This window comes from Astatotilapia calliptera, chromosome 2 (assembly GCF_964374335.1).
Source record: "Astatotilapia calliptera chromosome 2, fAstCal68.1, whole genome shotgun sequence".
Lineage (NCBI taxonomy): Eukaryota > Metazoa > Chordata > Actinopteri > Cichliformes > Cichlidae > Astatotilapia > Astatotilapia calliptera.
Genome location: NC_137423.1, coordinates 23,672,506 through 23,816,684, shown reverse-complemented (window position 1 = coordinate 23,816,684; position 144,179 = coordinate 23,672,506). Strand labels below are relative to the sequence as shown.

General features: G+C 41.7%; 2 protein-coding genes across 7 annotated transcripts in view; both read left to right on the top strand.

Annotated features, from left to right (window-relative positions):
• The first annotated feature begins 30,279 nt into the window (after positions 1–30,279).
• LOC145432173 (teneurin-2-like) lies at positions 30,280–111,139 on the top strand. The gene is made up of 6 exons (XM_080308787.1): positions 30,280–30,995; positions 88,063–88,431; positions 108,458–108,502; positions 108,618–108,656; positions 109,881–110,174; positions 111,120–111,139. Exons 2-6 carry the CDS (start codon positions 88,206–88,208, stop codon positions 111,137–111,139), a joined length of 624 nt encoding a protein of 207 aa, XP_080164913.1. The 5' UTR covers positions 30,280–30,995; positions 88,063–88,205.
• Positions 111,140–141,543: 30,404 nt separating this feature from the next.
• tenm2a (teneurin transmembrane protein 2a) overlaps positions 141,544–144,179 on the top strand; it is a 106,241-nt gene continuing 103,605 nt past the window's right edge. For all 6 annotated transcript variants that reach the window (XM_080287728.1, XM_026188705.2, XM_080287724.1 and 3 more), the window contains exon 1: positions 141,544–142,388. In XM_080287728.1, coding sequence (XP_080143854.1) covers positions 142,310–142,388 — 79 coding nt within the window. In that variant the 5' untranslated portion in view covers positions 141,544–142,309. The remainder of the gene's footprint in view (positions 142,389–144,179) is intronic.

The window sequence follows — 144,179 nt, the reverse complement described above, 5'->3', positions numbered from 1 at the left end:
TGGGTATGAGGTCAGGGTTGAGTGACATCTTGTCTTCCTGTCTTTTTGCTCCAGTAGGTGGTGCAGACTGATTGTGGCACAGCGGGTGTGTGCGTGTGTGTGTGTGTGTGGGGGGGGGGGGGGCAAGAAGAGAGAAAGAGTTGTGCTGTGTCTCTAGGGTCAAGAGGTTATAATATTCAAATGATCATTGGGCACTTAAAAAAATAGAAAAGGACAGGAAAGGTGAAGAAGACGAGGTCTTCGCAAGCTGAATTGGTTTTCTCAACATAACATAATGTACTGACTGGGAAGGCTGCCTGTTTCAAATGGCGTTAATGTGTGGTTGAATATTAACATATTTTGTATTATATGACATTGAATGTACCTTAAACACTTGCAAGAGGTCAGTGAACAACGTTGGTGGATTAGAGCAATGCCGTATAATTTTAAGGAGAAATAATGACACCTGCAGAAGTCCTATGATGCTAAAATGTTAGCATGTGTGCGTCTTTTTCCTTCCCTTGCTCATAAAACATCGGAAAAAAAAAGAAAAAGTAAATAAGTATTAAGAATTTACAGTCTACTGTTGTTCAATTTATTCTCAGTGTCCTGAGATTTTTTTGCCTGTGATAATGAGCCTAGCTGTGTTTTATAGCTGTCTGTGGGCGTCTGTGTATGCTGAAAATACAGCTTTGTCCATTTGGATTGATCAGTGGGTGGTGGTTGATTAATTTAATTGGGCTCTGTGGTGCATCAGGTTAGTGGTTGTCAAATTATAGCTCTTAATTGATTGATTCATTTTTATTTCTCATGTAATGAAATTACCCATTGACAAGCCAGGCAGACTGGTTCTAATCAATACACGCTGGTAGAGGATAAGGTTTCAACAACCATCTGTGTTTTCGACAGTTATTTATGCTTTTACGTTTAGCAGTGTCTAATATATGCACATAGAGATCATAGTGAATTGGTAATGATGTTAAAGAAGCAGCGTTTAGTGTGAAAATAGTTTTGATAACATACAGAAAGGATAGTAAAGCAATAATTTACTGATGGTAGGAAAAATGTGCAATAACAGTCCCATCAGATTAACATGAGAAACCTTTTACCAAATCCTATTTTTTAAATGAAGGATGTGTCTTGATATAGGCAAAGCGCACCGCAAATGAGATGTTAATACCATTCTGTTAAAGTATGATTAAAGAGCAATGAAATTTTGTTGAATTTCTTTCTCTTTTTTGATTTTTAAATTTCAAAGAATGCAGTACGTGTTTGAAATAAAAGGTTTTTCTCTAACTCTATAATTTCACGTGAATTGTAAGCACCCATATTTCATACTTTTGACAGAGACTCCATTGTCATTTTCTCTGGTTTTTTTGATTCAGTCAGAGATGATTACAATACATTTCATTTTACTCAGCATTAAATAATAACTTTCAACACCCTCATCATTTCATCACAATGAGACCAATTACATAACCTCACAATTCAGGTAGGTTTGTCTTTTCAGTACAAAGTGCAAAGTGAAACTCATATTGACACAATATATTATAACTCCCTATTATCCTTCAATCAGCCACCAGTGCTAGCTAGTGCTGATACTGTGTGTTTTGCAGAACTGGGTTGGTCGCCCTTTTTACCTTCAGAACTGACGTCTTTCTTCATAGAACAGATTCAGTGAGGCGCTGGAAACATTTCTCAGAGATTTTAGTCAATGTTGACATGAGAGCATCACACAGTTGCTGCAGATTTGTTGGCTTCTCATCCATGATGTGATGTTCCACATCTCCAAGTTGCTCTATTTGATTGAAATCTGGTAACTGTGGAGCCTATTTGAGTACACTCCACTCAGTCTTCTCAAATAGCCTCAAGAAACCAGTTTGAGATGATATGAGCTTTGTGACATCTCGCTAAAAGCAGCCATCAGAAGATGTACACTGTGGTCATAAAGGATGAACATGATCAGCTTTAGTATTCAGGCAGGCTCTGGTGTTTAAAACAATACTCACCACACCAGCAGCAGATAAAAGGCAGGATGAGTCCATGCTTTCATGTCGTTTACACCAAATTCTGGCCTACCATCCAAATGTTGCTGCAATGGTCCAGCCAGGCAATGTTTCTCCAGTTGTCTTTTTTCCAATTTTGGTGAGCCTGCACAAACTGTACCCTGTTTTCTTGTAGTTGGTTGACAGGAGTGGCACCCAGTGTGGTCTTCTGCTGCTGTAACTCATCTGCTTCAAGATCAAAACATCCACAGATGCTATTCTAAACCGAACATTACAGGGTGGGGCAGTTATTTAAGTTACTGTTGCCTTCCTGTCAATCATTTTTCTCTGACCTCTGGAATCAACAAGGCATTTTTAGCCAGAGAACTGCCAGTCACTGGATATTTTCTCTTTTTCAGACTTTTCTCTGCAAACCCCAGAGATGATGGTGCATCAAACCCCCAGAAGATCAGCAGTTTCTGAAACAGAACCAACGACAACAACCATGCCACATTCAGTGTCACTTAAATCACCTTTCTGGTAGTTTGTGGCTGTAAAAAACATTAATTTAATTCTAAAGTCAGGCTGCTGTTTCAGTAGATTGGCCAATGTACTGTGACACCTCGTAAGGAAGCGGTTGAATTTGTTTTACCATCTTCCATTCATGCTACTCTCTTCACAGAGAACAACGTGTGGATGTTCGTGCAACAACACGAGTATATGTTGTAGTCTAAGCAGAAACTATCTTAATACTAAAACATACTCCCCTGTCATTCACCGCTTCATTTCTACACTTGGCTCTCTTTTTTTGCTGCAGGCATTTGTTAATAGGAACCTTGCCCGAGGCGCCGTACCTCACACTAAGAGTATCGCTGTATGAACACTGGGTCACTATATGAACAACACATGAACTTTCTCATTAGTTCTGCTTCATTTTCTCAGGACTTTCTCAGCTTTTGGTCATATGGAATCTTGTCATATGGAAAAGAAAAAGGTTATTAATGATGAGAGACGAGATGAATGAATGCGTTCTCCTCTGTAGGCCATACAGAGGACATTATCAGCAGCAGCATGCTGGGTCCATGTCTTTTCCAATCATCTGACCTAGTTACAAAATCACTCTAAGACACACAGACCCACACAGCTCTCTAGCGGGTATTGCTGGGGATAACTAGTGTCATTTCCTCAGCAGTGTCTCGTGATTCAGTGTGTAAGCATAGTGACAGTTCAAGGAGACTGAAGCAAAGGAAACATTGGCTATGAGGACCTCATTCAGTGTGTTTTTCTATTGTGTCTGTATGTGTAGTGTGTGTATGATGCACATGCTGGCTGACTCTTCTCTCTGTGGCAAAGCTGCGCTATAGCACACAGACCTCACAGTTTCTCCCAGTTCAGCCTCCACTCAATCAGCTGGCGATCTTTCCCCGTTATTCTCAGATTTGACATAAACGCTTTCTCTCACTCCTCCCTTGTACTATATTTGTCTCTTTTTTTTTTCATTTTACCTTTTCCGATGTTTTTCTTCCCTCAGTTTGCACGTGCTAAAGTTAAATGCAAATCAGAAAATAAATCAAGCCAGTAAAACCAAGACATTGCTTACTTTATATGTGATTACTATTGCACTTCGCCAGCGTGTGCCAGTGGTCAGCTTTCACAGAAATAAGAAATTGTGTCACGAAGGAGCCAAAGGCAATATTTTTTTTCCCCCTCTAAAATGTTGGCACACAGAAGATAAGTGCACCATATCCAACGCAGACAGGGGGGAAAGCAGTGAATATATTTGTGTTTCGCACTGTACATAGCTAAAATAGCAGGATGCGTTTTTTTCTTTTTTTTCTAACCGTGCGTGGGATGTGGAAGTATACACATTTCTTGAAGATGGTCTAAAGGATATATTGTTAGAACAATCTGCCCACATCCTGTCAGACGTGAGTGTGTAGTATGTCATGGGAATAAATGGCCTGTTTATAGGTTCGTCAGTATGCATGCAGAGGGTCTGTACCCTCGAGGCTGGGGTCTGCCTGATACATTGACGGTGAGTGTCTGAAACAAGGGGATGGAGGCCCAATGACAGACTTGAAGCCCAAGGTGGGAAAACCTGCATCCAGCTGCATTTAATTTTCAGTGTTTCTCATTCATCTCACTCGCTCCTTAAAACCCAGTACAACATTGCAGTAGGTGTTTTCGTCATCCAGGATATGTTGTCTTATTCTCGGGGTAGAAGGTGTTTTTGTGTAAGCGTTAAGTACAGGGCCTCGTTCCATAATTGAAGCGGGCTCTGAAAGTGTTCGGCTGGAGTGAATAACTTAGGCAGAGGTCTGGAGCAAGGGCACACAGCCATCATCTTTGGCCGTGGCTTATGTCAGGGTTGTGGCAGTGATTGCGATGCCACACAGCCCAGGGATATAGTAGCTGTGGCTCTTGCCCCTGTTTGCTTCCTCGTCCTCCATGTTGTGAGGCACACTACTGCCCTGGAGCCGGGAGCTGTGGCACAGAGCCTAGCTGGCCTACCTGGTTCTGCCCTTATCCCATCAGCCAGCTGTGGCAGCTCTGGGTGTGAAAAGACAAAGTGTGTGTTTGTGTGTCTCTTTGCATTTTAAGAAAGCTGCAAAAAACAGTGGCTGATGGCAAAGCGTGTAGGTGCATCGAAGCTTGCACTTTATCTTTTTGGGGGGAAATCCAGGGGGAGTTCATTTATTTTGAGATTTGTTGAGGGTTCCACCTCTTATTGGACCAAGTGTACTCTGCAGCCACGCCGCAATGTTACAAATGACAGAGTCTAAAGGACATCAGTGATGGTTCAAAAACTGCCATTTTGCTATTCAAAGGCAATTTCTTCAAGTGTGAGACAAGCGGGCTAGTCCATTTCACATAAGGCATGTCATCCATCAACAAATTGATTTGAAAGCGACTTGAAGAGACAACACTGCCCTTTTCACTACCACTTCATGATATGGACTGTATCTCCTTTGATCTGCCAATATTATCAGCTTTGTTGTCTTTTCAGTATCTCAGTTTCCAGAGGTCATCGAAATCCCTCGGGGGTTAAACGAATTAACTCCAACAATAAAACATTGTAACAAACTGTAATGTTAGACTTTTTATGTTAGACTTTTTATCAAGTTTTTAGTTTTTTATCAATTAAATTCTTTTCAAGTACTTACAGTAATCCATAGTCTTCTTTTGTTTACAAATTTATATCTAGGCATAGCCTTATGGAACCACAATGGGTCATAGTAAGGAAGTTATTCTTAATGTTATGTGATTACACGATGAGATTGGCACCTATATTTTTCCAGCTGTTATTTTATCTCATTGGAGTTCAAATCCAACATTACTTTGTGTTAGTGCTTTCTGACTTCCCCATGGAGTGTTTATGGCCCTCACCCCTAATGCCATTTGTCGTTGAGTACATTTATTTAAATTCACACATGTATGGATCCTTTAAAAAAACAGGAGGTAATTATTGTTTTTAGTATATGTTTGCCAGACAGGAGCACTGACTGAAGTCTATTTTCTGCTATTGATTTTTAGAGAAGTACAAAGGGTAATATCGGACTAACAGAGATTAAGCTACAGTGCCTATTTTCAACATGATGAAAGAGCATGTAACCCAGTGCAAAGGTCTTGTTCACTTACATGCTTTTAAGAGCTTCTGAACAACAATGCTTGCACTCTACACTGTAAAAAAAAATCAACATTAAACAAATCTGTTATATCTCCTGGTAATTTTCTGACATCAATGATCTGTTTTGGGGGGTATTTTTAGTGTGTGTTTGCATTGTTTACAGATATTTGTGGACATGTCTGTATGTCATACACAACAAAATCTAAAGTAGACAAATATCCATGAAAAATATCCGTAAAAAAGATCTTATATTTTAAAATAGTCCATTACACTGTATATTTACGGAATATTTTTTCAGCTTATATCATGGATGATTGAAATTACATTTAACAGGAGCTACATGGGTGATAATTATTTATTTATAATTATTTTATTGTTTGTTTGTTTTTTTTGTTCCCATGAACAAAAAAAATATATATGACCAGACCTGTATGCAAGTCAACATTTTATGAGCCAGTATGTTGTGCACTTAAGCTTAACCAGTACTTTAACAAAAGAGAGTGCATCATAACTATATCCATGACATGTTATAAATGCTTGTTACTGAAGACAGTAAAATAAGTAAGTAACAAAATAAATGGTAAAGATGGAGTAGATTTAATTAGCTTAATGATTTCATTCAATTGAAAGTAAAAATTGAAACATGTCACTTGACGTGTTTCAGTTATTACACGTGTTAGTGACAGCAGAAGTATAAATTTAGTCACGTTGCAATATTTTTTACAAGATTCTCCCTGGAAACCCACAAGCACACAGGGATGTCTTTTTCTTCTTCTTAATAATAATAATAATAATAATAATAATAATATTCTTAGCCATTTTTTGGAAAGACTAACTATATACAGATACCTAATAACACAAATTGATAAAACAGAGTGTGAACAGCTTTGCAGTTATTTCATGGCTAATCTTCTGTATTTTATACACACACTTTAACATTTGCTCATTTTAAAAGCTCACTACTGTTCAAGACTGACTGCTTTTCAATAACTGTTTCTAATACTCAAAGTGAGTAACAGCATTGCCAGCTACAGGTCCTGTGTGGATATAGTTATTGGATAAACATGAAGCTTATGCATAGGATCAGTGAGGTAGATCTGTAATCACTTGTCTTCCTGCTTTCCTGCCTGTTTAGCTGCTAGTCCATTCTTTACATTACTACGACTTTCCCACACTGTCATACTCAATGCTGTTAGTCCAATCATCTTCTTGCTCGTCGTCTTTGAGCCAATCAGCCTCAACTGTGCATGGTTTAAATCTGCGGTCTCTGTCATTCTCCCTTTCAGGCATTCGATCATGTAACCCCCAACTCCACCTCACCTGAGTCGCTCCATCCAAGCCTCCATCTTCACCACCACCAGTGACTAGACTCTAGGTGGTCCTGTCCTAAATCCTGTCACTAGTGATGTTTCCCAGACAGGAGCACTGACTGAAGTACATTTTAAGTAGTAATCACCAAATACATTTGACCATACACCAAGTACATACAATACTTCTCTATCTCAATAAATCATGTTCAGCTCATCCAAATTATCCGTCCTTATTAACGTGATATTAGAGCTATATATCTTTCTTCTCCATGATTTATGCATATTGTGATATATTTGCTGCTTTTACTTGTTTGTTTGTTTTTGTTTATTAAGTGAGTATGTGGCCTAAACTTTGCACCTCTCTTTACTGAGAATTTGTCCTCACCAGACCAAACAGTGCCTTATATACCAGATACAATCCTTTATTTCCAATGTCCTGAATACATCCATGACCCCAGCCTCTCACCCCAGAGTATGCACTTATCCTCCATGTTTCCCAGAGTCACCCCTCACTTCCTCTGCCCAAGGCTATCTATCATTTGTCCCAGATCCTTCTCAGTGGGATGCAGCAACATTCTCCCCAACAACTACAGGGTCCATTTGGACTTGCTCCAGTTACCACAAAAAAACAAAACAAAAAAACAACAACAAGTAGAGCTGTGGCACGAACAAACAGTAACAAACAGTCTTTTGACACAAAATAACTGCAGATATACTTTAATATGCATGAAAAAAACAACAACAAAAAACCACTTAGACAAATGAGGACTTCATCCTGGTTCACTTTTGTTCTACACGAAAACTGGTCTCTTCAAACTAAAAGGACTGCTATGGCTTTCTGCTCTGTCTATCATTTATTTAACACTCCAAGACCAGAATGTGTGTGTGTGTGTGGGGGGGGGGGGGGGGGGGGGATGTTAGGATTTGGGGACAGTGCATAAAGAAAAGCCCCCTGGTAAAATGCAGTGTACACATGTAAACTGGCACAAAATCATGACCCAAGACATTCATTTCTTTCTTTCTGTGCCATTCTTTGTTTTCTCTTCCACACTCACACCAGCTGACTTAACCACTGAAGAAAAATACACAACATCATTCAAGCAACCTAACACATTCACACACAATGACTCTTAGTGAGACCAATTAATTTTGCATGGCCCCACACACACACACACATACGCCTTCTACACCAACACAAATAAACTCGTGGAAGTTTGCCCCTGGGGCAAAACAGTGCACCCAAACACATTCCTAGTAGGGAAAAAGCTCAAACACTTCTTACAGTCACTTTTTATCTCAGTTGTTCTGTTTGACATCGGCTGCATCCCATCTCATTTCTATCGATCTGCGATCTGAGGTTAAAGTGTCCAAGGTCAAAGTTACACGGGAAGGAGGGGGGAGTTAAAAAAGCATTCAGCCTTCAAATTCAAAGCTATAAAAACTTGTCTGTGCTAGGGATGTCACAAAAGGATGCGTCTTGCTAGCAGACTTGCATGCAAACACACACAAACAGACACACAACAGGCTCCTGCAGCTTTCCAATGCTGTAATTTCTGCTTTTTGAGGGCAGACTTCCTTCGCGGTGCTGTCCAAGGTCCTGACCAGCTGACGTGATACAGGAGCTGTCCAAGGTCCTGAAACCTGTTTTGGCTCTTGCATACTAGGTGGTGGCAAGAAGCTGGTTTACATGTTATGAATTCGATGGACTCTGTTAAGGTGTTTGGGGGTTTTTGCTCAACAAAAGTGTGAAAAACAATCAAATTCACTTTTTTTTCCATTTTATTTTATTATCAATACCCCAAGCACTTTAAGATCAGCTGTTATCTGAGTCGTCTTAATGACATTTTTCACCATTTAAGTAAGCAAAGTTAAAGTAAGTATAGCCTGTGAGTGGCAGAGGGATGCTATAGATTCTATACAGCTAGGTCTGGGGCAGAATTTCCAAGGTACAGTGAGTCATGATGCTGTGGCAGACCTACCGTTTAATGTGATTTCTCAGACTTCTCCGTACTTAGCAATGTGGGACACAGTTCAAACGAACAGCTCAGACAGAATATATCGGGGATGCTGTGTCTATGTGTTACCATGTGTATGAGAAAGCTGATGAAGTTTGCGTGTGCGTGGAGGCGATGCATTTGTACGTGCCCGGATGCATGTGGCGGTGTGTGCGTGCACGCACGCGCACACACTAAGTTGGGCGTAACGATGGATTCAAAAAGAAGCCTTTGAAGTATTTTGATGTTCCCTGGCTGCTCTCTTGCCAGTTTCCTAAATAGGTCAGAGACTCTGCTCTCTGCCTCCTGCACTGTGCTAGCTCTCCTGCAGCCTGCTTGAGTCAGAAATGGCAAGAAAAGAAAAACAATCTACTTAGCTTGACATCGCCTCGCATGAACTAAAAATCGTGCCGTTCTAGTGGATAGAATCATTTTTGTTTTCATGCCAGTGTTTGTATTTCTACCTTAAAGACTCTAAAAGTCAGTTCCGTTTAATTAGAGATGGAAAAAGAAAAGCAGACAACTGCAGCAGATCAGAAGAAAAAGGATGTAAAATGGATCCGGACATTTAAAAACAAGAAGACTGACATAGAATGAGGTGCTGATGAGAGGGATGTGAGGGCTGGTGTGGTCCTGCAGGCCATCTGTCTATGGTGCTGTGTGGGTTCTGGCTTCGTGCTGCTGGTTCCATGTAGGCCAGTCATTTGCATCTTCCAGCCTGCTGATTAATTTGGTATCTGGAGGAAGCCTTTTCTCAGACATATCAACTCAGTCATGCCCATTTCAGGGCTGGCGTGCACGTGTCTCTCTGTGTGTACACATGCACGTGTGCTCATGCCGGCATGTGTGGCTCTTAATTCTGAGCTTGGAGGTGGTCTTGTTCCAGTCTCCGCAGGTGCTAGGGTGAGTTCAGCACAGAGCCAGACTCAAAACTTGAATGCCAAACTTAGATAGCAGTTGTCTTTTGGGGCAATAAAAACGATATCAGGGTGGTCAGCAATGCTGTCCATTTATCCTCCTTTTCTCGTTCTTGCTTCTCATTTATACGCAGTTTAAGGAGGCATGCTCGAGCATCTGAACAAGCACACATGAAAGCAAGCAAGCTCCTTCTGCTCACCATTCCCTGGGACCCTGTTAGCACCTCCTCTTCTCCTCCTTGCGATGGGAGGAATAAATCAGAATGAGTGAAGTGCTTGTTTTAGTTGCCAGTGGTGGCATGTCCAACCCTTCTGGGTGGGGGGGGTGGGGGGAGTGGCGTGATTTATTGTCGAGTGGCACAAAGTGTAAAAAATCTGCAGTGGGAACAGGAGACACCCCTACAGAATGTGATTTGCCTTCTGTTGGGCTGGATCATATTAGCAAATAAGGCAGAACCCATCCCCTGCCCAGCTCCAACACACACACAAACACCCCTTTTTTCTTGCCTGAAATACTGTGGATAAGCCAGTGGAAATCAGAGAGAGAGAAGCTGGTGTATGAGGGAGGGAAGCATTTATATGTTCGGAAAAACCATATCCCTGCTTCCTTCTGCTCCACCCTGCTCATTTGTGGCCCACAGCCCTACAAAAAGAGTCCCAAACTCCTCTCTGATCCTCCCCATCCCTTCCCCCCCCTACCAGCGGGAGGTCTGGACTCAACCAGAACCCCCCCCCCCCGGGCTTTTATGATCTCCTCCATGTCCCCGCCATGGATATAAGTTGTCTTACATCCTCACAGATGTTAGGCCAATTTTCCAACACTCAAGGCCCCCACACAGATGCACAGGTTTGTGTCACAGTCAAAGGCACGATCACCCACACAGCCACCGCATTCGCACAAGTGCACACATAGCACATGCAAATGTGTGCACACATAACTAATGTGTGTCACTGCTGCATATCAAAGTCTTTATGCCTCCCTACAGACTCCAAAAAACATCGGCTACACTCGCCCTCTCCCTCTGACAGACGTGCTTGATGCACATTTTATAGCATGCAGTGCTCCCTTGCAATACGCTTTTGTGTTCATTTGTTGTTGTTTTTGTTTTCCCGTTTTCGTTATGCAGCATGTTTCCGCGGAATAACCACGAGATTAAATGCAACTAAGTCAAAACTAGACAGATGCCCTATCACATTTGAAGTATCGCCACCTGCTGTGCTTTGAAAAATGAGTGGCTATATTTGAAGCATGAGCGTCGGGTCTGCTACCCTCCACTGTTTATCTTAGTTGACTTCCCATGGGGGATTGTAATGCTTGTGTCAGTGGGCACACTAATAGAGATGTGTGAGGTTAACACTATTGTATACATCAATGCTGGGGATCTGTGCTCCACCATTATAGGCCTGTCACCTTCCTCCGGGGATTATACAGGTTTAGAATAGAAGATGGGATTCTTACAATACAATACTGAGGGGTTTTAATCTAGACAAACAACACCTTCATATGAGGTATTATAACAGACTGTCATCCGTAGATCTCACTTCTTGTAGAACAGGATGTGGAGGTGCTAGCAGAAGACCTGCCACAGACCATATTATGAGGATTAGTCAAAGTGAATCTACCTGTAAAATGTTAATGTGCTAAACCAAATGAAACTGTCTCAGCCTGCAATAAGAAGCATGAATTGGTAAAGTTTGAGAAGGTTACATTCAAAATGTCATCTGAATCAGAATAGAGATTTTCCGCTGCAGATTGCATGGGTAGCATGACATTTTGTGTCTTCCGAAGTGCACTTCCGATCCTTACAATATCCCAGCTATGAATTTTCAGCCACGCTAGTGACACGACTCGAGAGAGGGCAACGTTGGGCTATTGGCTGTGATTTTTAGCGGGAATTTGTTGGCAAGTAGCGTGTGGAATCAAATGGATTTAATGTGCTATTTACAGCTGATTAGGCAATGTTAGGCATGAGCATTATAATTGCTAAACATCAATATGTTAGCGCTGACAGTAGGAGCATGTTGGCATGGTGATGTTAGCAGCTGGCTCAAAGTTCAGCTGTTCAGCTGTTAAACTCTTGTAGTTATTCCACCTGCTTTTTAATCTCACTTTTTTAAGCAAAGACTAGAAACATTTTTTCTCCATTTTCATAATATATTTTTAATAAAATTATATTTTAATCGCAAAAGTGACGGAAATTAACTTGACTGCTTCAAGATTTCAAGAGTCTGTTTTAACTGGGCCATTGTGGAGGACCTGCAGACATGGATAACTCTTAAATGTAATTTTCCCCCGATAGCAACATCCTCAAACGTGTGATAGAACATTTTTTATTTTGTCACAGCAACATCATGGATACACATCGAATGAGCATGAACATTTAGCATTTTCTCTAAAAATAAAATGGTACACAGCCGTATGGCTCAGACATTTAACCACTCCAAACAGGTTCCTTGGATTTAAAGTTTTTCATTACTAGCTCAAAGCCATTTCTGACAACTGGAGTGGCTGTACAGAGGTGAAGAACAGTTTCCCTTAACCCTGAGGCAAGGTGATTGTGTTTGTTTTCTTTTGTGTCTATGTAGATGTTTGTGTGCCGGTGGAAGTTTGCGTGGCAGATACATGTTTTTTTCTTCTTTTTTTTCCCATTTCTGAAATAGCTTTCTGACCTTTCTGTGAAGTTTTTCCTCCTCTTTTGTGCTGTCAGCCATATCCTCCTCTCTTAAATCGATGGCTGCTACTTGTGCTCTCTTCCTAGCAGCAGCACAGGACTGGCATTGCTTAATGTTTAATAATGATAACAATCTTGATCTGACCCCCTACCTTCAGTTTGACCTCTCCTCTTTCTACCTTTATGTGAATTTATTCATAAAGGCACACAGTGATTTAACCAAAAACCAAATAGCTATGGCAAAGGCCTGAAAGAAGGGTAACAAGTTGAGGGAGAAAACACATCAAACACAGCAGTCTTCATTTACATTTTCATTTAATTTTCCTTTGGCCTGTAGCGCTGTGTACAGAATCAATCTTTCTAACTCCATTTCCAATATGTTACTGAGAGACAGCAGGAAGAGAGGGGAAGTATTGATTGACTGAGTGTTCATTGTGTCTTCTCACAAAGTGCGCACTTCATAAGCACGGCAATGAAATTGCTGTTTGTTTCCTTTTTCTGTGTCTTTATTTTATATGAAATAGTAATAATGGTTGTTTGATATGGCTGAGGTGTGACAGTCAATACACATCTCTTTGTCTTTCTGCATCTGACCGTTCACTCACTGAGCAACCTTTCAGTCCTATCTTAGCAACTGTAACTAGGCACAATATCTCTGTCAAGGTCTGGAATTCTCCACATGTGGAGATGATGTGCATGAGAGCATCTTAAACATACATAATTTCTACCACAAGGGCTATCGCAATCAAACCAATTGAAGCTGTGGATTGAGGATGTCTTTAATTAACTGCAGCTACTGTAGCTGACGGAGATGAGTGGTGCTGTTTTTGTTTTTATTTTTAGTCACGCTTTTTACTGATACTTTCAACACCATAGAAAGGATTTGTGTACAAAATGATAAGCTATGTAAAATGATCCACCACGGTCTCTTACAGTGATGTGACAAGCGTGGGCTGGGTCATGTGACAGAGGGCTATTTTGATCCAAATAAGGCACAAGTCTACAGTTTAAAGTTTAAAAGAGATGCATCCCCACACATATAGCATATTGCATTTCTAAAACAAAATTGCTGATATTGTTTTGATGACTTAATACCAAATGAGTTGCGTGGGAGTATTGATCCAGCTGTGTGGATCCAACAGGTCTTTGTATCTGTGTGGGGTAACAAGCATATTAATTAAGCTTTATGAGCATGTTTTACTTTGTGTGTTTTGTTGTGTGTACAAATAACACAGTAACAGCGCACATCATTATGCAGTATTTATTCAGTTTCCCCAGAGGTACACCTTTACATCGAATACAATTTCAGATTTAGTTTGTTTTGAAAACTAATGAATAATGTGGGATGTTGTAAGTAGAAAATTAGCAAAATATTTAAGATTAGACACTTTAATGGGGAAATTTTACATTGAATACATTTTTGGGGTTTTTTTATATAAATGATGTAATACTGAAAGCACACAAACACCAGAGGGTGGTTAAGTGTGTATTTAAAGCGAGGTAGAATTCTTAACAAGTCCAGCTTGCCCAGTAACGCCAAATGCACCTTATTTCATACAAGAGTTTGAGACCCTTAGGTTAACCCTAACCCATCATCATCAGCGTGACCCTAATGCTAACTAATTTTCTAACAGTAGCTACAAATAATAAAATGTAGAGTTGTATTTATAGGTGCCAAAATCCATAGTTGCTGAGCGGAAATGAAAAGCATGCTTCTTTTAAGCCTAAAATAAAAACTACTAATAATAGCCTTATTTTAAAAAATAAATGATTAAGAAGAAAAAAACTACTAATGACGGAGGGGGAGGGATTTAGGGTGTCTAAAACTAATACTAAGCCATTGTACTACATTGTGGAGGTAAACAGAAAGGTGCCGTGCTACAGTTTAGTTTAGCCTTTCATGTGCATAGTGTACATGATTAAAAACATCAGTATTAAGTTACGCAAAGCAAGAGTAAATAGTGGATAAGTCAGTAAAACTGCAGTGAGTATTCTGTGGCTTGTTGCAAACATAGATTTTTGTCTCTAGAGTTTTTGACATTAAAATAAAAATTCAGGCTGTCGGGTTCATTTGTCTTCAACTATCATTGGCAGCTGTGTATGTGATTCGCTGCTGCCACTGATGTTAGTTGCCAGTGTTTGTGTTAACTGAAAGCCTGACACTCATTCACACCTTCAGCTGGAAAGGTAGGCCAATGCGCCTCAGGACAAGTGCTCCATATACTTGCAGTATCTACTGAGATTCCAGTGATTTTCGGTGAGGAGGAGATACTCCTAATGGAGGTGTATATTAGGCAGCCAGCTGTCTGTTAGTGCAGCTCTGTGATTGATGGGAGGAGACACGCGCCATTTACTGGCCAAGCTGGAACTAGAAGGAATCTCCATCTTCTCCTTCACAGAAGTCACAAGATACTTCACAAAGAAAATTGGCCTATTTCCATGAAGGTAAGACCTGCTAAATTCAGCACCAGTCATGCAGCAATATAAGCAAGCACAAAGTGTGTGTGTGTGTGTGTGTGTGTGTGTGTGTGTGTGTGTGTGTGTGTGTGTGTGTGTGTGTGTGTGTGTGTGTGTGTGTGTGTGTGAGCAGTAATGAGAACCCAAACAAGGGCCATTGTTCAGGTACATAAATTGGTATTATTGCCAAGGTTCATAAATTGGCTTGCAAAAGAGTTTGCAGTGACTAGTTATACGATGCATCCATAACTGCGAGCACATTCACACATACAAAAATATGAACACAAACACTTTTTTGTAATTCCATCTGTCTCAGTTTACAGTTGAACTTCAGATAAATGTGCTGGAGATGCCTGTCAGTCACCGTGGCTGAAAAGCCACCTACTTAAGCGTTCAGATTTTTGTACTTGAATTTCCATAGCTTGTCAGCTTGGGTATGCTCCAGACATCCTACCCCCAAGTAGGTTGATGGATGTATGGATGGAAGCGAGTTTAATATGAAAACCATCGTTCTATATGAGAATAAAATGATCGTGCCAGATTTCTAAATTGGAATAAACAGAACAAGTCTATAAAGATAAAGTTTGTTCTCAAATAACAATAGCGCTCTTTGCCTGTGGGATCTTTTGTGTCTTATTTGCCAAATTGCTCTCTTTCAGAGAAAAAAAAACAGGATCAGACTCTTGCATTACCACAAGTACTTTCATAGCTGACAGTGTGGCAGTTAATTAAATCACCATCTCGTTCTCTCATATGTATGCTGTCCTGTGTTTAAACAGAGTAAGTTTGTCTCTGTGACTGACATACAGCATTCTGTCACCCACCCATTCATCAAGCTCTTGTGAAAACAATGGGCTGTTTGGAGCCGGTCCTGCCATCCTTTCCAGTCCAGAGGGACATGGGAGCCAAAGACAGATGCTGTCTCATCTCTGCTAATTTGATTTCTGGTGTGTGCCTGTTGCAGTTACATGGACTGCACATTAATTGAGATCATGCAAATAAGAGAGGTTTAATTTACTTAATTATAGCTTTTGTCCCTCACAATATTTTTTCTTGTCCCTCTCTCCTTTCTTGGGTCCGTCAAATGAATGTGTCATCTTGGTTTTCCATTAATCAACATCCTACTTGAGAATGCTTTTAATCACTTGAGACAGTGTTTAGTATTGTTTGTTTTTATAATAATATAACAATGACAATAATAATAACTATTATTATTATTATTATTATTGTTATTATTAGATAAGTGGAAGAAAATGCATGGATTGGTAGTTCTGCTTTGGCACAACTGTCAAAAATATACAAAAGAGTAGAGATAATGTTATATTATAGACAGCCTTCTATATAAGGAATACGTGATTCTGCTGAATAAACTATTGAACTGTGATGTGATTAAAACTAGTTTGTGATCCTGAGCAGCAACCTTCGTGGCTCATCAAGTTGTTACTAATGTGTTCAGTACTGGTTAATGCGACTTTACGTGTTATTAGTCCTTCACTTGTCAGTAATGATGAGTGTGGTTGCTTGGGAAACCTTTATATCTTTTTTGAGAGGGTCCTTCTTCCAAATGGTTTTACTTTCCTGTGGAAGGTGCAAACCATCATGATAAGAAAAAAAAAAAAAAGAAACACACATACCAAGTTATTCATTTATCCACTTTAACCATTCTGTTTGCGTTCATTTGACTGGCTGAAGTGGCATAAGTTCAGTTTGCTCAAGGTTTTGGAGGTGAAGGGAAACTGTCTTCAGGTAACTTCAAAGTTGATTTAGTTATATGTTGCAGACTCACCGGGAATTCAGGAATGGGTCGGTTTAGTTAAGAGCTTGAGGGTGTTTGAACTGCAAGAATCCCGGAGTGCATCATCCAGTCTCTGAGGTTAATGCTGAGCTAGCTGGTGATGGTCAGTAAATATTTCCAAGACACTGGCTGATGCCTTTTGAACCCCGGTGTCATGTTTTATGTTTGTTTGCATGCCTCGGGAGTCTGAGGGTATTTTCAGACAGTCTGAGCATGCTGACGTGCTCTGATGTTTTCAGTTTGAACAAATGGAAGCAGCAGTTTGAAAGTAATATGACTTATTTCACATTTAGCACAAATAGAACATATTTCATTTGGTACTGGTAAATTTTAAAAAATGTTTTAGAACTGTCTGGAATTCATGGAAAAATTATAATGTTAATCATTGTGATGAGCTCCTTTAATTGCTTAAGGTGATTTTGTTTAGCCAGTGTTGTGTTTTCAGAACTATGTAAGGATGTGCTTGGTCCTGAGCAGAGGCAAGTACCAATACTTTGTTACTGTACTTAAGTACAATTTTCAGTTATTTATACTTTACTTAAGTGTTTTTTCTTCTGACCACTTTTTTCCTTTTACTCCATACACGTTTAAACAAATATCTCTACTTTCTACTCCTTACATTTTCAAAACAGACTCGTTACTTTTGTGTTTGGGTCGAGTTATTATTTCGTCACTAGGAGCCTCCAAACATCAAAGCGATATGAAACACATGGAAGGAAGTCCTGTTCGCATAAAAAGAGATGACGATTGTCAAAGTCGGGGGTTAAACGTGGGACGGCTTTTTTTGTTTTTGTTGTTTGTTTGTTTTGGTTTGGGGTTTTTTGCCACAACGACTACATACATAGTTGTGGTTGCGGTACTTCCGCATCTAGCTACCCCTACGGAAGAGGAGCATAAAGGGAGTGACTTTTTTAGTAGCAGGTAATTTCAAATGCAACGTTTCTATCAGTTCAACAAACATCAGCAAACACAGAGACTGTTTGTGAGCAGTTTGTCGCACAGTGTTGCTAGCTAAAGGTCCAGCTGCTGTATTTCACAGGGGGAGAAAAGAAGGAGAGCTAACTTCACTCAGAGATGGAGAAAGATAAGAAAGAAGAAGAGAGGGTAAATTTAAAGGTAAGGACTGCTGTTTGATCAACTGTAATTGTAAAGCTTATGTAAGTCCTCAATATCTCATTTTAAATCCGATATTGTGCATCTGACATTATGTTTTATTATATTGTGAAACATGCTGAAAAACAAACAGAGGTAGACTAACTGTTATTTAAAGGTTGCATTTTAGTGAAGGATGAACTGGTTAGTTTCCTGTACTGTGATGGATTTAAAGCAAAGAACAGTGTGTGAATGGTGCCCAGTGGCTGTGGTTGCATGGTCAGACTTAGGTCACATCAATTGTAGCAGAGACTCATGAATTCTATCTGAAAATGCTGAGATCCATTCACTAACTTTATACCGTTTAGAAAAAACACAGGATAAAGAGTGTACTGTCAGTGTAGAGGATGGACAACCAATGAAACATCTGCTGACATCTGGTTTAATTAAGTAGTCTACAGCCACAAAGAGCAGCAGGTCAACTGATCACAGCCTGCACATTAAGAAAATCTACTGGAGCTCTCGAAATAAATTATTGTGAGTTATGATTCTTTTCCCCACACTGAGCCATTGCAACCAATTTTAGGGTTCCTCCACCTGCTGAATCCACTTTAACCCCTGACTATACAAATTTTACTGTTTAGAGGCAGGGTGGGAGGGGTCTCCTGGGACTCCTCCCACATTACACAGTGTAAATTGAGTTTGAAATATGCTGGGAGATTTGACTGAATGTACACAAATTGTAACTCAGCTTAATTTGCAAACACCCAGTGCAGTGGTTTAGTGCAGTTATGTGGTGATTAGTACTGTTGATTCATAACCAAAAAGCTCCAGGTTTGAATCCACTGGCTGGAAGGGCATTCTCTCCCTATGCCACTCTTGGTTCCCTCCGGGTCCCACAGATTCCTCCCACAATCCAAAGAAATGCATGGATTAGGTTAATTGGTGATTCTAAATTGGCAGTGGGTGTGAAGGTGAGTGTGAATGGTTGTCTCTATGTGTTAGCCCTGCGATAGATTGGCAACCCTTCCAGGGTATATCCCACCTCTCACCATATGACAGCTGGGATAGGCTCCAACAGCCCTGTGACACAGATCTGGATGGATAGATGGATGGATGATGTAACCAAGCATTTTCATTAAGGTCTGATCTTAAAAGAAATTCTAATATGATGTTTATAGCTGACGTGCATTTACGTTAAATCCAACTGGAGTTGAACTAAAAACTGTAGCGTTGATGCTTTGGAACAGTTGCAAGAAAACTGACACAGAGCAGCCTATATATCAGATGACTGGAGATTTGCTTAAAAAAGAGCATTTTGTTTCATTGTAATTAGTTTAATTCTGTCAGGCCTATCTTTAACCCTGCACTAATCAACATTGCAACATTGTGAGCTGTCTTTGAAGCCAGTTCTGTACAATAAGAGAATGAAGGCAGCATATGCTCCTGGAGTTTTTGCTGTTGTTTTGAAATCTCACCTTGGCAGAGTGAGAATAGTGTTTTACCCCGTTTGTTGCAGAATGTGCCAGGAAATGGTAATATGGCAGACAAAAGTGTCAAAATAAATTATACATCTCTCCAAGACACACATATCATATCTGAATACATTATCACAACACAACCTGACTATGATTCAGTGTGTATTTTTATACCGATGTACTGATTTTAGGAGCTGCGCGGTATCTGTGTCGAGGAGGCACCTGCAGATAACTGCTATCCATTCCAGACATAATAACATGAAATAGCAGAGGCTGAACTCTGATCCAGGTGAAAGTTGAGGAGTATCAAAAGCAATATCTCAAAGATGGCCACAGCTTCACTTTAGAAACATCTGTTTATTGCCGTCCAGCCCCCCTCCCTCCTGTGCAGTCGCTTCAGTGTACCTCGAAACAAGTCTTGAGCAAACATCAGCTGTCTCATGGGGCTAAAGGGGTCCTCTGCATGCCACGTCTCTGCAACTTTGTCGAAGCATTACCACGGGTGAAACTATCACCAACTGTTGCTAGCAAGCAATATCAGTCACATCAGCAGCATCGTCAGGCATTAACGATTTTTATTCAAAAACAGGTTAACTATTGTTATTTGGCAGCAATTATACAGCCTGTCATCAGGCCAAGTGTGTAGAATAAACACATCATTTCCCACCTATAGAGCAAGTGTGCTGTGGCTGAAACCCTCCCCCCCCAAACAAACACACACACACACACATGCATGCACACCACCACCCACCCCCGCCTCCTCCACTTCTTTCCCCTTGAGTGAATCTGATAAAATTAATTGAAAAGAAAAGCAAGTAGCATCCTAAGGCAGTGTTATTGTTATTATTATAATTAGCAAACGTGGCGTGGCCCTCTGTCTCTGTGGCCTGTTAGCTCAGGGCCTAAAGCCTCTAATGAGGTGGCAGTCATGTGGCGTCAGCTCCACTTTGAAAGAGCAGTGCAGACAAAGCAGAAGGAGCTCATCACCATATCTTTGTGGGCCTGTGCGTGTGTGCATTTGCGTGTATATGCAGACAGAGTGCAAAACGGGGGCCCTGATAGCATTCGGTTGTGGTCAAGAATAAAGCGGACACCATCGACAAAAAGCATTCCAGTCCGTTAATGCACCGTTTGGATTTTTTTTTTTTAGTTCTGCTGCCTTGTTTACCCATATACTGCTAAAAGCATGGTCATTCATTATTTCAAAATGAACCTATAAAAAGCATAAAATTGGATTTATTTTAATAGGAAGTCAACAATTACTGTCTAGACACGAGTGAAAAATGAACAGTGTAGTCACTGGAAGCAGAGATAATTGTCTAGATCATCACATCATTACATCATCCAGGCATAAACATCTAAACATGAGTGAGCTTTAACTATACAGTAAGTTGGGAAAGATTTGTATCATTAATCTTGCTTTATGCTTGTTTCTGGGATTGGAACAGAAAATATGTTATCACTCTGTTGATACAATCTAGAGGAAAGCTCTGTTCTAGTTAGTGCTCCAATCCCTTTCCCTTGTACATCCCACATATTTTCTCACAACTCATCAAAACAAAGAGACGTTCTCGCTGTTTGTTTGTTCTTGTGTTGCATCATGGAAATACAAATTTGAGCTGTTTGCACAGAGAGCAGAAAAAGACTTTTATTTTTGCGGAGTAACATTTACTGCCATTTATGGCTGTTTCACAGTGTTTGTAGTAGCTCCACTGTGGATTTGAACCATGGACCTTGATATCACTATGTGATTCTTCACACAGTGTGTGAGCTAAGATCAAACTTTGTCTTTTATATGAAATAATAGTGGCTGAAAATGTTGCATTGTGGTGTTTCTTGGGTGTCAGATGTGCAGTCTATTCGTGCAGACACAACAAAGCGCAATGTGCCAACGCTTTGGTATACAATCGCAACCCCCAAAAGAGTTAGCAATGTAGATAAAAACTGAATGTAATGATTTGCAAATCTAAGAAAGACAAAACAGTAAAAAGCAGCATTTTATTTACAATAGAACATAAAAAGATATCATATCATTACATGAGACCATAAAATGTATTTTATACCATCCCCTCTTCTTCTAACAGCAATTATCCTGCTGAAATGTCCAATGTCTTCCCTGAAAAAAGATGCTGTCTGGATGGGAGCGTGTAAACCTGTATATACCTTTCAGCATTGATGGTGCCTTTCCAGATGTGCAAGCTGCCAAATCCATAGGTACAGATGCACCCCTATACAATCAGAGATGCAGGCTTTTGAACCGAGCAGTGATAACAAGCCAAACGATCCCCTCTTCTTAATCTTTAACCTGGAGCATGAGGCATTGATGATTTTCAAATAAGAATTTAAAATTTCAGAACAGAAGAGTTTTTGACTTTGTCTCGGTCCATTATAAATGAGCTGTGTCCCAGAGAAGACGGTAGATCATGTTCACATATGGCTTCTTTTTTACGTGATCGAGCTTTAATCTGCATTTGTGGGTGCCACAGTGATCTGTGTTCTTCTCAGACATTGATTTCTGGAAATGTTCTGACATTTCATGACAGAACCATGCCTGTTTTTAATGAAGTGTCGTAATACGTCCAGTATTGATTTCCAGCCTTTTCCTTTGTGCACAGAGATTTATCCAGATTTTCACAATCTTTTGACGATATCATGTCATGATGAAATTTCCAAACTCTTAAGAAACATTAGATTCATATTGTAGACAGATTTTTTTTTCTTTTGCAGATTGGTGTCTTTACTTCTGAGAAACTCTAGCTCTCTAAGATGCTCTTTTTTTTATATACCCAATCATGTCACCGACCTGTTGCCAATTAACCTAATTAGATGCACATACTTTTCCAACCTTTTGTTTGCCCCTGTCCCAACTTTTTTTCAGATGTGGTGCTGCCATCAAATTCAAAATGAGCTGCTAATGAAACAGTAAACATGTCTAAACATTTGACCAATGTTCTACGCTTTATTGTAAATAAAATCGGGTCTGTGTTTTTTTAAATTGGGTTTTAGATTGCCAGGTATTATTCATGTCTGACAGCAGACAACAGCAAAAAGTAATGTTTTTTGATGTTTTTATGAAATAAGTTTCTTTCTGTTTCTTATCAGTAGTGATTGAAAAAAAAAGGCGCAGCTGTATTTATGAGAAGTTGAAAACATATATTTTGAATATACAAAGAAAATCAAACAGACACAGTGAAGAAAACAATGTATAAGGTTTCCAGGGTGACTAAGCAACAGAGTGCGAACTGTAGAGATAATAATGTTTTATTTTATCCTGTATCTCAGCTCATGTTGAGATATTGACTTAGCAGTTTAGCTAGTTTTCTTAGGACTAGATTAAGCTCTCACAGCTAGAGATTGACGAGGTACAACACAAATGCTACGGCAAGGAGGAGTCAGGACGCCAGGTCAGGGGGGAGATATCATCACCCCCACCCGAGATTGGGTACATAGCCCCAAGTGCGATAGGAGAAGGATCGTTGAGTGCGAGAGGAAATGACCTGAAAAATAGGATCATGGCCAAGCTTGAAACCTGGATCCCGCGTAGCCGGTTACCAAGATTATGTGAAGTTCCCTCAGAAGGTCTGCTAGATGATGTTAATGCAGCACTACGGGCAATACCTACAACCACGATTACCGACACTAACAAGCTGATCTACAATACGGCAACAGTGATCAGTGAGATGCTTGGCTACAAGTTGAACAGCGACAAGGGGCAGTGCCCTCCATGGAGAAGGAGGCTAGAGGGCAAGATCAAAGTAGCACGGAGGGAGGTTAGCCAACTAACGGAGTTGCAGAAAGGTGCGACAAATAAGGTGCCTAAGAAATACAGCAAGCTGTCCATACCTGAGGCCTTGGAAACTGCCAAGCAAAGACTCACAGCCTTGGCCAGCCGCTTGAGGAGGTACACCAGAGAGATAGAAGGCAGGAGAATAAACCAGCTGTTCTCCACAGAACCAGCAAAGGTGTACTCTCAGGCTGTACTCCAAGGCTGGAGACGGAGCAATACTGGAAGAGCATATGGGAGAAGGATGCAACCCATAACGGCAATGCTCAGTGGCTAGAGGATCTGAGGGCTGACCACAGCGACCTCCCTGAACAGGGTCCAGTAACCATCACAGCGGCAGATATCCAAGAAAGGGTCTCCAGTATGAAGAGTTGGACAGCACCAGGGCCCGACATGGTTCACGCCTACTGGCTGAAGAAGCTGACTGCACTCCACGAGCGTCTGGCAGCACAAATGAACCAGCTGCTAGTTAACGAGAGACACCCGGAATGGCTAACTGAAGGCCGGACGGTCCTGATCCCCAAGGACCCCAAGAAGGGACCGGTCCCCTCCAACTACCGACCAATAACCTGCCTCAGTACTACATGGAAGCTCCTGTCAGGCATCATATCGGCTAAGATGAACAGGCACATGGGTCAATACATGAGCGGGACACAGAAAGGAATTGGCAAGAATACCAGAGGCGCAAAACACCAGCTACTGGTAGACAGAACAATCAGCCGAGACTGCAAGACCAGACTGACCAACCTGTGCACTGCCTGGATTGATTACAAGAAGGCCTATGACTCAATGCCCCACAGCTGGATACTGGAATGCCTAGAATTGTACAAGATCAATGGGACCCTAAGAGCCTTCATCAGGAACTCAATGGGGATGTGGCGTACAACACTAGAGGCCAACTCCAAGCCCATAGCACAAGTCACCATCAAGTGCGGGATCTACCAAGGAGATGCTCTGTCCCCACTGCTGTTCTGCATAGGCCTGAACCCCCTCAGTGAGATCATTAACAAGACTGGCTACGGATACCGACTACAGAACGGAGCAGTTGTCAGCCACCTCCTGTACATGGATGACATCAAGCTGTATGCCAAGAGTGAACGAGACATCGATTCACTGATCCACACTACCAGGCTATACAGCAATGACATTGGAATGTCGTTCGGACTGGAGAAGTGTAGTCGGATGGTAACAAAGAGAGGGAAGGTAGTCAGAACTGAGGGGATTGAACTACCAGAAGGCAACATTGCAGACATAGAGGACAGTTACAAGTACTTGGGGATCCCACAGGCGAATGGGAACCATGAAGAGGCCGCTAGAAAAGCTGCAACCACCAAGTACCTGCAGAGGGTCAGGCAAGTCCTGAGGAGTCAGCTGAATGGTAAGAACAAGATCCGGGCCATCAACACGTACGCCCTGCCCGTGATCAGGTACCCTGCTGGGGTAATAGGCTGGCCAAAGGAGGAGATAGAAGCCACTGACATAAAGACAAGAAAGCTCCTTACCATGCATGGAGGGTTTCACCCCAAATCCAGCACCCTGAGGCTGTACGCTAAGCGGAAGGAAGGGGGCCGGGGACTGGTGAGTGTCAGCACCACAGTCCAGGATGAGACAACGAACATCCAAGAATACATTAGGAAGATGGCCCCAACTGACCGAGTGCTCAGTGAATACCTCAGGCAGCAGAAACCCAAGAAAGAGGAGGGAGACGAGGAACCATCATGGAAGGACAGGCCCCTGCACGGTATGTACCACCGGCAGATAGAGGAGGTGGCTGATATCCAGAAATCCTACCAGTGGCTGGACAAAGCTGGACTGAAAGACAGCACAGAGGCACTAATCATGGCAGCACAAGAACAAGCTCTGAGCACAAGATCCATAGAGGCTGGGGTCTATCACACCAGGCAAGACCCCAGGTGCAGGCTGTGTAAAGATGCCCCAGAGACAATCCAGCACATAACAGCAGGGTGCAAGATGCTAGCAGGCAAGGCATACATGGAACGCCATAACCAAGTGGCCGGCATAGTGTACAGGAACATCTGTGCCGAGTATAACCTGGAAGTCCCGAGGTCAAAATGGGAGATGCCCCCAAGGGTGGTGGAGAATGACCGAGCTAAGATCCTGTGGGACTTCCAGATACAGACGGACAAAATGGTGGTGGCTAACCAACCGGACATAGTGGTGGTAGACAAACAGAAGAAGATGGCCGTAGTGATCGATGTAGCAGTTCCGAATGACAGCAATATCAGGAAGAAGGAACACGAGAAGCTGGAGAAATACCAAGGGCTCAGAGAAGAGCTCGAGAGGATGTGGAGGGTGAAGGTAACGGTGGTCCCCGTGGTAATCGGAGCACTAGGTGCGGTGACTCCCAAGCTAGGCGAGTGGCTCCAGCAGATCCCAGGAACAACATCGGAGATCTCTGTCCAGAAGAGCGCAGTCCTGGGAACAGCTAAGATACTGCGCAGGACCCTCAAGCTCCCAGGCCTCTGGTAGAGGACCCAAGCTTGAAGGATAAACCGCCCGCAGGGGCGTGCTGGGTGTTTAGTTATATATATATATATATATATATATTTTTTTTTTTTAATGGCATTGTTTTAAAACAGATTTCAGTCTTAACTACATTTAAATTTAAGGCAATAGACCTCACTGTTTCATATTGTCAAAATATTTCGTTAAGCAGCATATTTTTCTTATGTATGTAATAGAAAAGGAAATGAATGTATTTATTATATGCGAATGTGCGATAGTGCTAAATTGTTTATCGAGCAAGCTTAGAAATGAAATCAAATTGGCAAATAACTGGCCGAGAGTGAATCTTCGTTAAACTGGTCCAGCTCATAATTAGTCATTAACACTGGAAAAAGAAAAAGGTTGAACTTGGGTGTAACCCCAGGTCCTCCCAGCTGAGATCACAGGCTGATGTTCGGCAGGAGGCAGGCTGTTTCGCCTTGAGCTGAGACTTAGCACTAAAATTCAGGGGCGCACGCAGCTGTCAGAGGCCTTGATTGGTGGAAAAATGTACCAGTCATATAACCAAAAGTGAGCCCTTGCGGAGGTCTTTGAATGCAGTTTGCTGCCACACAGAAGTGTTTAGTTTCTCTGAGCCATCATGGGAAATTGCTGAGTAAAAATAAGTGGGTGTGTGTTCATGCGCACATATATACATGGTGAAGTAGAGGGGGAGACTCAATTAAAAACCAGCTGTGCCCTATTCCTCTGTAAGCCCTCCAGCATTCCTCACCCTCCTCCTCTCATGTCTTACCCACCATCTCCTCCTTCTCCAGTACCCCCTGCCACAAACCCCCCGCTGCACTGTAAGCTGCCTGTAAGCTTCTTGACTCATGCTGATGGATCTAATGCTTCCCCCGAAAACACGCCGGCACGCATTTGAATGTGCAGACATGTGTGCACACATGGACATAATGAAACATGCAAACATAAAACAGCATAGCCTGCCCCTCAAATACACAGTATATGCTCATTTGCACCCCCCCGCTACTCGACGTAATTACAGCAGACTTGTGTGCCAATCCGAACGGGCTCCTTTCCATTCTCTCCAAGTCCCCGATGTACCTGTTACTGCCTCACATCAGCCAGCTCCCAGTGGCACTTGCGGTATTGAGGGTGAGATGAGAGAAAAAGAGAAATGGTTGGGAGCAGAAATACAAAGTCACAGCCTTTTGTTACTGAAGAGACAAACAAATAGACAGGCGCTGGAGAAACAGACTGAAAGGAATGCCCAAAAGCCTGTTAATATGGACTTTAATAACCAGCTTTATTTTGTGCAGCAAAGGTTATTCTGAGCGCAAATTGGATAAAGAAACTGTGTGTCTAACACCCATTACTGCTGCTTTTTTCTCATATTTGTTAACTCAGAGCCCATCAGGTTTTCTTCATCCTTTTCATGCTGTTTTGAATAGTTATAACTTATGAGCTATATTACTGCTGTATCGAGAAAGGCACAGTTAATATAGCTTAATAAGGGTCTATCCAGAGGGCAGGAATAGTGCTTAGCCAGCTAATCAGTGGTAATTCTATAAGTTCAGGTCCTTTAATTAGCTCATTTGCATTTTGAAAATTAATCAGATTGATTATATAATTAACAGTGCAATGCATCTTCTTCATTGTGTTTGTAAGGCACACGTTTTCACGTGCAGTTCGTATTGAGAGTTAACCCTTATGGATGTAGATGTGACTGATGGTGATATATCTATTGGACAGAACTCATTGCACAAGGTTAAATAGAACCCCTGACACTATGCAGTCTGTAATAGCAGAGATAGCATTAGGAACACAATTCACAGTCAGAGCGCTGTAAGGCTCATGGACCCTGGGCATTGGCTATAAGCATTAAGTTTTGATAGGTTGTAATAGCCTGTGCTAATATTGGCTCATGATAGGGAAAGGTCAACTAACTCATCTACACGTATAGCATGTGACAACTGGCCTCGGGATTATTTTTTTCCTCATTTGAGCAAGTCTCAAGCAACACATTCATCCACGGGTCAGATTGTGTGCCTCACTGTTTCTAATTACGGGGTAAAGCAGAAGGATGGGACAGAAGGCTAGGTACCGAAAAGGCTAGGAAATGCAGTGCAACCCCCTTTTGAGATTAAGGATGGCAGTTTGCAGCAAGTGTGCAAGGCATTAACTAGTCTTAGATTAAAGAAGGAGTTTCTGGGTGGCTGAGGCCTTTCTCAGTGTCTGCATGCACTACACACTGTTGCTTTGTGCGCGTTCTAGGATTGATCACCAACCTTCCTGAGAAGGACCCACACATCTCGTCCCATTTAATCTCAGATAGTCTACATTAGAATAACATTAGAATAAACATTTTTAAACATTTTTTTAATTAATAAATGGATGGACAGTCTGGCCTCTTGTCTGCTGCTAATGTGAGACTCTTAATAATTTTCATAATCATGGCCAATTAAACACAGATGTTAGGTACAATTAGCATTTATTTTTAGGTCGTTCGTGACAATTTGCTAAAATTAGCATTTCTGCGGGCTTAATTCATGCTTCGTCAACAGGTGTTTGATTAATTGCCCGTTGTTTTGTTGCCAAGTGTAGCCTGTGTTTGTTTGTGTCTGTGTCAATCTATGCGAGGCTCACGCTTGTGTTTTAGAGTGCAGGAGTGAGGTCCTTTTGGCAGAAGTTGTGACATTATCAGCAAAGCATTAAGATTGAATGTGGGTCACAGTTAGGAGTGAGATGAAGGCTTGGGGTTAGTCACGTTGAGGTTAAGGTTGAGTATATATGCAAAGGAGCTGCACAAACTTGTCTGTGTTTATGTCTCTGTATGCATACGTACACGTGTGAGAGCGGCCAAATGAGGGAGGATGTTTACGTGGCGAGAGTTAGGCAAGACAACCACCGAGAATCGGGTTTTCACACTAACTTATTTTGCGCAACTTTAAATACTAACTAAAAAAACAACAATACTTAAAAACTAGCTTACTCAGAAACTAGAAACAATATCTCTTCATTGTTTGGATTTGTAGGGGAAGACCAATTTACTTAATACTGACAGAAAATTGGAAGCGAGTAAAGACAAGAGGATGGAGGATTTCCACAACTGATCCTGCTTTGTGGCAGGGCCGTAAGCAGAAGCTCGAATTAAAAAGAAAAACCATGAGCAAAATGCTCGTGAGCAAGTGTGTGGTTTTAGCTTCTGGTTGATCTAATCTGGGGTTTATTCACTGGCCAGTCTCTGCATCTCGCTGGCTAAGTGTTGGCCTATTATAGGACATATTAGGGCTAATCTCTAGGTGTGTCCATATGCAAGGACTTAAGTGCAGATGGATAGAAAGGACTGATTTAATACTGCTGACATCACTGCTTTTAAGTCCACACTAACACCCTGCAAAATCAGAAGGAAAGGTGGGGGTGTGCCTCTGTGTTTTTTGGGGGTTTTTTTTACCATTATGATAATATGTGGTCTTCTGGTTTGTGTCTTTTACTTTAAAGAAACAAAGATGTGGATGCAACCATAGAAAGCAATCATACACTGTTGTCAACAAACTAGTGCTGCCTTGCTATATCTTAATGTAGCTAAGCTCATTAGCCTCAAGAAAACAAAACTCCACATTGGACAGTATGAGACAAATAAAAATCCCTGGACAAAGCTGCACCTGCATGATTAAGAATGGGTACCATGAGCCCAAGTCAAAGCTTTCTATTTTTTTTTTTTTTTTTTAGGTTATCACTTGGGGACTTTAAAATGGTTCAGTACGCCGTCCTACCCTCATCTGCATTTTTCATCTTGTACTGCACCTGTGTTACCCACTAGAGATCCAGTGATTCCTTCCTCGTTCCTTTTACCCTTCGCTCTGAATTCAACCAAGCCATCTGTGAATTCAAACCCATTTGCAGTTTTGTTAAATTTTACTTACGCTATAAGTGGACACCTTTGTCCCAATCAATATACCAGTTGTGTGCAGGTTGATGGATTGCCAAAGCCAAAAAACAAGAAGAAAATGAAAGAGTAAAATAAATAAATAAATAAAGCAGAAAGTGGGAGGTTTATGTCCCCTGCCAATCCCCAGTTATGCATAAAAATGCCTCTGAAATGAAATCTTTATCAAAAGAGCCACAAGGTTCTCCTTACAAGGTGTTTTCAAATAAGCAGGCGTTATTATCATACCTCCATTGGGAAATATGCATTTACAGCTCGGAGAGTGAGAGGCAATAGGGTAACTGTTAACAATGTTTTCCCTAGTTATGGTGCATAATTGCATGCTTCTATTATTGCACCTTTCTATTGCTGCTAATACGGAGAAAGCCCATTAGGCAGTGTGCTAATGTGAACAGTAGCCTGCAGTGCACTGTTTAAAAAGAGATGCTTGAGGACCACTGTAATGAGCACCAGGCCCTGGAAAGAAGGCACTAACACCAAAAGCGGGCATGTGTAAGTTTCCTGAAAAATGCACTGAGATTCAATTTTTGCTTGTTAGGCTGTAAATACATGTGGCAATGTAGCTGCTGCCGCTGCCTCTCGTGAAATTGTCCCATTATGTCCTCAAGTAATCATATATTAATACTGAGTGGAATATGCATTTTTCGAATAAATCCTACACCATGTTAAATATGTTTTAAAGTGACAATAATATGTAAATAGATTTAGATTAATAGAGGAAGTGCCCTCAATTGTGATCTGCTATTCAACATAGCATAGTTCAACATTTGGGATTCAGATGGTTTAATCGCTGTCACTGCTGATCCCCTGCATCTCATCTCGTAGTGCTGCAGCTGTGGCTGTAACAGCCTACTGTGGATTACTCTTCGGCATGCGCTGATAATGACCACTGACTTTGGCTGGGCCGTGAACGCGCGCTCCGCGAGCCACGGTCATTTCTCTATACCGTGTGTGTGAATGGTCGCTCCCTGGGTGCCGCTGCGCGCAGCCTTTACCGATCGGCCGTGGTTCAGTGTTCAGAGCATGCCCGCTCGCCCCGCCGTTTCTCGGGTCCGAAGAGAAGCAACGGAAGACTTGCCGTTTGCGCACAGCCGTATTCATCCGGTTTTGGTCCATTTTGGGGGTTTGCTTTTTTTCTTTTCCCCCCCTTTTTTTGCCAGTCAGCACTGTTTGCCTGTAACGACCACCAGCGCTGAACGGATGGTTCCGTTTGATTCCACGATTTTGGTGAGATGCTGAACTGGAGGCTCCTTGCCTGCCCTCTCTATCAGCTCATCCCCTCGTGCTGTCATCTCACTTCGCGTTCAATAGCGGCTTGACAGGATAGTCAGGGCAAAAACAAACAAACAAAACAAGAAAAAAGAGCGAGAGAGAAGCATGCAATAAACAAGTGTCAAGTAGCTTCGGGCTGGTTCGGTTGGAGGGAAGGAAAAAGTTCAAGTTGAAGAAGGAGGATTATGCAGTGAGTGCCGCACGTAACTATAAACAGGTACGTGATATTTTGCAATGTATTCCTGTGGAAACGATGCTGCTGATTAACCCGCCAGCTTCTGTGACCGAGCAGCACGTGTGTGTGTGTGTGTGTGTGTGTGTGACATGCACAGTCATATCTTGTGGCAAGTAGGAAGGGGAGGAGGGCAGCGCAGAGCGATGACATTGAGGTGCCTTTTATCCGAATATCATTCTGTAGTCCTCATGCGAGCCCTTGACGCTTGGCTGACATTGGTGATCGGGGTCATCTCCCGCGACTGCAGTGTCGTTCACGTGCCATGCGTAGAGACGTCCAAAAAATATAGTCCCGTCAATAATGACCTTATTAATTGCGGTGGACTTTTTGTGGCGTGAGAGGTTTCCACATGGCGATTCTGCGCTGCATATTTTTTTAAAGAAATGTATTAACCCTAAAAGAGTCAGGGTGGACTGCGAGACCCCGCCGTGACTCGTGATGAAGAGCTCCTGTCCGACGCGTTTATGGCTGCCGCAGCGCAGCATCCTCTTTTCAGCGATCCCCGTAACGTGCATGAGAAAGTAACCTAAGTGAGTGCCCTTCGAAAAGAAACCAAAATCACGCTTTCAGTTCATAATAACAAACATGGAGCTGCTGGAGGGCTTTAATTGGCTGCTTGACTTGTCATTGCCTCTTGCCTCCCCTCCTCGGGACGGCAGCAACGATGCATTCCTCTCTTCTGTCTTGTGCACTGCACTTTATTCAGCTTTTTTCATTCATATTTATTCTGCTTGCTTGGTATTATATCAGAGGTGAGGGCAGAGGAAGTGTGAGCTTTCTTCTTCTGCTGCTGTTTTTGGTGATGTGCTCATGCACAGGATAGCTGCCCCCCTTCAAGCTGCAGCAGAACATAACAGTGTAGGACACACAGGAATGAGCATGAGTGAGACTTTTAGTTAAGGATTTCAGGCACAAAGTTTAAGGATGAATAAGGAAAACTTTTAAAGTCAGTTGTGTATCAAGCAGGGTGGCGAGGGATATGAGGCCCACACACCAGCTGTATATCCCAGAGCCTGGCAGTCATCGGCACCTTATGACATGAAACACACACGCAGACACACACACACACACATGCCGAGAAGATCTTGGTGATGAGACGCACTGTTGAGATTCACACTTCAATCTAACTGGTACAGTTTCTCTCTGCGGCCCTGCTATCTCCTCCTCCACCTTTTTAGCTCTCTTCAAGCCCGCCTGCGTCTGTGTGATTTCTGACGCTCTTTGATCTCTCTCCCGCTTTCCATTCCTCCATCTTGAGCTTTTGACAGGGGCGTAGAAATCAAAAAGGAAGCAAAGCCCTCAGATTTGCGTGGGATCACTTCTGACACACTTTTAAATGCATGCATATGGAAACAAGTGCATATGTTGCTCTCTCTCGCCATTTGTCTGGTTCGCTCGCAAGGACGAGTGCACAGGCTCAGCTGTTTGCCACAGTGTTTGACCTGCCAGGTGTAATCACGGCCAGTTTGCCGTGTTTGTGTGTGCATATAGTGAGACTCGGTCTTAAGTGCTAATAGGCGCTCACGCCGGAGAGCAGCAGGATGTGTCAACCGCAATCTCCAGACTAGCCTTGACGGTGTCCTATTTGGCATGATGACACACACACATGCACAAATAGGCCTGAGATGCATAGAGTTGACTTAAGGGTCTGAGCACTACAGGTTCCCTGAGTCCATGTCCTTGCCGTCCCTTCACAACTAATCATCAAGATTAAGTCAGTGCTGTTGCCATGCAGATATTCTGCAGGTTGACTTCTACATAAATATGGCTTTTTATTTGTTAAATCACACATAGATGTTGTTGGGCACGATCTTTCTGTTAATCTCTCTTCTTTTTCACAGTGCTCTATATGGGTTATATATTTATACATACATTTCACTGAAACACCTGTGAGTCCTGGAAAGAGGAGCATCAATCTTCATTAGCCTGCAATGAGGCTGGCCTTGTTGAATAAATGACTAGCATAGATAAAGTGTGTGTGTGTCTGTGTGTGTGCGTGTGTGTTTGGCTGTGTGTACGTGTGCACTCGTGTGCGAATCTGTTGAGTCCTGTGGCCCACTCTGACCTGGCTGACAGATGACTGCAAGTGATTTCCAGGGTTCAGCAGATTAGGGGATTAAAAGACTGAAGGCTTCACACAATAACCCTAATGCATGTGCATGTCAGCAGGCACACGCGCATTTTGGGGGCTGCGGGGCTGTTCGGAGGTCAGCGATATCCAGTCTGACCTCTGTGCTGTGTGTTATCCCACACTGTGCAGGACTGTCCACAGTCACAGATGGAAAGCGCATAAGAAAATCTCAAAGGTTCGATTTCACTTTACAGGTGTGAACCCGTAGAGGTACTGAAAGCCTGGTTGATACATTTTGTCCTCCCCAACCAGTTCAGAGCTTACTTAGTGTTGGAAAATGAACCAGCATAGTAGCTGAATAGTTGTGACTAGGCCAGTGCAATTTTGTTGCCGATTTAGAGCCAAAAATCCCTTTTAAACACAAACCAGTTACCATTGTTTCCTTTGTTTTAATTCCTATCAACTAGAACTACATTGCACCATGTTAATTGATGTCACAGGAAAAAAGCTGCTTATATGTCTCTCAGGTATAATTACCTGAGAGCAGTAAAGTGCCTCTTATTTGAAGGCTTTCGCATGATTTCATGTGTTGACTGGCTTGGTTTTGGAAACAGCCATTTGCTGCTTGGTGTTAACATTTTTTCCCTTTACCTGGCCATTTCGACAGGGTGTGAACTGCTAAGCACTGTTGTTTCTGACAGCGCAACCATAGCAACATCAGCAAGTTTTTAAATAACTTAAATCCACAGGGTTCAATTTGGGATTCCAAGTTTAGGTCTTCATTTATTTTTAAGATGCTTGGAAGAATGAATTGAGCAATCACACCCAGATAATCTACACACAGTTGTATCTTGAAGCATCCACTTCTTTTCCTGTTATAACAATCTGGTCGTATAAGGTTCGGAACAATTTGTGATGTTAATATATATATATATATATATATATATATATATATATTAGCAATTATTGCTGCTCTACAGTACATTAGACTATAGCACTTTATAATTTGGGAAAGAACAGGATAAGTAGTAACAGAGGACAAATAGCCTCTTGTCACTGCTGATTAACTAAGAACACTGACCTTTAGAGAGAGTAGAGGTAGGTGAAAAGGATGTTCCTTCTGTCAGAATATGCAGAGAGGGTGATTATGTTTACACTGTTGCTGTAATTGTCAGGACGTGCTAGTAAATAGAAAATACTAAGCTTGGTGGCACAGCTCTATTAGAGGCAGGTCCGCCCGGCCTTCCACCCTCCCAGTTATTTCACAAGCTCAGGGCTTTTTTTGCTTTTTTTTTTTTAGAGCCAAATATACAATCATCTCAGTGTCATAAATCCACATCCAGATAGAGAAACTGCTGCAGGAATGGGCTCATTCCTATGATACTGCCCTGTTTGGCCTCCTACACAGTAGAGTTTGGGCAGCATGACATACAACCGTGTCGGAAAGGCTTTTATAAGGACAGACTCAGTTAACCAGTTATGCTTCCATACTATCCCCCCTTCCTTTTTCCTGCCTCGTCTGGCGAGGCCTCACTTTGATCCATTCATGCTCGATTGTCCTCTTTGTGTTATATTTCAACATTTCAACTTTCAACATTAATTGTCCTCCTTTCAAGAGCTTGCCAAGGCATAGGTAGGAATAGCATGCTGTGGGTTTTTGAGAGGCTAAAATTACAAAGGCTTGCTGATGAAGGAGAAAATTATATTAATTGCAGTAATTGATTAATTGGTGGGTAGATGAGTAAGAAACCACAGAGTGTGAAAAAAACAATAGAAGATGACATATCCAGTGGCTTTCTGTTGAGATATTTTAAGGCTGGAGTTCATAAAAGGAAAGCTAAAATCATTATTAGTATTAGTATTATTATTATTATTAGTAACCTCCTGATGTGATTACAAGACTGAATTCAATTACGTTTGGTACCACTTTACGTGTGACGAATCTGCCAGTGCAGTTAAATTTTTTATGTTGAAGCACTTTTTACAAGAGCGCCTCAATTAACAGTCCTCCTTAATGTCTGTGCTTCCAGTAGTCCCATCAAATTGAACCAAAACACTGACTCAACATATCATCTTAGCATCTCTCTAAAAGGCCATGACGCACATGGCTGTTGCTCCCTATTATCTAGCATTTTTCAGTGGAAAAAGAGAGATCACATTAACGTAGAGCATTGGATAGCTCTTTATCGCAACAAGGATTCTTAAAATAGCCACGAAAAAAAACATATAATAGGAGAAGATGACGGAGCAGCCAATACTTAGATCCCAACGTAACATGAATAAAATTTTAAAATGCATAATAGTCTGAGATTTGTGTTGTGTTGATCTTCTGTGATTTTTCCTAAACGTGCAAGAAATATGAAAACCATAAACTCATCGTTCATCTGGGATTTGGACACTCCTCAGAAGCCTTTGTGGCCTGTGATTTTATTTGACGGGTTTTTTTATGTGTGTGTGTGTGTGTGTGTGTGTGTGTTGCTCAGACTACACCGCTAAGCATTACATGATGAGAGCGTATGCGTGTGTGTTTGCATGTGTGCGGTGTGTGACACCCAGCATTAGCTGTGCTTTGGAGAAAGTGACGCTCGTAGAGAGCAGCCTTCATCTTGGATTACCATGCTCATGGATCCTGTGGGTTTTTGTGTTGGAAGTGATGGCAGAGTGGGATAATATTTACTACATCTGTCTGACAGCTGACCGACTGGTTTTAACTCATCCCTCTCATGGACTCATGGCGCTTTGTGATGAGCTTCCTCCCTGCATTGAAGTGCAGCCAAGCACATGCGCCTGCTTGCATGTGGACAACGGCTGGTACCGAGCCTTTCATAAATAACAAGGCTGTGTAAGACCATCAGTTTCAGCGGATGATGTGGGTGAAATTTGGAACACACAGAAACAAAGGCCGCTGACCAGTGAGTGATGTGTTCACTCATTTAGGTGCTCAGCGTTCATGTTGATGTTTCAGCGAAGGCGAGCACTGTCAGTCATCCGTCAGTGAAAATGACACCTACAGCACTGTGTATGAAACGGGCTGAAGGCTGATCTTTTTGCAAAGAAGTCATGGTACAGCTGAACATGCACCTTATTGGAAACGAATGAAACTGAATTTCATGGCTAACTTTCGCAGAGGAAACTTAATTGAAGTCACCAAGAAATAACATCCTTCGTCTGTTGGTCTTTGTTTAACAGTTCAGGGTTTTCTTTCTCAGTGTAGACAGTCTTTTTTCTTTTTAACAAGTTACTAAAATTATTTCCTTCTGTTCCCGAGGAGTGGAGTTAATAGTGGGAAAGTCCTTATCTGCCTTTAAGAAGACATTGTGACCGGTTGAGTCATGCTCAAATATACTGCCTTTATTACTTAGACTTACAGAGTCATTAAGGCCTGACCCCATTGCTCCTTAGATCAGGAAGTGTATTAACAGCATTCATTGATGATACTTAAGGATCTTTTGTAAGAGTGAACTTTCGTAAAGCCCTCTGACCCAGGAACTATTGAATATTGTGGGGATTAGACAGGTATCCGCTTTAACCTTGTCTGGTCGAACATGTAGAGACTGAGGACAACTTCAAGAGGAAAATCAGCATTAAGGCAGTAAAGGGTAAGGTGCTCAGCCACCATGTGCCATTAGAACAGCTTCAGTATGCTTTGGGATTTATCCTCCAAGTCTCTGGAATTCTACTGGGGGGATGGCAAATTATCCTGCCCAAAAATATTCCCTTATTTTGTGTGTTAATTCCACTGGTGGAGATTATCATTTAATGTGTCAGTCCAAAACAGTTCCACAAGTGTTTAAGTGGACTGGGATATAAAGACTTTACTCACCAACTCATTCTGGGACCCCCTGGCACCTGTGCATGGGATCATTGCCATTCTGAATAAGATCACTTCCATCAGCATTCCCATATAGGATAAAAGTGGTCAATCAGAAGAACTTTGTATTGGTTTGCAGTGACCATTTCCTTCAGGGCACACGTGGAATGAGTGAATAGCCTTACTATAGGAATCAAGCATTCAGGTTTTATCTTTAACATGTCATCTATGTTCTCTAATAACTGCATGATAGCACTGATATAGCTAAGCAACGGACATGCACACAGTTTCAGACCAGTCAGTTGACAATAATCCCTTCCCTTAATATGTGGGATCATTCAATTCCATGCCTTTCCTTGGCCAGTGAAATAACTACAAACTCTTTGTGGCAGTCAGTGGAATCTGTATATTTAGTATACCATCTATCCATGTTCTCTCTGCCTCTCTCTGTCTCTCTTTCTAAGCAGACATGTCTAGTTACAGTCTAAAATGGCCTTGTGAAGGAGGATGGGAGTTAAGATGGCATCCCCAGAGACTTTTCAGAGAAGTAATTTAATAAACTGTTATATTTTCCCACTCCACAAGGGAAAGGGGATAGACTCAGAAAAGTAATGAAACTCAGCTGTTGAATTTTTAATATTAAAGAATCAATTTCCTATTGCTGAACACAACTAAGTAAAAGGTCCTTTCTTCCACATGCATTGCAGCTCGCACAGAATAGCATTGACTTATGGCTGGCCTCCTGTTCTCACTGTGGGAAGATGTAAAGGTTTGATGAGAACATTTGTTGAGCAGCATCTTCTACCTCCCGTCCACCCTTGAATGTTTAAGCACCAGCTGGAAGCACACGTTGTCCTCACCTAAGTCCCTACTCCAAAAAAAAAAAGAAAAAATGGACTGGCTATCGCAAGCATAAGTGCACTTTAAAAAAAATGTTAAACGCACCAAAAGCATTTTCTGAATTAAGCTGCAATCCATCTGAAGGTCAAGATTTCACAGTGTGTAGGTACATTTGCAGAATTATGAAGTTATACATGGTTTACACTGCTTTCATGTAGTGCTGTAAAAAAAAAGAGAGAAGTCATCTGGATACAATTACTGGAAATCATTTCTTCAGATGTCTTGGCTGTCTTAACAAATAACCAGTCAGCCATTCAGTCTTTGATTCCTTAAAAAAGGGGTCTTCCAGGAAAACGTTTCACTTATGCATAGGCCAAGGCAGGGTATGCTGAAAATATATGCAAAAATAATGCCTTTCAAAGAAGTGGTCATTCAGGCCTTGTGCTATATATATCTATATTTTTGGGATGCAGGATTAACAATAAAAACACACACACACACAATGTGTTACAGTTTCTGTGGTTTAGGAATTTGTGGAAGTATTTAAAGGCATTTATTAATGCTTCCCAGCATAGACAGTATATATTGCATGACTATACAGCCAAGTCAAACCCAAATTAGTCCACAGTAGTGATGCTCTTGTGGTTACTGCAATGAGATGAGGCTGGCATCTTTAGCATTTTTGTTGGAGTTAGCTAAAGTGGCTCTGATTCTGTTTAAAATAAAGACTTTTAGAGCATCCATCTGCTTCTGCGTGTCTCCAGCAGAGGCAGCTGAAGGCCAGCATTTTCCTCTTTTTTTTTTCTTTTTTTTTTTGCTAGTTTCTTCTCCCATTTGTAGCTCGCATTGTCTTCTTTTTACCTCTCTTTTTTTTAAACGGTTCTGACCTTAACAGGTTTCTGTAACATCTGATTGATGCTGAACACTGGTATTTGATAATTAGCGCAGTTTCCTACCTTTCCCACTTCTGTCAAAGCATTCGGCTGTTTGTTTACTGCAGATATGCAATGACACTCCTTTTACCCTGACTCCACTGCTACGTGAGGGAGACAGAGAGAGAGACAGAGAGAGAGAGAGGTCAGGTGATGATATATGACCGCGATGCTGCATTCCAGCACAGGATGATTAATCTCTTCTGGGAACACTTCACGAATACAAGTTTAACCTAGCTCGGCCTTGCACATGCCTGGACGCACACACGTGCGGGCGTGCGCACGGCACAGCAAACACACACAGGTGTAAACACGCGCACACTCTGCATGCTTAACAAGCTGGACATAAACGCTGGGCCAGAGTGCATGTAGTTGTGTTTGTATGCAATTCATGTGCAACTACCCTACCTTCCCCTTCCCCGACCCTCTCCACCTAGCATCCAGACGGATGTATTCACACAAAATCACACTCCCATATACACCCATATCCTCTTTTTTTTCGTCTCTGCCTGCCTTGTTCATTCTGTCTTTTCCCCCTCTATTCTCACTGGCCTCAGTGGTGCAATGTCTCACATTCACCCCTCTCCTCTTTTGCCTTGTCCATTCATCACAAACAGTCACAGATGCTCACACTCACACAGGGAGAAAGAGAGTCAGAAAAGGGAGGGAGAGAAAGAGTGCGAGCTGCTCTGTATAAGGCCATTTGGCTCCACTAACAGTGAGCATAAGGCTATAGGATTAGTGCTGCTAGGTGCTAACAGCTTCAGTGTCTTAATAAGCACAGAGAAAGGCAGGATCTGGCCCTCTTTGTGCGATACAGTTGTGTCTATGTACATAAGTGTGCATATTCAGGTGCTCTGCACAGGTACAAATACTTTTTGGCAGTCCTGGGCCAGCACATTGAGAGGATAAGTGTAAATACAACGGGCTGCATCCGAAGCTCCATTACTTGAGCGCACTTCAACAAATTGTTCCGCAGTTGTACTCATTGAAACACAGAGGGTGGTTGAACACATCTTTATTTTAATGAAGTCATTTATTGTAATGGAGAGCATTTACAGACAACTGTAGCTTAGATTCCTATGCTTTTGTCATTTCTGCTTCTCTGCCTCTTTACATAGTAACAAAGACACAGAGCTGGCTATGTCTCTGTATCACTGATTGAGTATAGCTGCGAATGCAGTCCATCTTCTTTCCTGGGACTGGATGGGAGGGTGGGCATTGGTGGGGGTGGGGATATGAGTTTTGTAGAAACACACTGTCATGTAATCATGTAATTAAATGTTTCTAGCAAGACAGGAAGACTTGAACAAATTCAGGATAAAATTAGCATCTAACACCAAAGCTTTTGACCATTAGCTTTGTAAATTGTGGTTAGCTTTTTATCCAAGACTACACCGATGGAGCAGACAGGGACCGGAGTCTGCCCATTTTTAGCATTATCATCCCTTACCAGTGAGCAGCCATTCATAATGTTCAATTATGAGTGGATCTATTTCATGCATGCGCAAGCAAATAGTCACAGCTTCACGCTAAAGTGTCATTAGCTAAGTCCACCAGAGTAAGCTATGAAAACGTTCATAGCAAAAAACTACCGTAGTCAGACTATTAAATCAAAAGAAGACAAAGTGGCTAAAGCTAAAAGCCATCTGGAAAGGATCAAAGCAGTTACGAGGGAAATTATGGAGACGAACAAAAAAGGGGGAAACGGTCAATGTCCTGTTATCTGGTGAATTTACATACATCATTTTTATCAGTATGTATATATAAGTCCCTGACATTTGTTTTGTTACATAAGTCTATTTCTCCTGCTTTTGTTAAGGTGGTAAGGTAAAAACAGATCAAGGTCGGTGTACAGCAGCTCATTTTCAGTTCAGTTTTGGTTAAAGCACTTTATTTGAAATTGTTTAAGTGAGAGAAGATTGTAGAACAGGCTGCAGTTTGGGGGGGGGGGAAAGTTAGAAAAAGCTGATATATGTTTGCATGTGCTGTCAGGTACAGTTTTTAAAAGTAAATCAGAATCAGGAGAAATTTTTCTCTCTAAGTGTGGGAATGTAATTGATGTCTACCCACATAGGTGTACCTTATGTATAGCGAGTCTCGATTTATAAGCTATTGTTGTTGCACTATAATCAGTAAAAATGTTCTATATTTTTATCATTAATGTTAGTCTTATCCACCATGGTCCGACTTGTGGTTAGCGGTGGTGAGAAGCATGCTTTTTAGTAAAGCTTCTTGCTTTGCTAAAATACAAAACATGAAGCCATTATTAGTATCCGATTGTTCAGTCTGACGTCACTAGCCGTGTCTGGGTCTAAACTCCGCTGCAGGTCCATATATCAAACGATCACTATGGCATTACTGAGAGTTGAAAAACTGTCTAAAGTCTTTCATCTTTAATAAAATGATCAGTGTTCTGCTCTACCAGGTGTAACAATTGAGTTTAACATCCAGGCATCCATGAAAACGGAATTTATGACATCGGAGTTAGAAGTTAGCAGGGAGTTAGCTCGCTAGCTTCTATCTAAATACAATATAGCATGTCCTGACTGCGGGGTTTTGGAAACAAATTAAAACGTACAGCTCTGCTATCACTTCCAGCATAAATGAAGACAGAAAACTAAACAGCAGTGACGTTTGTAGGGTTACTGAAGTTGGGCTAGCTGGTATATAATGATGTGCTACGTGACCGCTAGCGACACAGCTATGTTAGCATAATATAAACAAGATAACTTTTTTTCCACTCGATAAAAGTTAACGTGAGTGTTCTCGGTGGTCAGGAACAAATGTAATCGCATGGCAGGATGCTGTACAAGGACCAAACTTCAGCCAGGAGAACAACTGAGATAATCCATCCACAATACGAGGTTAGTCATTCATATACTGCTGCATGGGCTGGGCTGTAGTTACATCCTAAGGTTTTAAAAACTGAGCTTAAATAAATGATTAGCGGTAATAATAGCCGAGGGAGGTCAACAGGGATCACTGACTGTTTTAGGAGCTTTTTGAGATCAAATAGAAGAAAATACATAACATTAAACATGTTAACAACACAAAAGCCATATTAAACGCAGACTACTTTAGACCCGGAAGTAGGATTCGTCGCGTCATCACTGAACAACCGGATAGCAGTTTACAGAGCTATTAAACCAACTTTCATTATTTAAATTAAGAAGTCAGTAAAGACTAATTGGTTCAATCTGAACTGCATTCTGTCCTCTTGGTGTCGACTTTAAGGAGTTTGGAGTCAGTTGCATAGCTCGAGAAGTTGAAGATTGGAAGCATTTAACTTGCAACCTGAGTTTAAATGAGGTTATTACTTTTTTTATTACTCCCAGCTATAATTAAAACTGATCTGCCACCGAAAATGCAACAGCAGCCCTGTTTGCATTACGTCGCATGTGCATGTGAAGGCAATTTGGAGTGGTGGATTAATGCAAGTTGGCAAAAGAGAAGCATACGTATCTAACGTGAACATATACTCGCAGACGATTGTGTGTTTTATCTCTTTGGGTGTTAATCCTTTATATAGCACCAGCTTAATTCATAACATAAGGAGTGTCCATTATCAAATGCAAAGATTTGGGAGAGCAAAATAGTACTGCATGAAGGGGATGAAAGAGAGTAATGTAATCCTTTGTGAAAGTGCCATCATATCACCCAGCCCCACTCAATCGCCTCACCAGCAACAGAATAGATGAATGTCCTGGATGATTCTAATCTCATAACCCGCATACACACATTATACACACGCACACTCACACACAGATGACTTGTCTACACCATATTCATATTTGATGTTATTACTATTCACTCATGTGAATAGTAATAACACGAATGGATGTAATGATGTTATTGGACTTGAAAATGCCCTCTGAGACTTTTGTGTGTGTGAATGTGTCTTCTAAAAATGTGATCTTGGCGTGTTCGACTTTGCCAGTTATATTTGCAACTCCTGCACAGAACATTCGCACTTAAGGTTAATGCCTCGGTTTTTTATTATTACCACATGTTGTCGCGTCTCAAGAGTTCTTTTGTTTCTATAAGTGTCAAGCCCTGATGGAGCTCGCGGTGCGGTGTGACACTGTGCATAATAAGGGCACTTCACGTTCACCGTGTTTGTGCGGTTGTATCTAGGCAGAGCGGTCTAATCTTTAAGTCCACTTCTCTGTTTTCTTTACCCTGCTGTCGCTCAACATTGATTTAAGAATATAGCCCTATTTGCACGGAACGCCACGTAATAACTGTTGAGCCTCTTGAAAGACAGCAAAATGTTCCTTATCGCACTGCGTGTTATCCATCTCATCATCCCGATGTCACTCTTCTGATAGATTTGAACCTGCTTTCTGTTACTTGGTCTGCATACTGTGTAAAGACATGAGCCTCTTGATAATTTCCAGCAGAGCCTCTTTAACTCTGATGTAGGAAACAGACAGAAGAAAGAGGTGGAGGACAGCAAATAAAACTTTGAAAAACAAAAAAAGAGACACCAAAATCACCTAAATGTACAGGACTAATAATATTACTGGACCTCTGTGTTTGGTGAAATGTGGTAGGTCATCTGTGGTGGAATATTTTACTTATCAGCTACAAAAATCCCACATGAGCACAAAAAGCCTAAACAAACCTGACATTTTTTAACAAATAATTAAAGGTTGGCATATGTGAACAGCTGCCAAGAGTGGTTTGGGAAAGACTGCTCACAGGAGGAGGATTTGGTTCATAATGTAAGGTTTTCTGGATGTTTCAAGTTTTTAATTGTTTGTTTTGAGTGAACTTTTAATGTTGTCAGTGATGATAAAATTCTAGTACTGCCTGGAAACAACCAGTTGATAGGAAATAATATGTATTCCCCGACTGGTTGACAGTTGGTTGCAGGAGGTTGCTTGTTGGAAATTTGCTTTGCCATGGTCATCCATGGAAGGCACAGACTTGTCTCATTCACCTTACCATCTGCTCACTGGGAGGTATTCAAACTGTGAGGACTGCGATGCAAACTGGAAACAGAGACCATTAAAAATAAAAGTTTGCACCTTTTTAAATGTCTTAATATCAGTCTTTACTTTGAAGGATAACATTCTTCAGTTGGGGATCTCTGTACAAACTATGGGTGACTGTAGCAATCTGCTCGCAGCCAAAGCAATTACAAGGAGGTTTTTTTGTCAGCTAATCTCTAAACTATCCAATTGATGTGTGACTTATAGTTACACAAACCATCTGCTGAACTCTAAAGGTTGTGAGGCCAGTGAAACAGTGTTATATGTAAATATATTATCTGCTTATATGGCCAGAAACTGACCAATTGTGACACGGGATCCAAAAAAGCCAGCACAGAACAAGAAAACGCCTGTGGCGATAATGCTGTGTGGATTGTGATCAATTGATGGTTTCTCATAAACTTGGTGACGTTTTTTTCAAAAGTTTAGTAATTTACAAACACACTACAGGTGAGTATTTATCAGTAATTCAAAGAATGGACACAATTTAACATATTAAAGTAAAAGACTGAAAATAAACCAAACTAATATGGATATCGTAGACACACAAAATACATATATACTAAACTGATTGTTATTTGATTGAAAGTAATTTATGTTAGAGCTAAACTGGGCTCCTAATGAACAATTATTCTTCCTGCTGCAACCTGCAAGAAAGGCGTTAATAGCTTCTTTAAAACTATCCCTGTGCAATATATTAAATACATTAAAGTCATATAGTGTTTTTTTTTACTAATCCTTCACACCAAAAGCAGAAAAGATGTGAAAGAAGATATTTTCAGTGATATAAAAGAAAAAGGAAGGGTAACATAGCATTAACATACATAACATAATGTCTAGTAAAATGACTTCAGCTCTAACTGAGTCGTATCCACGAAGTTTGGTGGCAGCAGAGCTCGGGTCTGTGATTAGACTCTAAATTAGAAATTTGCCTCGAACTGAATCACCTCAAATATCATCTGCTATAAGGTCAGCATAAGATATGTGAGAAGGCTCAAGTTCAATTTAGAGGAGTGTGTGTGCTTTGCTTTTAACTGCTCAGACTATATCTTAGAGCAAACACTTGCATCCTGTGTTATTTTCATGGATTTAGTTTTGTGGATTTTCATGGATTTAGTTGGTGAAGGCGCACTGACATAATCACTTAAACTGCCTTCATGTTTATTATGTCTGCCAGTATAATATTTTCCTCAACATGGATTTTATAACCCCAGAAAGGAGCTAAACCCAAAGAGAGTTTGAAGCAGAATGTGAATACTCATTAAATCAGAGGTGCAAGAGCATGAATGTATTAAGTGTTTTCATGGACACGATCACAGTCCATCGAAAACCTCAAGGACGTTTTGAATTCTTGCTTTTTTCCTACCCGAAGCCAGCAATTTTATTTTATTTTATTTTTTTGTCTGCTCCCTTATGTTCCTTTTACATTTGTGTAAAAGGATAAAAACATACTGTGTGCCAGGATTTGCACTCGTGTAAGAGTTTAACAATATTAGGGTCGCAGCTACTGTCAATTAAATGATGGCAACAATTGTTGCCACCAGCCCCTCTCACATCCTGATACCTTGATCGCTTCTGACAGAATGTTTTATTTCCTGCCAACCGCAAATCTGTGGCTGATGTTTGGAAGGCGAAGCTTGGAAATACAATAAAGTCGTATATCTGTACGTTTTCATTCTTATGAACCACATTACATTTGTCTCCTGAGGTTTTGTTATTAAATCTGCCTCAGTACTGCCACTGTATAACCAGATGCTTTTATATTTCTGGCACAAAATAATGCCTTTCATTCATTTGAGTCATGTTTACTTGGGAAAAGGAATAAAAATGGAGTTAAGACTACATACGTTTTATATACCACCAGCAGGGTTTGTGTGGATGCTCAGCTGAGTAGCTTATCACCTTTGTTGCCTTGCATCTTCTCTTTGAAAATTCCTTCTCTAATAATAAAAAAAACATGTACTATAAAATATGAATACTAAACAATAACCGTAAAAAAAGAAGAAAGAATCAGCGGAAAAATAATTTGACTGCATTCAGACATGTTTTTGTTCCACAGCAAGGACTACGACAGAGCTTTTAAACTGTTAGATTCCTGCTGCTTTTTAATATCTTGTGTGATCTATTTGTGTCCTAAGCTGCTAATAGCTAGAAGGAATCAGGGGAACACAGCAGGGGTGGTGCTCAGATAATGGATTGGTTATTTTATGTTTCTCCCCCAAAAAAGAGATTTTGTGAATTTGTCTCCCCCCCCCTCTTCCTTTCCTTTATTTATCACTTGTCTCAGTTTTGTTTTACTACAAAAAAAAACAACAAAAAGATTTTCTTCTGCGTTGGAGTGCTATAAAAATTCAGCATCACAGTTGTTTAGAGGAGTGCTGGAGTTGGCACTACTTAGCTCGAGCAAAGACAGAGCGTAATGTTTTTTGGTAAATCAGTGTAGGATGGAATTTCAGGACCCTGCACTTACCCTCGGCAAGAGGATATCACTCTGGGTGAGCTGAACTAGAGGAACACTGGCCCAGTGGGCGAGAGCGATTTTCGAGAGCGCTGAAACTCTATTCTCCATTTCACAGTCACAGCACTGGCATAGCTGTGATAACAATGTGCCCTAAACCTGACTTATGTTCTTATTTATTCTGTGTACCCCTCAATTCCCTGACAATTATTCAGGGGGAAAAAAAAATAAAAAAGTAATTGCTGGCATTGTACGTGCGCGCCAACTTGTCGGCGGTGCAGCAAGGCAGAGCTGCAGCCAGTGTGCTTAATCATACAATTTAGAAATGCGTGAGAGAGAATTAGTTTCAAAACCTGCTCCTGACGACTTCAAAGTTTTAAGGATGGCCAGCGTGCTAACTCTCCATTAATTACTGATATAGAATGAAAAAGTCAAAACAAGTTAATGGATGTCTTTTTGGAGTGGGAATCGGGGGGGGGGGGGGGGGGTGTAAACTGCGCCTCTTCACGCAGTTCCACATGACTAGAGAAGACAGAAGTAACTGGCAGAGGACTGGTTTATGAATTTGCGAGACACTTGATCATCTATAGGGACCAAACAATTCTCTGAAGTAAACACTAAAAGCTGTAATGTTGGGCGATGTTGCATAAATGCTTCAGAAACGCCGCGCTTGTTATGGGCTAGCCCAAACCTCAGTGGACCAATTTAGACAGCCTTATAATGGCATCTCTAATGCTCCAGTCTACATGAAAATAAACAAGTCTGTAAAAAAGAATATTACATTCACCGTATTATTGTTTATTCCCAAAGAAACAAATTGATCTTTTTATGACATTGAATCTATAAAGCGGGGCGTTTGCTATTTTTTACAGCAGTTACCAAAGACAAACTAGTGAGCTGGGCTTTATCACTTGCAGTGTGGATAGAATTTTTAAAGCCGCCCGATTTGTTACACCTGCTGTGAATGGGAGGGTTGTGTGCAGGTAGAGCCTGTGTCGCCATTCATTTGAGTGTTTTTCTATGTGGGGGACTGTGTGTGTGTTGCCTTTCAGTCGTGAAGAATGGCTGATTCCCTGATCCAGCAGGTTAAGGAGGGCTTTGGCTCTGTGCTGCTGACCCATCTGGACTGTTTGCTGGTTTTCAGCTTCATCCCCGGACTACAGGCGGAGTGCTCATCTCTGCTGCCTTTACTTAAATCAGACCTCCGGCATTACAGCTGTGGCGAAGTTTTGTCGGTGATCGACCGAAATTACCTCGGACAATTTTTATATGAATCACAATATGCGATATGCGAGTAATCCCACGGCAGATGCAGCTCTTGACTCAGACATAGCGGCACGCACACACACGTCGAGACGTAAACAGTACAGATGGATAACTCAAATTATTTTTCCATATTTTTTTCTGTTTTGTGATAACGCTGATCCCTCTCAATCTGTCATTGGTGACTTTACTGCCTGTCCAAATACCGTATCTCTGCTGCTTTCCTGCCCGTCTTATCCTGGAGCTCAAGCTTGATGTGACCCCTGTACACACGCTACGAGAGCCAAAGAGGATCAGTGCTTGGATCCGCTCAGATTACGACCTTCTTTGTTATTCTCTCTCTGTCTCTTTCTGGCCCTCCCTCCTTTTCTCTTGTCCACCTAGCCGCAAATGGCAACTCCATCCAGAAGTTTGGACAAGGACAAATAGTACAGGAGGTACACACACACACACATGCACACAGAGGTAGACACCGCTGCAGGGGCTGGGTAATGTTTGAGGGCCAGAATAATGTCAGCTGACCAAGGCCTTGGTGGCTCCCAGTCATCCATGGCTGCCAACTTCAGTAACATCAGCTCCACTACTCAGTAATAGGACAAAGGCAGCCCTCTTTTTTCTGAAGCTTTTAATAGGTCAGCTCTGTGTGTGTGTGTGTGTGTGTGTGTGTGTGTGTGTGTCTGAATCAAAGACTGACAGAAAGAGAAGAGGAGGAGCAAAGCATCAGTGGGACTTTGTGTCTTTTTTGTGACTTGAAGGGAAACACTAGCAGGTATCTGTGCAGCAGAAGATGACAGAAACACGGTGGTGGGTGACATAGCATATACTTTTACCACAATGAACTGGATCGATCTGGAGTAGCAGAAAATGTCCTGCCTGTAAAAGTAAAAATCTACTGGATCTCAAAAATTATGATATGACTTATTTCTAAGTGACCCTTTTTCTCCATGCTGCGCCACTACAGCCAATCTCTGAGTTCCCCCATCCTGCCAAAACCCACTTTAACCCATGGTGGATATCAATAAAAAATAATAAACGGCTAGTTCCTGGAGGCTATAGACCAGCTGTGTGTGGTATAGCTCACCCAGAGACTCTGCCCATAATGTCATAAGTTGAGTTGGATTTGGGCTACTGCAGTTGCCATGCGTTGCCAAGGAAGAAGATATTGTGTAAGGCAGGGGTAGGCAACCTTTTTGATGACGAGTGCCATCTAAAATTTCCCTCAGAAGTCAATGTGCCATATGATTGCATTAGCAATAAATTTAATAACGCTCTATATTAACAGTTGCTGCACTGAGCGGACAGCTCCTGAGGCATTTGAAGTGTCAGAATGTGGAAATTTCAACATCTCCTGAAAAAACTGACAGCTAGCAATGCCCCTCTCACCAGTAGGCTAGGGGATTTTTAGCCAATTACAAGTTGAATCTGGTAGTTGGGGTTGTTAGCTAAGATAAGGTCATTAAGAAGTGGCACAACTAATGTATCTATGCGAGCTAATTTGCGATGTGCACTGCTGGCCCAGCCATTTATTTTTTAATGCACCCTGGGACTGGGACAAAAAATGGGCCCGGGCATTTTGACCAGAGACCGGCCCACCAGGTATTAAAGCCATAAAGCCTTTGAATGAAAACAAACGCTGTTGTGACAGTGATGTACAGTCTTGTTGGTATATGTATGATTTCTATACGTTGTACATCAGATAAAAACATTGGTTGTAAGATTCAGATAATTATTTAATAAAAATGAAACATTTTAAATGAGAATAAGAAAGAAAAGTATTTCTTTGTGCCCCCCTGTTAATGCCCTACCTGGCCCCCTGGCAAAACTTTCCTAGACCCGCCCCTGCACAGTTACCAGCTGTCAGCTACACAGAAAAGGATCCTGGTGTTATTTATCTCTCAGAAACAGTTCATAACTTCCCTTCAACTCATTCATGTCACCTAAAAAGTAAACCTGTTTCTCCATCACCTGTTCAGCTCTGGTGATTCAGTAAGGACATCTCCTGGTTTCCTCTTCATGTTTCCCTCTCACCAGATAACCAAACCGATATCATGACCAGCAGCTTTTACAGCTGTGGATCCAGCAAACATCAGCTGATACTAGAAATTAATATTAAATAAATTCTAACAACAGCTGATCAAGCTTAAACGTGCTGCTGCAAAGTGGACGATAAACAAACAAGAGAGAAAAGCCGATCAGCTGATCATTGATCAGTTTCATGACTGAATGAGAGAAGAAGAGGCAGCTGTGCAGCGTAAAGACAGAATAAATCCAGCTTTGTGTCTTTTTCATTCTAGCTGAAGTCCGGGACAAACTGTGCTCCTTTTCAGCTCAATACGAAATGCGTAATATTTTCTCTGAATACGGGACGATTCCGTTTGTACGGGACGGTTGGCAACTCTACTAACTAACCTTATGAATAAAATAAAGTTCACCAGTAACATCACAGCACCCACCCAGCTGTATAGAAACTGTGTCATGCTAGCTAGTACGCAGTACCAGTTATTGTAACTGAGGGTAAAAAGTCAGCACAACGAAAATAAACTCCACCTAAACTTGGTTTATATCTGACCCAGATAGACTGCAGGTCATAACTTATTACCTGAAGTTCAGTTCACCTGATACTCAGACCGGCGGCTGCCTCGGGTCTCTGCTCCTCCTGCCTCCCCTTTCCCTCATCCACCTGGCCTCTTGTGGCAGCTCCGCCATAGCCACCACCAAACAAGTTATTTTTACACATCTGCCAGCATCTGGCCAATCAACCACCTTTCATTGTTTATACTGTTATAAAATAAATAAATAAATAAAAATCATCGGCCCATAAAAACGAAAAATCACCATCGGCCCACCGAGCAAATGCCCGGTATGCTCAGTGGCCAGTCCAGCTATGGTTGTGCCATCAGTTAACCCTTCGCGTGCCAACCGTGGCACGCGTGCCCAGGGTTGCCGACCCCTGGTGTAAGGTGATAGGAGTTTGTCTAATTCTCCTGTGCCAACTCTGAGCCATTTTTTCCCCATTAGGAGTAACTAGAGTTTTATGAGTGAAATACTAATACTGTGCAGTAGTCTTACAATCTTATCAAAAAAATTAGGAATTGAAAAAATGAACAAAGAATTGTGTTCCCTTATTTTGAAAGAAAGCTATCGTGGCTTGTTCTTCGTCATTACCAAGCAGCTAGATTTGTAGCGAGGCAGTTGAGGAAGTTGGGTGGAGGGTGAAGCACTTAGGATTCGTATGATTTGTTGCAGGATCGTTTCTCTTAAAGCCTTGCTGCAGTTACTGGGAATGGGGTCTAATTGCAACCCTGTGGTACCTATTTTGGGGGGTCTAATTTTTCCTAAAAGACTATGATTAGTTAGAAACAGCTTTATTTCTGTGTAAGAACCGACTAATGTTCAAGTTAATCAGCCAATGGCTAACAATCAAGCGATGAAACACAGGCTATGATGACGGTATCTCAGTGTCCTCAAGTATATTCATTCAGGGTGTCTCTATAGCTCACCTGGTGAAGCTGGTGGCCTGTATACTGCAAGCAAGAGTCCTTGCTGCAAGGGTCTGTGTTTGAGTCTACTCTAGACAACATCATGTAGGTCATTCCCCCACACTGTCGCCTTACTTTCCTGTATACTCTCCACTCTCCTGTTGAAAAAAGGTTAAACGGAAAAAAAACTTACCATGATCTTTAACTTCTAGCTTATTACTTCTGTTTATTACTCTTTGCAGTGTGCTTTTTTCAGCATCTCAGACTGGATGCTGCACATATTTTACCTTTTTCTAACCTCTAGGTATTCCCGCTATCAGTGTAAAAAAAAATGCAATCCATTATATATTCACACTTATCTTCACTGACCAACAATACATTTCAATTTGTGTAGAAATAGTCATGGTATGTACTGGAATCTGACGTTCAGGTTGAAATGTTGCTCAGGAGATGTGGCATTGAAAAGAAAAAAGCTGTGATAGACACATGTACTGATGCACACATAAAAAAAGGGAAAAAATCACGCTGTGTTCACTTGGCCATTGTTACTTAACTCCCAGTCATCCTCCCACACAGCAGGGCAGCCAGCCTCTTGACACCATTCCATTTAGCCCACACTCCTGCCGGAGGATTCAGCTAATAACTCACATAGCCCGAATACAGCCATAGCACGAAACAATTACTTTTAAGAAGAAACAGAGGAGTCAGGGGAAATGAGAGAATGCGTAACCTTGAGAGAGGATAACGTTGTATAACATCAACCAAAACCCCCGTGCTCAGTGATGTGGCAGAAATAAAAAAGAAAAAGAAAAAGAAATCATCAGAGTTTGTTAATGAATCTCTCAACTGAACTGAAGTTGCATTACAGCACACACTCATCATTATTCAAGGCCTTTCTCGTACTCTCTCCGCAGGCTGAAAAAAAAAATACAGGCAAGGAAAAGAAAATAGAAAAAAATAAACACTCCCAATGTGTCAAAAATCGAATGTCTCTCCCAGTAGAGAATAAATTACCTGAAGCGACTAGGAGTATGTCAGAAACACGCAGCTGGTCTATATTTTTCCATCAAACACATAATTTGCTTGTAATAGTTATAAAACAAAAACAAGTTGGTGGCTATTGATTGCATGTTAAAATTAGCCCTACAGCAAAGAGGGCTCTGTCTGATCAATGGGTGTTAAACTGATAGAAAAGATGTTTAGAGATGAATGAGAAGGCAGCGGGAGAGAGATTGCATCATAGATTGGTGTGTCATTGTTATTGTTATTTTCTCTTCACATTGCAAAGACATAACAATATGTGGTTTACATGTTATATATTTTGCATTCCTTTGCCATCAGGGTTTCTCTTCAGTAACTGAAAAACAGCCTGAGATCAGGTGATTGTCTAGGCCATTAAAGAATATCCCATTTCTTTGCCTTGAGAAACTGTCGGGTTCCTTCTGTGGCATGCTTTGGGTCATTATCTGTGCTGTCATATGCGCTGTCTGATCGGGTTTGAAGCATTTGCCTGAATCGGAGCAGAGACTACAGCCCTGTACCCTTCACAGTTCATCCTGTTGCTTCTATCAGCAGTCACATCATCAATAAACACTAGTGACCTGGTTCCACTGGCAGCCATATATGTCCACGCCATAACATTTCTTTCATCTTGTTTGACAGATAATGTGGTATGCTTCGGATCACGGTCTGGGTTTTTTTTCTTCTCTTTTCTCTTTCCATCATTCAGGTTAATCTTGTATTCATCTGTCAAATGAATTTTCTCTTCCAGGGCTGTGCAGGCTCTTTTAAATGTTTTCTGGCGAAGTCTAATCGGTTCTTGAGTGTTTGCACTGTGTGATAAACCCGTTCCATTTACGTTTATTTTTGAGTGTAAGCTTTAAAAATCATGCAGAATTGTCGCAACTATGTCATTGAGAGTGTTCTTGACTTAGCTGAAGATTAAATAATTTTTCTACAGTCTTTAGTTGTCTTTTGTGGTCTTTCAGGTGTTTTGGTGTTGCTTAGCTGGTTGTTGCATTCCTTATAATAAAGAATGTACCAGATAGTTGATTTGCACACTCCCAAAGTTTGTGTTATCTCTCCAATTGGTTTATTTTGGTTTTTAAGTCTAATGATGGTTCTCCATTACATCCCTTTGGACCCCACATTCAGAATTCTACTGAGTTCAGCTCAAGACCTTGTATCTGCTTAATTTACCATGAAATAACAAGGAAAAAGGCCTCACCTGGTTTGTCTGTCAATTGTTAAATTTCAGCTTCTAAAACTGAGCTGTTATGTATGCATAGGTAAAACTGCAGGTCTGCACATCAATTACATTTTAATTTTTTCATTTCAGATTCATTGTGGTGTTATACTGAGAATGTGTGTTTGCTCGGGCTCTATTGACTGAAACATAAAAAACAGAAAGGGAATATGAGGAAAAGACAGTAGGGGAATGAGCCAAGATCGAAACAGGGGACTTGCTGCTCGAGGCATCAGTGCCAAAGCAGACTGACAATGTAATTTGATACAATTATGTTACCAGTGATTCATTTGAGAAAGATAGACATGTAAATTATCAATAATACAACCTAATAATCAAGAGTAAACAGACATAACCTACTTTTGGGAAATACAGAAAATCAATGAAGCACACTTAGATCAAAGATGGTTAGGAGAAGGTTGATACAACAGAAGGGTAATTTCTGCGATTTGTTTAACCAGTAGACCCAAATATCACATGTTAAAAGTAGCTAACATTGAGATTAAAGCATTTTTTTTCTGTGATTGTGTTGTTCCTGCTCCAATTAGTGTACATGTCTTCTCACATTAGCTCACTCCCTTATTACCCCAATTAGACCTATTCTTTGAGTCTAGATGACAGTGCTATACATGGTAATAGAAAAGCATGCATACTGTAGTTCACAACATAAACAAAGCCAACGCTGTGTGGAGGAGCTGCATTTTCTGCTTTACTGATAAGCAGGCAGAATCTCAAGAAAATTCCTACATTACTGTAAATATTACCTAATGTAATAAGCCACAGTGAGACAGAGAGAGAACCATGTATATAGAGCTACTCTATATAGCTCTATAACTCTAGCTACTTTAGTTCTATAGAACTACAAATTTTCATAAACAAGATTCTGTGTTGAAATAACAACAATTAAAACAGTGACATAAACTGTTAATTATCTTGTAAGCCCATATTACTGATAACAGGAACTTGAGCTTGGTGCTTTAAACATAACAGACATTGACCAAAGTAGGTTAGATTTTAGGTGTCTGGTTTGTGGAAGACATGTAAAGAGTAGCAATTTCAGTGTACTGCTAGTGCCGGTGTCAAGCCCAGATAAATGGGAAGGGTTGTGTCAGGGTGAGTATCCTACGGTGGCCCTCAGAGACCAATTGGACTGCAACTTAAGGAAACACCAGTAACAAGAAAAATGCTGCAAAAGCACACGGAACACAATGGAAATAGGAAAAACGAACACAGAAATAAGAAGAAAGAAAACAGAAATAGGGAAAATGAAAACAGAAATGGGAAGAAACAGATTCTGGGGAGGCAATAACCCGACGGACCAGTTGCAGGAACCAAAATATGCTAAGAATTGCACTAGGAGACACTTAAAAGAAGTGGAAGGTCTATCAGTTTTGAGAGGAAAGAAAAGATGAGAGGTAAGTGTGTTAGCCTAACTATTAGCCCAACAATCCTTCATCAGTATTATAAGAACCATGAGATTAAAACACACTTACCTAGCATGTTTTGGTTCCTGCAACTGGTCCACCGGGTTATTGTCTCCCCAGAAACACTTCCCTTGTGCTTTTTGGAAGTCTGTTTTTTTCTATTTCCGTTTTCGTTTTTCCTATTTCCATTGTGTTTTGTGTGCTTTTGCAACGTTTTTCTTATTGCTGGTGTTTTCTTAAGTTGCAGTCCATTTGGCCTCTCATGGCCGCCGTAGTATCCTGTAGAAAATCTTTCCAAACCAAATATGCATATCACCAAGAATAAGTTTGAGCCATAACAGATTAGTCGTGCATCCAGGTTAACGGTGACCACCAGGAAACTGTCCTACTGTAGACTATGACTAAAGGGAGAGAGCTGGCTGCCATGATGGAGAGATGGAAGGTAGATATATTGTGTGTGCAGGAAATTAGGTGGAAGGGAAGCAAGAGCAGGTGGATTTAAGCTGTTCTACCATGGTGTAGATGAATAAGACAGGAGTACTGGGAGGCTAGGTGTATGGGAAAGAGGTGGTAAAGGAAAAAGAAAAGGCTTGTAGTGAGAAAGGGACTTGTATCGATTGGGTAGGCAGAGAAATCGAGCTGGAAATGATGTGCAGCAGGTTAGGGTGATTAAGGAGGGAAATGGAAATGTACTAACACTTGAAGACAGTGTGCCGAAAAGATGGAAGGAGTACTTTGTGGAGCTGATGAATGAAGATAATAACAAAGAGAGGAGAACATGGGGAGGAAAGTTAGTGAATCAGGAAGAGCAGGGCATTAGTACGGAGGAAATTAGGGCAGCTATGAAGAGGATGAAGTGTGGAAAGACAGTTGGTCCAGATAACATACCTGCAAAGGTACAAAGATGTACGGTAGGAGAGATGCCAGTGGACTTTATAACCAGATTCTTTAATGCAATCCTGGAGAGTGCCCAAAGAATGTATAAGAAGAAGTTTACTGATACCGATTTTTGAGAACGAGGGTGATTAGTCATACTGCGAAGCTATGGGGAAGAGTTGTTGAAGCTAGATTAAGACGAGAAGTGACAATTAGTGAGTAGCAGTAAGCCCTCATGCTGAGAAAGAGCACTACAGATTGAGAGTGTTGATGGAGAAGTACAGAAAAGGTCAAGAGTTTCACTGTGTCTGTGGATCTAGAGAAACATTTGGTAGGGTGCTGCGTGAGGAAGTATGGGAGGATCTTGCAGGACATATATGAGGACACTGAGACAGAGGTGAGGTGAACAGTAAGAGTGACAGATGGGTTCAAAGTGGTGGCAGGATTATATCGGGGATAGGTTTTGAGCCCCTTCTTCTTCCCAGTGATGGATGGGTTGAGAAATGAGGTCCCGAAGGAGTTTTTGTGGACTATAATGTTTGCAGATGGCATTGTGATCTGTAGTGAAAGTAAGGAACAGGTGGAAGAGAGCCTGGAGAGGTGGAGGTATGTTCTGGAGTAGAAAAGGGTTGAAAGTAGGTAGAAGCAAAACAGGTTGCATGTCTGTGAACAAGAGGGAGACAGGTGTTACAGTGAAGATTCAAGGAGCAGAGACAGTGAAGGTGAAGAAGTTTAAATACCTGGAGCCAACCATCCAAAGCAACAGACAGTGCACAAGAGAAGGGAAAAAGATGGGTGAAGTGGGTGGAGACAAGTATCAGAGGGGATTTGTGACAGAAGGATAGCAGCAAGAGTGAAAAGGAAGGTTTACAAGAACATAGTGAGATGTGCTGTGACGTATGGTTTGGAGATGGTGGCACTGACAAAAAGACAGGAGGCTGAACTGAAGATGTTAAGATTTTCATTGGGAGCGACCAGACTGTAAAAGATTAAAAATGAGTACATCAGAGGACCAGGTTAGGTTGAGCGGCTTGGAGACAAAGTTAGAGACGCAAGGCTGAGATGATCTGGACATGTACAAAGGAGGTATAGTTGATATATTGGACAAAGGATGATGAATATTGAGCTGCCAGGCAGGAGGAAAAGAACTCAGATAACATTTGTGGATGTAGTGAAGGAGGACGTGCAGAGGGTTGGTGTGACAGAGGATTCTAGGGATAGGGTGAGATGGAGAAAGATGATCTGAAGTTGGTAAGCTTTAGATTTTACAGGTAAATGTAAACCGAACAGAAGAAGTAGGAGCAAAAGCATTTTTTCCCAACCCGATTGTGATCCAGTAAAGTCCAAAAAATACCAAGGTAATCAAGTCTGAGGCTTTGTGTGGAATTGACATTTTCACTGAGTGACTCCGAAATATAAAGGCACCGAATCACTGTCAAAATCTGAGCTACTTCTCAGCTGTGCAGATGTAAGGTGATATGTGTAAAGAGAAATATATGTGTATATATATATATATATATATATATATATATATATATATATATATATATATATATGTGTATATATATATATATATATATATATATATATATATATATATATATATATATATATATGTGTATATATATATATATATATATATATATATATGTATATATATATATATGTGTGTGTGTATGTGTGTGTGTGTGTGTGTGTCTTGTGTCTTGTGTCTTGGGGTGACTTTCTTTTGCAGCTGACTGTGGTTGAATGGCGAGAGCTCGTTTGAGAAGATGCGATTTGAGGAGTGATCAGGGAATTCCTCCGACATCGTGTGCCTATAAATCATCTCTTTAATCAGCCTGAAACTCCATCCCAGCACACAGCTGACAAACACATACACAGACACACAACAATGCAAAGCAAAAAAACAAATAAATAAGCGCCCGCTGCAGGCTGACAGACCGTGACTACGTCACATAATGAATAAAAGGAGAGATAGAAGATAAAAGTAGAGTGAATGAATGAAAGCAAACTAAGGGAGGTGGAGCTGAAAGACATAGCTCACACAGGTTGGCAGAGTCAGTGCTGAGCCAAGCAGTGCCAGGTTGGTAATTGGATCGGGGAGTCTTTGGGGAAAGGAGGATAGACACTAGGGAAGTAACGTGGGCTAAAACCCTTTTCTCCTGAGCCTATCAGCCAAGAGGGGCTATGGAGCATATTACACACTCATTTACTTGATAGAATTCAACACCAAGTCTAAACAAGACCCAAACCTAATCATGAACCAAGCAGCTTTTTTTTCTATGGAAATATATAAGGTCTTTGCTGTAAGGCATTTAAATCTGATATACATAGAAATGAAATGCCTTCGCACTATAGCAGAATCTATATTAATAACATCACTCTTGCTGATGTTCAGCCTGAATGAGAGAGACAGAGGGAGATAGAAAGAGATAGAGTTGTCCGATAGTTGTATTACAGTAATACCTTGGTTTAATGGATGTCTGGTTTGGAATAAGGCTGTACTCAGTCCAATTGAGATTGTGTTGTGTTGAAGGGATGAGGTGCGCCCCGTCATAAATCCTCTCCTAGATGAGATTGGGGTTCAGACTGAGGGAATGAGTGGACAGTAAGAAAGACAGAATGATGCTCGCAAATCCAGCTGAGGATTTTGCTGCTGTGACGGTGTGTGCGCTTGTGTGTGTGTGTATGTGAGGATGTGTGTGTGTGTGTGGTTGGGTGAATCCCACATATGGGCTGTGTTAATCCCCCAGTCAGGCCTGGTGCTGTCTATGTGACACACACACTTACCCATACCTACGTAGAGGAAGCGCCAATGTTTCTCAGACAGAGCTCTTTGGAGGACGACGTTAGCTCTATTACTCACACTTTCTTTTGCAGTCAGACAGACAAACACACACTATGTAACACATTGTCCCTCTATGGCCCCTATCCTCTGAATGTAAATGGGTTAAACAAGAGAGAGAGAGAGAGTATGTAAGAGTGAAGCCAGAGGGAGGAGGAAACAGCTGGAAGTGCAAAAGGTCAGTCAGTCACTGGTTCTGCTAAAGCCGCTGTTGGATGCTTACAGCTTCTTATAGGAGAATACATCGAATGTAGACAAAGGAGGCAAAGGGGGTGCTGGGAAATGACAGAACACGAGGAAGAGAAAGGGGTCAAGAGCCACGAGTAGGCGGTGCAGAGACAAAAGAGTAGAGATGAGATGACAGCAAGGAGGGCAGCAAAAAAAAACAAGCTCAGAAATGCTTTGGGAGGCAAAGGCAGTCATCTTGAGCAGAGGCTGATGATTTTATTGGGTTCTTCGGGGGCCTGCAGCGGAGGGGAAGGGTCAGGTTGCCCATGTGTAAACAGCAGATGTGGAAAAGGCGCCTGCACACGCCACCACCCCAGGCTCCAGCGAGCTGCACAGTCAAGGACTCGCCGTGTGTTGCTGCTCGCGAAGCCGTCGCCCATCTGCTGTTTGCTTCAGCCCCATAAGCTCAAGTCCTGTAAAGACATTGACACTGACAGCTACCTCGAGCCTGTAGGATTCAGGTGCGATTAAAACAAGCGTCGCCTCCATTAGGTTTTACACACTAGTCAGCAGTACAGCGAGCAGGCCCAGGCACGCTCTCGCTCATTAGTAGTATGGACTCTGTACTGGCAGGGCACTAATTGTTTTTCTGTTTAACTGAACAACTTCATCAATAATCATTAAAAAGGTGCTCAAGCAGGTGGGGCACTCCTCAACTTTGTCAGAGGCTCCACAAAACAAAATGCGCAGCAAACACACAAACAAAGGAGCTCGAACGCGCAACATATGAGTCATACCAGGCGTGCTTTCTTACCTTTTATTAAATTCCTGTGAAATTAGTCTCATGATGCTAATTTTATTAGGTTTTTTGAGACTTCTGATTGAAACCTTGAATCAATATCAGTTCCAAATGGGACTGAATGAAGACCATTACTCATCGGCTAAAGTGGCGGAGGCTGAAAAGAAAGAGAGTCGAAAGCGAGACTTCTTCTGGTAAAACAGACGAAGACGTGCCTTTCGGAATTGAGATGTGGATTTTATTTAGCCACAGAATTGATCACATTTTCAGTCCTCCTGATGTAAGATTTGCTTCTGTCAGCTGTGCTGCCTGTTCCGCGCAGATATGTCTTTCTCTGTGTGGAGCTCTTCGCTTGCTTACTGTCGGTGACATTTCAGCTGCACATTTGGGAGCATGCTGAGTTCTGTAAAGGTTGTCATAGCAAAGTCTAAGGCAATGTCTCTCTCCCTCTTCCTCAGTCACTCACTGTCTCTTCCCCTCTTTTTTTCCCAGTCTTCTTCCCACTTTATCTCCGTCTCTGTCAAATTCTGTCAGTCATTTAATTTGTTTGTTTATCTCTTTTGCCTTCGTTTCTCTGTGTTTTCCCCCTCTGTCTTAGACGCGCTTTCGCTTGCCTTTCTGTCTCAGTTGTAACGTATCATTATTTTATACACCCACACTTATCTTCTCAGCAACCCATAATGCTCAGAGTCATTACATGTGACCTGCATGGTAAACATTCTGCCTCGCCAGTTCTCACCTATACAGCAGTATTCAGCTCCATTTATTTAAGATCAGATTTTACTTGTAGCACTCTTTTGCTTGTTTGGGACAATCAGATCTTTTCCCGTCCGCGTGCCGGCCGGTCCTTCTTACGTTACACTCGCTGTACCCTGAGCCAGCCTCGTGTCTCCCTCTGTTAGTGGTGATCTAGCTTTTGTTTCCTTCTCTGTGTTTCTCCCCTCCCCTGTTCTGTCATCTGTTGCTGATAGTTGTGGCATATTAGAGGAAGCCAGCCCTGGGGCAGCCTATTTGTATGGGCCGTGTGCTCTCAGAGCCTGCAGAGCTGACAGAAAAGCTTTACAGCAAAACACATTGTGTGTTTGGTTCCACACTTACACACAAATCACTCTCGTTCATTTACTTTTTCTGTCCTGAGGTGATGTCGCAGCGCTGGGGGAAAGTTTGTCTGCCGTCCCCCGCCAAGTTCTGTCTGTGTGTGTGTGTGTGTGTGTGTGTGGGTGGGTGGGTGGGGGGGGGGGGGGGGTGTATACACACAGACACACACGTATATATATGTGGGTGTCTGTGTGTGTTTGTATACTAAAGCCAACAAGTGAGCATGTTAAGAATAGCTGAGGGAATGAATGCTTTTAGTCCCCGAAGGCGTGCGTGAGTTGGAAACAGAGAGGAGATGAAAGCTGTTTCAGGGAGTAAGCTGATTGAGAACTTTAGTCTTAAACACAGAAATGAGAGATTTAACCAAAGAGCCATATTTTAGACAACCGAACCAAAAAAGACCAAAAAAATGCATGGACAAAATTACATGTCTGTCCATTCATTTTTTTAGTTAAGAGATTTTTACTTAATTTTCTCGTGTTGTTTGTGAAAGGCATGTTGGTCTTGCACGAAACAAAGAATTTGGCCTTTTCAAAGCACCACCTCTAAAAAAAACAAAAAAAAAACATCTCCTCCATCACTCTAATCATGTTTTCATTGTCTCTTTGGCATTTGTGTTATGGTGTGTGAGTGACAGAGAATAGATGTGGATCTTGAGTAGTAATTAAATCAAGGTCTGCTGCCGTTAAACATGGGGTTTCCAGGGGTGACAATGCCTATTGACAAAATCTACATAAAATGTCAACTGCTCCTTTCTGTTCCAATTTTATGTTATGTACCATTGTTGTCAAGGTAAATTGCTCATTTGTTGGGGGGGGGGGGGGGGGGGGGGGGGCTATAAAGTCAAAGGAGAAAAAAAAGGCATTCAATGAGAGGCATTCTGGCAGAAAGATTATAAAAGAGCACCTTGGTTCTTTTTAGCGATGTCTCTCCTTTTTTTCCATCTCCTTCCCAGTGGCAATCTCTGTTTCTCGCTTTCTCCCTTTTTTTTTTTCTTTCTCTTTTTTTTGGCGCCTGTCTGTTCAGTACAGTTGGTGAGATTGCTCTCCTCTGGCTACTCACAGTTAAGAGAGGGAAAGAGAAGCAGCCACAGGAGGCTGACGATGCCTTGAGACAGACAAGGCATCAAAAATGTTTGGCGAATTTTGTCCCTGTTTGATTGCAGATGCACAGGACCAAAGTTACGAAGACGTGTGTAAGTGTGTGCGTGTGTGTGTGGTGACTAAGAGTCAACGTTAATTGGCAACATTGTCAGCTGTGCATCAGAAATACGAATGTGGCAACAAAATGTCTTCGGCTGATCAAAGCCGAGCGTTGATGCGCCATGTTTGCTGTTGTAAAAGTTGCCCTGTGAGAATTGTAAGGTATTCGAAGAGGGAGTTGGGTTTACTTGGTGTGCCCTAATTCTGGGATGTCAAACATAAGGCTTGGGGACCACTTTCGGCCTTACAAAGAATCCAAACCGGCCCACTGAATGGCTTTGGAAAATATGAATGAGTGCATAGATTTTAAACTGCATTTTCCTAAGTTTTATTACTTTTCCTATTCACCATTCACACCACAGCAAAGTAATGAAGTAATAGATAAACATTCCCGTTTTCTGCTCTAGAAATACCTTTTTTTTTTTACTGTGAATCCACAGGTTGTTTTTTTGTGAATTTTTATAATTTATAATTAAAAGACAGAACTTTTACTGTGATCTTACACATTTATTGTGTCATTTTATTGGTTCGACCCACTTGAGATCAAAGCGGGATGTAAAATGAGCTTGACACCCCTGCCCTAAAAGTGATATACAGTCACAATGGCAAGCACGGTCGTGTCAAGCACACACACAAACATGCACACAGGTAACGCTATTCCCTCAGCTACATTCATGATACATTTGAAAAGAAGCACGTTACTGCTCGGCTATGCAGGGTGAAATTAACATTTAATTTGGTATAAAATCAGCTTTTAACACCATTCAACATGAAAAGTGTATCAATGGTAGCAGGGTTAAAACTCTGTTTTTATGCTCCTAACTCGCTGAGCCATCTTGATTAAATGAGCAGAGTAAAGCGCAGAGTGGGGAAGAGGAGCCGGAGACACGAAAATAGAGAAAAGAGCACTTATTGGTGTGATCCTTATGAGTTGGTCTTAATTAGCATAATGAGGAAAAGAAAGGATTAAACGAGAATAGAGTACATGCTGCCAGTTACCATGGAAATGAAAAATGAGTTGGAAAGAAAGCAAAGTTGGGCCATAGGTTGTCCTTCACTGTATCTCAGGTTTTTTTAAGGGCACAGGAGCGATCATTATGCATTGTGTCATTCCAGAGCCCCGTGGAAATAATCTCACAATGCAGCATGCAATAAATTTATATATAAATGCACCACCAGCCACTGAGCCAGTCAATAACGGAAATTAGAATACACGATAATATGAAGTGATTAATAGTAGCAAAGACAAATAGCATTTTCTGCCACCTTATAAACAAGGTTATTCAACCACACCCCCAGAATTGGCATTTAAGAATGGCAGCCTTTAACCCTCAGATAAATGTTTTGGTAGTTTCAAACAAGCTTCTCATATCACTCATTTGAATATTTTTACCCCATTTCTCAAACACAAAGCTTCCAAGTCTACTAGTATGCCTTCATTTCTTCGCAGCCAGCTCTTGTCTTTGAATTTCACCAAAGATTTTCAATTAGATTAAAATTTGGTGACAGAGACGGCCAGTCAAGGACATCCCAGGGACAATTCGTGAATTAAATCTTAATGGCTGAATTGAAAGAAAGATGTGGAGAAAAAAGTGTTGAATTCTTCGAAGGTAAAATTAGATTTATAGACCAGAATGCCTTCCACAGTTATCCCCTTATTCAATATTCTCCAAAGGAAATTGTACCTACAGGGTACATATATTCTTTATCTCTACCATTTTTCTGGGATTTTTTTGTTTTTATTCTAGCAGAGATGATAGCAGTCTGTCCACAGGTCTGTGGAGAGATGTTTATTCTTTCTTCCCAGATGCTTCTTTTCAGCTCTTTGTTGGATGGATTTTGTTCCTCAGCCTTCAACTTTGAAAATGCACTAAAGGTGTTCTATTGGACAAAGTCAGGGGACATGTTTGGCCAGGTTCTACTTTCTACTTCTTTTAAAAGTCTTTTGCAGTTGCTGTAAAGGGTTTAGAGTCACTATCATCTCAGAAAATGTTTTTCTCTTCAACCAATATAATTGTTACTCAGTATTTGGGTATATGTATTTATACTTTAAAACTCTCACAGCAAAGTACTTGTTTTGCCATATTCCGACTTGCACTGATTGGAAGTTGCACTACCTACCATTATTCAGCTGGAGTTACTAATGACTCTTGAAATCTACAGTGGAACAGAGACCTCAATGGCTGAGGAGGTTCGATATCTTGCCAGCTAGGTGCCCCCCTTTTTTTCCTAGTTGTCTGCTATCAAAAGTTTGGTCCAACTTGGAAAAAAAGTGCTGTTTGGGTTTTTTTTCTGTGCCCAAAAGTTTTGCTGCAGGGTCATGAGATTTAAACTTTGATACTTCGATGCTGCCAACGTGGAAGTCTCTTGAAAATCGAAGCAGAAACAAATTAATAGTTGTTCTGTCACGTTTTACAATAACATGTTGTCCTTAAATGCAAATAATTGTATTAAAAACTGGCAGAAATAACCGTAAATAAAAGTAAATCCCTAATGAAAGCCTGGTTCTGCTCTAGGTTTCTTCCTGTTAAAAGGGAGTTTTTCCTTCCCACTGTCTCTAAGTGCCTACTCATAGTGTACTGTCTGAATTTGTATTATTGTAAGGCCTTTACTTTACAATATAAAGCACCCTGGGGCAACAGTTGTTGTGAATTGATACTGTATAAATGTTGTCATTGTGTATAATTGTGTGTTAAATAATTAATGACATGTGTGACTAAAGGAGGTCAGAATGTCAATATTTCACTTGGATTTTTCAATATAATAAAAAATAAACACAAAGTCACAAATTTAATGTTGTAGCTGTTGACTGCCTGCTGCAGCTAACAGTCAAAATAAGTCTACATATCCAAAAATGCTTTGTAATAAATCAGAATATTATCACTGCTCATCTCTTTGCTGCTGAAATAGCTTTACCCCTCAAAAAGAAAACGGTAACTGAAAGGAAAAAGGTAGAGACCACAAAAAAAGACTCCGCTTATATCATACAGAAGTCAGAGAATGGAAAAAAAATGCAGGGGTTGAATGAAAATGAGCTGTTTGTTGCAAAGAACTGTTGCATTACAATAGAGTCTGTCCTTGGAAGAAAGACTTGCGAGGCAGAGTCTCTTTCCAAGTGTTTGTATGGTGCCAGAAATATGGAAGAACTGGCATGAATGAGATTCACAGTGAGTGAAAGTTATCTCATCCCCCTGGTTGGTAAACTGGAAGGTCAGCACAGATGCTGCTCATAGGTATAAATTTAAAGGTATGACATTTTTTCTGTAGTGTCTGACCTCGTTGTGCTTTTCCACTGCTACTGTTTATTGTGTCCATTACCGCTCAAAAAATCAACCTTATCACAGGAAGGGCTTAAAACGGGACAGGAAAGAAGCCTGTTTGCTCGATCCCTGTGGAAATGTTGTAGCTGGTTTTCTTGTGTGACTTTAGTTAGTAAGGTGCGACTTGTTTTCAGGCCCCAACATGAACCCTCGGTAACTTCTAACGTTTTGAACTTGCAGCCATACAAGCGTACAGACACACACACACACACTGCTGTGGCCACTCATTTGCATGACAAAGGCTTGGTTAATTATTTAAGGAGCCTTATTTGATCAATACAGGGGAGCTGTATCCGACTGCAGGGACAATCTGAGCCACTGGATTCTATAGGCCTTCATTATTCATGAGAACCACAGAGAGGGACCAGGAAAGAGGGAGGAAGGGAGCAAAGAGATAGAGAGCAACAACAAAGGTAGCGAGGTCTTGTTTCATGTGTATTAAAAGTTTTCCTTTTTTAGTGCTGATGAATATTTTAGAGGATTTGAAACTTAGATGGGACCTCTCTATCTGTAGAGGTGAGAGCGTAAGGGAAGGGTTAGGTGGCGACACTGCTGCTGTGGCAAGTGCGGTTTGTCTCGGGGTAAGGAGGTCACGGAACTAAAAGCTCCGACACACAAGCTGCGTGTTAAGTGTTATATTTAAAAGAGTTATTCCATGTTTTCTCTCCTATTCGACCACCAGAATCCGTAATGGCTGCAGAATCGCTAAAATCATAAATGAAGTCATATCTTTCACATTTGCATGCACGGGCTGATCTTTGTGCATGTGTTCCAGCAGAGTTTGTGTGTCTGTGTGTGTTTGCATGTGTTGTGGATTAGTCACAGGTACATGTCTGCACGCCAGCCCGGCCAGGGGGGCGCTTATCTAAAAATAGTCATAATCCCACAGGAGCAGGAGCATGTGAGTGAGTTCTGTCTACCATCGTCGCTCCCCTCCGGACAGGCCTAGAAGGGTTGGAGGTGTTACGCAAAGGCCGTGCATGGCTTAAGAGGTTATTTCATCAGGTTGTGTATGTACACGTTAGCACACGGGTTCAAGATGTGTAGATGTTTACTGTTTTTCTTTTCTGGGGGGTCTGGATAGCCCCACTATCTCCAAAACATGAAGGGGGGAAAAGCATCGAAACACTTACATGTATACAAAAAGATACACATACAAAGAGAAGCAAATACTGAGGTAAACATCATCCCACAACAAAAACACGTAATTGTTCCCCAGTTGAAAATCCATCCACTTTTATTGACTTCTCCTCCACTGCAACGCGCAGCTCATTTGGTTCTTGCTTCATCAGGGAATTTTTATGCGGCCCTGATGCGGCTCAGCCTTTTGAAGAGTAGGCGAGTTATGTCTCTGTATAGTGTAAAGAAAGCAGGAAGAGAACAGTAAAGCCAGGGCCCCCACAAGCAACTGCTGCAGAAAGATTTAATTGAAACCAAAAGTAGCACAAGTTTTAGGTTTTTGCGTTTTTTTTCTAAATTTCATGTAACCTTTTTTTCCTGTTTTTTGTTGGAGGCATAAAACTTTGTTTCACTAAGCGAGTTTTTGCAGTAAGTGCAAAAAAAGGGGGGGGGGAAGTACTTGGATGTTGCATTGTAGCCGGTCAAGGCCAGGCAAAGGGTCCTTTGTGGGATCATCTTCAGATTGAAATACCAGATGGTGTTCATGAGGTGAGATGCTTTCTGGTACTGGAGGAATGGTGAAGGGAAAACCTGGGAGAGTGTGAAAAGGAGGCTAATATTCAGTAGAGACTTCCTTTTGCTCACCTTTATGACATCTGAGGGGAAGTTACGGCATCCAATCAGCATGTGTATATATGTATGTGGGTGTGTGATTACGTGCACGTTTGACCAAACATTCATAATTGGGCCCGTCAGCTCGTTAGACTTTGAGTCAATGCCGTCGTCATGCCAACCGACCACTTTGCTTTTGTGCAGGTCCTCTTTTTTGAAGAGATGGCAACCGCATGGAGATGCTTTGCACAACATAGCAAAATGCACCATCATTAGTTGTTTGTGTGCAACTTTACCTTTTCTGGGGAGGGGGGTGGGGGGGTGATTCCTTTGTGTCCATAGGTTAACTCGGTGTGTTCCCATTTCTTGGCGACTCTCTGTTGTAGGTTACTGACTCCGAGCCAATCTGCCAGTGGCACGTGCTTATCTCACATGTGGGTGCGCATGTCTTTTCTTGAGTGTGCGCAAACTATGTCAGTATGCTAGTCTCATTAAGGGATTGCTCCCGTTCACCTGGACACCTCTCTGGGCATCTGATTGAGCTGAGACGAGCTGATCCCAACCGATCGCAACACCTGCTGTGTCGACATCTGGAGAGTCGGAATCACCACTTATCAGTGCTTAAAATAAAAAGGAAGGAAGGAGGGGGGGAAAGCAGCGAAGGAAAGAGAAAAGAAACAGCCAAGACAGAGTTGGGGTTGCAGTCAGCTTATGAATTATATATAAAAACTATTAGACATAAAGAGAATGACAGAGGAAAGGCTTGGATGAGTAGAACTTCCTCAGTCACACTCGGCACGTCAAAGTGTGTTTTTTTTCCTTTCTCTTGAAACTGACTGTCACAGGCAGCCCCGTTTCTGAGTCAGACCCTCTCTGTTCTTAAATAACTTCTTTCTCATCTCTGTCAGCCTCCCTCAAGCTCTCTCCCTCTGACTTTCTTTCTGCCAATTAAAGGAACGCTGCCAAAAACTCATCTAATTTGATCTGTATTATATTTAATTTGTTCGCAACTATATGTTGGCTCTTAAAGTGTGTTCAGCCAATCATCTAATTGGATTAAAACGCTTTTTTATCGCGGCAACCTGTTGCACTAACAGGAAGATTATACCTTTAGTGCACCCAGCTGAGCATCAGGACAGTTTTTAGCTATGGCATTTTATTACATATTCCCTATGAAAAAAGAAAAACAAACACAGATATGATAATGTAGTAACAATCCTTTTAGATGAAATAAATGCATCTGCGCTGTTTGATTGATAATTACTTGGAGCTATTATTCTAAAATTCATCCAATGAACAGATTTTCTGTGGGCTAAGGCGGGGCTAAGGCTCCCGCCCAGTACAAAATCTGAGCTCAACTTTAGCCTGATTGGTTTACTTCAGCTCAAGTGTTGCATTTGTGAGTGCAGCTCTGTCGGCTCCACGAATGGACTAACGGTCGGTGTGGAAATGCTGCCGTAATGGCCGCGGCTCTCGTAATTGTTAACTATGAAGTTCACATCAAAACCGATAGCCAGTCTAAGGCCATTACCCCCAAGCTTCTGTTGCCACTGGCTACCAATACAGTCTGCCTCTTTTTTTTCTAGAGTGCGTGCCGCCCATTTGAATTGAATGTGAGCGAGAGAGGTGATAGACCAAGCAAAACAGCCTGAATAAAGAGGGAATCAAAAGAGATATGCTGGATTCTGATCATTCAAGGAGAAGAAAAAGGACACACACTGGGTCTTGACAGATGTAAATGTCAGCTGGATTGTTTGCTTTGAAGGGCTCGGAACGAAGAATACCTATACCTGAATTCTTTTGCTAAAATGTGTGTGCTTTTCTAATAGGCTGCGGGGGCTGAGATCCGCAGCAGAGCTATAACAGACATGAAGAGCCTCAAGGAATGTCTCGTCCTTTACTGCGCTTTTATTTTAACACTACACCATATGTATCACAGTCCTCTATGCGTCTTACCTGAACTTGTTTGCTCATTCCTTTAAGCACGCAAGTGGCTGTTTTTGTTTTTTTTTTCTCGAAGGTGAAGTAAAGGAGAGGAGGCACTTGATGTAACTCATCACTGAGCTCACTGCTACTGTCTTCTGCCTTGTCTGCTCAAAGCACTCTGGCACCCCGCTGGGAAAGATGAGAGGCTTGATTACAGTCAAATTAGCAAATGAGCAGGTTAATCACAGAACCAAATTCCAGTATAAGGACTGTCATTTTTCTGAGAGATGCTCCTGCTTTTCCTCAAAGAGCCTAAAGAAAAAGAGAGGAAGGATGGAGGAGGAGGAGGAGGGAGGAGGAGAAAAGGCTGAGGACGGATGTTTTTTTTCTCCTTTCTTTTTCAAGAAAAAAAACTCCCTGGTTTCTGCCCTTCTTAGCTCTGAAGCTCGCCGTTTGAGGTTAAGGGGAAATGGTTGCATCAATGAACTATTATTTTTTTTAAGAGGACACTTTTCCCCCGTACATTCTCCCTTTTCTCTCACTCCCTTCCCCTCACTCAGGAGACTGCATCAAACCCCTCACTCCAAGTTTTTCTACCCACTCTCCTGCTCGCTGGCTTTCATCCTTCACTTCACAGGAGCCTTTGGGAGACTTCAGATTTTTTATTTGCTACAACCACGTAGAAAAGGAATTTCTGAGACATCGCCTAAAGTTTGCAAGGACGTTCCATTTCACACAGAGAAAGAATGTGCGGCAAACTCACTGAAGAAAAGGCAAAAGTAATTAGGGAGAAAAGGTAGAATTTCTCTGCTGACCTTGGTCAGCTGTGCCACTCTTGTCGAGTTTGTTCATGTGACAAGCTGAAGATAAGTGTTTAGGAGCTATGTGATGCATCAGAGTGAATGCTCTGCTTTGCCTCGGTCAATGGCCTTTGGGCATATTTATGACTGCAGATAGTGTGCATGTGTGTACGTGTGTGTGGGTAACTGAGACATGGATGGATTTTTGCGAGCAGATGTGTATGAAGTCTGGAGCAAATGGAGTGAGAAGCTGAGCAGCTGGCAGAGGACAAGGAGTAGGCTAGTGAAGAAGATGGGAGATTTACGCACGCTCACAAACACGCACACAAACACACACACAGGCACGTAGACGCGAGCGATGATGATTCAAGCTGGTGGCGCACACGCGAAGTGACATGACTCACACCAGTTCACTTTCCAGATGCCGTCATTTGTGTGTCATCTCGGCGACAACCTACTGCAACACCGCTAAATTAATTTCTCCTGCCTTGTCACCCGCGTGTCATCATCTGTCATCAGTTCAGTGAATTATATTTTCACTCCGGCAAGTGTTTCCAGGGAATTTGTCTTGGATGTGCTCAAATCTCTTAATGGACCCAAAGTTGTGAAAGTTGGCTCTCGCATTTTCTGGGTGCTGCCGCCGCTGCAGCCAGAGGAATTCACGGCGGAGAGCTGTGCAACATGGCGAGGGATGCCTAAGTAACTGCGAGCACTCAGAGGGCATCTATATTTTATTTGTCAGTTAGATTTGAGCGAGGGAGAAGATCTGCGCTTTGCTTTCCGTTGATCGCTTTCTTGACAGAAACGTATCAGCTCTTCGTGCTCAGCATCAGTCCCACTGACCCCTCCCCTGTCTTTCTTCTTTATTCCTCCATTTTTCTCTATCCATATTTCTCTCCTCCTCTCCCTTTCCCTCCCCCCCACTTAGACAACTCTATTGGATTTTTAGTCCATTCCAAATGAATTGAGCTGCAGCACTCATGTCGAAACGAGCCAAGTCGATTGCCTAAATGTAACTATGCACAGTTATTGGTACTGCAGCGCAAGCCATTTGCGGGAAGCCTAAACATTATAAACAAATAAAGCAGCCGTATTGCCTCCAGGCCTTTGGTAGGAATGCACTGCAGTGTCTGGTGAATGGGCAGCCAGCGTGAAATCCAATATAGGCCCGTGCGTTAAGGAGGAGGGAGAACACTCCACTCCAATCTTCATCAATATAGCACTATACAAGACTGGTGTGGCTACTGCCACCATAATACGACCACTTTTTTTTTTTTTTTGACCACTCCATGCCACATGATACTACTAACACCAATACCAACTGCTATTTCCTTTACTACAAAGACAAAAAAGGGAACAATCTGCAAGGGTTTTTGGTTACAAGAGTTCCCCGCAGAGCTGTAATGAATCTTTGTGGCTAACCAGAGCAGGTGATTCAGGTGGTTCTTAAAAATGTCTTCAGATCTTTTGTGGATCTTAAAAATGCCCCCAGACACGGGTGATTTCAAACATTTCATGCACTTGTACTTGTGAGTTTCATTTTGCAGCACAGTTGTGGCCTTTTTGAGCACTTTTCATAAACATGGTATTTTAAAGTCCAGGTGTAGGCGTAGGATAAAAAAAGGCAACTTTTCCAAGTCCTGCCTTTGCCTATTATTTCCACTGCAATCACAATGGCCACCACAGAATAAGTGATTGGCAGTATAGTTACAGGAGCTGCAGCAGCAGGTGGTATAAATGTCTCAAAATTGTGATTAATGTATGTGTGTACGTTCGACACTCCAGCCTTTCTAAAGGGAAAAAAAATAATGATTTTACAGCACAGCCAGAGACGGGTTCACATGGCAATGAGCAGGCTGTGTTCTACCCTATCTACCCCACAGACTCTGTCCTAGACTTTGTTTATCTCTTATCACTGTGCCCTAATGGTTTAGCGTGGTACAAGAGCAGTGAGGGATAAATCACCAGAGGTCTTCTGGTTGCTACAAGACATGCACACCCAGAGGAGTCCTTTCTCCCTCTCTCTGATTTGCTGAAAACCCTCCGGTTACCTTGGAAACCCCTTCATCATGAGCAGTTATTGTGACACTGACCTAGAGCATGACCTGAGTGTGATGACCTCACACCATTAGTTGCAGGGTGTCTTTTGGTGACCTGTGCGGTGTTTCTAAGGGACATGTTCTTCACAAGACCGCACGCACACAGTCTCTGTGTGAGGTCACGCGGCTTCATGCATATTTGAATGCGCAGAGATTAGGGAGAAGGTTAAAGGGCAACATGTACATGTACCAATCATCATGGAGGATGATTCTGTCTCCTTCCTTTCCTCGGTATGCTGTTCGAAATGACAGATTTTTAACCCAGCATCTGTCCCCAGTCCTAGCTAACCTCTCAAACAGCAACACATTAATCGCCTCAACTTCTCTTTTTTCCCATCACTGCGAGCAGTATCCATCTTGACAAGTCATTTATTCTTATTTTCAATTTTGCAGACTTATTTTCCTTAATAGAAGAGAAACAAATCTGCCAATTGGATGCGATAGCTCATTTGTATCTGTCATGCCAAAGTGGGACATTTCTTGAATTAAGATGGGGTTTTAAAGCTTCAGCAGGCAGAACACTTGTTGCATAAGAAATTATGTAATACCTTTACCCCACCGGGTAGATTGTTGGATTTTTGCGCTTGAAATGTGGTGAACACATTTTCGGGAAGACTGAATAAAATAAAACATCATTATTATTTTTGGTCTGTAATTGGTTTTCATTATTTCTTCTTTATTGTTAAATGCAGTTTTCACATACTTTGTTTTGCAAGTTACAGCAAACTTTTGCAAGAGCTGTTTGCCAGGCCGTAATGTAGCCTAGTGTGGGGTACTTTTTAATTCAAGTCTAACTGCTGCATTGATTTCCTTCATTCATCCATTTCTCTCTATTGCGTTGCCATTATGGATATGGCTGCTTTATAAAGTATCTTTATGAGACAGCTTAAGCTTTTTGTCCACCTCTTCTGCAAAGTGGGCCATTGCAAAAGCTGAGCAGTCATTCTCCCATCCCATCCCCCATCCCACCACCCCACCTCTCATTTCATTTCTTCTGTGTGCCTTCCCAGCCATATCCTCTCTAATGAAGCTAAATCTAGCATGCTAAATGGGACCAGTCAGCTATGTCATTGGTGCTGGAGCAGCCTGGGCTGTCTTCTATTGGCCCCAAAGGCACAAACACTTCAAGACGGTATGTCGGTGGCATTAGAAGCATTCACAGTACAGTAGGCACAAACAATATAGTCCCAAGTAGCGGGCACTTATCAGTGGTAGCTCTGAAATATTGGTACCATGCATACAGCCGAAGACAGAGGTACCCATGTGTGGGCTGTAGAGAACAGATAAAAGTAACGGAGTCAAAATGTGCATGTGAAAGTGCAACTGTAGCTCCAGCTGAGATCGCTACTGTACCAGAGATCAACAGTAGCGAGACGTGCTCGGTGGGAGACCGGCTTGTCAATTGCACCACTCTCAGCTTTAAAGTTCTCAGCTTCAGGATTTTGTATAGAATCTAATGGCTTTGGAGTGTGAGTGCACACAGTCACACAAGTGGAAAAGCACCGTACTATAGGACCCTACATGACAATCCAAAATGCGCACACACTTACAGGTACGCACACGCGCACACACAGTGTGCCAAATCTCCTACTGAAGTCCAATATATCCCTCACAAACCCATTAAAGGTGCTTCATACAACAGCCTCTCAGCGAGAATACAGAGAGGGAAGTGAGAAAAGAACAGACTGAGAGGGAAACAGAGCACAAGAGCGTTTTTTAGGTGGTAAAAGTTCAAACACATTCTGGTGTACATGTGTACACCGCTTTATACGCAGATTCATTTTTATGACGCTTTGAACAGTAAAACATGCGGTAGCAACACTTTTCTGCTCATTAAGTTGTTTAAAACTGTACATTTGTAAGCACAGATACATTTTATTATGAAGTGTCCTTGTGTCATTGTAGTGCATAAAATGTTTTTATCGCTAGCAAATGCCTCTTTATCTGGAAATAAACCGGGGCTTTTCAGTCGGGCGTAGGATTAGCTCAGGCATGCCAGAAAGTCGAGTTCAGCTGCAGTCCTGGTAGATCAACTGACCTCAGTGCCAGCAAACATCACGTGATGGCTGAGCTGATACAGTCCTGTGTGTTCACTTGATAAATCTCACAGCCTTCTGCATATCTGCAAGCTTGGTGGCCAACCTTCATCGCAGCCTCCCCGTTTCATGCTGCATCTGACTTAATTACTGTCACATCTGTTATCTGAGCTGGGGTTTTGCTGTTGCTCTACCTTCCTCCCTTTCCACGTATGCACAAGGTCCCAGAGCAGAACCATGGCACCAAATATAAATGACCGCAGATAGAAATGTTGCAGAGAGAGTGCTGACGGGGGCTAGAAAGAGAGAGCATATTTTGCCCATATTGGCTTCTCTTTACTGTTAGATCTAGACTAATTTAAATTCATCTCCTCACATACAAGGTCCTAAATAATCAGGCCCCATCTTATCTTAAAGACCTCATAGTACCATATTACCCCAACAGAGCACTTCGCTCTCTGACCGCTGGCCTACTTGTGGTTCCTAGGATATTTAAAAGTAGAATGAGAGGCAGAGCCGTCAGCTTTCAGGCATTTCTTCTGTGGAGCCAGCTCCCAGTTTGACTTTGGGAGAAAGATACGCTATCTAATTTCAAGAATAGACTTAGAACTTTCCTTTTTGATAAAACTTATAGTTAGGGCTGGATCAGGTGACTCTGAATCCTCCCTCGTTGCAATAGGCCTAGGGTCCTGGGGGCTTCCCATGATGAACTGTTGGGGTTCTCGCTAGGGCTGGGTATCGTCACTGATTTCTAGAATCGATTCAATTCCGATTCACAAGGTCCCGAATCGATTCGATCCACGATTCGATTTAATTCGATTCGATTCGATTTAAATCTGGGAAATTTTGACAGTCAGAAGTATAATTCAGATCAGTACATTTACATATTTTTGTATCAATAAAAAGGAAGCTGACACACGCAAGACTTTATCACAGGTGTGAGCGTCACAGCAGATGCCTTTGTGTCAAAGTAGCTGAAGATAAAACACAGAAAAACATGAAGGTTTTCCTGGCCTGGGATTTATAAAAATATTCTGCAGTACATCAAAAACGAAAGAAAACCATTAATCAACATATGAACATCACCTCTGAAGTTACAGCAGTTTTATTAGAGACACGTTAAGCGTTTTGCATTTTGAATAATTTTAAAAAGTTTAAATTTGTTCAGTATTGAACAGCAGAAATGAGGTTTTCTTTTCGGAAGAATGTAAAAGGGAAAAAAACAGCGGCCGACCACGCTGTAAACAACAGTAGACTTGTGCGTAACAAGCAAGCGAATAATGACAAAAGGGAAAATGTTCTTGAAGTACAGAGAGAGAGAGAGGGGGGGAGAGAGAGAGAGAGAGAGCTGTGCATCGCGGTGGAAGCAAAACAGTAAAAGTCAGAGTGAATTCATGACGATTTTATGTGAAGCGTTTGGATCTTCTTTTGCTGCTGGTTCGGTCAATATTGTTTGGAGAGAGATCAAACTAACAGCTTTAGAATCGGTGCATAAAGGGCGTGAACACAAAGCGCGGACCCGCCGACAGATCAGAATCAGCGAGCTGTCGGCTTTCAGCCCCGACTGTGAGAAAGGCGACATCTAACTGATTCTGATCCGCGGGTTGCGCTGTGTGTTTAAGTCTATGTGCAGAATCCATGTTCCTGCTCTCATTTACTGTCTTAACTGTTTGGTGGTTCTTGAAATTTTGTGAGATTTCACCAGAGATTCTGGCATTTTGGGCAAAATAAATTTATATTAAAAAATCGATTCAGGATTTTAATGAATCGATTTTACGTTATCCAAGCCAGAATCGATTTTAATCGATGAATCAATTATAAAAACCCACCCCTAGTTCTCGCTCATATTATTGTAGCATCTTTACCTTGCAAAATAAAGCGCCTCGAGGCAAATGTTGTGATTTGGCACTATATAAATAAAACTGAATTGAATTGAACAGAAATAACTTTCTCCTTTTCATGGTTTGCTTGCAAAGTACCTTACTTCGCAACCAAACCATGATATTACTGGAGGATACATTATACTGAATATGAGCATGCTGCAATGTGTTTTGGCAAGCAAAAATATACATTTTGGACACATCCCTGGCCTTCACATTTTTCTTTTAAACTGTCACATGTTCGCCGTTGCATTTTTGTTAGAGCCACTCAAGTTTGAAAGTGCACGCAGACTTCGCTGTTAGGATAAGTAGAAGACATCATTTCTTATTTACCCAATAAATAAAGTATCTTTTAGATCTTCTTTCTGGGAATTCCCTCAGCTTTTAGTGTGTGTATGGGAGGGGTTACTTTGTTTCATTTTAAGTTAAGGAATGAATCACTGCAGCTTGTGTTTGACCTACATACATCTACCTGAGCTGAGGTAAGACACCCATATAAGGCTGACGGTGTGTCTCCTCCCCGCTCTCTGACTAGTTGACATTTCAGCCTGAAGAAATGAAACCTTTGGCATTTATTCACCGCTCCAGGGTTGCTCAGCCCTATAGCTGCTGTCAATTACACTTTGTAATATGTGTGTTAGTGCTACACTTTTCTGTTAACTTAAACAATAGCTGACTACCCTCTAAAGAGACAGGATGGCAGTATAATCGCTACAGTGTCCCTCAACATTTCACTTCCGCACAGAGTTATGGCATGCACACGTACACACACAGACGATGCATGTTGTACAGTAAAAGCCAGCCAAAGTCTTCAGTGTGTCACCTCTGTCATAGTGTTAATTAGACAGTGTCACCGGCTGTCCCCAGTGACATTTATTGCACATTTGAATATTTTACCCAGACAGATGGTAAGAATGTCAAGGCGTGACACTGAGTTATTAAGCCCTAGCCCTCTCCCTCTGCGACAGAATGCAGGGCTTGTCAGCACTCGATTGTTTTAATAACTCAGTGGCAGTGCCGCAGCGAAGTTTGCCCTCACTCTCCGTGCTGCAGCTAGTTCCTAGGGCACAGGTGAAAAAAAAAGCCCCACACACTACCAAGGGTGTGATTCTGCTGAATGAGGATGAGCAGGAATTCCCTCAATGAATAAAAGAACGGGGTAGCGTAGCTCTGTGACCCAACTGCTGACATTATCCATCTGCAGATTGCCAAGCTTTCTATATCTCACATGACCTTCACCTGCATTATAACACTCTTGTCAGACGCGCAGCCCAGCATGGATGTGCACCATAACCTCAAAATAAGACACTACTGTAAAGTGGCTGGAAATATCCAGCCCTCATATCACTGCAAAGATGCCGAGATGGATGGTACTCCAAAATACACTGAAGTTTCTTTTTTTAAAAATATAGCACCACTTTCCAACTTGAAAAATCTAGAATTAGGAGATTTTGAGAGGATGTCCGCACACTGGATGCCTGTGGAGGAATAGGTCTGCTCAAATTTAGTTTGGCTGGCAGGTGTTGGGTTGGATCCTTATCAGCTGATGATCACACAATGGCAGATTGTGTGGCAGAAGCTGTGGCAACAATCCCTGTCGCAGAGGATTCACACTAACACTAAAGAGAGGTAAATACAGTGGGGCAAAAAAGTATTTAGTCAGCCACCGATTGTGCAAGTTCCCCCACTTAAAATGATGACAGAGGTCAGTAATTTGCACCAGAGGTACACTTCAACTGTGAGAGACAGAATGTGAAAAAAAAATCCATGAATTCACATGGTAGGATTTGTAAAGAATTTATTCGTAAATTAGGGTGGAAAATAAGTATTTGGTCACCTCAAACAAGGAAAATCTCTGGCTCTCACAGACCTGTAACGTCTTCTGTAAGAAGCTTTTCTGTCCCCCGCTCGTTACCTGTATGAATGGCACCTGTTTGAACTCATCATCTGTATAAAAGACACCTGTCCACAGCCTCAAACAGTCAGACTCCAAACTCCGCCATGGCCACGACCAAAGAGCTTTCGAAGGACACCAGGAAAAGTATTGTAGACCTGCACCAGACTGGGAAGAGTGAATCTACAATAGGCAAGCAGCTAGGTGTGAAAAAAATCAACTGTGGGAGCAATCATCAGAAAATGGAAGACATACAAGACCACTGATAATCTCCCTCGATCTGGGGCTCCACGCAAGATCTCATCCCGTGGGGTCAAAATGATCATGAGAACGGTGAGCAAAGATCCCAGAACCACACGGGGGGACCTGGTGAATGACCTGCAGAGAGCTGGGACCAAAGTAACAAAGGTCACCATCAGTAACACACTACAACGGCAGGGAATCAAATCCCGCAGTGCCAGACGTGTTCCGCTGCTGAAGCCAGTGCATGTCCAGGCCCGTCTGAAGTTTGCCAGAGAGCACATGGATGATACAGCAGAGGATTGGGAGAATGTCATGTGGTCAGATGAAACCAAAGTAGAACTTTTTGGTATAAACTCAACTCGTCGTGTTTGGAGGAAGAAGAATACTGAGTTGCATCCCAAGAACACCATACCTACTGTGAAGCATGGGGGTGGAAACATCATGCTATGGGGCTGTTTTTCTGCCAAGGGGACAGGACGACTGATCCGTGTTAAGGACAGAATGAATGGGGCCATGTATCGTGAGATTTTGAGCCAAAACCTCCTTCCATCAGTGAGAACTTTGAAGATGAAACGAGGCTGGGTCTTCCAACATGACAATGATCCACAACACACCGCCCGGGCAACAAAGGAGTTGCTCCGTAAGAAGCATTTGAAAGTCCTGGAGTGGCCTAGCCAGTCTCCAGACCTCAACCCCATAGAAAATCTGTGGCGGGAGTTGAAAGTCCGTGTTGCTCGGCGACAGCCCCAAAACATCACTGCTCTCGAGAAGATCTGCATGGAGGAATGGGCCAAAATACCAGCTACTGTGTGTGCAAACCTGGTAAAGACCTATAGTAAACGTTTGACCTGTTATTGCCAACAAAGGTTATGTTACAAAGTATTGAGTTGTATTTTTGTTATTGACCAAATACTTATTTTTCACCCTGATTTACGAATAAATTCTTTACAAATCCTATCATGTGAATTCATGGATTTTTTTTTTCACATTCTGTCTCTCACAGTTGAAGTGTACCTCTGGTGCAAATTACTGACCTCTGTCATCATTTTAGGTGGGGGAACTTGCACAATCGGTGGCTGACTAAATACTTTTTTGCCCCACTGTAACTGTGAAAAGACCAAGTTAAACTGTCTTTGTAAATGTAGACATCATTCAGGCTCTACAACTTTGAGTACTTGAATAAGATCATTCAAAAATCTTTCCAATAATGTTAGCAATATGTCAGCGTGCCCACATACTGGCACCATTTGCCTGTATTTGTGCTTGCTTGGTTTTTATATCTCATTGAAAGAAAAGTTTTTTTTTGAAAAGTTTCCCCGTGAAGAGATGAACCAGAAAATAAACCGAGCCCACTTGTCAGAATTATTACATGTTGCATTTCCAAAATGGAACTTCAGTTATTAAGATTATAGTGTAAAATTAGGATTAACAGCTGGGTGAACACAATTTAAGCAGTGACTTTTTTTTTTTTTTTGCATTATTCATTTGCCATATTGAGGGGAAACGGGATGGAATTGTGTGAAAAACACAAAGAGACTTGGAGAGCAAATTCTAGCTAGCAAATAGGTTTCGTGGAGAGACTGAAGTGCAATGTAAATTTGTAGCAGGTTCTGACTTGTTGCACTGTTTGGGTGTAAAGGCCCTTTAATACAGATAAATACTCAACAAATATTGATTTGTTGGCTCTATGCTGTGTGTATACTAAAACAAGCCAGTACACCCAAGGTGGACCTCTGGCATTTGATGCTTGTGAGTAAAAAAACAATCCACACACATAAAAAAAACCTTTTCTCATTTGTTTTCGTAACAGTGTAAGTCTATAATATAAGCCTGGTTTGTTTAGTTAGCCAAGTATATCCTCCCTGCTGTCGCCGCGTCCCATTCCCACAGCTCATTCTCATCTTGTCCGTCATTTCTCCCATGAGTTTTTGAGCTATGTGTAATTACCCAGTTTGTTTGCACCTTGGCTCTAACTGGCTGTCTTGTCACAGCCAGCTTGTGTTCACAGGAAGCATGTGTGTGTGTGCGTGTGTGCGCGCGTGTGCATGAGGGTTTGCATGTGCCAATCAGTCTTTAGCAAATATGGGCGTGACAGGCAAGAGTATGCAACAGTTCTTGTGTGTTTCTCAGCACATGTGTGCGCCACCCCGAGCCCGCTCTGGCAGACATGGAGAGACAGAGAGAGGGACCTTGTCGTTCCTAATCCCTTTGTTTTGAGTCAGATTAGAGCTTTGCGAGGCGTTTGCGAGGCCTGCAGAATGTGGATTTAAGGATTAGTCTAATAAACAGAGGCTCTGTGGCACTCTGCAGCCCAGTGTGGAGATTACACAGGCACCAAGTGCAAGAAAGAGAGAGGGATGGATGCCCCCCCATCCACCCACCACCTCCTCACATCCTTCCTCATTTGTTTTCCATCCTGGCAAATGAGAGGAGAGAGCGAGAAAATGGAAGGTGGATGGGACCTTTCCTCCTCCCAGCAACTGTGAGTCACATATGCAGACTCTGGGGTTGGTAGGCCTAAATCTTATCCTGTACCCATGTACAATCCCAACAATACTTCATAAATACTGGCTGATCAAAGGGGATGTTGCCTCACTCAAACCCAATACTCAGCAGAGCACAAACTAGGCACAGAACAAGGCTCTGCATTGGCTTGAAAGCCTAACACAACTATTAGCTCACTAAGAATTCCATCTTGTCTGTCTGCATTTCTGATTAGCATTTTCCAAAGCCTGTACTACTGGAGATAAATGAATGTGTTCTTGCTTTCCTTTCTATTTCAGTACAGTATGAAAATCAGCTTGCAGGGACATGAAACACGATAGAACTAGGCTCAATTACGGAGAATATATCTTGCTTTATTTTTCTAGGTGACCTTATTGTTGCATAGCAGTGCAGATGAAAGGCAGCCTAATTTGTAAACTCTACTACAGACTCATTATGTGTACACTTGCTAATGATTGTTTCAAAATCTGAAATATGGAAGTTTGCCGCACATCACTGCACTCAGATGCTGCATTGTAAAGTAGTTAAACCCAGAATGTACACAGTAATCAAACACGGGTACCATTACAATTATCATGTAAATCTGACAGCTTCATGCATCTCCAACCTGATATTATTCTTAAAATGTAATTTATTTTCTTGTGTGTGAAAATCAGCAATGCTTTGAAGAAAATGTGTTTCAGCAGAAAGTTTTTTTTCCAAGATTGCCCTTTAAGCGAACTCAGAAACAAACCATTGTGTGCTAAACAAGTGAACTGAAAGGCTTGTAGCGTGCGCTGCAGCTAAGCCATTAGCTTAGCAAAGTACCAGGTGAAATAGCTAATAGCGCTTAAGCCTAAAACGATCTGAAGATCTGGATATAACAGTCATGTCATGTACCTTACTTGACCAGCGTGGAGGTAGATGAAGCAGTAGCATTTTATTTTGAAGAAAGATATACTGAAGGGTGATAGATCAATGTGTTAGCCTGCTAACGCTAGCAAACAAGTGTTCACTTCCTTAACTAGTCTGGCTAACTGGAATTCAGTACCGGCTAGTCAACAGACTGACAGTCTGCCAAGCTATGTAGTTATTAAAGAGTTGTCTCTGTAGATGAAAATCCTATGATGCCACTAACTAACGCTGCTCTTTAAAACTGAAAGCACTTGAGTATAATTCACCTCCATTAATGCTGATGAACAGCTAAAATTTGGTCACTATGTTTTGAACTGCCATAAGACGTGCAACGTCTTGGTATTTTAGCAGCAATACCTTTTTTGTTTGTTGTTAGTAAATAAAATTAAAAAGAGAAAAAAACCGAATACGTTGTGCTTTTGAACTGCAATGAGACTGTGTTGGCATTTCAGTGTCAATATCTTATTTATTATTATTGTATTTTTTGCATCTGTGTTGCAATTTTTTACAATGGAAGCAATTTTCTTTTTCACTAAGTTTGTGTGGTTTGTCAACAACACAAACAAATAATGACAGAACCAGTGAATACAACGACTGATCACTCATAATAAGCAAGTGATTTTTACCTATTTGGCTCAAAGAGGTGTTGGAGGTAATGATGCGAGGTTTGTGGAAGAGAGAGAGCGAGGGATGAGATGTTTCCTGTCCTGCACCCCTCAGCTGCTGGCTCGCAAAGCACCTTGGATCCAAAATGGAGTTGTAGTTTCCAGTTGAACTGGAGCCATCCAAGCATGCGTCCATCCGTTTGCCTTGTGTGTATACTGTACGTGTGAGTCTACACACCTTTTTGTGTGAATATTCAAAGCCACCCGAGATCGAAGACATGATTAATGGCTGTTCGTGGTGAGGAGCCTCTCCGTCGGGGCGCAGTGCAGAGCTCATAGACGGAGCGCTTGAGTGTGAGTTGTACGACGAATAATGGAGGTCGCAGTGCACTGATAAAATTGTATAAATACAGGAATATTTATCTGCTGAAGCTCCTATTAGCCTTTGACACAGAAACACGCGTTTATTTTTACAACATTAACTTGTTATCTGTAAATGAAACTCGAATTCTGATATATAAAATAAGAAATTAAGTGATTTTTTTTTTATTACTACACATTCTAAAAACTAATTACTATGATTCACCTTTACTTGTATTCAGCACAGAAAAGAAAAGATTTTACAGTGAAAAGAACAAATTATATGTTAGGATAATAAGGATTTACACCTACACATCGGATGTCAAGTACACGCTGCTTTTAAATCTGAACATGTAATTGAATGCTTTGATGAACTGTGCATATAGTATTTCCATTTAAAGCATATTTGGACTTTGACTTGGATGTTCACTCCTGAAGTCAAGATGCACAGAGGCTTTGTGGCGATGTATAATTGAGTATGAGTTTCATTCAAGGATTTGTTTTCCGTCTTTATTCTCTCACAACCTCTCTGTACTCAGCTCTCTTCTTGCCTCCTCTTTTGTTTTTTCTCAGTCACTCCTTGTCTTCCTCTCTTTGTCTTTGTGAACAAACTGCGTAAACAACTTAATTTGAGCAGCGGCACAAAAACAGCAGAAAATTGAAGCCAAACGCTTTATAGCCACAATTTTGTCTTTTGTGATAACAGGGCCAGGTTTTCAATAGGCCATCTTTTGCTATACAAATTCCATTCAAATTTTTAAAAACCCACAAAAAATCCCCCACAAAAAAACACAAGAGCGAGCGATAGAGAGAGAAAGAGATCATGAGAGGGAGAGAGAGACGGGGAAAGAAAAAGACACCAAATGAACAACTTCATCTCCTGTTGACAAAGAGTGCTGGAAGAGTGGATAAATTTTCTGATGGAAAGGCTCCATGCTGTGTTTTATCAGGCTTTTAGCTGCCAGTCTTGTTGGCTGATTGCTGCTTTTGGTGTGGTTACAATTGAATTAAATGAGCCAGGTAATGGCTGTGTTACAGGCTCCTCTAATGCAATGATAAGAAGCTAAAATAAAGATAAGACTAGATAAGATCAGATGAGATGCTTATAGGATATAAAAGATTAAAAAGTACATTGAAGGAGTAACAAAAAACAGTAATAATTATTCTTATGTTTGATGCTTTAAAGAAGCATAAAAATATTAAACCTTCACAGAACAAAAGAAAAGCTATATAACAGAATCAAATCCTCATGCATAAAATTGGATGTGATGTAATTACATGGTTTTAGTTAAACGAGAAATGGAGTAAATGAAGTTTTACTATGGATAAAACAGCTGTAAATACATTTAACAGGTTCAACATACTATATAGAAGTGTAAGTTACAGGTAATATTATAATGTAGCACTACTTTAGTGTTCTATTTCTTGAAAACCCGTTTAAGCATCTCATCTAACAAAACAAAAATAGGACATGTACTTTTCTGTATTTTCTGATATGAACAATTATTGAGACTTATAATATTCTCAATAATGCAAGTGCACAACTCTTAGAGCTAAGAACAACAACAGCTATTTCTGGTGTCTTGTAAGAAGAAGTCAGCAGAGTGAACATGCCCTATTTGTAACCTCCTGGTTGGCTGCAGTAGGAGTCATCTGGTCAGGAAGCCTCCCACAGTGTGATGGCCCTAAACAGCATCTATACTAGCGCTCACACATCGCCTCCGTGCTTATTTGTATGATAAATGTGAGCAGTGGCTGGATGGAAGATTTGCAGCTAATTGTTTTCGGCGATCGTGCCAGTCTACCTGTAATCATCAGAAAACAGAGCAAAGGATTGAGGTCTGAGTCCGGTCAAATGTATCCAGCATGTTCCCAGAGCTGGATATCTCGGTAATGGTTTCCTGAGGCAGATTTGTGTCACGATGGAACAATACCTGTGGCAATTTCAAGGCACAAATGCACCAATTTGCCCACTGATTAGTAGGTCTTATTCACTTTAACCTCCCACCCCCATATTCTGCTAGTTTGATAGAATAGTTTGCGAGAAAACAGGAAGGGAGAATTGGGATTTGTTCACGACTTAATATGTCACTTGTGTTTCGATTGTGCCAGGTGAAGAAAATGAAGCCTCATTTTGATCCATAAGAACTGAATCTTCATTGTCTGTTACTTTGCTTTCCTTGATATTTGGTTTTTGTTCTTTAGGAGGTTGTTAAGGTTGAACACAAAACCGTCTTGTTTGATACTTGCTAATCCACTGATGTCATTAACATCCTATTAACTGGGTGTGATTTCTAGTTACAGTGGATTTACATTGTGCGCTCCATATTTCTTTTTTTCCCCCTTCAAAGCTGTTATTTGCAGAGAAAAGGCCATTATCTGCACCAAACTTCACCTCTGTAATTTCCAAAATGAATTCCCCGCCCTCCCTGTCATCTTCCAATTACATTTCTCATTCTGCCTGGATTTCATGGTCACTTCACGGTTGCATGCATGTCTCTTTTCTCCTTCATCTAACCACGCTTTCTTGCCTGTCAAGGAGACGCGGCTGTTTTGCAGGCTCGCGCACGTCTTTCTATAGTTTTGCATTTATGCGTGTGTTTGTCTGTCTGCTGAGTCTGTGTGGGTGTCTGGACTTAAATATGCATGCACATACGTGCTAGCGTACCATGGAGTTGTGGTATGCGAACAGTCAGAATGACAGTAAGTCATTGTACTTCTGATAAATGAGATGATCTGCCTCGTTGTGACGATCTGGGGGGTTGGACTGTTGTCGCTGGAGTAATTAACTAAGAAAAGTTTGCCTGTATGTGCTTCAGTGACCTTGAGGAAACACCTGGCTGGATGGGATGTGATTGATAATGTGTTCCAGATCTCAAGGTTGTTTCCCTTAGCTTCCTCCAGTCTATCCATCAGCCCGCTATTGTGTGTCTTCTCTTCTGCTTCTACTATTTTTTTCCATTAAAAAGTAAAATCACAAAATCCAGTTTATGACATCACAACTCAGTGTGTAAGGCTCATGCCTAAAGCTTAGACCTTTGGATGACTAAAGGGAAATTTTCCACTTACGACAGATGAGTGTTCATATTCGCAGTTTATTCTGTACAGTGAAGCTCAACTGTACAGACAGTACAGTCTGCATCATTAGTGTAATTCTGTTTTCTCAGCCAATTTGACATCCAAGTTTTCATCTGATGTAAAGTGACCAACTTTTGCCTATATTTTTGGCTCAGTATATGCTGGTAGACCAGCATTAATGTGCCATTGCACTGGCTCAGAAACTCTACAGTACACCACAGATATTCCCTCATTTGACGTTTTTAACGATGGCAGCGGACAGAGCTGTCAGTCCGGAATCTACCATACTCGATCAAGTTTAGAGCTGTGCGACTGCAAAGGCCATGGCATATGATTCACATCCGTTTTATACATTTCAAACCATTCAGTGACCCGTCATGCCCTATAGATGGTGGCATTGTCACCCTGGAAGAGACCACTCCCGTGAGGATAGAAATGTGAAGGGGTGGGATAAATCTGATCGCACAGAGTACCGCTGTATTCGTTTGTGGTCACACGTCTGTCAAGTAGACCTAAACCATTCCAGCAGAATGCCCAGGAGCATACACAAGAGCTCTTCACTTTAAAGATCAATGGGGTACTTTCTGGTTTTGTTTTTTCCTTTAATTTGTCACCCACCTGTGCACACCCACAGCTCCACACGGAGACTCGTTGGGCCATTATTTCTTTAACCCCAGTCTGAATGTCCCCACATTTTCTGAGCCAGTATCGCTCTCTATTTCCTCGCCCTCCATTCAAGGTACAAACACATTAAGGTCGAACTCCTAATAGCCTGTGTGATGGATGCCCAAGCATAATGAGCTCTTTATGAGACTTAATACCTACTGTTAATCAATGGACATAGCAGGGCACTTTTCAATACTACCTTCTAAGCATTTTAAAATGAGCCCTCATTGAATAGATTGACTCACATTCTGTATACTTGTCTCTCCTTCTCCTCTCTCTTCTAATTCTTCCTCTGCTCCTGCATGTAATTAATTACATCACATATTCAAAAAAGAAATGATGCCTGTCCTTTAGAGATGCCCTTGTCTGCTCTCATATTGATAAAAACTATTAAGACTGAACAGTATTTTTGGTGCAAATGCAATGCAACGCTGTAATTCTGTGGGTGGATCGGACTTTTTTCAGCCTCAAGTAATGGAACCATGGGTTCATTACCATAAATATCCCATAGTAGCTATAGCTGGAGGAAGGGTGCCTGTCAATTACAGCTGGCTGTTTGGTTGTTGTCATATCATTGTACTTTGATCCTTGGACGCCAGCGTAATGCATTCCACAAGGCTGCAAAACTTGCATCAAGCTTTATTAGCGTCATTATCGTATCATAGACGCAGTGTCATAATACAAATGTTTAGTTGCCTTACAGGCTGTTTTACAGTTTATGTCAAGTTTAGGAGACTCTGTTGTCTCAGGTATCGCTGGACTGAATATGTGTGTTAGCGATGTTCTGTTTGCGTGTATCTGTGTTTGGGTGTGTTTGATTATCCCTCAAAGCCTCTAAGGGAGCCGGATTCATTCCCACTCTGATAATGAGGGAGAGACTAGCAATGCCCTCAAGTCATTTCTCCTCTTCTTCCATCCTTCCTGTTGCTTTTCTTTCTTTCTTTCTTGCCTTTTGCATCTTCTTTTATTATTATTTCTTTTTAGTCTCGATAATGCACCTGCACTTGTCCACTTTCGTTGTGTGCATACCTCCGCCAGCATTGGTTTAGGATGACCGCATTTGAGTCCCTCTCTGTTCTAATAGATTTAAATGCCGTCTGACCATTTTTCATCAGCGCGGTCAATGGCTGACTGTCTCTGTGGACCACAGTGCTAACAGCTCTGTTTCGCCCTGCAAAGCGTAAGCGCAACAGGGATGCTCTGAAAAAAGGAAGGGAAGCAAATTAGAGGAGCCACCTTAGACTGAAGGAAAACATCTGCACCAAATAATTCTCTTTAGTGATGGATTGCACATTTTTTCATTCAGTTAATATTTAAGTTTAATAAAAAAGACTGGAAATTTATATCGTCTGATTCATCGCTTTCCTAAAGTGCAATAAACTATATATTTAAGGACTTGGGAGTTTTTAATAGCAGAGGTTGGCAGCATTCACTCCTGTGCAGTAATAAAGGAATTAGTGTGTATTTATAAAGGTAATATACAGTTTTACTAAATGTACCCACCTAAAGAACTAAAAGGGAGCTTTGTGTATGTGAGGGAGGGCGAGCATGCACCAGGAAGATTATGTGATATGCCTCCGTATGTTCAATGTGCACCACGTGAACACATGTTTTAGATGAAAACAAAACAAAATCTGAAATGCGAGCTTTGACTGTAGGATACATAATAATACATCTCAGTGAACAAAACCAGTTTATGTACATTAATAAAAGCAAAGCTTAGCTGTGCACAATTTCACTGGGATACCTGTGTATGGGAAATTACTAGTGCATGAAAGAGAAGGAAAGTCCTTGGTGCGCAGCTCCACGAGCTGGCAGTGCTCCCTTGGTCTGGTTATGATGAGCCAGGCTCAGAAGAGTTGTGGTTTCGTGTGTGTGTGTGTGTGTGTGTGTGTGTGTGTGTGTGTGTGTGTGTGTGTGTGTGTGTGTGTGTGTGTGTGTGTGTGTGTGTGTGTGTACAGGTTGAAGAAAAAGCGGTTTGTTTTCCTTGCGGAGTTGAGAACTTGCCTTGTTGCTCTTGTTGCTTGCTCGGTAAAGTTTGCTGGAAGACTTTGTGTTGTGGCTGCTGTTACTAATTAAAAGAGAACCATCAAAGACATGAGAGGGGTCAGAGAGTAAAAGTAGAAAGGAAGAGAAACAATGGGGACTTGGGGGTTTTATTGCCCTGCTATCAAGTTACAGTTGCAGTAAGTGACTGGAGGAGCGGTGTGACTCTTTCCTTTTTAGTTCACCTTAATCACACAAATTAACAAGTTAATCTGTGGAAATCCTAATGGTACCTACAATAGCCTTACTTATCCTGCATCAATACTCTAATGTGTTTTATATTTGCCTGGCTACTCATGTCCACTCATGCTGTTTGCTCCTGTCTTACTTTGTCTGTATATTCTGCTGGGAGTGCGAGGCGAGAGTGAGTCACAGCAGTGCATCCATTAATTTTAGACCTGTCTCTGTCTTTTCCCATCTCTCCATCTCTTCCTCTTCCTGTCTCTGTTTTCCAGGTGACTGAAGTGGAGACTGACATTAGGGAGGCCCTTAGGAGAGCCCTTCCTCTCCCGTCACTGCCTTCTCCTCCGTCTACTCTGTCTTCTTCTCGCTGCATTCAACCCCCCCCCCCCCCCCCCCCCCCCCACACAACATCAGCATGGATCTGAAGGACCGCAGAAATCGCTCACTGACCAGGGGCCGCTGCTCCAAAGACTCCCAGTATAACACCTCCTCCCTGGACGCCGATGAGTGTCGTGTGCCTACCCAGAAGTCCTACAGCTCGAGTGAAACGCTCAAGGCCTTCGACCATGAGCAGAGGCTGCACTACGGCGGGTGTGTGACGGACCTGGTTCACCATGAAGCTGATGAGTATTCTAGGCAAGGTCAGTTTGCCCTAAAATCCCCTGTACATATATATATTTATGCACCCACTCTATGCTGGACTCAAGACATTACTGAGAAAATCATGTACCTTTATGACCTCAAAGGACATCTGTTTTGGGAAACACACTTATTTGCTTTTTTGCTTATTTGCCCAAAGGTTAGAAATCCACCTAACGAGACCTAAGAGGCTTATTTATGTATTCAGATAAAAATAATGATATAAAAATAACATGCTGTTGGCTAAGAAGGTGTATTGAATTATGTCTTATTTTTGCACATTGCATATACACTGAGCAAATGCAACACAATAAACAGCTATAGCAGGGCTGTCAAACATAAGGCCAGGGACCAGAATCGGCCTCACAAAGACTCCAATCAGGCGCACTGGTTTACAGCTTTTCCACTCAATAAAGGACCCTCCTCAATTGCCATTCATACTACACTAAAGTAATCAAGTAACAGATTAAATGACAGAAAAGTTCTTGTTTTTCTACTTTCTACTAAAAGGGGCATTGTCTGTGAATTTATTAAAAATGTATATTTTATTGCAGTTCTGGTAGTTCAGTAGGCAAGGAATGATGAACTAACAGAACTTTTTCTGTAATTTTTCACATTTATAATGGTCACTGGTCCGGCCTACTTAACATCAAAGTCGTATGTAGCCCATGATGTAAAATGAGTTTGACATTTCTGTGATATAGCATCTCTTTGTTTTTCTATTTGTACCTTCGTTGCCTTAAATATTTTAGGGCAATGAAGCAAAGGTTCAGATTCATTCAGCAAAAGAGCAATAACACATTTCCCAAAGTGTCATATGATTTTTTGGAATAACATTTTGCATTATGCATAATTTACCTGCATAAAATACAGCTTTGTATTAAGCATAAAAGAGAGTTTGGGTTTTTTTTGCAGGCAATATGCATCCAGGGTAATAGGAGATGACGACTACTAATTGAGATTAAAAAGCGAAACTCAAAGCTCTTGGGGGTAACATTTCCCTGTCAAAATCTGAACAATTATTTCTGATGCCTGCGTAACTCCAGTATTGTTCTGTCCAGCACAGGTGGGTGAACCTAGCGCAGTCATAGATTTCAAAAGCCTTTCCACTCCTTTTCTGTGATCCAGCATTACGTAAAAAAAAAATTCTATCACATTGTGAACGGCCACGTTGTTGCATGTGAAAAAGGCTTCCAGCTGTACGTTACTTTTAGCCACTATGCGTTTTTTGCTTCTGTTAGCAAGCTGTTAATGTAATCAGATCCTGCACTTTGCGGAGGAGGACCAAAGCAGACCTTTAACACTGGCAAGGCTGTCATAATGAACTTCTGTATCCCCCAGTGAGCAAGCTAGCCGATAGGCCGATAGGTCATTTTTAAAGGGGTGGGTCAGCCTTCGTAGCCCATGTCTTTAAACTGTGTGTGTATGTGTATGTGTGGATTTGTGTGTGCGTGTGTACGTGTATTGCAGGGGGACATGAAACAGGCAGTATTGATCCTTGGCTAGTGAAAGGAGTCAGACTCAATGGGATTGATCTCTACTAAGCTCTGTTTTCTCTGCATGGACACAGACAGAGGAGGAAGCCAGCTCAGAGTAATACAACACTACAATGCCTACGATAGATAAAAAACAAAATCCCCCCCACCTCCGTCAAACAAATGCATAAATAAATGTGTATAGTATGTTGAAGAATCCTTGGTGGTTTTTTGCAAATAGAATATCGTCATTAAAGCTTTAAAGAAAAGGTGTAAAGCTACGGTAGTAGCTTCTAACTGCATGTGGTCTCAAGAAATTTGAGAAATGGATCAATCGGGCAGTAGTTTAAAGAAGAAAATGTGCAATGGCACACTCACAGGGGAGAAAGGTTTTGGAAGAAAGGAATACAACAGAAGAACATACTTCTTCTGAGGCAAAGGTAACAGCAGAAAATGGAGGATTGATTGGCAGAATGGATGAAAGACTGGAAGCAGTGGTGTGTGTAGATTCGGACACACTCCAATGCTGCACTGAGCTGACCTCACACCAGGCAATAGCTGGTCGATACCAAAGTCCTCTCAGCCTATCGGCTCCCTCGAAAGCCCAGAGCCGCAGATGCATCGTGGGAAGTGTGGCCACAGGAGACCAACAGTGTTGCAGCACCATATGGACTGTGACACTACGGGAGGAGGCATGGTGCTGGAAGGATGGAGAAAGAGAAGGAGTTGAGTGTGAGAAAGATAGAGCGAAAGAAGCAGCAGACAGAGTTTCCATGATCCTCCAACTAGATATTTTTATAACTAGTATGTGAGATAACGAGGGATGGAAACAATGTGTTCATATTTTGTCGTTATCAAGTACTTTAGCGGTAAGATAGAAAGAAGCGAGATACTTTATTTTCCTTACAGATAGTAGCTGGTAGACTCAGAATATTGACTTTTTGTTCTATTGATTTTCTAAAAAGAAAAAAACCTAAAAGGTAAATGCAGACTCAGTTTATATTGTCTTGTAGAATAACTAATAATCAAATAATAGTTTTTACTGTCTTGTTCCTTTACATGTAAATGAATACATGGAAATACTGTATATATGGAAAAAACTGAGTTTTCACAATTATAAGAAGCTTTGAAGTCTGTATTTGGTATAACCACCTTTCTTCTTCAACATAGCCTGAACTTTCTCAGGCAAGATTTCTTGTAGTTTTTGTAAGAAGTATTCATGAATGGATTTGGATTTTAGCTGCCTTTTGTTCCAATCCCTCTCATGATGATCCCTTACTGCTTCAATAATATTGATAATGTTCAATAATGAGGTCTGGGGTCTGGGGAGGTCAGTCCATGACTGTTAGTGTTCCACTGGGTGTTTTTCTAGCCAGACATGCTTATACTCAATTGGCAGTGTGTTTGGGATCTTGGCCATGCTGAAAAATAAAGCCATCACCAATCAGAGGCTTTCCAGATGCTACTGCATGGTGGATCGATATCTGATGGTACTTTTCTTCTTTCGTAATTTTATCAGTTTTGACAAGATCCTGAACACTTGAGGCTTGAATGCAGCCTCAAACCATAATGGATCTCCTGACCTGCTCTGTACACATTGAGAATAATTTGAAGAATAAATTTCTCATTCAGATGCATCATTCCATGTTGTCACTGGTTTTCAGTTCTCGTGTAATTTAGCATACCTTTAGCATATTTATAATAGCGGAGTCATCTTAGGCCAAGCATTAGATTGATCAGATGACGTGTCCAAATAAAAAAGTTCAAAAAACTTGAAAGATTTTCCGGAGCAGTTCATGACTTTTGCTCAGCGCTGTAAATTAAACTAAAAACAGCATCTGGTTTTGGAAGCATATTTGCAGTGTGCTTTGGAAATCAGCAACGATGAGATTTTTCTCTGGATTTTGTAGTATTAATTTTTTAAAGGTAGTATAAGATAGTCAAAGGAGCTTGCAAAGAAAAGCGTCTGGACTTCTTTAAGTTACTTGAAGACGTTTCACCTCTCATCCGAGAAGCTTCTACAGTTCTAAGGTCAAATGGTGGGGAGTCCCAGATTTAAACCTAGTGGGAGTATCCCCCCACAGAGGGACAAAAGGACCCCCTGATGATCCTCTAATCGCCTGAGCCGAGGTGTGAAACTGGGTGTGGGTCCCAATCAGCCAGAGTTTCGGGTGAGCTCATTGTGAAACCTGGCCCCACCTTATCATGCGAATTCCTGAGGTCAGATGGCCCAGGATGTGAGTGGGCATTAAGGCGTCTGGGGAGGGAACTCAAAACTGGATTATAGATGGCAGACAGTTGGTGTCGTAAACCACCGCCTCTGTTCAAAGATGGTCGCTCACAGTGGACATAGATGGCTTCTTTCACTCCTCTTTCAAACCATCTGTCCTCTCTGTCCAAAATGTGAACATTGGCATCCTCGAAAGAGTGACCTTTGTCCTTAAGATGCAGGTGGCATGCAAAGTCTTATCCTGTGGAGGTGGCTCTTCTATGTTGTGCCATGCACTTGTGAAGTGGCTGTTTGGTCTGTGGCTGTGATGAGGTCTGTGGTCCACTATGGACTCCCCAGACGCCTTAACGCCTACTCACATCCTGGGCCATCTGACCTTATCGCATGATAAGGTGGGGCCAGGTTTCACAATGAGCTCACCCGAAACTCTGGCTGATTGGGACCCACACCCAGTTTCACACCTTGGCTCAGGCGATTAGAGGATCATCAGGGGGTCCTTTTGTCCCTCTGCGGGGGGATACTCCCACTAGGTTTAAATCTGGGACTCCCCACCATTTGACCTTAGAACTGAAGAAGCTTCTCGGATGAGAGGTGAAACGTCTTCAAGTAACTTAAAGAAGTCCAGACGCTTTTCTTTGCAATCTCCTTTGACTACGATGACCTGGATGACTAAGAACCTTCACAGACGTAGTATAAGATACATCTGCATACATATCAAATGAAAAATTTATCACAAAAGTTCATCTGCTTTCTGCATTTCACATTAATGTTTGAACTATACAGCATGTTGAGTTGTGTTCACTGACTGCTGTTTCCTATAATTAAAGAAATAACTCAACGATATTGAGAGATTATCACCTCATGTGACTTGCAAGGTATCATTCATTTGAAATAGCAACAGAACAAAATGACCTCTGCCTTGCTAAGAGGTAATCAGTCAGCTAACGTTCATTCATGGGCGGCTGAATGAAGCATTTAGGAATTTGGTCTGTTTATCTGGTTGAAAGATGAATTGTGCAATATGTTCCTGCATGTGGCTGAAATCCTTGATTTTTTTCTGGGTTTTTTTGATCCTATGTCAGTCCAAACATACTGCACATTTGTGCAGCCCTTTTTCATTTCAGTTTATTTCTAGTGTTTGAAAACTAGCTGTCTGAAATGGCTCTTTGGAGATCCTGATAAAGCGGGCTCAGTTGTGTCTTCCAACAGACCCCCCACTTTCATTGGATATCAACTCCACTGTTTCCCCATTACACACTTATTACCTAGTCTGCTTGGATAAGCACAGCCAAATAACACAGTCTTTTTCTCAACATAACATGCAGCAGCCTGGAAAGCTCATTACAAGTGTTCACTATTTAACACCACAAAGCCATGCATTTGAAAACACGAGTGATCCCAATAAGGCGCAAATCTGACTCCCATAATAGCCGAATACGAGAGACGCATTGGCTGGATTTATTTTATACATAAAACTGTGACAAGTTTCATTTCCCTGTCTTGTTTTTTTCAGCTGGTTTGTTAGCAGTTTGAATCGCTTCCAAATTGAACCCACGACAGATATAAAAATATGACAAAAGTGTAAAACATCACTCTGAGCGATGTGCAGAGGCACACTTCCCCATACTCTCCTACTGCACTTTCTCTTTGTTGTATTCACCTCACTGTCTCTCTGATCTTTCAACTCATAGTACATCTCTTTGTCTCTCTCCAAGTCCTTTCCGCGGCTCCTATTTAGCGCATCCCAGGGGTGTGTCATCCCTGCAGGTCCACCTCGAGACAGCAGGCATTAGCACAGCCACTGCAGTCTCTAGAAGCTGTGGCCTTTCCTTTCAGATGGATCTAAATGGGCCCTTCTACATTCTCCTCTGCTGTTTTACCCCCAGGGCTTGAAATCAGTGTCACAGAGAGAATCCACCACCCACCTATCTACCTCACTGCCTGGACAACACTCAACATCATCTACTGTCCCTTCTCAATTGTGTATCTGTTGCTCTCTCTTTCTGTCTCTCACTTTTTTTCTCACTTTCTTTGATGTCCTTCTTTGCTTTTCTGTCACACCTTTCATGTCTGCTCTTTCACTCACATTCACTTTCTCCCCATTTCTTTCACCCTTGCTGGCCCTGTATTGTTGCTTTAGTGGTCATATCACACCTTTGTGTTATGTTCAGGCCCCCTCTATGGATTTGAGACCAAGCTCATGGGGTGTGACTTCATTTTAGACTGCACACAGGCTTTGCCAGCTATGTGGGTTCTATAGGTCTGGCCTCTCGTTTTCAGAGATATGGTCAAATGTGCACGCGTGTGCCTATATTACCAGAATGAGGCCACTGAAATCTGAAGAGCTGCACTATATATCCTGTGTGGCCATTTTTCCCTCATTTTGCATTCCCTTTTCTCCATTGACTTTGATTTGACAAATCACTACAGTGGCCAAGGAATGCCTTGTCCAAAAACTCTGGCCAAACTCTGCCACTCGTATCCTGGCACGATTACCTCCGCTGTCTGTATTCAAGACCGAATGGCAAGGAAAACCCACTGTGAGGTGGCTGGGAAGAAGCTTTATGCTAGAGAGGCTTCTTTTGTTTTCTCTGTCCTCTCCATTCTTTGGGGAGACTTCCAAATATCTGTGAGAAAAGCAGCAGCAGCAACCTCTCATAATATGTCCTCTTCAGCAGGATTCAGGGACTCATCCTAACCCTCTGGAGAGAGCATCCTTCTGTGTGACTGTGTTTGCAGAATCCTCCATGAAAAGATCAAAGGAACCTGTGTAAAGTCTTACGTGATGAAAGTGAGACTATTTCAAATCGCTCCTCGGCTTAGGTGTGTATTTACTCGGCCACACAAACATCCCCTAAAGGCCTCTTTCCATTCAGAGTGAGCTGTCCACCGATTTTAGCAGTGTCAAACTCATGATGGGCATTGCTGTTGGAACTCAGCCCCCAACGATTTGTTGCAGATCCACATTTGGACCCAAATTATATATTTTTTTCATTTTCCTACTTGCCATGTTCAGGCCCTAAATACTAATTCAACTTTAAGAAGTTCCCTCTACAGTGACAAACTAGTTTATAGCACCCTCAGTGGCTTGTGAACATGTTTAGCTGCACAGTAGTAGCATTTCCCTTTCAGATAAACATCCCGTGGGTACACGGTTGAAGAAGCAATATATTTGTCTCTTCCATCTGATGTGTGATTACAAGTAGAGGTGCCTCTAGTCCTTAAAGCAAGGCTTCCAACAACTTTCAACTGTGATCCCCAGTAGGAAGCCAGTCGGTGTTCTCATTTATGATGCTTTACTCCTTTGTCTTCTTCTTGGCTGTGACTCTTACACAGTGGTGATTTGAATTAGGGTAGCAGATTGTACCTACCACATATTCCTTACTTAGTGGTGCTTATCACTTGCAGCAGTCGGTGGCACCATGCCTCTCAGAAGGAATGCCCATTTGTTTGTGGTCCCTTCGTGGACCAATAGCATAGCTGTTCTGCACCGGGGACACAGAAGAGTAAAAAAAAATAGTGTAAACAAGTACGAATTTCCACAAAATTAAAGTAAAGCAAAATAGAGAATGCAAGTTTTGTATTCTTCTTTGTGTATATTCATGCACACATGCTTGTCTGTGTGTTCGTGCATTCCACCGAGTTACTGTCAACCTGTACTGCTGATGATCAAAGAGAGAACAAAGCAGCTGCATGCTATTAAAAATAAATGGCGGTGAGATTAAATACAATCCCTCCCCTCTTCTTCCGATCCCTCTTTATCTTTGTCTTCTCCCTGGCATTCTGTGCCTCTGCCAGCTGCTGACACTCAAAAGCATCCCGTAGCTGCAGCAATAGAGCAGCAGAGTTGCTGAAGAATATCCTGGGGCCGACTCCACTCCACTCCTCCGATCCTCAATGCGCCCCACTCACCCCATCCCCACATTCGCTCTTTTAGACAGGAAACTGCTCATCTGGGTTTGTATATGTGGCCCCTAAACATGCAAGGATGTCTTTAAAGGGGTTTACAACTCAAAGTAGCATCTGGTCCAGCATTTGGCACACAGACTTGCGTATATATTAAAGGGATCTGGTTTAAACACTTAATTTAGTTATTTTCCCCGCATTACGAATTTGTGCACATAAACCGTGTTTGTGAAAGATTGAAAGGGATTATGAGTTGTTTTGGGAGTAAGTGCGGGCCTGTCAGAACCCGATGTGCCCTTGGAATTCACTCTTCGACATCATCTACACAAAACCAAAATGCACCTCGGCTTAGTTTTGTCAAATCCTCCCCCGTGCTATAAAAGTAAAAGTGCTTCGCTATTAGGAATGATGTTCACACAGGTGCATGCACAGCACATGAAAACACAGGGTAACAAATGAGACAAATAACAGGGAGAGGCTTGGGAAATGCATGCTGATTGTGGCAGCTATTTAGCACCGGTGCAGGCTTTTATTTGCAGACACACGGGCACACACAAATATTGGGTAACAAACAACACTATTAATTGACAGAGTCCAGGGAAATGCATGCTGACATTTGCAATTTTCTTAGAATAAAAATCATTTATCAGACAATTTTGTGTGGGTTTTGTGAGAGTTGAGTTAATCTATGTTTACTATGTAATGACCCTCTTTGACTCTGCTTTGGCAGCTTTTGATAAATGAGGCAGATTGTAAATGTCACTGTTATCAAGTGTTTTTTTCTCGCTCGCTCTCAGTGGAGTCAGTTGCTTCCTAGGCTGTAATTAAACACGTTCCTCCGCGACAGAATTTAAATGTGTTTTGCGTGCAAAGATATAGGCCACATTTCTTACATTATACATGTCCATATATGTTTTGACGTTCCCCCTGTCCTTGCCCAAGTAACAGAAAGGTGGGTGAGGAGGGCTGTGCAAAGATTGGCTTTGCAGCTGATTTTGCAGCATGTAGAGGTAGGCTTCCCATATGTCATGGGATTACAATGCATAAAAATCTTGGGAATTATAAGTTTCAGAAAAGAAGCCTAAGTAACAACAGATGAACCGGTGGAATCCTATCATGGTATCACACTTGCTCAAGATTAATGGATCAATTCTTAAATCGTGCTTTTGTACTCTACTTGAGCACTCGAAGGACTTACATCAACATGTCTCAGTCAACCATTCACACACACATTCTAGATTTAAGAGCTTTCTATCATCATAACATTCATATTTAAATGAATGTATTGAGAGCAACTAGGGGTTCAGTATCTTGCCCAAGGCATGCAGACTAGACCGGCCAGGAATTGAACGACCAGCCTTCTGATAGAGATAATAGATGAGCTGCTCTACCTCCTGAGCCCCCAGCAATCTATTTAAACCCAGACTCGTCCATTGGATTCCCAGATGGAGAAGCATGATTTGTTGCTCCAAAGAATACATCTTCACGGCTCTAGAGTCCAACGGCGGCATGCTTTACACCACAGCATCCAAAGCTTTTCATTGTGCTTGATGTAAGGGTTGGATTTAGGTGCTCTGTCATGGAAACCCATTCCATAAAGCTCTCTACGCGTTGTTCTTGAGCTAATCTTGAAGGCCACATGCAATTTGGACATCTGTAGCAACTGACTCTGCCGGAAGTTGGTGACCTCTGTGCAGTGTGTGCCTCGGCGTCTGCTGACCCCGCTATGTGTTTTTCTGTGGCCTACCACTTTGTGGCTGAGTTAGTGTCTTTTCCAGTTGCTTCCACTTTGTTATAATAACATGAACAGTTGACTGTGTGAATATTCAGTAGAGAGAAAATTTCACAACTGGACTTGTTGCATAGGTGGCATCCAATCACAGTACCACAGAGGAATTCGCCAAGCTGCTGAGAGGGACCCATTCTTTCACAAATGTTTGTAAAAGCTGTCTGCACGTCTATGTGCTTGATTTTATAGTGATTGAAACACAGAACTTCAATGATTTGGATGGGTGAAGGAATACTTCTGGAACTACAGTGTATGTTGAGCGTAAAGTTAGAGTTTTCAGTGTCATGAAGCATGACTGTGTAATTCTCAGTCATCCACAGTGGCATGAAGGTGTCTCTTTTTAACCTGACCATGTTAACTTATGCTGAACCCATAATTAGTCTAGAGAAGGTAATATTCAGAGTTTGAGCTTAAAATCAGCTTGAAGTGCCACATTTTAAACTGATTCCAGTAAGCGTGATATAGATCATCTGCTGAAAGGGCGCAATTCATATATGCAATTTGTTAAGCCACGCCTTGGTAACTCGACCGAATAAAGCCCAGCTGTAAAGTTACAACAGCGCAAACTGTGCTTCACATTGTCGCTGGAATTTGCATGTATTCATTTAGTGATGTAGAAAATGTATAAAGCTTTTTATGCCTGGCCCTATTCTACTGCTAAGTCTCTTTTACACTGCTGAAGTCAAAGCTACTAGAACACAGTTTAGAAAATTGATCGACTTGATGATTGACTTATATTTGCAGGCTATTTATCCCCTGTTTAATCAATACAATTCATTTCACTTTCATCTGGTAACAAACTGAAGCGATTTCTGCGTCTCCTTTATCAGACGACAGAGCAACTAATAAAGTATCCGAAGGTACCGAGTACCCTTTCGTGTTAACTGATCACATTTAAAGTTACAGAGGTCTAATGTCCAGCTGTCACATTAGAAACACTGAGCATGAAAATAAAAATATTAATATTCATCCATTCATTTTTTAAAATATATTTATTTTCAGCACTACTCAAAAATTCACAACGACACAGTTACCCTTTTCTTCTTCTTTCTTCTTCTCTCTTTCCTATTCTCATATCAACAGTGTTAAAGCTACATGTTACTCTTATTTTTTATAATCTCTCTCACCTCAATTATGGCTGTGATTGGAGCAGGCAGTGCTTAATTGATCTACTCTGTGCAGAAGAAAAGTCACGTCAAACACCTCCTTTTTATGTGAGCACACACAGAGCGTTAAGTAGAAAGACTGTGTTAACAAAGAAAGTTGCTAACCACCTTTGTGAAACCTGTTATCTCTGACTGCGGTTTTGTCAAGCCAGCTAACACAAACAAATCCTGCTTAGGTTGCTTTGTAATATGTCCCCCTGGTTTTTCTTGTATAGTGGAACAATAGATGAGGCAAAAAATTCCAAAATCTTTTGTGGTCTTTCTTTTGATTATTTTGTATATGATGATATATTGCTCCTGATGTGAGAATCTCAGTGGAAGCATTCTTTTTTGGTTTGTTTTTCCCCCATGATCACATGAATAATATCCTTTGTTTGCTTACCCTGGGCTGCCCGAGGTGAAACCAAGGTTTAAAACATTACACAGCTGGTGCAGAGTAAAGAAATGTAGGATTTCAACCTTGATTTGGCCCATGGAACACATTTCGCCACCTCGCCGTTCTAGGCAACCGAGATGACAAATGTATAAATAAAGCAAAAATCTTCCTGTTCCGATCAAGGTTTGCCTTGGAAATTCTGTGACCTGCTAAAAAGTCATCTTTTTTTTTTACTTAAACCCTGTAAATCTATTTTTCAGGTGAAGGTACCATAGCATAAAGCAGACTTGTTGTTGCTGTGGTTACCTGCAGTTAAATATACCCTTGACTGAGAGATGAATTTTTGTCTGCTCTGTGGACCTGGATCCTACGACGGGCAGCTCAGTGCAGTAATTGGCATTTTTTTTATATTTGGAGAAGGTTTTACCATTTTTTCTTCCACATTTTAAAGGCTGCACATCTGTTGTGAAAATGATGAAGCAGTTTATATATACATAAGCAGAGAAGAGGGAGAACGAGAGAGACAGACAGTGGTACTTTATTTATCCCATATTTGGGAAATTCTTTTGAATCTTTGAACACTACAGATGCTGTTTTGTACCACTTACCAGAGCTCTGCGACAAACAGCACAGCATGTCTCCTTTTGTATTTACAATAGTAAAAGAAAAAATTATAAATCATATCTGTTTGATTTAAAATTTAGTTCTCCAGCGATGACAACAATCCTGCAAATCTTGATCTTAATTTTTTAAAAACAAATGTGACACTTGATGAAAAGCTCTAACGGCATCATTCATAATTTCTTTTAGTAAATTTAAATTTTAGATAGCAGATTTATATTTATAAACAGTTATGACTGATTTGGTAATTTTGAACACAAAAGAAAAACCGTGGTAACATTAAAAAAACACCCCCCAAAGTAGTGCTAGTCAGCTGCACATTTCGACAGGTGCCTTGGGCTTCATGTGTCACATTGGGCTGTTCAGTTAATCAAACTTTAATTTTAATTACAATTTTGGTCTCCAGTGATTATTAAAACAAGGTAATCATGATTTTTAAAAAAAACCTATTATTCTGACACATTTTATGACGACGGTCTTGTTTTTGTCTTTCCAGATTCACTCCCTGCCAGGCTGTGGCATGTTTAGTTTAATCTACTTTTATTAGTTTTTTCGATGACGTTAGAAATCAAAAAGTACAAACAAATCTACTTTTTCAAGGACACATATTTTAAGTAACCTACAATCTGTCATTTTGTTAAATAATTGTGTTCACAATATTGGGTAATAATAACGATTAAAATTATTCCCACATTTACTTTTACGCTTTAATAAAAGTCAGTTTAATCCCAATGCCAAAGAAATATGCCAGTGTCATAACCAAGGATAAGCCGTGTCTCCCAGTCTAGTCAGTTTTGGCTCCTTGATTATGGATGAGAAATACCTCACTGCTTAGAGCTACACTTCTCAGTGACAAGACCTCTTCTCAAGTGCATGGTGTTGTGTCATGTCTCGTCATGTCCTGTCCAACCCGGACTGCTGTCCTCTGGGCAGAAGTAGAATGAGATCAAGAATGGATGACATTTGTTACACCTATTTTGGTCTCTTCATTAGAAGGTGCAAGGCCCCTGTGGCTCAGGCGGGAACTGAAAGTACGGGTGTCATCTGGGAGGTGTGGGAAGTGTTTGACCATAGCAGTCTGATTTGTGCGTATCTGTTAGGTCGTTATTGCACTGCTAATGGTGGCGTTAATGACATGTCACACGCTATGGGATGTATATGTGTGTAATTGAGAGTGTGCGCTGCCATCGTGTCATGACATGTCAGTCGCACAATAAAGGTAATGCCACAACAGCTTGGTTGCTGGCCGCTGACTCACAATAAATAGCAAGAATTCGAAGAACACTTCACTCAGTGTTTTTAGCTTGAGTGAAGTGTAGCTTGTAAATGGAAAAACAGAGCAAGGAAAGGAAGGAAGCGAGATTTAAAAAGAAATATGATCATTTGTATGTGAGAAAGAAACGGAAAGACACCGAGCGAGACAACTAAGTTAGATACCAACTGTTAGTGCACACGGAAACAGGAACACAAGGTACACAAGAATGGTAATCAGTATAATCAAAATCCAATTCCAATAAGAGTAGGTTTAAGTGAATGAAATTGAACTAACAAGAGAGAAATAAACAAAGCAAATAGATTAGTGTGTGTGTGTGTATAGGTGAGTGTAGACATCTGTATCGAGGATTGCAATAGGACAAAGCTTTAGGAACTAGAATGTTCTCAACACTTTGCTCTAATAAAGCAAAGGGCAGTAGAAGATCAAGGGCTGCTATGGTCAGGGTTAGGCTTCACATTATGGTTTTAGTTAAAAAACAGTGTGTTAATTAAACTACTACACTACCGCGTAGCAATTAGTGAGCGCTGGCATTATGCTTGCAAGAATGAACCGGTTCATGTATGGTAACTGTTAAAGGACACTTAGATGAAGTATTGGTTAGGAAAAAAAGTTTTCTGTCTACAGATTTGTTAACGTTTCCTGCCTGCCTTGCTGCTCTGTATACTTATTACTTTCCTGTTGTGATAATTACTACTGCTAAGGTACACTATGCCGCTTGAATGCAAACATGTGTCATTTTTGGCCACTTAGAAATACTGACGGTGTCGTTTATTCTCTACTGGGGTATAGCGACTGAGAACTCTGGGGTGACTACAGGGAGTGCAGAATTATTAGGCAAGTTGTATTTTTGAGGAATAATTTTATTATTGAACAACAACCATGTTCTCAATGAACCCAAAAAACTCATTAATATCAAAGCTGAATGTTTTTGGAAGTAGTTTTTAGTTTGTTTTTAGTTTTAGCTATTTTAGGGGGATATCTGTGTGTGCAGGTGACTATTACTGTGCATAATTATTAGGCAACTTAACAAAAAACAAATATATACCCATTTCAATTATTTATTTTTACCAGTGAAACCAATATAACATCTCCACATTCACAAATATACATTTCTGACATTCAAAAACAAAACAAAAACAAATCAGCGACCAATATAGCCACCTTTCTTTGCAAGGACACTCAAAAGCCTGCCATCCATGGATTCTGTCAGTGTTTTGATCTGTTCACCATCAACATTGCGTGCAGCAGCAACCACAGCCTCCCAGACACTGTTCAGAGAGGTGTACTGTTTTCCCTCCTTGTAAATCTCACATTTGATGATGGACCACAGGTTCTCAATGGGGTTCAGATCAGGTGAACAAGGAGGCCATGTCATTAGTTTTTCTTCTTTTATACCCTTTCTTGCCAGCCACGCTATGGAGTACTTGGACGCGTGTGATGGAGCATTGTCCTGCATGAAAATCATGTTTTTCTTGAAGGATGCAGACTTCTTCCTGTACCACTGCTTGAAGAAGGTGTCTTCCAGAAACTGGCAGTAGGACTGGGAGTTGAGCTTGACTCCATCCTCAACCCGAAAAGGCCCCACAAGCTCATCTTTGATGATACCAGCCCAAACCAGTACTCCACCTCCACCTTGCTGGCGTCTGAGTCGGACTGGAGCTCTCTGCCTTTACCAATCCAGCCACGGGCCCATCCATCTGGCCCATCAAGACTCACTCTCATTTCATCAGTCCATAAAACCTTAGAAAAACCAGTCTTGAGATATTTCTTGGCCCAGTCTTGACGTTTCAGCTTGTGTGTCTTGTTCAGTGGTGGTCGTCTTTCAGCCTTTCTTACCTTGGCCATGTCTCTGAGTATTGCACACCTTGTGCTTTTGGGCACTCCAGTGATGTCGCAGCTCTGAAATATGGCCAAACTGGTGGCAAGTGGCATCTTGGCAGCTGCACGCTTGACTTTTCTCAGTTCATGGGCAGTTATTTTGCACCTTGGTTTTTCCACACGCTTCTTGCGACCCTGTTGACTATTTTGAATGAAACGCTTGATTGTTCGATGGTCACGCTTCAGAAGCTTTGCAATTTTGAGACTGCTGCATCCCTCTGCAAGATATCTCACTATTTTTGACTTTTCTGAGCCTGTCAAGTCCTTCTTTTGACCCATTTTGCCAAAGGAAAGGACGTTGCCTAATAATTATGCACACCTGATATAGGGTGTTGATGTCATTAGACCACACCCCTTCTCATTACAGAGATGCACATCACCTAATATGCTTAATTGGTAGTGGGCTTTAGAGCCTATACAGCTTGGAGTAAGACAACATGCATGAAGAGGATGATGTGGACAAAATACTCATTTGCCTAATAATTCTGCACTCCCTGTAGATCCCAAAATACTAAATGCTGGTTGGACGGTATGTTTCTGTGTTTTGTGGACAATGTGGAAAACATCAAAGTTCAGAGGTGTATTGAAACGTTGATAGTGTACTTTGCTAGGAAACAAAACAGAATGCTAGGAAAATGGATTTTTTATATGCATAGATTGTGCGTGTGTATTTGTTTTGTTTTGTTTTTTTGACAGGCTGCTAGTAACAAAGATACAATATAAAATTGTTGTCATTTATGTGCAGACATAACACTAACTCATACCTTAAGTCAGGTGCTGTTTCTATGCTTGAATCATTCACAGGTCAGTGTTAAGTGGCTTACCAAACAAAAAATACATTAATATCTCCTTTTAACCAATATGCAGTTGTTGTTTTTTTAAACTCTACAATAAGCCTTCAAATTCCTGAAAATGACTGTATTGCCTCACTGGTACAAACAGTGTTTGTTTGATTTTTGTTTTTTTGTTTTTTTCTTTATTCAGCCAAACAGAGTCTTGTAGATTTATTTGGATTTACCTTCACAGACCTATCATTTGGTTGAAACACTGCATGTTATAAGCTGCAGATTTACTTGTTACTTTGCTCAGCAGTAAGTTTAGCTCCCTTTACCCGAGGTACAGTACATAATCATTTGGAGTATTCATGCGCCACACGCTGTGCCTCAGAAAAATAAGTGACATGGGGGAAATAGCAAGCATCTTGCTGAAACTTACAACAATACAATAGTGTGAGTGGGTATGGCATTGGCAGTGATCCATTAAACCAAATGTACTTCCCTTGATAAAACTCATTATGTGTGTGTGTGTGTGTGCGTGAGGGAGCGAAAGTGTGCAATGCACAGTGTATGTGTGTAAGTGTGACTGTTTGTGAGTAGACAGCTTTGTGGGATAGAGGGCCTATCATTAAAAAATCATTTGTGCTTGTTAGCAGTTTGACAGGCAAAGTATAGGCAGCAGGACTCTGCATTATGCTGGTTGACTTTCCTCCACCCCACCGTGTAATTCTGTAAAGGATGTAAAGCAGGCAGAACTTGTGGGTTTCATTGCCTGCAATTATGCTGCTTTTTTTCAGATTGAATAGTTTACAGTCCGGGCCACCCTCGGACATGCCATTTTCAGCATTCAAGGGAGTGCGAGTTCAGAACAAGTTCTGATTTGCCCTGAAGTGCCGAACTAGTGAACTGATTTGCTCCTCAGTGGAGGCTGCATCAAAATCAGGAAGCAAATGCCACTGTTCACGGTAGGTTCTCCAACAATCTCCTGACATGCGTAAAATTACTGTTAATAACAGTAAAAGCCTTATTTTCTTTGGCACAGCTAAGAAATGCAGAAATTTGTTGCTAATAGCAGCCAAAATGTGTCATTTCTTAATATTTTCCATTTTCATTTGCATCCAATTCTGAATTCATCTGCGCTGCACTTTAGTATGCCTGAAGAAATGAACTTCTCTTTTGTGTTTTCTTTTATCTGAATTTTGAAGCAATAAAAAATACATCTATATTGCTTCTTAATAAATGCTTTAGTGATGACATTTTTCAACAGATCCAAGAGAAAGGAAAAGGACAGGAGAGTCAGGGAAGCAGCAGAAATGACCAAGTAGAGAATAAACGCAGCTTGCAGTTAAGGGTCATGCTTCCCAGATCAAAAAATTCCCAAAATTCAATTTATCTTTATTATCTTATAACCTGTCTCCACTGAGTGCATAATTAATCTGTGCAATTAGACAAGACATAAGAGCATGCAAACAGATGCAGAGGAATTTAGTAGGGATTTAAGGATCCTGAAGCAGACCAACACGAACCTCACCTCTTCTGTTTTCCATATAGCTACAGGACCCTATCCTCCCACAGACTCTACCTGCTGCTACCTGACCTTATTGAGCTCTCATTATATTACTAATAGAGGCACAATAGTAACCTGAAGGAAGATTGTAAAACTGAAACACTTCAGTGCATAAACACCGACACAATGGGAGGATTATGTGACAGAGAAACTCTAGCATGGAAACTACTAGTAACAGGTATGCAAACGGAGCTTTAAAATGTGCAGTTTCACTGAGTGAGATTTTCCCTTAAGAACGCCTTTCAAAAGATTAAAATAAACGTTTCTGTTGCTGTAAATAGTTTGTGTGAATATAGGTTGTAAATAGTAGCAGAGAAAAGTGTGCACGTAATGGTATGCTAATTAGCCATGCACTGGTGTTGCTTATGCTAATTAGCCAAGTGAAGCCAGTTCAGGCCTTGTTGAAATATGCTAGCTCTGTCAGAGCTGTAAGACTTAAATTTTATTGCCTGAAGATTCTTTAAAAAAAAAATCATAATATTATTATTTTTTAAATATCCTAATGAAGTGAAAATACTTTTGATTTAACTTTTTTTTTTATATCAATATAGTCCAGAGACAGTTCCTTAAAGTTTGAGTGAGAAAGCTGGTGATTGAATTAACATTGTGTCAAAGCAATGAAAAATGATCCACAGTTTCATTTGCACAGGCTGCCGCTGTGCTACACTGTGTGTGAAGATGGGGGTGGGGGGTGCGCTTCCTTTTAAGCTGATAAGGGAAAAAATAGGGAGTGAAACAGAGAGTGAGGCAAGCTGATGACGAAAAAGGGGATCATAAGATGCGGTAGTGAAGACTGATGAAATCCTTGGCCATGGTAAACACTCTTTGCAGGGAGAGAGATGAAAAGAGGAAAAGATGGAGGTAGAGCAGACAGACAGAGCAGTGAACAAAACGGCAATAAAGTGGATTTAATGAAAGCACCTCAGCAGAGAGACAAAGAGCAGGGGGAAGGTGGTTGGCCTTAATGGGAATGCATGTTAAGAAAAGGGTCAAAGTTCAAGGTCTCTTTTTCTGTCTGAAGTAAGGATGGACGATATGAGACTATTTTCACAATACTATTATGCTTATATGGTTATTTTTTAAAAACCTACATCGGTGGTGGAAAATGAATAAACAGCTTTGCAAATCACTGTTTCCATGGTGATGAGGTGAAGTCATGTGTAAAATGAAGTGAGTATTGCATGGTTGTTTACGTCAAAAATGGGATTGCTAATGATCAGTATCTGTCTGCTGATTTTGATAAATATCTGAATGACTTCTGTGTTTTAAAAATGCCTTTCTAGCTATAAATATAACTTTTCGGTAGATTTTCAGTATGATGCCCAAGCCAGTTCGTGGCAAAATATCACGGAGTGGAGATGAGGGTTGTGGATATTCTGTGTAGCACACCTGATTTTTAATCACGGATTAGTCTTTCTGATCATTAGATATTAGAAGCCAGGACTAAGATACAGATGCTGAGATAAAGTTTGCGACTAGAGAACTAGTTCAGTTCATTTTTATTCAGTGCATTACAATAAAAAACTTGAGCCACCCCTTTTTTCTTTAAATTTTGCTTCCAAGGAGCCAGACTTTCTTGTACTTTTTTAAAGGTGCTCTAAACTAATTGTTCTCCAGCCTTTCTAAAAGAAATTATAGGTTTTCTATGGACATTTGCTGATTTTTCACACATTTTCAGTGTCCTTGTACCAATTTTCAGGGGATTGGTTTTTCTGTTAAGTCACTTAACGCTGACATAACACTGACCTTTTTATGCTTGAATGATTAAAACATAAAAAAGCACGTAACTCAAGGTAGGAACAACTGTTGCGTCTACATGTGAAAGACAAGCTAGCAAAGAACCAGCTTTAAATCCTCTTAGCTAGCAGACGCCAAAGGACATCATTTGTTCCCAGTTCTTGTTGAATCTACAAAAAATGTCAACAACAGGCTGCCAGACTTTCGAATGTCCCTCGAGAAGCCTTGAAAACTGTTCATGAAGGCTACTTAAAGAAGTGACAAAAAGGCTTGCCTAAGAGAGTTAAGGCTGTGTTGAAGACAGGTGGTCATACCAAATACTGACTTTAAAGCATTCTGTTTTACTTTATATACTGTATAGCCCTGCATGTTTGCATATGTCTCAATTTTCAAATTTCCTAGTAAAATATACAGACTTTCGCAAAGTACTATATATTTGCAAGTATTATTGGTACCGTGGCGCACTTGAAGACTGATAAACTTGGGCCTTTAGTAAACAGAAGCTCTCTGGAACATCAGTAAAATCATGGTGGGATAGCTTTTGGCTCTTTGGATCCTGAAACTTGTTAGCACACAGACAATTAACAGACACAGATGTGAGCAGCCCAAGTTTGCTGCCAAAATGGCACAAGCCTTAAAACACACATTAATGCGCATAAGGGCGGGCATGACAGCGACGGTGTCGTATGGACGGACAGGGACTGATTTGATTAGAATTCAGTGCCACATTTTGCCCCACATCTGTCATAATATCATATAACAAACATGCAATTGGTTTTCTGTTTGAGGAATAACTGAGATAGATTTTCACGTCTGCTTCAACCCCTCGCCCCAATCCATCTTTCTTTGAATACATAGTGCATCGGGCGGTGTCTCCAGCTGATGGTGATAAGGAGAGATTGGATTTTACATGTGTAATCACTGGTTATGAGATGTTAATTGTACAGAGCGGTGTCCTGTGGGATGTAACATTAGATACGTCCATGCACGCACACAATGCATACAAATGCACTCAAGCATACACTTAAGTGTTGTGTAACTGTGTCCACGCAGTGTTTGTGTAGACTAGCTGTGTTTGTAGCCCAATTATTGTCATTTTAGGCGGATGGGATAATCTGCATAAAAACTCATCCTGACTGTGATTGTGGAGTAGACGCTTTTCTAGCAAGCAGAACAGTTCTGGATAATTTGCTGACTGATGTTAAAGAACCCATGTGCTCTACTCTCTCAGGCCTCCTGGAGTTTTCTCCTGTCCTCCTGCGATACTTCATCTCAGGTATGAGTTCATCGACTTTAGTTAGATCCTGTAGTGTAAATTGCCAACAAATTGTCAAAGTCCCTTGGCTCACGGATTGTAAAGAAGGTTCCTTTTGTCTCCCTTTTATGAGAAGTGGGAGGAAAAGACAATGAAGCGAGGAAAACGAGGAATGGTAATACTCGCTGATGTCTTGTGGTGCTTGGGTGCCTTTGCACTGTAGCTTGTTGGAAGCTTGGCAAGCTGTAGCGCATTAGCCGAATCCACCTGTGGAGCTTTATACTTGCCTCTGCTCTCTAGCCTAGTCCATCTGTTTGCCTGAGTAGAAGTATAGAGCCTTTCACCACTTCCCTGGCTGTGTTTCCCTCCGCATTACTTTCAGCAGAACTCTCGAGTTCCGCCGAGCCTGTGAAGAGGAGCCGTGAAGATCCAGCAGACGATTCTCATCTGTTTAATTCCTCTTTCTGTGATTGCGTCCGTACGCCTGATGAGTCACAGTTAACCCAGTCACACAGCTGTGCGATTCCCAGCGCGCTGATTCATATAGTGTGCCGCCACAATGCCAACCTCTCTCTCTGCTCGCCTCTTCCTTTACCCTCCCTCACAAACTGCTAATGAAGTGAATCACAACTGTTTTTCCCCCGATCCCTTTACCCCAACAGCTGATGGTGAGCGATTGCATCCACAATACTCTTTTAATTAGTATAGAGAATAAATTGGTTGAGCATGCCTTTTTCCTTAATTGCTTTTTCCTCAGCTTGGATTTAATTGGGCCGCAGCTCTGTTTATTGATCGCCTTTGATGTGCTTTAATTTGGATAATTTTATATATTTATTTTGGACGTGACGAGTCGGTTTGTCTTGAGGGGAAGAGTGTTAGGCGGTGGGGCTGGTGCTGCAGCAGACTGCGGTACATTCGGCAAGCCTGGGGTCCAGCGTGCAATGGCAACTAGGTGGGGAGATGATCAAACCCAGAAGGCAACGAAGCAGCCCCACTAAAGTCTGAGAGGCCTCAAGTGAGCAACTCTTTGATCTCACATCAACACCTCATGAATGCCAATGTGGATCAGTAAAGCAAGGCAGCCGGGCCTTCTCAGCCAGCCTTAACAGGCTTGCAGGCCAGTACATATTTCTTCCAGCAGCTAGTTTTTATTTTGTGCCTGATTCATGCTGCGTCATCTCTCCCCCTCCTGCCTGCCACAACAAAGCGCAATTTTCCTCCTCCGCCTCCGTGGTTTCATAATTAGTGTGCTTCTCTGCGTGTGATGGTGGGTTTGTTTTCCAGACGTGCGTGAGCATTTGCTTGTGCGAGCATTCGTTTGTGCTAGTGCGATCAGTTTTGCTGCATTTACGCACATTATTCTCAGCAATCCCCTTAAACCCATCTTTCTCCTTCGCAGGGGGCAACTTCACCCTGGCTGAGCTCGGAGTGTGCGAGCCGTCTCCCCCTCCGCACCCCGCCGCTGTTCCCTACTGTCCCGACCTCGGCCTACTCCAGCGGGGTTACTCCCTTAGCGCTGGCTCTGACGCCGACTCAGACCCCGAGGGGCCGCTGTCTCCAGAGCGGGCCATCCAGCTGTGGGCCGGACGAGGAGGGGTAAAGTCCCGCCGAAGCTCAGGAGTGTCCAGTCGCGAGAACTCAGCCCTCACCCTCACTGACTCTGAGAATGATAACAAGTCCGATGATGAGTCAGGTAGGACAAAGGACTCTCAGAAGATCGAGATGTGTTTCATTTATTAAAGTTGAGGCCCATAATCTGAGAAAAAAGAGTATGAATTCGATGAGAATGTGTGAACATAGTGAGGCTGATGCTCTGGGCTGATGTTATATGAAATGGGATCATGAAAGGGAATGTATGCATAAATCTTACACAATATTGTGAAAACCTCTCTCCGACAGACAGCCATTGCTTGAATTGCGAGAGAGTTGGATTTATTGATTAAGTCTGTTTGTGATCTGAAGAACAGTAGTTGGACACCCCCCCAGAGGGCCTCTTTATTTTCATCAATAGCACTTAGCCAAAACCCTCTAACTCCACCCTTTTAAGCCACTTATCTGCTGATATCTCACCACTGGTCTGTCAGTCTTCAAAACAAGAAGATAAAAAAAACAACTTCTGAGCTTTTTTGGGGGGAGCGCCGATTGCATTTTAGCTTTTGTGAGAGGAGCTAATCTCGCTTCTCCAATTGCATCTTTTCTCTAAATCGCCCCGTGACTGCGAGAGTGCGTTTCTCCCAGGGGAAATCTCATTCCTCCGGCAACTTTGTTTATTGCCAACTTCCCATTTCCTTGTTAATCCTGACGCAGTCGTAAACCCGCGCACGGGCCTCACCGAGGTGTCAATGGAGGTTAATGAAAAGTGGATGGAAGGAAGAGCAACAGTCTAATTAATTGAATTCTCGGCAGCCGCACATATCAGCTGTGGATCAACCTCTGTTGGACTGTGAGCCTCAGAATCCGAAACAACTTCTGTCGACTGATCAAACTACTCAACACCTATTAAACACGTCAAGAAACACCTTCCCTGAGATGCGCTTCTCTTCCAACCACCCGATAATTGCTTTGTGGTTAATTACCAAGCTAATCTTGCAGCCACAGATATCAGCTGCAGACGCCGCTCTCACTCTCTCTGTTTCAGGGCCAGAGGAACAGCATTGAGCACTCTGTCGCCTGTTTTTCAGGACCTTGCAGAATTAGCTTCTTAATCCACCTCTGTATTGTGATAATCACTTGCCTGCAGTATGATGTCACCGAGTGTCGATTGTTCAGGCGATCAAAACATGTCGCTTGTCAGTGTCGCAACATAAACGTTGTCAAAAAAGTAGTATTCAAGTCTATTCATACGCTCCTGGGGGGGTCAGACATTCATACTTTTGATTATGCAGTACACGTCTCAAATCAAAGTAATTTTAATTTAATTCCACTTCAAAAGTTTGCCTTCTATAGAAGCATTAGGGAAACCACCATCTCACACCTTTAGGCCCGTCTCGTGGTTTCACAGACTGTAGATTTAGATCAGGCGTCTGCACTGGTGTCTCTGCCAGCATGAAGAGATCAGAGGCAACGCAGCAGCCTGATAAAAAGACGAGTGTATGTGTGTCTGATCAAGTCAATCCATTAGTTATTTAGTCTCTCTGAGTGAGGAAATCTCACCCTCTGCTCCTGCTTCTGCTTCCAAACAAAACACCAGATACAGCATACATCGAGCGCGTGTTGATCTTGTGTCGATTTTGCACACGTGCATATATGTTTCTGAGTTTGACATGTGTCCTATATCGCTTGTCTATCGGCGTGAGAGTGTATAAGTCTGAACCGTGTGAGTGGAAGTGTGAAACAGGAGCAGCGGGAGTGTCAAAACAGCAGGAGGAGGATCTGAGGGTCTAATAATAGAGATTGACAGAAGCAGACAGAGAAACAACATCATAAACACATGCTAACAAATCAAAAAGACGGTGACGTGCCAAAACACCAAGCAGCATGCTGCACCGCTCTCATCTCGCCGTGTCTCTAACAATCTTCAGAAGTCTCACCTCCACTTGCTTCTCCTCCTCCTCCTCCTCCTCTTCATCTCACTCCTCTCCCATCTTTCTTCTCCAGCTTTCAAGCTTCCTCTTGTGTCTTTCTGTTCGCTCGCACGGCGCCTCTCACCAGCTCTCGTTACGCTCCTGTCAGTATAGCTTGGCAGTGTGACTGACAGGTTTCAGTTTGAGGGTCTAAGGTTCCCCTTCAGGGTACATGTGGATGAATGTCTGCGTGTGCCCTATTGCAGATTTCACTACCAAAATAGAAAACCCACAGAAACCGTGACAGATATTACAAACCTCCAGGTTATTACAATTTGTGTTTGTGTGTTTTATTTTTTTATTCATTTTTTATTTTTTGTTGTCAGCAGGGCAACTGACTGAAGAGTCAGTGAAGTATATATTTACAGATTTCTTTTACTTCACATCTGTGATCTTTGTTTTTCCATTCTATGTCGTTATAACAGCGAACAAACAAAATACACACGTTTCCCTAACTGTGTAGTTGGACACCCGTATATCTGAGTGCCTAACTACATGTACTATTTTTGTATCTTTGTTCCTGGAGGAGGTGAAAAGCCTGGAAAACAATCAAAACAAAAGCTGAGTCAATAACAAATTAAAAAGTGTTATCTTTTTTATAGCAAACACGATGCCTGGTGCCTTTGTTAGTCTCAACACAATCAGCACTTCAAACTGTACATACACCTAAGGAGATGTTACATTAGAGAATCTTGAATACAGTTTTTTTTCCCGTTTTTTTACATTTACAGCCACTGCATAGGTAAACAAAGTGCACAACAAGTGTCACTATGTGTGATCTGAAGTGTTTGCAAAGTGAACTATATTTATGATTTGGGATAAAAACTGCATTCGAAAAAAGATTTACCCCATCTGTGCTTTTAAAATGGCTGTCAGTGTCTCACGTTGGGAAATATACTTTAGTTTACACTCACCAGCCACTTTGTTAGGTACACCTGATCAACTGCTCATTAACACAAATATCTTATCAGCCAATCACATGGCAGCAGCTCATTGCATTTAGGCATGTGGACCTGGTCAACATCAACTGCTGAAGTTCAAATCAGGCATCAGAATGGAGGGGTGGGGGGTGGAGCAGAGCAGCAGGTGTGGTGTTAGAGGAAGGCTTACCAACACAGCTGATTTCCATTGTATAATTGTGCGTTCCCTGTTTGAATAGGATGCTGGGACCTGACAGCGGAGCTGTGTGTACTGCACTAGAGAGAGGCGGCTGCAAAACTGCCTAACTGGAGTCACTGGAGACATTATAAATAAACATTCAACTGCCTGTAAAGCTGTGTGTCGCGGGTGCCTTCGTCACAAGTGACTTTGAGCTGATTGCTTTGAGCTGAAAAGAAGGCCACAGTAATCTTGAGCAGCAGAGAACATGACACGAGGTTCCTCTTCTGTCAACTAAGAACAGGACACTGATATTTTGAAAATGCTTACCAAAACTGGACATTAGAAGTTGCCTGTTCTGCTGCAACATTCAGACAGTACTGTCAGGATGGATCCACCCTGCCCTGTATTGATGGTTCAGGCTGCAGGTGGTCTAATGGTGTGAGGGACATTTTATTGGCACACGTTGGGCTTCTTAGTACCAACTGAGCATCAATTACTTGCTGGAACCTGCATGAGTACTGCTGACCATGTCCACCTCTGTATCACCACAGCGTAGCTATCTTTTGATGACTGCTTCCAGCTGAATAACCCTCAAGTTCGAGTTTAATAGTTTGTATAATAGTGAATATATAATATGTAGAATAGTGTATTCAAATAAATAGTAATTTATGTGACAAAGAATTAATGCAGTTCTGAGGGAAAAGGAGGGTTAGACAAGGTGCACTTAATAAGGTGGCTTGTTAATGCATATCTGCTGGTGTGACTGTTTTACAGGCCCTGTCACCATTCCACACCCATACATGGAAAGCAAAAGCAGCAAGAACATAGTAGCTGTCATCACAAATAGAGATGGCACGATACCACTTTTTTATGTCCGATACCGATACCGATATCATAAATTTGGATATCTGCCGATACCGATATGAATCCGATATGGTGTTTTTTAATCAACAAAACTGTTTTTTAAATATCTTGCTGCATTTTGTATAAGTTCATACTCAAGTTTAAAACAACAACTACACTAAAGCTATTCTGTTATACCTGTATGCAAAAAAAAAATATTTCATAGTACAGCAATACTGATCAATCTAATAAACTTAAACCTACACCATCCTCCCTATTCTGGTATTTTAAAGAGTACTTAGCATAAATATTAAGCAACCTGACTAATAGGGTTCCAACTCCCAGCAACAACAAAAATAAATAAATAAAAAATAGGGAACCACCCCTCACGCGCCACCTCATGATGCTTAATCAACGTAATCAACCTTAATTTGATGCAGTGTGGAAAAAAAATGCACAGAAATCAATTATTTTTCAAGAAATATTAAATAGATTCAACATCTTTCTTCAACAAAATTGCAGACTGCACAGATGGTACCTTCCCAAAGGAAAAAGTACTATAGCTTACTAGGGTATATATTAGACTTAATAGTCACTATATACAGTAATGGACGGGATTCATTTTGCATCAAATTAAAACTTTGGCTGTCAGATAATTATTTATTAAAAGCTAGACATTTTAAATGAGAATAAGAAAGAAAAGTATGTCTTTGTGCCCCCTTTTCCCTGTTAATGCCCTATCGGCCCCCCTGGCTAAACTTTGCTAGATCCGCCCCTGCACAGTTACCAGCCGTCAGCTACGTAGAAAAAGATCCTGGAGTAGAAAGTAATATTAAATAAATTCTAACAACAGCTTATCAAGCTTAAACGTGCTGCTGTTGTTCAGCCGCTGGTTTCCTCTTTCTGGTGCAAAGTGGGCCAAAAGCAAACTAGAGACACGGACTCGCGACAGAAAAGCCGATCAGCTGATCGTTAAGCAGTTTCATGATTGAAGTAGCAGCAAGAAGAGGCAGTCGCTCCATATATCGCTTGTTAAGCTTAACGCAGGAATGCTTTACAAACATTCAGAGATGGACTTACACACTTGCTTTACTTCTCTCGGGATAACTTTGTCGGAGATGAAATGCGGGGTTGCTAGCGAAGCTCCACATGCTATCCAGACCACTGACAGGTCCTGCATGCCACAGCCGCTCTATCACGTGATGCATACTGCTCCGACGTGCTAACCTGAGGTGAGTTACAGCGTGTTGCAAGTTTTGTGAGGTGCTTTCGTGATATTTAATGGATCGGATTACATTTTTAATTTTTCTCCGATATCCGATCCAGTAATTTAGGTCAGTATCGGACCGATACCGATACGTAATATCGGATCGGTCCATCTCTAATCACAAAAGGCATCGATGAGATTAACACAAATAGACAGAGCTGATATGGGGATGGGTGTCAAGGGTCTGCAGAAACTGTAGGTTAAAGAAATCTAAATATATTTCCCTTTAAGTATCTATGTATATCCAAAAAATGGGAAATGAACAATACAAAATAGCTACGAGCTCCTCCTACTGACATTTTACATGTTGTTCTGTGAGCTTCATCCACTGATGAGGATGAATTGACCATTAAGTGAATAAGTTACCGCTTAAGGAGCAGTTTGAGTGTATTCATTTCCCCTGCAGAGCTCTGGTATCTGTCACACCAGCTTCCTGAATCTAACTCTCAGTTCATAAGAGAGGATTTTTCATTTTCTGGTTTGTTTTTCGCTTGTTTTCATTCACTGGTAAATTCCTTTTACAGAGAAGTATGCAAAGCCCGTTAAATTAGTTTCATAAACGCAACTCAGGGATTTCAAAGTTTCCCTACATCCAGTTTTATTGTCGACTATTGAATAAAGACACTTCCCGTTTATTGCCCCTTCCAGACACTATTAAAATAAAGAGACTAGAACGTTGACTTGGCAGAGCCAATGCAAGTTTCTTTAGCGGGAGACAAACAAATATGGGCATAGTGAGCAGCATTTGGAGATTTCATTTTGGCAAAGTGGAGGAAGAGATTTACTGTCACACTGTGCACTGCCTCGTAAAACGTCCGTCTGGAAACACAGGCAGGAGAACAGGAGTGCTTGTAAATTCCCACAGCAGTGCCTGATGGTCACATCCAAACTGCATTGATCAGAAGGGAGAATGATTAAAACATGCATTAAATGAAATAAGATCAGGCTCTGACATTGATTTAAACCTGAAGCCCAGGCCAGACTTTATGGCCACAATCCATAGTCCAGCGCTCCTCATATACTTCTGTGTGTGTTTGTGTGTGTGGTCCATATGCCTCTGTGTTTTCCTCTCATTATACAGCAGCCATTTAAAGAAAACATACAGAATCAAATTCAACTTCAGCATTGTTTCCCATTAATAAATCTTGCCTTTACCCCGCCTGCCAACTTTATATACACAGACTAGCCGCTCAGTTGAGGACCGGCCCAAATCACACATGCATGCTGATTAGCTGTTTTCAGACAAACTCCCTCTCCTCCTCCTTCCTTCTCTGGCTCAATCTCTCCATCTGGTTGACTGGATAATAAATCATGAGGTTGTATTGTGACGTATGTGACAGGATGTATTAATCTCATAATTAGAGAATGAAAAGGTGGCGCTAAATTTAGTCTGGCCTTTTCTGACTAACCCTGCCCCCGATCTGGGCTTGCTCAAATGCCTTAATTCCCCTCCTCGCAGAGCCTTTCTTCACTCTGTTTTTATTAAGGAGCTTTGCTGTGATGCTTTTATTATGCTAAAGTGTTAATTCTCTTTTTTGAAAAGACCAGAAACAAAACTTTCCAAATGTCTCTAAAAACATCTGCAGTTGAGAACTTTTTTTTCCCCTTTTGTTCTTTTCTTTTTTTCATTTCCTTGGTAGCTGGAGCTGTAATTATGCTTTATAAAAGCAGAGTTGGGCAAAGTGATTCCTCTGATTAACTAATCAAATCTACTAGCACAGGTGGCAGAGTGCCTGCACCAGCGCTGTCCTCTTTTTTTTAATATTCCCCCACAATGTGAACCGTAAATCAAACTGCATTCAAATCGGCTGACAGAGATTCTAAAAATTTTTTACCTTAGACAGTCACGGCGCTCAAGTGATTGTCTTGTAATCAAGGATATTAAGATAATGTTTAATTATGATCATTTTCGTTTTGAATAAAAAGTGCTTTATACTATGCAACGCAGATTATAATTATATGCCACAGAGTGACTGTAAGACCTTTTTCTTGCTTTCAGGTGTTAGCAGTTAGATTTACACTGCAGCCACTCTCAACACGAGTAACTCAGTTCGTGCCTCGCCTGTCTATCAAATTCGAGCAACACTTATAGAGTTGGGCTGGTGGGGTCCCCCAAGACCACTGCTGTCCCCTCAGGGTCTCTGTGAGTGTGTGCGAGTAAGAAACTGAGAGTGAGAGCACGCGTGTTTGTGTGTTGGGAGGGTTGGGGGCATTAGCCTCTGATTGAGTTTTCAGAGAGCAACGTGGGGTGCGAAAGGCTCGACAATGGTCTAACAGAATTAGTAGCTTGTGATGAATGGTGTGTGAGAGCAGCACTGACAGTTCGCTTTCAGAAATACACACCACTGAGAGCGTGCGCATGCTATGTGTATGTGTGCGTACACCTCCATACTTCACCCAGCGGTTCAAGGACTTTTTGTCCATGTACTAAGCGCCGTGCATGCCGGAATGAGAAAAGTGGTAATAGACACACACACGCGCATGCAGCATCCATCTGCATGCGTATGTCCTCTGGTTAAGCCAAGGGTTTGAAATATGCCCCGCAGTCAGGATCAATAATGATTGGTCTATTCAACATGGTGCTCATACATGCTCACACACTCGCACAAAATTAAGCGATGAATAAAAAATTTTCCCTGTCCTTGTCGAGCATTTCTGACTGTATGGTATTGCTAGACCTGGAGCTGATAATACACATGCACAAAGACGGGCAGGCAGGTCCACACCACAGACACACACACAGATGCATAAGAGCAGTGTTTAATAAAAGCCCCGGGATATCGATTTCAGTAGATGGATGCTAACTCACATTAAGGGAAGGGAACCGGGAGTGATAGAAAGGCAGAGAAGAAGAGGAAAACCTAAACGATGAATAAATGGAAAGAGGATGATGAGGGAGGGATTTTCCTATACAGCTGACAAAGAGGGCAGTCAAATATGCGTTATTGTGCCAACTTGCTGGTGTAAGCAGGCAGTGAGGGTCCACTCATAGTAACAATATTATTATCAGTTTTTAAAAAGAAGTTACACACATTGTAAAATATCGTTTGTGTTGGACTTGTAACTTGCTGACGACTGTGCTGCCATCCTAATAGGGAATTTAGTGAGCCGTAATGGGCTCTCATGCCATCGTCAGAACCTGCCTAGAGAAAGAGGGGGGAAAGGAGTGTAACGGTGAGAAGCAGCGCTGAGAGCAAGCTGAGAATTCTCTAGTCAATTATGAGTGATCATATTTTCCTCCGCGTGGTGCTGAAACGACTTTTGTAGTTTAATGGTCAGCGCTTTGCCTCCTAATGAAGGCTGGAAGTATCAGGCTGAGAACAAGAATGAGTATTAAAAAAGGCAGATGATCGGAGGTTAGAAGACTGAAATTCGCTTTGTTTTTGTTTTCGTTTCTCTGATTGTCTTGAGCACTTTCAGTTTTGTTTTTGGTTTGTTTCTCATGCTTTCTCTCTTGATTTTTCACAATCTTTTTTTTGTTTGTTTCTTTTCTCTCGCCTTTTCTTTCTTCCATTACTTCTGCTCCAGCTTACCTGGATGATGAGGATGATGACGATCCATTCGGAGACTATGTGATCAGTAAGTCACAACTGACTGTAGCCTCCTTGTGATTATTGAACCCATTTTAGATCCCCTTGTATGTGATGTGCTACGATATTTAACTGGTAGTAATATGCATTGTTCAAACAAATTACAGGAACACTCTGAAAACACATCGGGTCAATGGGAAAAGAAATATCATGCTGAATATCTACACTGATATAGACCCGATGATGTGTTAGGAACAGAACGCTGTGACATTGTTTGATGGAAATGGAAATTATTAGACTACAGAGGGCAAAATTCAAAGGCACTGCAAAAATCTAAGTAAAAAACCCCCCGATATAGTCCATTTTACCAAAGTTTCGTTACAGCAACTCAAAATAGTACTTAATACTTAATAGTTTGACCACGTGCTTGTATGCATGAGACATTAGATGGTGTCCTGTAGGATCCCCTCCCAGATCTGGAGTAGGGGAGCAGGGCATCACTGAGCTGCTGGATGGTCTGAGGATGCAATGCGCCGGATGGACTAAAACATAATGTCTCTGAGGTACTGGATTATTGGAACGTATTGGATTCTGGTCTGGCAAGCATGGGAGCCAGGCAGTGGTATCAATTCCTTCATCCTCCACTGCCTATACACTCTCGTCACATGAGGCTGGGCATTGTTGTGGACCAAGAGAAACCCAGGACCCACTGTATCAGTATAGGGTCCGACAATGGGTCCAAGGATTTCATCCTGATACCCATTTGCAGTCATGGTGAACAATGTTACAGGCAACATAGAGTTTTCCACGGCATCTCCAGACCCTTTCATGTCTGTCACATGTGCTCAGGATAACATTTTCTTTCTGTGAAAAGCACAGGGCACGAGTAGTGCACCTGCCAATTCTAGTATTCTATGGCAAATGCTAATTGGCTCAATCGTGCCAGGCAGTTAGCACAAGGTCCACGAGAGGAAGGGTGTTGGTTCCTCAGACTACCCTTATTAAGTCTATTTCTGTTTGTTTTTTAATCAGACATTCACAGCCGTGTCCTGCTGCAGGTTTGCAGCTTTCAAAGTGCTCACCCTGTTCCTCATTCAAAAAAACAGCAGATACCGGTCCCGCTGATATGTTAAGGACCTTCTACAACCAAGTCAAGCTCTCCTAGACTAACTGCACGTCTCCTGGAATCTCCTCCGTGCTCTAGACATGGTGCTGGGCGACACAGCAAACATATTGATGTGCCATCCTGCAGGAGTTTACACCAAAGCATCTGAAACTGATTAACAACCCCCTCTGCTATTTTAATGACCAGATCAATATCCCAGAAGTTAAATTTATTTGATGCTATTCTCTGATTAAAAAGTGTTCCTTTAATTTTTTTGAGAAGTGTATATTAGTTGCTGTGTATAGGCACTGCAACCTATGTAATCCTATTTTCTAACATGGCTACCGCTGGAAATTATTATAGCATTATTTTCCTATCCACGCTTTAAATCAAGACTTGACATTTTCATCAGTCCATCATTAGACAGTGTCAGGATGTTGGGTAGAAAGGGAACAGTAAAATAATTGGTTTCCGTACATTACTCTTGTGTTTCATCTGATACAAGACGAAGCCACTGTTCTTCTTCACATGCCTCATCTACATTTACGAGCGCCTCTCATTATGATCTTCTGTTCATTAGCACACGTCCAACTGGTTAATCTCTTTGCACTTGATCAGAGAAAATTTCCCAGAGGGTCCATTTTTTTTCTCCTCCTCCACTATTGAAAAGTCAGCCATATTTACTCCTGTTTCAGAGATTGTTTGTCTCTGTGAGCGTGGGTTAGTGTTAATGCTCGCGTTATTGGGCCGCAGAGTTTTCATCTGTTTTTATTAGTAAGAAGTGGTAGAAAGGAGTAAGAGCAGAGTGCGTATTAGAAAAGGAAAATAAACATTTTTTTATGTTAGAGGTTGAAGGTTATTTTTTATTTAATACCATTATGGTTCGTTTAGCAGGATTTTTCTCAAGTTCGCAACCTTGAAGGCAATACAAAGGTATTCATTCACGTGGCAGCAAAGACGTGAGGAGATGTTGGAGCGCAGATTATCTAAATCGGATCATGTAAAGGTTTATCTTCTTGACATATTCTGACCCACACTTTTACAATAAACAAATAACGGAGGGCTGTGACACTGACACTTTCAGGTTAAAATTGTTGCTTCATAAATTCACAGAGTTTGCTTTTCTGGCTCAGTTTAAATCCTTATGGAAGCAAAGTTTTTACCTTTGATATTTGCTGATGATAATTTCCCTCAATGCCTTATTTTATTACTTTCTGTCCGTGGAAGCAAGTCAGAAATATACTATTTGCTTTGCGCAGTGTTCTGTGGTGAGTAAATAGCATGACTTCTCTGGAAATTAAAATCTTAAAAAACTGTATATTGCATTTGCCTTATAGCGCACAAGAAATACAATAGGTGGGAACGGCTTTATTGTATTCGCATGCATTTACTTTGAGAGTGGGTAGCAATAAAAAAAGAAACTATATCAATTTAGGTAAATGGAAAAAAAAAGATGAGAAAGTTCCCATCTAAATCGCCGGCTCCTCCCTGATACTAATATAGAACATACAGTACGGTCATCAGCCAAATCCTGACAACTGCACAAATCAAAAAACTCTCATTCTCCGACCACCAGTTCTGCAATTATTAAAGCCGTATTTCATTTCGGTGTATTTCAACTCTGTTTCAGCGCTTCAGTAGCACCATGGGCTTTAAATATCATTTAAGGTCCATGTAATTTATATTTAAAATGAAAGAATTCAAATTATAAAATAAAATTATTTATCATGTATTTCCTTGTTTAAATTAATTTAACTTCAGCGACATGCTATATGAGTATAAATACTTAATTGTGTAAAGCAGCCAACTATCTTTATGCACATCTTTGAAGATGACAGCCTTATCAACGTCTACAATCTGAAACCAATAACTGACAAACTGTCTACTGGCTAAATCATTCATACAGATGTCAGATGTCCAAAGAATGATATACAACCCCACCAGTCACTGTAGAGGACAACAAGCTACTCTATCATCAGTCTTCTCAACAGTTATATTGATATGAGCTCCAATGTTCAGCATGCATAGGTACATAACTAGACCTGAAAAGACCTATACAATTATTGTGCCTTTTTGTTGTGTGTGTCTCTTGCTTGTTTTTGTTTTGTTTTGTTTTTGCTTATTCATCTGTTAACACTCACTTCTATATGTCTAACATTTATTATATATGCTTAGAAGTTTTTTCCACTGTTCTCACACTTTCTGAAATAGTAGTAACCTTATACTGCCAGATCATTTTGGACATTTTTCACAAATCTCGTGGTACCCAGACGATAAACCTTAATCACTTTGGTGATCTGACTTTCCCTGTATTAGCATAAATGAAAATAAGTCAAAATTATTAGATGAATTTGATCCAGACGGTGATGTTTCGCTTGGGATGAACTAAAGCAACACTGTCGGTTTCCTTTTGATGTTTCCTTCCCACATTCACATTGATTTTGACTTTGCTTTCCATACAAAACACAATCACCCTATGGACAAAACCAGGGCTTACCAACAGGGCATGGACCTCTTATCTAGTTAGGGGGTGATCAGTGACTGTAACTGTTTAATGACCATAAATAACTCCATGGTTCAGTGATGTGAAGAAAACAGTTTCTTTTGAGCATCCCACTGCTGCTCCAAACCAGACTGATGGTGTCCCAGTAGAACATTGTATTCTAATTTGATAATAATTGCTGTGCACTTGTTAATGTTCTTGTCTAATGTGTGTATAGTTTCAGAGTGGCTGCGTGGCTTTGTTTGGGTGATGACAGTGGGTGAGAGAGTCTTGGCTGTCTCCTTCCAATAACGCTATTAAATCAATATAGGCTTTTTTCTTTAAATGGCACATATAAAATGTCACACTGACCAATCACAAACCGATTTGTTGGCTAGTACATGTGGGTTGTAACAGCAGCCACGCTGTGGGAGTGTAATCCTATGTTTCTGACACCGCCTCGGTTTTGCTGCAGGCTCACTGTAGTCGCCAAAGCTCCAAACATTTCTCACAGCGCGATCTAGGATCGCTGTTCTGGATTGATGACCTCAGAGCTGACCGCGTTCCTTTGACGACAGCCATCTTTCTTCTCAGACAGCGTCACACAGTGTAAAAAGCCCTTCCAGTTGGTTAAATAGTGTGATATCAGTAATTTCTAATAATATATAATTTGTGAAAACAGATACTTTAGATGGTAAACTAGCAGAAAGCTTGCAGCTTGTCACAGAAACAGAAACGAACAGCATCAGAACATTTTGAACTGCCATACAGTGTTAAAAAAGTAACCATTAACAAAAGACATCTCTAGTGTGCTTTTGATGCTTTATTCTGCTCTCAGACGTCGCTGAATCATGTAACTATTTTGTTTGTTGAATATTTGCATAATACATGAAGCTGTGAGATGAGAAGCGACTAAAAAGACAGAAAAAAAATGTCACAGCATTGGTTAATGTCACCACCGGTTGAAGTGTGGATGACCCTAGGGTCTTGTGATTAGGGCACTCTAGAACAATATGGAAGAGTGAGTTAATTACAAACTATAATATGTGTAAATAATTTAAGGATACATTTTACAGATTGACAGTACAGTCATTGTAAGAAGAAAGTATGCACTCTTGCATTACTTAGGTTTTATGCATCTGGATAGAAGAAAAAGTAATGTGGTTCTGACTTGAAGTAACAATTTTCTGTATGACTTTATCAGTCTCTCACGTTGCTGTGGAGGAATTCTGGCCCACTCGTCTCAACTTTAACAACAGCATTATTCTTTCCTTTTTGACACGTTCTATTGTGGATTTGCTGCTGTGCCTGGAATCGTTGTCCTGTTGTGGGACTCAGTTTCAGCCAAGCTTTCGCTGTCAAATTTCATACAGAGGAGATCATGGTCGACTCAGTGGCCGCAAGGTACCGAGATGCTGTGGCTGCAAAACAAGTCCAAATCATTACCCCTCCACCACCGTGCCTGACAGTTGATATCAGGCGTTGATGCTGTGTTTGGTTTGCTCCAAACACGGCGTTGCATTATTGCGAAACATCTTCATGTATGTTCAGCTGTAACTTTGCAAACTTGCGCTGCCATGTTCTCGTTAGAGAGATGAGTCTTTCTTCTGGCAGTCCTCCCAAACAAGCCACAATACTTGTTCAGCCTTTTTCTGATTTTGTACTGTTATCAAATTTAACATGCTAACTGATGCCTCTAGAGTATGAGATGTAGCTTGTGGATTTGTTGTTTGTTTGTTTTTTTTTCAATTTCTATGACCCATCAAACCTTAGAAGGGAAAGAGCGAGCCTTTTCTTTTCACCGTGATTGTATTTCTTAATGTTTAATTAAGATCTAAGTGCATCACAGAAAACATTTCAACCTTACTTTTATTGACTCTTCAACATCACCAGTGGTGGAAAGTTGCTGACGTATATGAAGACAAGAAGTTTGCATGTGTTTTGCATGACAACAGCAGTATGAGGAAGTTAACGGGCTGGAGACTGCTGACAGATCGTAAACTGCATTTATTGTTTGGAAGTTAGCAGACACAGTGTCCTGATGAAAAATCCTTTGGGACGAGTAGTTAAAAAAAAGTACAAGCTGTAGAGGGCAATTTTTATGAGTCAAATCGCAGTGAATAAGAAGGGAAGCTGCGGGAGACCAGATACCATTCAGAGGTTGTTCCTCTGTAATTTTTTAAATGAACAGTCCCGGCAGCTGTCGCTTTATTGTTCCAGGATACAAATAAAAAAGGAATGAGAATCAGTATTATCATTAGCAGAATGGAATCAACAGTGTAGTTAATAAACCTTCGAATTCCCTTTTCTGCATATTTAAAAATAGAACGCATCCAGTAAAATGTTCAAGCAACAACAACAAAAACAACCCATACTACTATGAGCTGCAGCGTTAGCATTTCTGCTTTCTCTAATTCAACACGTAGCAGCTGCGCTTGGCGTTCAGAGCTTCCTCTTCCAACAGAGTGATTATGACAGGCTGATTGGTGTTTTGTGTTCTTGGGGATGAGAAGATCGCTGATAGCGAGGGCTGGGCTGGGAGCGGAGAGAAAGGATAAGAGAAAAATGGGGATGATGCCTTGTCGCTCTCGAGTAGAAAACAGGGATCAAGAGATTTTAGGGGAGGAGAGGATGGAGTTAAAAACAGGCGGTAGGAAGGGGTTAGAGCAGGGAATTTGAGGAAGATTCTAGTGGATTGTGGGGGAGAGGATGTGGTGAGTGATGGATAAAGATAGAAGGGAGATTTGTAGGAGGAGCAATTGAGAGTAAGATCCAGATTTAACAGCACAGTAGAAGAGATGGCTGAGGATTAACATTCTGTGACTGTCTGCAAGTGTCGGGATAATCTCTGGTGTCCTGCAGTGCACTGTGGGAGGCCCACCATTGCTATGGGGGTTGAGGCCTACCACCAGGGCTGTCACTCCATGTGCATGTGTGAGTCCTCGTGTGCGACGCTCAGTCTAGGTGTGGCAGGTGGAATGAGGTGCTGATTCCAGCCCCCCCATCATGCTGCCCTCTAAGCAGCATGATGGATATGAACCACGGGTGTCGTGAGCTGGACGCAGCACAGGTGCTTTTCTTCATTGTCAGGGTAACCCTTACTTTACAGCTAGCTTATCTCAAACTCTTCACTTTTCCTCTCTGATTTAAAAGGGGGGAAATTCAGCAATCTGGCATACTAAGTGCACACGTTTCCCTTCTGTATGTAGTGCGAGGAGGTGAGTAGATAGCGCCTTACAGAGTTTTAATCCATATTGATTTGTGCTTCATGCTGCCTCACCGAATGGAGCGCAGCACCGCGGGGCATCACACAGCATGGCGAGGCATGCAATGGCGTTACCTTGCAGGTCTCTGCCGGCCAGTGTTTGTTTATGTGTGAAAGAGAAGGAGTGGGAGATTACCTGATAAAAAGGCAGGTACAGTCTGGCAGCAGAGAGCAACATTTTTAATAAGAGACACCTATAGCACACATGCACCCACCTATGGAACGTCATTGCTAGATTAAGATTAAAGAGGTGCTCTCGCTATTGATGATTACTGTCGATGACTGTTTCACACATACAGACTTGAAGTAGCAGGTTCCTCTTATGAGCCTGATGCTTGCGAGGGTGTTAGGCATTACAGTAGCAAATTTAGGTAATTATCTCTGATTGGACAGTTATTTTCTCTCATTGCCACTAGTGCTGTAGTGGTAAATTAAAGTGTGAATAAACCTTACGATATCTCAGTTACACTATCCAACAAGCACCACTGTGATGAAAAGATGTACCCATCAGTCGTGTCACATATAACACATATATAGTAATTCACTGGTTTTAAACACGAGGCACAGACCATCCTTCCTCATGAATTTGTTGCATTCATAAAACCTAAACACTGTGCTCAGTTATTGTATGGATACCAAACGAAGAAACAGACTCCGATTAAAAGCGCCCTGCTCAGCAGAAACAAGCAGGCAGTGGTAATGTCAATATTTCTGTTAAAACCATTTCTTCTCCACTCAATACTTGCTTTAATAGGTTGGCTTTGTTTCACGGCGAGTCAAATGGGAGGAAAGAGACGAGATGAATAGATCTATATTCGAGTCGCTAACCTCTAATTGTGCAAGTCTTCTTTGTTTTGCCACTTAATACTCAGCGCTGGCTAATCATCAGACAAGTATCTGACTTTATCCTCCATCTCCATAAACGGGGATGGAGACAGCCTGGTATCTCAGCTGGTCCCAAATCTTCCTTTTTGAGCCCTTTCCATGGCAAAGCCAAGTATCAGTTGTACAGGCAGGCAGTCAGGCGAAAGCCCAGAGAACAGAGAAATATGACTATTTGGATTCTCATCAGCTGCCATTTTCATAATGTCTTGACTTTACAAAAGAAAAAAAAACCTAGGAGAAGTGTTCAGTCTGTCTTCATCTCCTCTCTTTTCTCCATTTTGTCAAATTGGAAGCTTTGTCCGGTTTATGCAGGAGTATGTCTGTCCTGCCCAGTTGCAATCGATAGTGCGCCACGGTCACCTTTGTACGTAATCAATGGGTCACTCTAGACTACCCCATCCATTGTCCCCAGTGGTCCCTTTGCAAAGTCATAACTATCTATTTTAGGAGACAACAGCAAGTTGCTGATATCCGTTACAGTATCCTACATAAGCTTATACTTGAGATCAGTTGCAGAGGGATGTTTTAAAAAATTGGTATGAATTAAAATACTGTAAAACTATATCTTGATGCCGAAGGTTGTAAGCGTGTGCACAAAACACAGCCGCCTCAGTAGTAGCAACCATCAGCGGTCAATGCCAACAGATCTGCTTTAAATTAAAACAAACAGCAGCTTTGTATCTATTTCAGCAACATTTTGCAGGATTACGACATCACTAAAATGCTGTTGTTGGTTGAGAGCATATGCTAAGGATTAAAAGAGAGAGGCAGTCCAAATCCTGTTCAAACCTTCCTGCCATTATACTTCCACACTGGCACTGCTCATTGCACAGAAACAGTATTAAAGTGCCATAGAAAACCATTAGTTGTTTTTCTCAAACACAGAGTCGTTTAACTGCAACAAGTATCATCTGACAAGTGTCTTAAGATCTTAAATCTAAAGTTTATGATACTAATTGTTCTTCTTGTACCAATTCAGAACTGTAAATCTGTTGTAGCTGTGGGTCATTTAACAGCAGTGGGTTTTAATTAAAATGTTAAGTGATGATAAACATCTATAAAAGATCTGATAAAATTGTTTAATCGTCAATTAACAGTAGATCTTTGGAAATGAGAGAACCACATTATGTCAGGATGGAAAGAAAAAACCTATTTTCATTTCCAGATTCTGGCAAAACTGCTCATGTTTGAGAGGTACACACAAGGTGTCCTTTGGCATGAGTGCCAGTACTCAGTGGGTAATTGCAATGGTGAGATGGGTCTTACTCCCAACTTATTGCACATATATCCTAAATCTGGACGCTTTACCATCATATACTTAAGAACAATGGCAGCCCTTGTTTAGTACATTTGCCTGGCATGTGATAGATCCCCGAAACTGAGATTGGAACCATCAGGATGATTATCCAGTGTCATGACCCCTTGCAAGGGAGTCAAGGCAGTCAAAAGAAGTTTGAGTACCCTGAAGTCTGGTGGCTGCGAGTCAAGTGGTGGAACAAGTCGTCCACCAATTGGAAGGTTGGCGTATCAAACCCCAGCTCATCACCTCTGCATGTCGAAGCATCCTCCTGTGCATCTGTATGTGTGTGTGAATGTTAGACAAAAAGTGCTGACTGACTGGATGGGTGAGACTTGTAGTAGAAGATGTTTTGAGGTGCAATATACATACAAGTCCATTATGCCATCTGCTATTTCCCCCCCGAGCATGTTTTCCTGAACCTAACCACATAGTATTATAAACAAAAGTAGGTTACAAGAGCTGTCATATGATAATGCTCACAAAAAACAGACAGCTGTAGAGACAAACTGCGAAATTAATCAAATTTCTAAGGCAGTCTTAGGTTAACACGTGACCCAGCACTGGCCAGAATTGATGATATTGACACATTACGTATGCAGATGCAGTCATCAGGTAACTTTCACCCCACACCTTGGCAACTAAAAGACTAAATCGGAATCATCCAAACCGATCAATATTATTATGCTCCTGTCACCCCTGGGCGTAATTAATGCAACACAGCCCTCAGAACCTATTAAAAATGAATTGACTAATTGCAGATCGGTGGAGCGCTCTTGCCTCTATGTTTCTATCCAAAGACAATAGAGACACGACATTGCAAGCGCAAATATCACACAAAGGGCACAAAGCATTGAGAAAATTCCACGTCTTTATCTATTCAGTGTAAACCAGTTTTCAGTCTCAAGTCCTTTTGTATCTTGTCTCGAGCCTCTGTATTGATTTTTCTTACTTTTGATTCTAGGCCCCATCTCATTCTGCTTTTTCTTCTTCAATTTCTCAAGCCTTTCAGCATTGTGAATTTCCTCATCAATGTAGCCGACACGAGGTGCCGGGATCACTTCAGTAGCACCACTTATTTGTCTGTTGCCACAAGACGTTTCCATCGCTTCTCCAGTGTTTGCTTTCTTTTTTTCTTGTTACCATATTCTGTTCTGTTTTTTTTCCTCCAAAATAACTCACTCCCCCTCGATCTTGAACTATTCATTCTCACAGTGTGCGTGTTTGTGAGCTGTGAGGAGGCAGGAGAGCTATATCTGGCCCTATCAGAGTGAAAATGTCAAGAAGGGTGCAAAAGAAAGACCCATGTGTCTTTTGCTCTGTAGATTCACCTGATCTTTGAGCCCTTTGCTCTGCCAATGTTTCAGTATGTTTTGGGGGTTTTTGTACGCGCGCATCTGTTAGTACCTCAATCACTGTTTTTATTTTGTTTGTTTGTGCTTAAGTTTGCGTAGGCACGCACGTCTGCTAGTGTGAGTCAAGACAAGTGTTTGACTTTTTTTTTTTTTTAAACAGATCTCATTTTTCTCCTTTCTTCTCCATCTCCCTTTTAATGTTTTTTGTTCCCCCGGCTTTCAGTTCTTCAGACGTTTTCGGATCTTTTCTGTTTTTGCTTCTTAGCAAAGTAAAACTCGTCATAAAGGGATCCCTTGGCCTTCTGAGGCCAAATATAGCAAGCGGTATGTCTCATTTGCTGTTTTTTTTAATTTCTTTTTCTTTGTTTCGCAAGCGTATTTTGTACTCTTTTAACCTTAGTTGGACAAAGTTGGAGTTAAAGTTAAAAACAGGATTTGCTTGTCTGTAATTGCAGACATGTTGGAATAGCTTTTGCAGTATTTCTCAAAGTGTTGCAACACAGTCTACACACACATGGACAAACACGATCCAAAGATATGTTCATAAACATACAGCATATGCATGCACAGAGCCACACATACACAACATTAACAATTAGGCTTAAGTATACTTGACTCTGTATGTTAAGGAGCCATCCAAAGATCACTGGTGAAAGATGAGAGGTATAAAATGTGACAGATTACTCACCCTTTCCAGTACGCCCACAAACACACACACACACGCACCTCTTCCTCCATCTCTGTCATGTGATTCAAAACGAAATCCTATTTTGCGTTCTCAGGCCCACACATTAACACTGTGACACAGTGAGGTGCACGTTATGAGTCTAACTAGCTCTGTAGCAGTGTCACATCGCCAAGTCCCCGCCTAATCAGGCCACTTGCGCACACACACGCATTCGCATGCACACACTTTGCGGAGGCCATGTGTTGGGACGGTGATAGAGGGTTGGCAGTTGGCAGACAGACAGCAGACGCTGTTCTTCGACATCAAACGTCTCAGAGCAGAATCTCACTTTCATGCCTACTCGCTCTCTCTTTCTCTCTCTCTCTCTCTGTGACACACACACAAAATCACAAACGCACACTCGCAAACACAACAACACACATTTCCTCTGATCTTGCTGCCAAAACTCAAAGACTTGGAAGGACTAATACGCACACACGAGCAGGCACATACACACAGACGTATACCCGAGTGCTAAAAAGTCTTGAATTAAATTTCGTCAGCCAGTGTTGAAACCTGTGAGACATGAGTACAAGTTACATGTGTGGCTGGAAAAATTATTACTCTCTCATTTTTTTCATTTTAACACTGAATCTAATCAACCATCGTGGTTTTATTTATAGCAAACAAATTAGCACCGGCATATAGTAAGCATACATACATTGCATTGTAGTGAGGCTCTTATTCAATATATACAGATGGGTAAGAAATAAAATAATAATAATAATTTCAGATGCACCCATAACAAGGCAACATGCAGCTGGTACAGTCAGTTTAAACTAACACTATCCTTTCTAGTAGTTTGATCAAACAAGCTGCAGTAAATGTTTTGAGTTGGTTTTACATGGTCACTCTTCCTAACATGACACATTTGACTTTTGGAAAAAGTTGTTTGGTTTAGGTAAAAAGTGGATATAGTGGGTTTTAGATTACTTCAACAATCAGATAACCCACTCTAAGCAAGAACGTGGCGACAGTAGAAATGAAAACCTCACTTTTAACAGGAAGAAACCTCCAGCAGAACCAAACTCAGGGAGGAGCAGCAGTCTTACATAGAGGCCTAGCTGGTTGTGTCTTGAAAATGACTGGACCCCTTGTGGATCAAAGGGTTATATGGACAAATCTGTCCATATAACTCTGTTTATTAACTTTTGTTTTGTTGTAATCAGTCAGTGTGACCAGGGTATAGATCAAGGAAAAAGGTAACCATGTTTTCCATGATCCTGGTCAAGCAAACAGAATCCCGGGGGCCTGTGACCTTTGAGGTCCTTCAGAGGACGCTACCAGTGAGAAAACATCATGAAAGAATTAAGAATGGAGCTAATGCCTTGATTAAACCTTTGCTTAGCACCACTGAATAATTCAAAGGTCTCCTTTATTCATGATGGATGAATGGTAACAGACAGTGATAGAGAGTGGACTCAAGAGACAAGATGGAGAGGTACCGCATAGATATGATTGATAAGATGAAAAATGATTCATCGGCTCATCTTGACCCAGCGAGAGCTGCAAATGGAGCCATGGGTGGCAAGCTGGTGAAGGAGACATTGACTTCTTGCGTCTTTAGAAAGTTTGAAGGAGGACTTGTGAAATAAATCAAAGAGGAAGTGAGCAAACCTGTGCTCAATGCCTCTATGTTTATCAAGATTTACAATATCTGTGTCATCACATGGGAGCAAGCTTTGGCCACTTGTGTACACACTCTCACTGACACACTTCAGCATATGCGGGTGTTTGTGTGTGTGTGTGTAACCACCCACAGATCCATTTTACACACACAAGCTCCCTTTACCTTGACAGCAGGCCGACTTAAGACACAGTATTGATTCAAGGAGTAGCAGCACTCTGCTTCTGTGAGTGTGGTATTGGGGGTGGGGGATTCGATGAATGGACCATATTTATTCTATGCTGTTTGCGTGCATGTTTGTAACCAGCTTCTCCTCTAGAGAAAGTTGGTCGGCCCCTCTGCCCTTCAAAGTCATTTGGAATTCATCTGCGAGCCTGACCCTGACAGCTGTTTGTTTTTCCTCTCCAGAGAGCGAGGAAGAGGAATGGAGGGATGGCAGTGGGGGTGTGGTTAATGAGTGAGAAAGTGATAGAGATTGGGGAGGACAGAAGAAGAATGGAAGTGAGACTTGGGTGAAAACTTGGGGGGGAAGCAGCAGAGGACTGTTTCTATTCTTTCCTTAGCGGTCTCTGCGCTGTTTGGTTTGTTGAGCATTTGAGACACACAGGACAATAAGTGGTGCTCTGAACGACTTCCATTAGTATCCCTCATAGACCACTAGTTTGAATGTGTTGAATCTGTATAGCAGCATGAATACAAAGCAGGGAAAGGCAACTGAGATAAAAGGACAGAAGAGTCTCTAAGCAATCCCTGGGTGTAAATATAGGTTTTTCATAAGAAAAAAAAAAGAAGGGGAAAAATTGTGGGTACTGAATTAGTGTGTCATCTGGGATCAGTAAAAAAAAAAACCCTTTCTGGCTGAGTGTGATGAAGAAGAAACCCAGTGGGATGGATTGGTTTTGTGTTTTGTCTGTGCTGGATGTGGGGGTAAGCAGTCACGTCAATGAGCAGAGAAGGAAGGAGGGGAGGAGGATGCTGGGAGAAACCAGTGAAGAAGAATAGTTTTGAGAGGGGAAGCGCAAGGCCACGGCAGTCGAAGGTGAAAAGAAAGGGAATCACAAAACGAGGAGACTTGTGATTCGATAAATGGGCAGAGTGGAGCACCGGCAAGAGAGAGGTGCTCGCCTATTTTTATATCCCTCCTTGTGGGAGCCCCTGTTCGCTTGATCTATCCATCATAATGACAGAAACCCCCAAACTCACCTGCTTCTTCTCTCCTCTTACCCCCTTTTCTTGCTTTCGCTCCATTCTGCAACTCTCTGTTTTTCTGCATATTTTACTGTCGAGTCAAGGCCGACTGCTGTAATTGAATTAATAAGGCTGTATATTGAAGCCTCTCACACAGAAATTGCTTATTGACTAACAATAACTATTTTAAGCATGCACAGCTGACTCTGGCAACAAGCTCAAACACACACAAACACACACAGTGTTACGTCGCCCCTCCCCTCCCCCAAGGGTTATTCTTCCTTGTACAAGTTTTGTGGTCTTCCTTACATTGCCACAAGCAATTCATATGTCCATAGCTTGTGAGTATTGATCCATGAGGCTTGGGTATTGTAATCTCTTCAGTCTACACAATAAAGAGCCAATACAGGACACGTACACACACTTTCCAGAAGGAAAATGCACACATGCATTCTGGACTGTAGTGTTTGTTTATGGCTGGATAACGTGACTTTGAATCGAGGCCAGAATTTGAGAATTTATGTGTATTTTTATTTCACGTCACATATAAGGTTACGCGTAAGCTTTGTATTTGTTTGTACCGCGCTGTTTGCTTAACCATGAAAGGTTAGCTGTAGCACTACCTGTGTACACTGTTGGAGTTTGATTAAATTCCTCGTGGAGGGATTCATCATCTTTAGCAGGCAGAATAGAAGAAATTACAAGGCCATCAATCCTTGTGTTTGGTCTAGCTCTCACCATCTACCTTTGTGTATTTTGCCTTCTGTATTCATTGGATACAAACTTTGATTTTTTTTTTTAACCTGGTACTGCTCATACCCACCCTGTTCATGGTGCTAGGAGGTCATTTGTCTCTATGTTAGAGCTGTCCTGTCTCCCTCCCTTGTTTTGTCTGGATCCTACAAATTCTTGTAACTCGTCATCAGATATACTTGATATATGTGGGGGTTTTGTTTTCATTTTTTATTTGTTTTTTGTTCTTTTGCATTAATGTATGGCCTTGTATAAATATTTTAGACCCTTGAAGCATTGCAGAGGCATCTGTTCGGTGTAGAATTTATTCTGCACTTCATGACGGTGACCGCAAATGCACAGCCAGACTCAATAACAGAAGAAGAAGAACATAGTATGCCACTTTGTTTAAAACAAATTGACAAACAGAAACTACTTAAAAGCATCCTCATAATGGCCCTGTCTGACTCCATTCATCCATCCGCTGTTATTTTGAACATGGTGCTGTATGTTTAGATCAGGAGAAAATTGTCACGCTGAGCCCATGAAGGAGATATTGTTGTTTTTCTTTTAAGGGAGAGTTCTTGAACAGTCAAGTGCATGTTATCGAGGAAGCAGATAGGTAGTTTGCAAGAAAAAAGAAATGTAAAAAAAGACTAGCAAAAACGAAATAAAAATGAATTTTTAAAAAGCCCAACGGGAAAAGTACTGGAAAGCCAAAAAGATGATAGGAAAAACAAACTCATGAGACATGAGGGAAGATGCAGGAGGAGAGGCTGATAACTTGACAAAGTGACTGTTGAAATATTCAGAGTGGTAATAAGGCATTGGTAAGCCAAATTAAACAATAATGAGGGCAGAAAAAGAACAAACACGGGAAGTAGAAACAGCAAGCCGTGCCAGGACATAACCTTCAAAATACAATGGGAAGCCACAGAAAAGAGGACATGAAACACACAGGCAAGCAGAGAAAATGCAGTGAGGGGAGACACGGGGACGGGTAGAAGGCAAAAACACAAGAAGAAAAACAAATGAAAATCTAAAGACATTGCAGACCTTGACAGATATTCCAATCCATCTCAAGGAAACCAGTCATTTATCACAGTCTGTGCAACCAACAAGCTAAAGCCGGTGTGTTATAATAGCGGCTAGGAAATGAAGAAAAGTTGGTGGTCATTAGATTATTTTAAGGAGCTACTCACAGATTAAGACATCTCTACCTGTTTGTGAGTCACAGAGAAAGAGGCTGGATTGATACTTCCTGAAAGAAATGTTGCCTTACAAGCTTAAGTCAGAGAAAGAATAATGCCAAGAATAACTGAATTGTTATGAATGATGAAAAATAAAGCTAGATTGTATCTACAAAATTACCTTTAAACAAGGAGACAAACAAGCTCACTTGTGTTTTGGTGAGTTTTTTTATTACATATCTTATCAACTTTTTTCTTTTTCTTTTTTACATCTGACAAACAACACAGACCAGTCAGGTAGACCCAAAAAACCATCTTCATTAAATCCTCTCATGCTCAGATGAGTTCAGTTGAATTCATTCTAAATAGATCTTATTTTGTCCTTAAATTGTCCTATTAGCCTACTTTGCAGCCATTCAGCCAATACTGTTGTCCTGATGCTTTTTTCATTAAGCTTTGTGACCAGTCTTACCCATGTATTGTAAGCACTTTAATTCCTTAGAATAAAATCAAATCATTTTAGCCGTCTATTGTATTTTATTGGTTTTCGTTTAAACTGGCGATCACACTTTTAGCAGCGAACTTGAACCATTCATTCGCTTTTTGACCATCACATTACATTTGCTTATTTTCTGCTGCCTATCAATTACTTTTAGTTACCTGTTAAGTTTTTGCTCAAACTTTTAGTCCAATAATAAATCATATACTTTACATACTAGCTTGTGTTTCTATTTAGTCCCAAGTAGCACCGGATAATAGCAGGAGGAACAGATGGGCAACAGATGTGCTAATAATCGTGGTGTGGTTACAGACAGAACACCTGCCAACCAAATATTTTTATTATACCAATCATACTGTCTATATAGATATAGATAATGTACTGACTTTGTGAAAGATCTGCAAAACGATTAAAAAAATATTAAAAGAAAAGTCTTTTAATGCCACTTTAAAAGCAATTCAAATAGACATATTTGGAGTTTGGGGGGATTGTTTTTTTAAAAAAAAAATAAGTCTGTTAATACAAGTAACAAAAACTCAGCATGTTTAAATACATTTTATTTTACCATATTTTAAGTAAATAATATTTGGCTTTCACTGGGACCATGTCTGGTATGTTAGGGCCGGAAGGGTCAGTTAGTCTTCATAGACACAATCTACTTTAAAGCTTCATCAGGTGACCCTGAACCCTCCCTTAGTTACTTTCCACAGCATTTCCACAGTGTTTCTTCTTCACTCACCTCTTTTCACTCTCTGTGTTTATACATCACTTTACATTTAATCATTAGTGATTAATACATTTTCCTCTGCAATGTGTCTTTTGTCCTGTCTTTCCCACCTCACCCCAACCATTCACAACAGAGAGCCTCCCGTCTCTGAATCTGTTTCGGCAGGAGAATTCCTGTTAAAAGGGAGATTTTTCCTCCCCACTCTCACCAAATGCTTGCTGATAGGTAGTCAACTGATTCATGGGGTATTATCTCTGTTATTATGCAGCCTTTAGCTCACAACATAAAGCACCTCGAGGTGACTCTTGTTGTAATTTGAGGCCATATAAATAAAACTGAACTGAATATGGATTTGCCAAGAGGTGGTCATTTTAAAAATAGACATATTTTGCATTTATCATCCTCAACAAGTTCCTGTTGTTTTTGTCTCAATTAAGACAAAACAGCTACCTTTCATTTTGTAATATTAGATCAAATATATTTCAACATTTTGTTCTTGGATTTATTTTTAGGTCCGGTAACTAAATTATGATCTGTGAGGTCAATAACCCTGCCAACCCAATCATTCATTTGCCTTTTTTTATATATTGGTATGCTTCATTGACATGCTCTTGACAATTTTGAGTAATTTCTAACACGTAAAGGTCAAAACACAAGGCTTCCCGCTGAGAAGAGCGCCGTGGAACCAGAACGGCTCTTCGCACTTCCAGCTGTGAGGTGATAACCTTCTCTCACTTCACCAAATCCCTTCTTTTGGCATCTCATGAAACACAACCCATGTGTGTGTGTCGGCAAGCGAAGCAGTCAAATGCGCATGGAGATGAAGGCCATTTCATGTAGTCTTGCTCGAATGTGTGTCACTGTGTCTGTGGCACGGGGTTTAAGTTTGCGTGCGCCATGGAAAAAAAAATAGAGAAAGCACTCAACCTCCCCTCGCCCCCCTAAAAACATCCACTGACAATCCCCTCTTTTGCTTTTTAAATCAGGTTTTACAACCATCCTCCACTGCACCGTCCAGCCATCCATCCAATAAAAATCCAGATTTAAGTGATTTCAGTGGATTACAGAAAAGGTATTATGCTGCTATCACTTGCTTGGAACATGCAGCTATACCAGCTCGGCGCTTACTGTTAACATACACGTACCAGTGTCGTTTTAGCCATACTGAGCAAAGGATTTCTCTCTGTTGTTGTCACATCAGCTCAAGTGTAATGCGCGTGCATCTTGGTTTGTCTTCCATTGTAGTTAAATTCAACAGTGTGGAAAGCCTCCAAAGTCACTATTGGGAAGGAAAACATCTGCTAAATGGTCACATCTCACTCTCAGAGCCATAGCTAAACCAGGATTTACCTGGTGTGTGCTCCAAGCGCGCACGTGCATGTGCCTTTGTGTGTGTCTCCACCCCGTGTAGTTGTGCGTTTGGCAGCGCAGAAACCCTGGCTAACCCCCTCTGCGCTTCCCAATGTCCCGTCTCTGAAGAGCTATGACCATTAAGCAGCTGTTCACTTCTAAAGCCACGGAAAAAAATGAGAGAGCTGCGAGAATGCAAATGAGTCTCGGTATGCGCCAAAACTTCTCCAGGGGGACGCACTGTTAGGTCACAGACACACATACAGTACAGTACATGTGCTGCCACACGCACATACACGCTTACATGCTATGCACTCACATGTAGCTGAGTTAGACTCGCTATTATGTAGTGCAAGGATCCTCTTGAGTATCAAATGATCTTGCTGTAACTACATTTCTCTTAGAATTGGAGTGCAGAGACATTACAGTCCAATACATCCGATTAAACAGGCTCCAGGTAGTGACTTCTTCAGGCGTAACTACCTGTCTCAAGCAATACCTTCCTATTTGCGTTACGGTTTGATATAGTGTGTCTGTTTGGCACGGTAATTGTTCGGTGCGTTCGGTACACATATTAGGATGTGAGTGTTATTACAAAGAAGGAGTCTCTCGCTGTGCACCAAAACGCCAAAGGACGCTGTTTCAGGGACTCTTGAAATGTGTTCATAAAGCGCCTCCTTTGTGTAGCTGTCCGTGGTGCTGAAACCAGGCTTAACGTGATAGGAGGCATGTGTGCCTGTGTTGGTATGTGTCAGCAGCAGCAAACCAACAATTGGGCACCTATGAGTGGTCGACTGAATCGTTATAAAAATGTTGACAAGTGACTGAAAATGTTGACAAAGACACAAGAAGACTTGTAAGTTTTTTTATAGGTTTTTTTTCTTTCTTTTTTTTTTAGGCAGTTGTAACTCAATTGTAGTGAAGTGCTTTACTGGAATGCTTCCCTCTTTTTCCCTGAGATGTGATTGTGTATAGCAGAGTCAGCCTCTGGGTAATGAGAATATATGGTGAAAGGTAGCGTTCGATGTCTTTTCTTTTCTTCTGTGCCCTAGTTTTATTTATACTTTGAAGCAGCCTGACACTAGTCATTCTTTGCCCTGTGCATGAAAGAAATTTGTCACTTTTGTATTTTTGTGCATGCATGTTGGCCGTTGTGTGCACCGGTGCATGTGTGTGTATGTGTGTGTGTACTCCTTTTTTGTTGCTCCCTCAGTAATAAGAGCTTAACCTTATTAATCACATTAGTGTGCCGAGGGTGGCTCTGGCAACACTCACACATGCCTCCACAGACACACTCAGACATGCGCACACAGGCAGCGACATGTCAATCTGTCATTAGTTAATAGCTCATTAGCACAAGGTGATTAATTACTCTGGCAGGGTGTGGGGATGAGAAGGATTGGGGGGTGGTGGGATGAAGGAGGAAGGAAAAGGACCACGGAGACACTGAGTCTTTATGCCGAGGGAGAAGCGAGTCGGGGAGGGTGGTGTGGTGGTGTAAAAACGGTAACCTCTCTTGCTTCCCGTAGATATCGATTTCTGGAGACTATGCCGCAAGCGCCATTCATGCATGCGTCTGTGCACGTGTGTGTGTGCGTGTGTATACACATGCATGTACGCTCCGCCTTCTCCTGGAGGTGTTTTGCCTGGCTGTGTTCTTTCCCGTCTCGCGGGAATCAGCTGTAAAGGTTAACTAGTCTTTTCTTAAGCTTTCAGCCTCATGACAAATGACCATGTTCAACCCATGGGGCACCTTACAGCAGACCTGCCCTCTCCCCTCCTCTTCACCCACTATCCCCTGGTGTTTCAGTTCATGAGGTGGGTAGTAGTGGGAGAAACGAGAAGGTAGGTGGATGGTAGCAAAGTAAGGAAGAAAGAACAAAAAGTGTCACTGAGGGAAGAAAGAAACTAAGTGTTGAATAGAGAGCACGAAAAGGGGAAAAAGTACTCAGTGACCTGCTAGGAATATATAAATTGACAGGTTTCCATTTAGACTGCCTAGTTTGAGCTCTAGAAACCCCGTATTAACCTGTGAGTGTAATAGTGAGATGACGAAAAGGAAAGAAGGAATATAAATCTGCATAAAGGCTGCACAGGTTTCGCTTCAGCTCATGCAGTTACATGAGCCTTGCTCACCTTTGCCTGTGTGACCTTTGCATATTCTTTTCTTTAACACATACGTCTGCTTCTCTTTACATCCTCTCCGCACAGCCTTGTGTCCTCTATACTTCAACTACAGGTTGAACGGCCTCTCCAGTGAGCAATTCACACTGAGTGGGGAAATTGTGTGTGTAGCTCTCATACATGTATACACCTGATATATATGGTTATACAGATATGCCAGGTATAATGATGCTGAATGGCATTGATAAATAGCCAGCTTGAGGAAAATGCATTGCTTTGTGTTTGCGCGCGTATGTACGAACATGTGTATATGCGCAGGGGTGTGTGTGTGTGTGTGTGTGTGTGTGTGTGTGTGTGTGTGTGTGTGTGTGTGTGTGTGTGTGTGTGTGTGTGTGTGTGTGTGCATGATGGAGTATTACAAGGTGTTGTCAAAAAAGCAATTTGTTTCTCTCTCAGATGTTTTTTTTCTTTATCATGACAAATCGACGTGAACCTCATCTAAAAATCCAGCATCTCCTCCTGCACCCCCTCCGATTCTACCCAGGCTGCGCTCTCAACTTTAATATGATGAAGTCATAACCACAACCCACCCCCCCCCCCCATACCCCTCCCTTCTACCCTCTTCCGCCGCCACCCCAATTGCCACCCCTTCCTTTTCTCGCCGTAAATCGACTCTCAGCACCTGCTACCGTGGGTGCTGAGGGAGAGTACCTGCACGCGTGCGCGCGGCTCTTGTTCTCCGCATACATATGTGCGAACATGTGTGTACATGCCCCCACATATCAACTGGAGTGTGCGCACGCCAGGGTGCCGCAGCGGCACATTGTGCACAAGTCACGACGTGACTCGTTGAGGATGATGAATGGCGTGTGAGAATGTTGCATGAAGAAATAGAAAATGGGGCTGACAGTGGTCCCCTGGAGTAGAGCCTCATGGGTCATACCTGCTCATCTCGTCCTCTCTCTTCATTACTACACACACCGGATTCTTTGCCTGTGTAGCAGCTTCATACCTGCCCCTCACCGCATGCAAGACTGTATCTGTTTAATAAGCATCCACTTCTTTTTGAGCAGCATCCTTGTTGTCTGACTTATAGCAAAGTTTACCTTCCACATTGGTTCTCCAGCGTGCAAAAACAGAGGAACGTACAGACTGGCTTACCAATGACTAGCTTATATATCTTTCATAGTAGCGTTGAAATATCTGATGAGCAGCTTTGAAGATGCATCGCTGCATAATGTCTGATAAGTGTCTTAAATGATGTGCCTGGATGCATACTGAATGTTGATTAATGTGTTTAATCATGTGGGGTTATGCTAATATTGTAAAAACATGATGAGTTGGTTGGCCTCAGCCTTTTTTTTTTCTTTTTGTGGTTGATATTTGACTAGATGTGTGCCCTCTGCTGGGCAGTGCGAGGACCTTCACTCACCTGGTAACCTCCCACCTGAGACTTTGGCCGGAGTCCATTTATGGAGATAGAAAGTACAGTTTTGTATTTTCGAAGATTTGTCTGACAAGCTTGATGTGCGAGCTTCTGTTTATCATTGTCTGCCACTGAACAAATAATTTATGATTTTTTATTTTTAAAAGAAAAATGAAAAGTACCGCTTTTTTATTTTATCTTGTGAGGTTTAAAAAGTGTTGTTTCACAGGCTGCTATCGTCCTGCGTTGTTTGACATTGTATCGTTCCTTTTTAGGCACACGGTGTGGATGTGAGCGTGCCCATGTGAGATCTGACATATTACCGGCTTCAGCGCCGCAGTGTCCTCTGCCCTTCCTCCCCCCTGTCCTGCTCCACGTCTCCGCTTTGCTGCCTTGTCTTTTCTCCTTTTAACCTCACCCCTGTTCTCCTACCTTTCCTTTCCTCCTCTCTTTTTCCATCTTTCCTCTCTCACACCCACTCCCTTGTATTTTCCTCGTAACCGTTCTATCCCTTCCCCTTTCCTCTAATGTGCATGCTTTGTCACATTCCCATGATTCTGTCACTCTTTTTCTCTCTAGCGCTTGTGGGCTCCATTGCGTGTTGCCGCCCTCGTTGCCACCTCCTACTCCTCCTCCTCCTTTCTACCACTACACCATTCCTCTTTCACTGTCTCACCCCAACCCCTTTTCTCTTTCTCCTTCGGCTCATTCGTTAGTTCCCGCCGTCATCCTTACTCCCCCTCCATCTCGCTGGTGCATCGCTGCTGGGAGAGCGAGGGAGAGAGCAAGCGGGAGAGAGAGAGGGCGAGGGAGCTGGTGTGTGTGCGTGTGTGTGTTGAGTCTGCTCTCAGTCTCAGCTGTGGGCAGATGGAGGATGGAGCCACAGCCACATCTCTCCTTGTCTTCTGCGCTGCCTGCCACAGGCTGAAAGGCGCTCTCACTCTCAGTGTTTTCTCATCCATCCATTCCCCTGTGCCCGAGTTGGCCTTGATCTGTGACGGATTGAGCAAAAAAAAGGACTGAGGACTAGAAGCAGGAGGGGAGACAAAAAAGACCTGCAGTCTCCTGGAAAAGCAGGGAGAGCAGTGCAGGGCATTGCGCTCATCATTTCCCCCCCCCCCCACCGGTGTTTTGGTGTTGTGCCGTTCATCTCTGCAGAGCAACAGCTACACGTGCGCAAGTGTGTCGATCCACATAGTGCAAGTGTGTGTGCGAGCACGCGCATGTATGTGTGTGCGTGCGTGTGCTCGTAGCTCTTCGTTCTGCTCTGTGTCTCTTTCTCTCTCTCTCTCTGCTCCTGCGCGGTGCTCCAGCACTCAGCTAGCGGATTGTGCTTCACAGAGCTCACTGAAATAGGCAGAGAGAGGAGAAGGGAGGGAAATCAAGAGTGAAGAAGAAGAACAGCGAGGCAGAGGCGACAGACAGCGAGGACTTTGATAAGAGGGAGAAAACAGAGTGCAAAAGATTGAGAATCAAGAAAAGAGGACTCTTAAGGGAACAGAGAGGAGTGGAGCGTGGAGGAGAGGAGATAAGGGTAGAGGGTTAATGAGAAAGAGCGACAAGTACGGAGCGATGCATCACGCAGGCAACACAGGAAGGACCAAGACCCTCTCTCACGAGACAGGTAGGACTCTCGGATACTTCTTTGTCACTACAGCGGTCAGATGGCATGGTGCTGTGTTCTTTGCAGACAGCGGGAACAATAGAGCCACGCTCGAACTTCACTCTACGCAAACCCCTGTAATTCGTCTGCTGTGGATGAACACACACGGATCTTGAATTATTTATGTTTTTTTTCCCAGCCTGCACATGTTTAATTTTAATGACTTGCCGTTATATCACAGGTTATATATATACATATGGCGAAGTGCGAGAATGTGCGTGCACGGTGGAGGCAGTGGTGGTGATCAAAGGGCATACATCTGAATAGAACTTGGCTTTGATGTGCCCTTGAAGTTATGATTGGCATCCGTGAATGCCAGCATGCGCCGTTCGGATGCGATTCCGAGTGGGTTTTTTTTTATTGATTTGAAGTCGGATGTAAGAGCATCTTTGTGTGTCAGCCACCCCAGCCTTCTGGTGAGCACGTTCCAATTGACGGCGATTGCAGTGATTGACAGGCAGCTGATGGGGAGAAATGGATGGGACAGGTTGTCCCCCCTCTCCACCCCCTCCACGTCGATCGATAATGTATTCATCTGTGTGTTCTTCAATATTTACAAGGTTATTTCGAGCTATTTGCCTTTCTAGTCCGCTGTTGATCAATTGATTGACTATTTAGATGTGGGTTTCATTTATTTAAAAAAAAAAAATCAAACTGGCTTGATGAGTCTCAACTCCCACGTGTGAACGGACCCGCAGGGGTCATCTTTAGCGTGGCGGTGTTGTTTGACCAAACAGTTTGACCTCCGAGGGAAAGGTTAAGCACGTCTGCGGCACATCTCTACGTCTGTATCCATGTACGTGTTTGTGTGCGAGCCATATAATAGTTGCTTGATTGCTTTGTGGGTGTGTGGGGATTGCTAGCACTCGTCAGGCTAATCAAACAGTTCCCACAGAAAATCACAACGTGGCACACACCCCTCTCAGCAGCTCTGACACATCTGCCTCCTATCTGAACAAACATTATGAATTTACAAGCTAGACAGGCGTAATGTGTGCGCATGTGTGTGCGTGTGGTTTTTTTTTTAAGATAAAGGCAACATTGTCTAAGGAAATACAAGCCTTTGACAAGCTCATACAAACTCCCTGAACCGCCCACACGCATACACATGCACACAAAGCCACCCACCAAACACACACACACACACACACTCATCTGTTACAGGGATCCGGCCCAGTGGTGGATAAATGTGCCTTTCTGATTGCTGCCACAGACAGGACGTGATTGGCATGGCAGACCGGGGAATTAGCCATGGTTTCTATGGTGACTAATTAGGAGGGTCCTGACTGGTGGGTTTATGAAGACAGATGACAGATCGGTGGTTCACTTCCTGCTTTACAGATTGTGTGGTCCCATTGGCTAGCGGGAACCCCCGCTATCTCAGACAGACAAACCCCCCACAGGTCGCCTCACACATGTTCAGCTGTCACCAGATATACAAAAAATTAAAAGTTGTCCTAAACCGCGATGATGACAACATCCGACTGTGAGCATATTTGCCGTAAGTTGTACTTTGGCTCCGAGCAGACCGACGCGCAGAGTGATAGGTGGGGTAGATGTCTGCCGTGGCCTCGTTGCTCAGCCTCTGCTTCACCCACAAAAAACAACACACGCTCGCCGCTGTAGGCTAGACGTATGCATATTTAGAGGCTAATTCAGAATACACTTTTTTTTCGTTCTTTTTTTTTTTTAATGTGACAATAAACAAGTCAGAGTCACACGCACACACCGATTATGTAGCTATAGGGCATG

Bases quoted from the DNA above. Each gene is read 5' to 3' on its own strand.
- LOC145432173 (XM_080308787.1), top strand. From the start codon at position 88,206: ATGGATCTGAAGGACCGCAGAAATCGCTCACTGACCAGGGGCCGCTGC. The intron at 88,432-108,457 runs GTCAGTTTGCCC...CTACTCTCTCAG, and splicing joins TGATGAGTATTCTAGGCAAG to GCCTCCTGGAGTTTTCTCCT. The intron at 108,657-109,880 runs GTAATACTCGCT...TCTCCTTCGCAG, and splicing joins AGCGAGGAAAACGAGGAATG to GGGGCAACTTCACCCTGGCT.